The following is a 144,179-nucleotide window of genomic DNA, read 5'->3' as shown; positions in this document are numbered from 1 at the left end:
TATGTGAAACTCAACCACTACACCAAGGGGCCAGCCCCCCCAATAAGGGTAACTTTTGTCCTTCCTGGTAGAGAGAAGAAGGGGAGCAACTTAACAAATTTATGTCCTGTTTTTAGGCAAATAGAGGGAGGGCAGAGAGCTTTTCTGAGAATATGATATCTGCTTCTTCTCAATTGCCTTCAGCCCAAAATAATCCTTATGCCAACGTGGTATATTTTGGGATAGTGTATTTTGCTACTGTTCACTATCAATTATTTGTTTTCAATAATATCAATTATAAATAATATCAATTATTTGTTTTCCAATCAATTTTGGAAGACCAAATTGAGTTGTCAGTTGATTGATAATTAAATATAATACTTGACAAATTAATATATGATTTTTGGCATATTAAAACACAGAAGGCATTACATTGTTTTAACAAAATTCCTTCTATTCTCTTCTAAACTTTTTAATATGGAAAATTTAAACAGAGAGGAGATCAGAGAATAATATAATAAATACTCATATCTTCACTTTGATTAAATAATTATTGATATTTTGCTACATTTACTTTTGTTCTCTGTCCATCCATCTACCTAGATACATTTACGGGGTTTTTTTTGCAGAAACTTTTGAATGTAAGTTGCAGACTTTACCTCTAAATCACATACCCTTCAAAAAACTTAACAATAACCACATAATGTCATCTAATATCCATCCCATAATCAAATGTCTATAATCGTCCCCCAAATTTCCTTTATTGCTATTTCCCAACCTAGAATCTAGACAATCAAACCATGCACTTGGCTATCATGACTTTTTTTTAAAAAACATTTACTTCACTTATTTTGTGTTTTTTTTTTTTTTGAGGAAGATTAGCCTTGAGCTAACATCTGCTGCCAGTCCTCCTCTTTTTGCTGAGGAAGACTGGCCCTGAGCTAACATCCATGCCCATCTTCCTCTACTTTAAATGTGGGACACCTGGCACAACATGGCTTGACAAGCAGTGCATAGGTCCACACCTGGGATCCAAACTGGCCAACCCTGGGCTACTGAAGCAGAACACGTGAACTTAACCACTGTGCCACCAGGGCGACCCCTGTACAGGCTTTTAATTTGAAATAGCTCTCCCACCTTTCATAATGAGACTTATTTTCTGAAGAGTCCAGGCAAGCTATTTTGTAGAAGGTCCTACATGTTGAAACTTGTCTCATGGTGTTGTTTAACTTGTTACTCTGTCTCTTCATACTTTCTGTAAACTGGAAGTTAGGTCTAGAAGGGCTTGATTAGATTCACAGTAAAAATTTTGCCAAGAATTTCTTGATAGGGATTGTTGTGAATATTGTATTACATCATATCAGGAAACAGTGTCAGGATAACCCACTATATTTGTGATGTTAAATTTGATATCTTGGTTAAGGTTTTTTTTTTTTTAAAGATTTTTTTTCCTTTTTTCTCTCCAAAGCCCCCAAGTACATAGTTGTATGTTCTTAGTTGTGGGTCCTTCTAGTTGTGGCATGTGGGACGCTGCCTCAGCATGGTTTGATGAGCAGTGCCATGTCCGTGCCCAGGATTCGAACCAACGAAACACTGGGCTGCCTGCAGCAGAGCGCGCAAACTTAACCACTCGGCCACGGGGCCAGCCCCTTGGTTAAGGTTTTAACTGCCATGTTGCTCCATGGAAAAAATTCACAATTTCTTTTGTAATTATTAACAAATAAAACACTCTGGAGTGATACTTTGGAGCTGTGTCAATATTATGCCCGCATCAGCGATTCACTCAGTGGTTTTACCATCCACTGATGAGTCTTTCTACTATTAGTATTATTTTCTGACCAGCTTTTAATGTATTTCTTTTTTAATTGAATAGTTAAAAAATGTTTAATTATAAATATAGTATATAAGACTATTAACCAAAAGCCATCCACCTTCTTCTGCTCTCCATTGTTAATAGTTTATCATGTTTCCTTTCTGAAACTTAAGACCTTTGATAAGAATATAAGATCTTCATTATAATACAAAAGAGGATTAAATAAGTTCCCTAGTAGAATAGCAATATATTCAGGGGTTTAAATGGGGGATTTTTCTGATGGGAAAAGGAAAGATTGGTGATAGTGCCACTGGGCAGTGGAGCTGAATGGGCATGAAAGTTCAAGGAAATTCCATTTCCTAAAGGAAGTGGGGGGAAGGGCTGAGAGAATATCAGGAACAAAGGATATAGTGGTGTGCTGGAGCCAGCTCATATTGGCTTGCAAGAGCTGATTGTTCAAATTTGAAGAATTTTGTGAGCTGGTTGTTATGCACAGCCATTATTAAAAATTAAATTGTATAAATTTACAATAAGTTATATTAAAAACAGATAATAAATATTCAAAACTCATTACTTCCTAATTATTTTTCCATCTTACCATTATCTATGCTCTTGAGGTTATTTATGTCTATTGCATTCGCATGATGAAAATATTATATAATGTACATCTCCTCTCAATTCCATGTTCAGTGACATTGTGTTGGCGGTTTAAAACAGGTCATGCTGGGAGCATTTACATCATGGAAATATCCGCAAGCACCACAAATCAGGGCTTGATTTATTGTCTTGCCGATTGTCTAGACTTAAAAATGATGTAAAGAATCTTAGTAATACAGATTAAACTTAAAAGTGTGTTATACAATGAACTAACAGAAAAAGAACTCAAGAACTCAATCCCATTCACAATCGCAACGAAAAGAATAAAATACCTTGGGATAAACTTAACCAAGGAAGTGAAGGATCTATACAATGAAAACTACAAGACTTTCTTGAAAGAAATTGACGATGACATAAAGAGATGGAAAGACATTCCTTGCACATGGATTGGAAGAATAAACATAGTTAAAATGTCCATACTACCTAAAGCAATATACAGATTCAATGCTATCCCAATCAGAATCCCAAGAACATTCTTCACAGAAATTGAACAAACAATCCTAAAATTCATATGGGGCAACAAAAGACCGCGAATTGCTAAAGCAATCCTGAGCAAGAAAAACAAAGCCGGCGGAATCACAATCCCCGATTTCAAAACATACTACAAAGCTACAGTGATCAAAACAGCATGGTACTGGTACAAAAACAGGTCCACAGATCAATGGAACAGAATTGAAAGCCCAGAGATAAAACCACACATCTATGGACAGCTAATCTTTGACAAAGGAGCAGAGGGCCTACAATGGAGAAAAGAAAGTCTCTTCAACAAATGGTGCTAGGCAGTACACTCTTTGACATCAGTTTCAAAAGAATCTTTTCGGACACTGTAACTCCTCAGTTGAGGGAAACAATAGAAAGAATAAACAAATGGGACTTCATCAGACTAAAGAGCTTCTTCAAGGCAAGGGAAAACAGGATTGAAACAAAAAAACAGCTCACTAATTGGGAAAAAATATTTACAAGCCACTTATCCGACAAAGGGTTAATCTCCATAATATACAAAGAACTCACACTGCTTAACAACAAAAAAACAAACAACCCGATCAAAAAATGGGCAGAGGACATGAACAGACATTTCTCAAAAGAAGATATGAATATGGCCAATAGACACATGAAAAGATGTTCATCATCGCTAATCATCAGGGAAATGCAAATCAAAACTACACTAAGATATCACCTTACCCCCGTTAGATTGGCAAAAACATCCAAAACCAAGAGTGACAAATGTTGGAGAGGTTGTGGAGAAAAAGGAACCCTCATACACTGTTGGTGGGAATGCAAACTGGTACAGCCACTATGGAAAACAGTATGGAGATTTCTCAAAAAGTTAAAAATAGAAATACCCTATGACCCAGCCATCCCATTACTGGGTATCTATCCTAAGAACCTGATATCAGAAATCTCAAGAGTCCGTTGCACCCCTATGTTCATCGCAGCATTATTTACAATAGCCAAGACGTGGAACCAGCCTACATGCCCAGAAACTGATGATTGGATAAAGAAGATGTGGTATATATACACAATGGAATACTACTCAGCCATAAAAAAAGACGAAATTGGCCCATTCACAACAACGTGGATGGACCTGGAGGGTATTATGTTAAGCGAAATAAGCCAGTCAGAGAAAGACGAACTCTATATGACTCCACTCATAGGTGGAAATTAGTATATTGATAAGGAGATCTGATGGGTGGTTACCAGGGAAAAGGGGGGGTGGGGGGAGGGCACAGAGGGGGAAGTGGTGTACCCACAACATGACTAACAAAAATGTACAACTGAAATCTCACAAGGTTGTAATCTATCATAACATTAATAAAAAAAAAAGTGTGTTATATCTGTAGCTGTTACATTGTGAATAGCATTAAAAAATTGAGTATTCTTTCAGTATTCAAAAACTATTATTCAATTCAGCAAAGAAGTTGATTACATCATTGTTGAAACAGTGAAATTTCAATATGTGCCTTAGCTATTTCACTTTCACCTTATTCTTTATCAAAAATATCAAGCAACATTCATGGAATTACACTGGCTCATCAATTGCAAACATATCTTACTATGGATACAAAAGCTTAGCAAAAATCAACAAGAGTATTCTGTGAGAATCAATTGTCTATATGGAACTTACAATAGAGAATATTCTATATTTTAATATTTTCTTAATAAGAAGATCCTTTAAATCAGTAAAATATATATATATACATAGTGCTATGGACTGAATTGTGTCCCTCCAAAATTCATATAGTGAAGTGCTGACCCCTGATGTGACTATATTTGGAGATAGGGTCTTTAGGAGGTAACAAAGCATGGAGCCTGGTAGGACTGGGCGGCCCTATTAAAAAAGGAACAGAGAGCTCTCTTTCCCTTCCCTCTTCCCACATATGCACCCACTGGGGAAATGGCAACCACATACCAATCAAGAGAAGAGGCCTCAGAATGAAACCTACCTGCCAGCACCTTTATCTTGGACTTCCCAGCCTCTAGAACTGTGAAAAATAAATTTCTCCTGTGTAAGCCACTCAGCCTAAGGTATTTTGTTATGGCAGCCAAAGCTTAGACACACACACACACACACATATATACACATGCACTCCTGGTAGGTGCACAAATAATGATAAGGAGTGATAAGTGCTATAAAAATACGGGGTAAACGATATGTGAGGAGCGCAGAGGATGAGGCATTTTACCTCAGCTAGGGCGATAAGTAATCCAGGCTGGAGATCCTGAGGCCCTGATCTTGGGCAGTGACCTTAGAAAAACAGCTTACATGGCTTCAAGAGAGCACCATTTGACTTGTCAGCTACAGCTGACTAGCACCTGGACTGTCCATGGATGTTGGAAGAAATCTGCACATCTAAGAAAGTTAGATTATTACAGGTTCATAGTTTCAGCTGTCCTGTATACCTCTTGTTGGCTTCCTCTCCTCAACTCCCTCAGATCTTATTCTCAATCCACTACTCTTCTAACTCTTCTTTCTCTACAGCTCTTCTCTAGGTCTTGGCTGATGACCTCCCCTCTCTAGCACACCTATACCTAGTCAGTCACCAAATCCTGGATGGCCTCACCAAGTTATCTTTCCTCTTCTCTTCCCCCACATTGCCTCCCTTCAGAATCTCATCACTTCTATATGTATGTAACGGGCTGCCAATTAATCTCCTAGCTTTTAGTTTGCCCCTCTGATCATCCTCTATCCTGTTGCCAGAGAGATCTTTCTAAATATCACGACATCACATTTGTTTAAAATGGTACAATGGTTCCCTGGATTTCAGGGTCAAGTTCAGATCCTCTCCTTAGCACACTTGCCTGCTTCTCTAGCCCCAATCTTTCACAACCTCCCGTCACCTTCATTCTAGTCATACTGAACCAATCCCCTGACTGTGTTCTGTTGATTCATCCATTTTCTGTTATCTAGAATCCCCTTCCCCATTTAGCCAAGTTATCCTTGTCCTTGAAAACTGAGGGCCAGCATTACCTTTTCCAGAAAACCTTCCCAGACCCGTTCTGATTCAGGTCCCCTATGAGCTCCCTGTGATTAACACGGCCTCTGTCCATATTACACAAGCACTGTGCTGTGATTTCTGTTTGCTTGTGTCTCTCTCCTGCAATCTGTGTCATAGTCATCTTTTTATCCTCTCTGCCAAGCAGGGGACCTATTACATAACAGGCCTCATTACGTGCTTGTTGAAATAATTAATTTTAGGCGTAGAAACACAGGGCTTCCTCAGCCCCTAGAAGAAAACAGAAAAGAAGACATTTCTGACGCTTCTATACTAGGTAGTAGAGAGATTTCGCGGTTTGGACACGGACTGGGAAGACCACCTGTGCGCCGGAGATCAGAAAATTTGCTTCGCCAGCCTCGCCTCTTAGCTTACAGAGCCGATTGGCGTATAATACAGGTGAAGCCAAACAAGACAAACTACACTTCCCATCATGCCTCAGGGAAGAGCGTCCGGTTTCTGCTCTTTGTCACCGCCTCTTCCCCACGGAAGTGAAAGGAGCACTTCCAGGTTCGGCAATAACCGGGGGCCGGCGGCCTTCGATCGCACTGTTGGGCCTTGTCCCGAAGCTCCGCCTACGCTCCGCTTTTTCTAGAAACCCAGCTTTGCTATTGACCGTGCTGGACAGGTATTTCTTGGTCACAGCAGGTGTCCTCGGGGCAGTGCGCTGCACTGAAGCGGGCGAGACCTTTGCCCCCTGTGGAGGCTCGGAGTTGCCGCAGGGCGCGGTGGGCTTGTGGCACGGGGCAGGGAGGCCGGTTACTGGAGTCGTGGCCCCGGTGCTGACATCCCTTCTTTCTTTCTCTTTCCCAATTGCAGCGTCCCAGACGCGTGTGTGAGTCCCCTATGGCGGATACGGCCCCGAACGGCCCGCAAGGGGCGGGCGCGGTGGTAAGTGAGCAGTCAGGGTCGTCTCTGGCTTGCTTTGCTAGAGTTAGAAAGGAGGAGGAAGTGTTGGGAGCCGGGTCCGAGGCGTTCCAGAAGAGGCTTTCGGGACTGGGATTAGTGCTTCGGGTCGGGGTTGGGAGTGGGTTGGAGAGGGGAGATTGTGAGCGAAGATCTAGAGGGAACTACAAGTTTCTGTTTCGGAACCGACAACAGGCAGGTCTGGAGCAGGTGGCCCTAACCTGTATACTATGGAAATTGGGCCGCCTTGCCTTTTTCCACCTTGCTTTTTCCGCCTTGCCTCGGTCTCTGATTGTCGTAGGTTTCAAGATTGAAGATGCCACCTGAGGTTGTGCTGTGACACACGCCTCATTCCGCTCACACGTGCTGGTAGAAGACGTTTCTGCCCATTTTCTGCTATTATGTAGGAATTACGCAGAACGAGGAGAGCGATCTTCTTTTTTCCTTTATTCATTTTTGTCCCTCTTTACAAAGAGAAATATTGTTACGGTTTTGTAAATTTTTTGTTCTTGAGATGCGGATCTTCTGCTTACTGGTTATTTGTGCCTGAAGCGTTATTGCCTTTAATTTTAAACACTATGAGTACGTGAATTGAGTAAGTCACTTTTTTCTTTTTAAACATTTTACAACATCTGTATTTATATACACATTGTTTCTTTTTTCTTTATTTTGTTGAAGCATTCGAGAGGTAGTTGCATACATCGTGATCTTTAACCCATAAATACTTCATTCATTATTCTTCTACATGATCACGGTGCGGTCATCGCAGGAATTTTTGCAGTTAAATTTGGGAAATTTAACATTGATATGCGTTATTACCTAATAGACAATCCATATTCAGCTTTCTCCAGTTGCCCTTAAAAGCTGCTTCCTCCTTATCCAGAATTAATTGAAAAGCATGCACTACATTTTCTGGCCTTTAGTCTCTTAGTCTAGAAGTTTTCTTGCCCTCCTCCTCCCATTTTTGTCTTTCTAGAGTCCAGACCTGTTGTTTTGCAGAATGCTCCTCAAATTGGAGTTGTCTGATTTGTTTCTTTTCTCCGTTAACCACATTCAGGCTAAACATTTTGGTAGGAATATTACATAAGTGATATTCTGTCCTTCTCAGTGCATTGTATAATATCAGGAACATTTTATGTTGATTTATACCATCATTGGAGATATTAAGTTTGATTATTTGGTTAAGGTGATGTCCACCAGATTCTCCATTGTAAAGATACCTTTTTTCCTTTGTAATTAAAAAGTGTTCTGTAGTAAGATACTTGGAGACTGTGAATAGTTTTTCACTTCAGTAGTTTTCCCCGAAAGATTCATTGGTATTTTTTGCCTGAACTATTTATAACACAATTTATAATCACTCTTAAAATATAAACCAATACACTTTTTAAGCCTTTTTTATTGTATAATAAAATACACATCCTCAAAAGTATACAAAATGAAATGCATAGCTCAATGATGTATCACAAAATGAACACCCTAAACGAATAGGTTTTAAAGAAAATGTTCTAAAGTTGAATTTCAGACTATGGTTTAGAGACTGAATATTTGTAGAGAAACTGAGCACAGTAAGCTAGATTCACCCTTCCCCTTTCCTGGTGATCATTGAAATTTAGAGGAGTTACAGTATAGTAGGTTTGGGTAGAGTAAACCAGAGACATATTTCTAAAATCACCTGCATATTCTTAAAAGCACATGCAATAAAACATCCTTGAATTTTAAAATATACTTGCATTTTTTTTCCCAAAAGTTTTTTCTGCCTTTCAAAAGATAATTATTAGATTGCTTAGAGTAGTGTTTTAGACTCTAGGTTAAAAGACCTGTTAATGAATTTTGAAATTAATTTAGTGGAAATGTTAAGTATTTCTAAAACATTAGAGTACGAAATGCCAAAATCCATCACGCATATTGAAGATAAGTATTGTTTTGTGAAACTTTTGTTTACTTTATGTACCCACTTATGTTTGTATTGGGTTTTGATGTAAAAATTATTCATATAGATTCTATCAAAAATGTAAAAGCCACTTAGAATTTGAATACAAGATACATTTTGAATGAGAAAACAGATTTTAAGTTATTGTGTTAGTGGTAATGGACACATCTATTGGTAAAATGCAGGAAAGGAAAACACAGAATGAAAAAAAATGGAGAAGAAAGTGGTATATGGAAGTTTAGTCTAGAGCCACTGAAACCAGGGTAAGATGTCTGGGAGAGCTTCGAGGAGGTGAAGAAAGTCATAAAATCAGAGAGGCAGGTGCCATTTAACACATGATAGCCATATTTTGAGCATCTACAGTATGCCAGGCCCTTGTGTGTGCATAAGCAAGTCGTCCATAGACTGACGAGTTCAATAATGAGTGCCTATTATTACCATGATTTTACATTTTTCCTTTGTAAGGTTTATTTAATCCAAATTGGCTTTTTGTGATGCCTTTTTACTCAGATCTGAGATCTACCTCTTTGAATATGAGATTTTTCTAAGAATAGGCTTTATGGTTCTCTTGAGAGCAATTAGTTCTTATTTAATGTTCTTTTAAAATAGATGAAGCTAGTATTACACGTGTTGAAGGAATATAGACAATTGTAGTTAAATTTCTATCCAAATTTTTCTTTCTTAATTAGTCTTTTTACTTTTTAAAGTGTCAACTAGTATCCTATTTAAGTACTTTCTGTTTTGGTCTTGTTACTGAGCATATACATGAAACAATCGCCTTGAGAGTTTTCACTTAATGATTTAAAAAAAAAACAGTTGCTACAGAGTTGTTAAAACATTTTGAATAGGACTAAAACTACATAATCTTCATCCTTAAAAACATAATTTGCAGGTTTGGTTTACTACAATATTTTTCTTTTTAAATTCAGCAATTCATGATGACCAATAAACTGGACACAGCAATGTGGTTTTCTCGCTTGTTCACAGTTTACTGCTCTGCTTTGTTTGTTCTGCCTCTTCTTGGGTATGTATTATACGTATTTCTGCCTTTGATATTCACTTGTTCAGTCAGTTTTTATGGAATACCTTCTGGGTGCAAGACTTGTTAAACTGTAAAGGATTCAGGGACAATAAAACACGAGTCTCGTCCTTATGGCACCAGTAACCTAGTAATATTACCAACTGGAGGAATATTTTATATCTTATGCTTTGTGAAAACTGGTATCACATTGAAAATCTGAGAGAAAATGGGTATGTGGGGATGAGATGAGTTCATGTAAAACTTTTGCATTTATGACTTTTTAACCTAACAGGAAGAATGACTGCTTTATAAAATTCAGTTGGGAATATATATGAAGTGAGGCTTCTAAGAAGTTACCTAGATTCAAGTAATTTTTTTCTATTGACGAGTAATAGATTTAGGTGTTGTGCAATTATGATGCAATTCACAAAGGAGGAAGAGACATGGTAGTTGTTTATGTCTCATGATAACCTCTCCTCTGGTAATTTGCAGGTTGCATGAAGCAGCAAGCTTTTACCAACGTGCTTTGCTGGCAAATGCTCTTACCAGTGCTCTGAGGCTGCACCAAAGATTACCGCACTTCCAGTTGAGCAGAGCATTCCTGGCCCAGGCTTTGTTAGAGGACAGCTGCCACTACCTGTTGTATTCACTCATCTTTGTCAATTCCTACCCTGTTACAAGTATCCTTTTATACCGTGAAATTGTCTACTGAGAGTGTAGGAGCGTTCTTCTGATTTTTTTTTTTTTTCGCTATAGGAAGGACTCAGCAATGAGGGTATTCCATGAAGCCTGGGTTGGTTCATTTGTTTGCACTTCATTTAAATGAAGATAGATTTATTGTAAGAATTTCTGACTGTAAAATGTGAAATCTAAATTTTGAAGAGCTGGTGTGTGAATTTTAAACTTTGGATCTTTGTTCTCGTCTCTTGTAAGCTTCTCTATTAGCAATGGATATTTTAAAATTGAGATTCATAGCACAAGCCTATGGAGGACTTATTTTAACATTTAAATTTTTCTTTCGTTTAATTCACATCATCTTTGGGAAAATGTCCAGATGTCTTGCTTTATAAAAAGAGTAATGCTTAGCTTTTACTTTTAACTCCTAGGAGCTAGGAACAAATGGAAATTCATCAAGAAATAACTTATTTAAGCAGACAATGAGGTAATTAATAAAAGAAAAAGAAATTAGTATTTGCTGTGGTTAGAGTAGAAAATGAGGACACATGGATAATCTCTGGAGCTAATAAGAATTAAATAACCCATTTGGAATTTGTATGTTTACCAATTTCAAGTCTGTGTCGTGGGATGATAATAGGTATTCTAAAAAGGAAGGGGAGGGATGAGGGAAGAGAACTCAAGAACTCTTAAGAGTTATGATATTATGATACAACTATACATAATGGAAAGCACGATAAAATATGTATCCAAGACTATTACATTTTTAGATAATATTTTGTATGTTTGTGGAGTATCAAATTTTAAATAGTTTTTTGTAAGTTTTAAGGAAAAGGGAAGAGGAGGAAACTGAAATTTTTTGAGTATTCATTTTGCCAGTATATACAAACTTGACGTTTAATCCTTGCAACAATCTGAAAAAAATCATGAGCATCATTATTGATAAGGATACTGACGCTCAAAGAATTTAAAATAACTTGCCTGACATCACATTGGCAAGTTAGTTAAGCTGACAAGGTCTGTCTGATTTCAGTGCATGCTTGGGTCTGTAATGTCCCACCATAATTTGTATTTGTATTCATTTCTTTTTTTTCTAGCTTTTTTTTTTTTTTTTGAGGAAGATTAGCCCTGAGCTAACATCCGTGCCCATCTTCCTCTACTTTATATGTGGGACGCCTACCACAGCATGGCTTGCCAAGAGGTGCCATGTCTGCAGCCAGGATCTGAACCGGTGAACCCTGGGCCACTGAAGCAGAACATGCGAATTTAACTGCTGCGCCACCTGGCTGGCCCCTGTGTTTGTTCATTTTTAGGTAAAACTCACAAATGATTGTTGTACTACAACTAAATGACAGTCACATTTGTTTGGCACATCATTGGATTGATCTGCTTTTTTTTAAAAGATTTTATTTTTCCTTTTTCTCCCCAGAGCCCCCCAGTACATAGTTGTGTATTTTTAGTTGTAGGTCCTTCCAGCTGTGGCATGTAGGACACCGCCTCAGTATGGCCTGATGAGCGGTACCATGTCTGAGCCTAGGATTCGAACCAGCAAAACCCTGGGCTGCCGAACCAGAGCACGCGAACTTAACCACTAGGCACAGGGCCAACCCTTGGATTGATCTGCTTTTGTCTATCACATTTATTGAGGTCCTTTACAATCACTAATAATTAAAATTCTTGCCTTTCTAAGATATAATGAGAAGTTATTTAAAGGTTCTTGGTTCTGCCCTTTAGTAGCTTAAAATTTCTTTGGAGAGAGAAGTAGAAACTGTTTTCCAGATAATTAATATGGAGCAAATTGAATGCACCAATACTGACCTCTGGGACATTGTGTGTCACAGAGCAGGTGGTCAGTAAGTTTTGTTGAGTGAATCCTGAGATAGTGCCAAATGAGACTCATGACCAGTGAAGACAACCTCTCTGCCTTTTCTATGCAATTGGTTATTTCATAGCCCCTCTCTGGGGAGTCAAAGATTAAGATTTCATGTTCCTTAAATTTTTAGAGTGGTGGGGAGGAGTAGTGAACAGTGGGAGTAACAGAAACTGATAATAGTTAAGAAACAGTAATCTAAAGTAGTTGAGTATTATGTTAATAAATAAAGGTGAGCCCAAAGTCATATTACAAAGTTAGATTCTGATCTTTGTTCTTACAAAGGTGATATATTGTCCTTGCTCTAACAATGACAGGGTTTAAATTGTAGACTTTTCACCCCTTATATTTTCTAAGTGGTCTAAAAATGACATTGAAAGCTAAGACTATGAATCTCTTATCAAGGATTTGGGAGTTATAGAATGTTAGAGGTAAAAGATACGTTAGAAATCTCTCGCTTTGATTGCTACATATTCATTTGACAGAATATGAAACTTGGCCTATGGAAATGAAGTTAGTGTCAGAGCCGTGACTGGAACCCATGTATCTTGACTCTCAATTCGAGGTTCTGTTTTCACTACCTGACGTTGCCTCTTTATTGAATTAGGCTTCAAGTTAGGATGTATGTCACAGTTTAGATTGAATTATTTAAGAAGCAACAGAGTTTACAGTGGCCTTAGGAGAGGGTTGTAGCTTTCATCAGTTTCAAAGGGATCTATGATTCATTAAAAAATGTAAAAGAGGATTCTTCTAACACTTAGGTATAAGGTCAGTGTCTTGCTCGCCAGGTGGAAATTCGGAACTTTTGGGTCCTAATTGAGTTATGGTTATAATGAATGTGATACTCGTATTGTGTCACAGCAGTCATCATTTCCTGTCACACCAGGCTTTCAGTTAGTGTAGAAAAATATAAAATATAAAAATTTGCTTATTAGAACCTCTTAATATTTTTAGGACAACTATTTTTGCCATTTGTGATTGACTAACGGTTCATATCATTTTATGGAAATACTTGACAAATTTTTTGTTACTGTTCTTATCAACCTGGCAGAAATTGGAGTGAATAGGATCTTTTGAACAATTTCTGTTTTTCAAAAAGCTGAATGAAAATTGTATATTTATTCATGACGTAGAGCCAGACAGTTGCAATCTAATATAAGGATTCTTTGCTTATGTCTGTAATTAGTCTGATGAGACTCTCAGTTGAGTAGATACAAACCCAAATATACACTCTCTTTTTTTATTTGTACAAGTTGAGAACACATTAACTGTAAAAGCTTAATAGGTGCAGTACCTCAAAATAGTGCGGTCCTTGTAGGAAAGAAATAATAAGATCTTTAGTTGAGTAGAATTTGGGAACTGCTCTTTAAACCATTACCCCAGACTCTTTCCTAAGGAGTTGAGATAGTGAAAGCAGTGCACAAAAGACTATCCTTGTATTTAAAAGCTAAGTTATTCTGGCCAGAGTGACTGTTGTGGGGTTAAAAGCTGTATTGAACACTTTGAGGTGGCCTAGATTTCAATTTAATTTAGCAAACGTTTACAATATTTTATCCAATAGAAATAAACTTTTTTCACTATTTTCTTCATCTAAGAACTGTGAGCTTTAGAAAATGAAGTAATGTTCTTCCTTATAGATTTTTTTAAAAACTTCCTTTGGTTATCAAGTATGTCAGTAAAACAAAAGCCATTGCTGAACTCATTTTAGCAGATGCCATTTCAGAATTATGTAGTTGGACGTAATACATAGCCTGTTTTGCAAAGTGTTTGATGAATTTTAAATGTTTTCCTTAATTGTTTCCTTCAGTGAGCATTTTCCCAGTCTTGTTGTTCTCTTTGCTTCATGCTGCTACGTATACAAAAAAGGTCCTTGATGTAAGTAAAACTATGCTTTTTTTTAACTCCTGGATTACAGATAGTTGACATGAATTTGAGTTCTAAGACATTGGGCATTTGTCACAAAAAGTTCCTCTGTTCCTTCCAAACTTGTTCTAAATTATTTAGTGATTTGCAAGGTTTAAGTTTGGAATTTTTTATTGTTTAAGTTTCACAAAATGGTACATTTTATAGATAAAGGATTGTGTTTCAGATTACTCCTCAGTTGCCAGAGGAATTTCTGAAGTTTGAAATAGATCTCTTTATTTTTTTAAAAAGTCCTATCTTTTAGATTTGATAGGTTGTCAGAGATGTCTTGTTCTGTCAATGCTTACTTCTAACATAACAAGTAAGTAGAGTGTACTGAGTTTGTTTTACACTGATGTTCAATCTGCTAAATTCCTAAAATTTTTTCTTATTCCCAGGTTGAAACATTAAGCCTGGCTTCAGTGTGCCGGGCAGATTGGCTCCAGATGCACTGAAATTTGAATTAAAATATCCATTATTTTTGCCTTGTGTTGCCCTTTTTTTCACAGTAGTAATTGGATTCCATAATTTCTACCTTTCGTTAGCTAAGGAGTCACAGATACTTTAACTGTATTACTGGGTAGTCAGATTTTATGGTGGTTGGAGAGAAATGACGATTTTTTGTGAAATGATCTAATCTTTCTTAAGAAAAAGCATGAAAATGACTTTTAACTCTTCAACTAACAAAATACAATAAAGCAGGAAAATACACTGACTTTTGTAAACTTTTATGTCACCATCTCCAAATAATTGTCTTTCGGTTGTATTGCCTGTTGGATATGCTGTTTATCTAAAGAAAGAAAATAACTGAGAGATCAAAAATGCTTTGTTATTTCTAATGTTTGTTCTCTTATGTTTTAGGCAAAGGGTTCAAATAGTTTACCTCTGCTGAGATCTGTCTTGGATAAATTAAGTGCTAATCAACAGAATATTTTGAAATTCATTGCTTGTAACGAAATATTCTTGATGCCTGCTACAGTTTTTATGCTTTTTAGGTAAGAACGAAAATATATTTGTTTTGGGAGGCAGATGACTTTCGTGAACATAGTAAATATATTAGCTCAAATTTTATCCTCCTTAAATCTGTTGAAGTAGATACTGATACACTTAGCTAGATGGATCTTAGCAATCATCTTTTCACTTTATAGTAGAAAATCTGAGATTATAGTAAACCTAGGAACTTGTCTTACTTATTGTTCCTTGTGAATTATCACTTAACATTCTGAAAATTAATTTCAGAATTACTACCTTTGAAAGAATCTTAGGAGGTCTATTTTAGACCGTTCTGCCATTATTGAGATGATTTTTCTTACACTAGAGAAAAATTAGGTCTGGTATTTATAGCTGCCTACTATCACCTCTGTATTTGTTTGCATCGGAGTAATGTATGAATAAGGAAAGCCTTCCTTTTAAAAATTAGAACATTAGAATAGCAAAGTATTGACCCCTCCATCAATAGTCTGCATTTAGGTTTTAAAACTACATTTCAATCCCGATTATTGCTTTTTTAATTTTTAGTTTTACAAGTAATAGGACATTACAGATAAAAGCTAAAATATCAGGGCCGACCCGGAGGTGCAGCACTTAAGTGCACACGTTCCGCTTCGGCGGCCCTGGATTCACTGGTTCGGATCCCAGGTGTGGACATGGCACCGCTTGGCAAGCCATGCTGTGGTAGGCATCCCACATATAAAGTAGAGGAAGATGGGTCTGGATGTTACCGCAGGGCCAGTCCTCCTCAGCAAAAAGAGGGAGATTGGCAGCAGTTAGCTCAGGGCTAATCTTCCTCAAGAAAAAAAAAAGAAACAAGAAAAAAGCTAAAGTATCATTTGGCTATGAACCTTTTTTTTTTATATATATGCCTAACAGTTACTCCTTTCCTTCCGTCTCTCTTCAAGCTAGTAACAGAGTTTTATAGATTTCCTCATAAATACATCTGTTCCATTCTTTTAAGTAATGTTTTCCTCTGAAAACTCCAGGATCACCAGATGTCGCTTAAGTTGTGGGGTTGCAAACTAGGTAATATAAAAGTTCTGGAATGATACAATGGGAAGACTTACTGGGTGTTAGCAGACCTGGATTCTAGTTGATTTGACCATTAACTTAGCCTTCTGAGCCTTGATTTTCCACATTTAAAAAACTAGTGGTAGTTGAAATAAGTAATTCCCTGAAATCCTTCCAACGTTCCATGAACATTGAACATAGGATTTGATACTGCCTTATTTGTCCATTATTCACTCTAAAACTTTCACCCTAAAAGTTAATGTCCCTCTTTTGTGATAGTGATCAGACACTTAAACATTTAATTAGTAAAGGCAACTTTTTGCCCTCTTATTCACTTTTCTGTTTTCTTGGGTCGTGCCAGGTTCTGTGATTTGTTTCATGTAACTGGGTGAAAATTAAAATGTAGGTAGCAGGGGTCAGCCCGGTGGTGCAGAGGTTAAGTTTGCAGGTTCTGCTTCAGCGGCCCAGGGTTTGCCGGTTCAGATCCTGGGTGTGGGCCTACGCTCCACTTGTCAAGCCATGCTATGGTAGGCGTCCCACATATAAAGTAGAGGAAGATGGGCACAGATGTTAACTCAGGGCCGGTCTTCCCCAGCAAAGAGGAGGATTGGCAGCAGATGTTAGCTCAGGGCTAATCTTAATCAAAAAAAAAAAAAAATTAAAAAAAAAATGAAGATACCAAAGCTAGTTCTTTGTGTAGAGATCATTGATGTCTGCATTTGAAACCTCCAGCTTCTGTTTAATAAGCAAAATAATTAATTTTCCTCTTAAATCAACATAAGATTTATAGTGGAATGCTGAGATGCCATGCACACTTAAAACAAAAGCCTCATTTTTGGAACTGGAGTGAATTTTTGGTTGGATCACCAAGTTTTGACTACATTAACTCAGTTGTGCTACTTAATCTTTTATTTAAACACTGACTATGTGCAAACTGATTTTAATTTTTTAATTTTTTAATTTTTTTTTTCGTTTTTCCTTCTCCCCAAAGTTCCCCAGTACATAGTTGTATATTCTAGTTGTAGGTCCTTCTAGTGGCATGTGGGACACCGCCTCAGCGTGGCCTGATGAGTGGTGCCATGTCCATGCCCAGGATCCGAAGCAGCAAAACCCTGGGCCACCGAAGCGGAGCACGTGAACTTAACCACTCAGCCATGAGGCCAGCCCCTAATTTTTAAGATTATTGTAAAGGAAAGGAGAATTTACCAGAAATATTTAAATAGAGAAATCACTTTGTTATTCTAAAAAATTAAAATAAAGTTAGGAAGTTTTATTCGATCCCTAATAGGAAAAGCTATTAATGCTTTAAGTATGTCTCTTGAATATAACACAAACTATAAAATTAAAAATAATTTTAGTTCATTATTCCTTACATGCTACCCTTCATGGTAGAAGCACAGTCTAATGTTAGAAGTCTTAATATTAAGTTATATTTTTAGCAATAATGCTTAAAGCTCTGTATTTAAAAATGAACATGAAGTCTGAGTTTATGTTACATATGCATGCACACACACGTGTGCAAAGACAGATTAAAGGATGATCCTTGTAGCTTTATTCATTAGTAGAGAACTTGTTACGTAATAGTACATGTATAAGGTGGAATACTTGAAATTGTAAAAAGAATGAGGTAAATTTATGTGTTGTGATAGAGGATGATCTCCAAGATATAGTAAGTTTAAAAGTTTGTAAAAAAAAAAAGGGACCATGTAAGGGACCATGTAGGGTATTCCCCATTTATATGTTGAGGTATGTATGTATAAGTTTAAGGGCATGTACGTATTCCTTTCTGCCTCAGTTCCTTCATCTTTAAAATGGGAATGATGAGACCACTTCCCTCCTACAGTTGTTCAACAGATTCAGTAATTATAAAGTGAGCACTGTATTAGTGTTAGTCATTTATACATTGTGTGTATAAATTTCTGGAAGGATATATTAGAGACTGTGCTATAACTTTGAGGAAGGAGCTAGCTTGGTGGAAGATTTGTTTCTCATTGAGTATTCTTTTCTTTCTATATTTTCTGTAGTATGTGTATTTTTCAATTTAAAGATTTAAAGGTTTGTCATGTGATTTATTGGGAAAAATGGATGTAACATGTATTTTAGTGATAAGTTTGTAATCATGTAAATTATTTTTATGATGAAAGTAGTATCACACAATTTAGAAGAAAAGGCGAAAAAATTAACCCAAAAAACAAACCACATTTAGCATCTTAATGTATTTCCTTTAAAAAAGTTTTAAAATATAGTTGTAATACTGTATATAGTTTTTATTCTACTTTCTTCAAAGTTGCTTTGTAGTTTTCATAATCAAGATTTTAAGTAGTTGCATACTAAGTCCATCAGATAAGCATAATATAATTTACTTAGTTCTGCTACTTAACTATCCATGTTAGATTGTTGTCACATTTCATTTGTAGTTATTTCAGTAAATATATTAATCCACATAGTTCTTCCTAGCAAAGAATTCCAGACTTAGGATTTCATAGATATATATATGACTCTTGGGGTATTGTAATGGTGTTTTTTTTGTTTTGTTTTTTTTAGATTTTTTTTTTTTTTCCTTTTTCTCCCCAAAGCCCCCAGGTACATAGTTGTATATTCTTAGTTGTGGGTCCTTCTAGTTGTGGCATGTGGGCCACCACCTCAACATGGCCTGATGAGCGGTGCCATGTTTGCGCCCAGGATCCAAACCAGCGAAACTCTGGGCTGCCGCAGTGGAGTGTGCAAATTTAACCACTCAGCCACGGGGCCGGCCCCTGTAATGGTGTTTTTTTTTTTTTTTTTTGTAATGGTATTTTTTTAACCAAGAGAAATAATTAGAATAGGCTGTGTAAATTTACTTGTTAGCCTGTGTGATTTTATTAGTTTGTATAAAATGAACCACTTTTCATTTTAATATGTTATAAAGTTTTAAAACTTGATTATCAATTATTAGTGGTAATTATGGAAGCATTTATATAACATTTCCTGACTCATTTAGTAGCTTTTAAAAATTTAAAAAGTAATACATACATGAATACATGTTTGTAAAAATTTAACCAATACATTTTATTCTTTACCAATCATATACATTCTTTTATTTCCTTTTTAAGAATAAATTTGATTTAGATGTCATAGATATTACTATGACTCTTTGGTGAATGAAGACACACATATTCTCCAATAAACTTGCCTTTAAGTTTTGTGAGTACACATGTGAATTGATAATGTATATTTACTCTCCTTTTATTTGTTTATTTCAGTGGTCAAGGAAGTTTGCTCCAGCCTTTTATATACTATAGATTTCTAACTCTTCGATATTCCTCTCGAAGAAATCCATATTGTCGGTAAGCTGGTGATTAATTTAAATCTGTTTTATTTGTTAAAGGTATTGTGAAATATAGTGTTTGTAACTTTTAAGAGTTACTTAGCTTTTGTATTAGAAGTTAGAAGCAAGCAATGTTTTCATAAATTTAAGTTCCAGGGCTTCTAGGATTGGTGAGGAGGTGATTGTATGTCTTTTCAGAAACTGAGACTGGAGTTATCTCGACCACCTCTCAGATAGTACTAAAGCTTAAGGAATTTAAAGATGTGTAAGACGTAAGTCCCACTCTCAAGGAGCTTTCCTAGTTGAAGAAACAAAAACATATTTCAGATGATAAAATAAGGAAACAGTAGTTCAGGATACAGTATTAACAAGTCAGTATATGAGAACTGTCATATGTTTGCTTTATCATATGAGTACTTTAGTCCACAGGAGGGAGAGAGCATCTGTCATCTTCTGTCTTCTGAGCCAGAAGATAGAAGAGCCCAGGAAAGTTTCCCAAAATAGAGATTTTAATTTGTTCTGGAAGAATTAAAGCCTTTGAATAGATAAAATAGGGAAAAGCATTTTAGATATGAAGACAGTAGGAGCACGAGTTCAGAGGCTAGAAGGTATAAGCCATGTTTAAGGGGCATTGAGTAGACCTGTTTGACTATAATGGAGATTCTGAATGGTGAGTGATTGGAGCTAAGATTAAAAAGGTATATTCGTGGGGCTGGCCCCGTGGCTGAGTGGTTAAGTTCGCGCGCTCCGCTGCAGGCGGCCCAGTGTTTCGTTGGTTCGAATCCTGGGCGCGGACATGGCACTGCTCATCAAACCACGCTGAGGCGGCATCCCACATGCCACAACTAGAAGGACCCACAACGAAGAATATACAACTATGTACTGGGGGGCTTTGGGGAGAAAAAAGGAAAAAATAAAATCTTTAAAAAAAAAAAGAAAAAGGCATATTCGAGCCATATCATAAAGCCTCTTGAGTTTCAGAGTAAGAAGTTTAGAATTTATCTTTTAGATGTATGAGAATAATGGTTTTGACGTGATCATAATATTCTTCTGATAGCCTGGACAGAACAGTTAGGAATGGAAAAATGAGGAAGTAGAGAAATATTTTAGTGAATTACTTTAATGTTCATGAATGGAGGCTTAAATTAAACTGTAAATTATGCATGCTGATCTCAAAAGTTAGAGTAAAACCAAATCGAATAGCTGTTTTTGATAGCTTCTTAAATATGTTACTCAGATACTAATGTTAACATAGTTTTTGTTTTCAAGTTTAAAATAAATTTATTATGTAGTGAAATTCACCCATAAAGCCAGTGAGTGTATTAGCTTGATCTCTGTCTTATCTTCACAAGCAAAGTAAAAAGAAGTGAATTTGAATGCCAACCCATCGTTTGCCAGGTGTGTGACTTTAGGCAAGTTATTTAAATTTTAATTTCTTCATTGGTAGGGAGAAAACCTCCTTATGTGGGTCGAATGAAGTAATGTTTTAAAAGTGCTTAGATTTAATAAGGTCTTAATAAATAGTTTATTTTCTTTTTTCTATGATTCTGATTCTTCTCCTTTGAGGGGTTTTTATGCTCTCTAGGAAATGTCTTTTGAATCTCTGGTTTCAAGTTGACCTTCAGTTTTACTCGATTCTGTCAGTTTTTGCCCTTTTTCTTTCTTGTCCTTGTATTCATTTCAGACATTATCTTCTGGTCCCTTGCCCTGACATCCATTTTTCATCAGCAGATTTGTTTTTCTTTGTTTTTTTAATATGCTTTTTCTTCTCCACTCCCATTTTCCCATATACCCTTAAATCAGATCAACACATACAGAAATTTAGACGTGTTCACTGGAATAAAAAAGAAGAGAATAGCAGTGGATCAAGATAACACAAATATGTGTTATTGAGCATCTTCAGAGTTTTCCCATAAGCACACATTTTAATCAGAACAGTGGAAAAAGGGCTGGCCCCGTGGCCGAGTGGTTGAGTGTACGTGCTCCACTTTGGTGGCCGAGGGTTTTCCCAGTTCAGATCCTGGGCATGGACCCAGCACCACTCATCAGGCCATGGTGTGGTGGCGTCCCACATAGCAGAACTAGAAGGACTTACAACTAGAATATACAACTATGTACTGGGGGACTTTGGGGAGAAGAAAGAAAGAAACAAAAAAGATTGACAACAGATGTTAGCTCAGGTGCCAATCTTTAAATTAAAAAAAAGTGTAAAGGTAATGGAAAATATTTGCACTTATAAATACCAACAGTTTATAAAACTACACTTTCTACACTAGACTTTTTTTGTTAAGGGTTTTGAGACACTCTGTATCAACAGTTTGTACCATTTTTGCCTATCATGATATTTATTCTCAAGTTAGTGGTATCAGTCTTTTGTAGATGTCTAGTGTAGATTGTCCAGAGCTGTGCTGTCCAATATGGCAGCCACTAGCCACATTTGACCATTTAAATTTCAATTAATTAAAATTCATAAAATGTAATACTAAATTCTTGAGTCACGCTAACCACATTTCAGGTGCTCAAAAGCTTTGTGTGGCTGATGGCCACTGTAGTGGACAGCACTGATAGACATTTTCATCATTAGTGAAAGTTCAAATGTCAGCGTTGCTCCAAAGGAGCTCTGTGACTTGGTCTGGATTATGCCAGTGATAGAGTTAGGAATAAGAGAAATAGCCATGTGGCGTTAGGTCTCATCTGTAACCTACAGATGTTTGAATAGAGTATTTTCAAGATGCCTTCTAGCTTTATTCATTAGACTCATTTATTTAGAGGACAGTGATTGTTTGTTGGTGCTAACAAGTTATATAGGATTGAAATACCTGTTTTCTAGGGACTTAGAGCTGAGTGAATTAGACAGCTGTGTAAGTCAATATGGTGAGGAAGGTGCTGTGGAGGCACAGGGCACAGAGGGAGACAGATGAGACTGAGGAGGTAGTAGTAAAAGCCAGATCTCTTGAAGTTTGAGTTCTGGCACATGGGTGCCTGAAAGTGCCTGACATACCAACAGTTAGATGTTGCTTGAGCTGAAAAAGTATATAGGGAAGTAATAAAGATCTGTGCCCAGAAAGGTAGACAGGGACCAGATTATGATAGGGTCTGGAACTTAATTGAAGTTCAGTGTGGAGGGGTTGAGAATGTGATGAGATGTGATTTAGAAATACCATTCCAGAAGATGGACTGCAAGCTCACCTAGAGAACGCAAAGGTAGACGGTGTGGAGACTATTAGAGTAGTCCAGAGCTTGAACTAATTCAGTGTTTTAGGAAAAAGGGGATAAATCTGAAAACTATTCAGGAGGGTAGGAACTTAGGGCTTGGGGAAGAAGAATGAGATAAAGACGACCTCCAGGTTTCTGGCCTGGAGAATTGTGAGCAATGGGGCTGTCAGAAAGATAGGAGTTACAAGAAGAAGGTCAGGTTTTTTGATAAATGTGCATCTTTCTAAATTTCCTTCCTATCTTTGTGTGAGAGTTTATTACATTCTTTTTTAAAACAGTAGCTTATTACTTTTCCTAACCATAAAAATAATACAGAGGATACAGAAATGTAGAACAGGAGTTTTGTCTTTATGCAGGATGACTCAGCATATAAGGTGAAAATTGTGAATAAAATTACCCTTGATGTTCCTTCAAATCATTTATAAATTACAGTACAGTGTACATAATTTTGTGTGTGCTAGCCTGTACAATATATGTGTGATGTGTATAGTATGTAATATAGAGTACTTTGTAGGAAATGAGCACAGTTAAGGCAAAGTCAGTCTACAACCTGTTTTAGGCACAAACATGCAACATAACTGGAACATAGCAGTCATGGCAGAGAGTGGCAAGAAATGAAGCGGAAAATTCAACAGAGACCAGATTCTGGAGAGCATTGGATGTTAAGGAGTTGGGCTTTAGTCTGAAGGCAAACAAGAGCCAGTTAAATCATGGAGTGATCCAACTGGGAAGTAAATTTATTGAGTATATATTATGTTGTCTTGTTTAAACTTCACTACAACTCCTTAAAGTACATAGTTCTATTTTACAGATGAGGAAAGCCCTAAGTATGTTCATTTAAGGAAATAGTAGGTGGGATTGCCCATATTATATAATTTTCACTTTATTGCTCTTTTTTAGAACTAGTTGAATTTGCCTAAATTAAATGTGAAAATGATGTAACTCTACAATAAAGAACATAGAAATCATCCCTAATCTAGCCCTCAGAGAAAGCCATTTATTAAATGCTTTTGTTAAACGGACCCCTCCCCTGCCAGCCCCCTCAAAGACACAGGTGTTGATTTTGAGAATTTTGTATATTCCTGTGCATTCTGGTTATTTCTTTTTACTACTTCAAATTCTTTAATGGCTGTAGAACATTCCATCATCACCATTTGTTTTGCATTATGTTGCTTTTGCCTTGTGTTTCTGAAAGAAAACTGTTTTATCTTACAGGACCTTGTTTAATGAACTGAGGATTATTGTTGAACATATAATAATGAAACCTGCTTGCCCACTGTTTGTGAGAAGACTTTGTCTCCAGAGCATTGCCTTTATAAGCAGACTGGCACCAACAGTTGCGTAGTTTAACATCCAGCTAAGTTATATATAATATAAATAAGCATTATTAGCAGCTGGTACTTCCGCTAGGGTTTGTTAATTCCAGGTGTAAAACTGACCTCAATCCAATTTACATAATCTACATAAATGCATCTCAGTGGAAAAATAATCATCTTCCTGGCATGTTAAATCAAGCCTTTTAAAAAGTTTCCAAGAAAATTTTACTGTGCTGTGTTGTTAAGGATTAAGGAAGTTTGTGTCTGGTGATAAATCTATCAGATTTTTTTTTTTTAGATGATACTGTGCCTTTATCATGAAGTACATTTATTTCTCTTGTAAAAATAGCTCTAAAATTTGTTTCAACCTAATTGGTAACCTGAATTTATATCTGGCATGAGTTCATTATGGTGATATTAACATATGTGAATTCAGTATGTTTTGAGGCAGTATTCTTTTGCCATTCAGCAATTTTGGTTGATGATTTTAACAGAGGCATTTTCCACTGTATTTTATTGTTATTTGATCTTTTGTTGCTTTGTTAGGACAGATTTATTTTGGATGTACGATTATAAGAGGAATTCTGCATGTATCTTATGCTATTACCTTCCAAAATTTTATTTCCCTAATTACTTCTGTGGCTTTGAATATTTTTTTAAAAGCCTCAGCTTTAAGTTAGCCAGTTGAGTAAGTGTTTGGGGTCACCTAACTGTTTTATGTCAGAAAGCGGTAGTCATACAGCTTTCCTTTCAGAGACCCAGTGGGTAACATTTCTCAAATAGGAAATCCTTCTTTTATAAATGTGGACACATGGGTTTTATTAGTATTATTACAGTTTATAGAACTACCTAGACCAGATTCTTGACTGCCAGTTTGCTCGGTTTCTTAGGCTTCACTTTTTCTAGACAATTGCAGCAGTTCAGATGCCTTTTGAAAGGAATGTAACTGCAGATTGAGCATACTTGGTGTCTATTCTGAAATAATAATGAAGATTATCCTGTAGATTACATACTTACCCATTAAATCTGATTTAAAATGTTAAATTAAAACGTTTATAGGTAAGGTAATTGATTGGGAATAGGGCCAGAGGTGGAGTTACGGGGGAATAAGTGTACATTTCAATTTCATAGATAAATTTAGGGGAATTGGATATATTATGCAACTGATTTGAGTTGTATAATATGTTAAATCTTGTTCATTGAGCTTCCGTTAACTCCTTTATAAAATTCAGTCTGATATTTATTACTGTTGCATGATTGGAAATGTTTAAAACATTGCAAAAATTTTAGTCCAAAATAATGTAATAATGCTTTTTGTAACCAATATTCTTGTGTCTGCATGTAATTTGGAGTTTCTCTAATACATTTATTAGTAACTTCTCAGTAACGTCAGTTTTCTTTTTGTTCAACTTAGCAATCTCTAGAAATGTGATATCTACTTGATAGCTCAACTGTAATCAGCTATTTTTGTATTTTTGTAATATTTATCTACTAAGTTAGAGAAGCAGCCTCATGATATTCAGTTGATTTTGTGTGTGTGTCTGTGTATGTGTGTGGTTAGCCTCATTATCTCTATATATGTAATCTGATGGTTTTAAGAACTAAATTTTCTAGAGCAATAAAGTGACTATAATGTTAAGTAACAGTGTATTATTGATTTCTAATGTTTTAAAAAATTAAGTCTTGAATTATGTCACATTTTGGCAGCTGAAGGCATTTATTTTTAAGTTACTAGTTTCTTTTGTTTTCTACAATTGTTTTTAATCTTGAGATAATTTTAGATTTATAGAAAAATTGCAAGAATAGTACAGAGAGGTCCTGTATACCTTTTACTAAACTTCCCCTTATGTTAACATCCTACATAAATACACAACATTCATGAAAATTGAGAAATTAACCCTGAAACAATCCTGTCAACTAAGGTACAGAACTTATTCAGATTTCACCAGTTTTTCCATTTATTAATTTTTTGGGGTGTTCTGTTTTTACCATGATTGTCTTTTACTGACTCACAAGTATGCTTTTGTTTTAAGTTTTTCCTCTTTATTTTGAAAATTTCTGTTGGTCAGAAAGATTTTCCTAAAGGAAATAATTCATATTGGTTTTAACAAAGAAGAATTTTAATTTAATTATTATAATTTAGAACACCCTGTGCTTTAAAAGTCAAGGCTTTTTATCACATAGCAGGGTTATGTTTCTGATATGCTCATGTCTGACTGTTCTTTAAAGGAAGGCTTGATTTATAAAGAAAATACTCCTAAGATCATGAAAAAGTAAATTTTAAAATTTGAGCATTACTAGATGTTTTGTTTGCATGAACTTGTAGTGAGAAATTCTGCGATATGAATTTGTATAACCAGCTGATTTGGCGTCTGAAATTATAGTGTAACATGTACACGTATCAAATTGCAATTAAGGAAATACAACAGCAGTATATAGAATGAATGCAGCAGGAGAAATTATAGTTGCAGAGCTGAACTACTTTTTACTTACTGGTTTAAAAAAAGTTCATTTAACAACCAGAACGTATAATTCTTTAGGAAGTGGTATAGTGCTGCCGTTCTTCTCACTCCAGCACTTTTAGATATTAAACCCTCTTTGACAGGTGGAAACCGCATACAAAACCTACTTAATTCTAACAAGGATTCTATATTCCTTTTTTTATATACGTTTTATATATCATGAATATATCATGAATTTAAACTCCATTTAACATCAGTTCAAAGAGAAATTTCTTAAATAGCAATTCGTATTTAAATTTTCTTGGAATAAAACTCATCAAGGTAGATCTTCCTAGAAGTAAGCAAGAAAGAAAGCTAACTTTTTTAAAATTTAAATTTAGATATTTAGGAACCTCCCTTACAGGGAAAATCAAAGCAAGCTAATATTAAAACTAGAAGTTAGGAAAGATTTATGAGGTCTGTTGTATAACTAAGAAATGTAAAGGTATTGGAAAACTTCCTTTCTTCCTAAAAATCAAATTAGGTTTTTAAGTTTAGGGCATGAATATTAGTCATCCTGGAAAGGAAAATGAGTGTATATGTAATAAGACAAAAGGAACTGAGACTTAGGTTTTTGGAAAGTTTGATATCAGAGGGAATGAAATTAATATTGAGGAATTCCTTATCTAATGCTAAGGAATTTATGTGATTAATATAGTTACTCTGAAGCCTCTCCCCCTCCACTCCTGCTCAGATCCCCGTAGGATCTGCTAGCCTCAAAGCTCTCACCACATTTAGACTACTTTGATACTTATTCTGTGAAATGAAAACCTCAAGGGGGAGAGTAACCATAGACAGTTATGTTTAAGAGCAGTAGGTGGCACTCTTTCCTCAAGTAGCCCCCCACTTGTTTCACATACCATGTTGGAAGGTTAAATGCCACTAAAAGTACTGAGTCAGCCATAAAACTAAGGATCTGAATTCCATGACCCTTTTTAATATGTAATTATTCAATATTCAACAGATATTTAGTAAGCATTTACTATGAGTAGATTTTTTAAATACTGAAATGTTCAAAAGCTGGAAGAAGTACCCTGTTAATATCTGCTTTCTACGCAAACAGTTTTGGCCACAGTTGAGAGTGGCATTATTCAAATCATAATCTGGTTTTTTTTCATTTCATTTAAGTGCCTAAATCACCTAAATACATCAATTATAAAATTATTCTTTCTCTTTCATGTTCAACTGTGTAGAAAAATGGTACTTAAAGTTTTTTCATGGTCATTTTGTAGGTACACAAGGTATAGAGCCAGTTCAGCCTCTTAAAATTTAGGCTTTTCACAGTAGAATAAAAGCAGATTGAAATCTTTGGATATCATATCAGGAATGGTACCTAGATTTGTAAATCCAATTCAAGTTGTAAATCCAATTCAATGCAAAGACAACTAGTTTCTCATAACACCTCATTGGACTTTGTCTAGGATTAGGAGAATTTTAGAGAGCTGTATGATGGTATAGCTCAATAGATGGTATACCAAAGGTATCCGTTTATAAATCCAGGAGTTATTTCCACAGTTTGTTTTAATGAGCAGTCCTCTTAAAATGTTCTGGGTGGAAAGTTCTTACTGGATCTGGCATTAAGGATAAGAAAGAAGCTGCTAAAAGTTTGGTAATCATTGTTCTAGGACATGTTTATTTTCTAAGGTGGTATTCAGGTGGCTCTTAGAGGGAACACATTGTTCCTGTGTGAGGGATTAACCCTAGAGTAGTCTTTTTTGCAGTGCAAATAGGAAAACTGACATGCATTGAATTTGAGTTGACTTGATAAGAGAGAAAGTACGGTATTTTTAAAATCTAAAGCAGATTCTTTTTCTTAGAAAATGATAGGAAGAAATTATTGATGGATGTCTTTGCTAGAATCTAAAAATTAGCTCATATTCCCGGAGAAAGGCAGGCTCAAGAATCATTTCACTTTTTCCATCATAGCCCTCTGAAGCTACTTTTTTGATAAGCTCAGTACTTTTAAACTTACCTTTTTTTCTTGGTTCATCACTGATTAATTCCAAACTTTGACCATTTTCTTTTGTAACTTTAAAATAGAACAATTGCTTTTGACATGAATTTTTGCTTACATATATATTTGTATAAGTTAAGACCAAATGGGCAAAATCTTGAGCAGGTAACATCTGTGAAGTGTATATATTGGAACAAATGTAAAAGGGTCGCAAAGATTAGAAAGAGTCAACACTGCTTGATTTATAAATGCATTACTTCTGGTGCTGTATACAATGGGTAATATTGAACTAAAAAATTTGTGTATACAGTAGGTCAGCATTTCTTAGTAATTTCTCTTGAATCCATTTTTAATATTCAATATTGTACAAGTTGGGGTTACCAGCCAATACTATCCAGACTGTATAAATTTATAAAATAAGTTGAAAAATTTATCATTCCCCTGTATTCAAGACCAAAGTACATAAATGCTAATGTAGGGCTCAGAGGGGAAATATATTTCTCCTGAATATTTGACAGAATACTCAGTCCTTTCAAGAAAATCTAATAAACATAATAATCACAGCCTGCTGACACTAAGGAAAAAGGACCTCATTCACTCTTTCTTTTATGCAGTGATTTACTGCTCCCTACTGATTTCCAAATTGGATCACTATAGTAAATTATCTATGCTGGTACCTGTGAAAGTAAGCCCTGGGATCCATATTTGTTTTGTGTTCTGCTTAAATCAGCAAGAATGATAAATTTGATGGTGTGAAATTGGAAGTGTCAAGGGCTTTCTTTGGTGATTGAGCAAAATAATGTCTCCACTTGTAATTTATTGTGACCCCTTTTCACTGTATGTGCTTTGTATATCTAATTATTTATTTCAATACAAATTAAATTGTTGTTCTTTCATCTGTATTGTTATATCTAAGATTTTATTGATGTAAAAATCAAATTGTGTAATAAAAATCTCTCTGGCTTAAGCAGATTTGAAAATATTATGTTGCAAAAAAGCATTTACAGTTAGAATTTACCTTTCCATTGTGCTTCATTGCCTTACTGTTAGAATCAGATGAATTTGAACACTTCTTTTGATCTCAGCTCTTTACAAATAATAGGAATGGTGTAATTTTGTGGTCTAATATGAAATTGGGGGGAAAAATGTGCCCTAAGGTGAAATGGGAAGAAAAAAGAAAAATTATAGTGGGTCTCTCAGCTGTTTGCTTGTTTCTGTACTTTTTTGTTTAGTGAAATTTACAGCCTAGTGGATAAGTTATTTATAACCCTAAAATGACTCACAATATACAACATATCTGAAGTCATAAATCAACACAGGATGACATAGAGGAATGTATTCCCTTCTAGGTTTTTAGAGTTAACTGGCAGATATTTTCTGTGGCAATTTTAACAACTTGTACAAAGCAAAACACTGTACAAGCAAGTTAAAGAAATACTTGTCCACTTAGAGATTATGATAAAAGGGGCATAATGGAAATCAGTTGTATAAAAGATAGTTGAATAAATATTGAATTAGTAAATGAGTTTCCCCACCAGGGGAAAAGTGTATGGTAGCCCCATAAATAAAAAGAGTATTAGGAATATTGATTTCCTAAATATTTAATGGTGTCGGGTTATAGGGACATACACATTGTTGATTCCTAATGCTCTTTGCTTTAGCACATGGGGATATATGGTGCTGTTTGTAAAATAATTCTGTGCTTTAGGAAGGGAAAGGTCATCTCATTCCTCAAGGCTGATTGAATGGAGAGACTCCTCAAAGAAGTGGCCAATTGAGATCCTTGAGAGTTATCAGTCTGAACCAGGTGATTTGTCAACAAAATTATTTTTTAAATGTATTTTATTATGGTGAGTTTTGAACATACATTAAAATAGGATGGTATAATGAACCTCTGTGTTATCACCACCCAGGCCTCACAATCCTCCACTATGACCAACCCTGCATCTTCTATTATTTTATATCACGTAGTAAGTTTTCATTATATATCTCGAAAAGGTAAAGATTCTTTTTAATATCAAAATTTAAAAATAAATAACATAGGTCTTTTAGACTGGATAAGTAGAAGTGATTGACTAAGAAGAATGACTTGATACGAAAAAAACTTACATGATTTTATAACAATAAGCATAATATGAAGGGAGGGAAAAATCCTAGTATTTTTCAGTAAAAGGACGACTTCTCTGCCTATATTGCCCACAAAGAAAGACACAGAGACTACCACGCTCTTGGCAAAGTGATAGGAATGGAGATACTGCCTTCCCACTCTGCTCTCTTCCTCCTAAAGGAGATAGTGTATCCAGTGGTTTTTCCTTGAAAACATAGGAGCATGGGACTTTTGCAGTCTTACCAGAAACAGTGGAGGCAAATCAGTTCTTCAAAGGAAGGGAATGCTGTTAACCAAAAAGGAGGTAAGCAATTTGGGGCTATGCCATTAAATTAAGAGGGATTTAGTATTAGAATCGTTCTCATTAAATTGCCTTTAAAAGTGTAAATATTTCCGGGGCCAGCCCGGTGGCGCAGCGGTTAAGTTCACACGTTCCGTTTAGGCTGCCTGGGGTTCGCTAGTTCAGGTACCAGGTGCGGACTTGGCACCGCTTGGCAAGCCATGCTGTGGCAGGTGTCTCACATATAAAGTAGAGGAAGATGGGCACGGATGTTAGCTCAGGGCCAGCCTTCCTCAACAAAAAGAGGAGGATTGGTGGCAGATGTTAGCTCAGGGCTAATCTTCCTCCAAAAAAAGAAAAGTGTAAATATTTCCAAATAAATTGCGATTTAGGGCACTTTATTCTCAATTTTATTTTTAAATTTATATCCTTTAAAAAAAAACACCTGGTAATTTGTAGTATTTTTTCATTAAATTATTTAAATTTGGAGCTCTACAAACATTACCTAGAGTTCAAGAGTAATAGGCCATTTCGTTGATGTAACAAACCAAAAACCCTCAAGACAGAAATGAAACCTGCAGTGATCTAGAATGAAATGGATATCTTTTTTTCACCATTAACTCACAAAAATACAGTTGTATACACAGGTTTCTCTGATCTGAAATCATGGTCCAAAGCATATAGTTCATCTTTTGAAGTGTTTAGAAATTACCCTTTTACCCCTTTATCTAAAAGGCTAAACTTCCTTTTCAGGCTTATTGTACTATGGGGCTTATTTTGAATTTTTTTTATACGAACTTTATATTTCTCTTTCCTGAGGACAATCCTCAATTTCAAAGTAAAAGCAGAAGAACATTTACTACAAAAATATCGGAACAGTTTTTAGAAAAATATTTTAATTTGAGCTCTTTTATAGTTTTAGTTACATGGATATATTGCTGGGAATACAGTATTTTTTCAAAGTGAGTAATTAAACATTTACCTGAATAATTAGAACCTACCGGAGGATTATTTTTCTTTGACTTTTAATATTGTGGTAAAGTCAAAGGACCTATAGGGCTTATTACAACTCTCTTTGGGTTTTTATGTTCATTATACTTGCTATAAAATGGTTTTGTGGCAGCTATAATTAACTATACATAATTATATAGTACTAATATGCTCAATAACAATATCTTTTAATGCTTTGACATTAAAATACAAATAACCTTGAAGTAGGTTTATAAACTCATTCTAAGTTTATTTTCTATACACTGGTAGTTATCAGATTCTCACATTTTAAAACATTAGAATCTTATTTTAATTACAAGCAAACTGCCCCCTGGTGGCAAGTTTTCTGAAAAATAATTCTAGTGGCTCTCATTTTGCATGTAGTGAAAAACCATGGTGGGGAGAAACATAACTTGACTCTTGATTTTATTTCCACTTGGTTTTTACATTAAACTCCTAATCAAGGTTGTAAAGGGCTTCTTACTTTTTCAACCTTTTAATGTTATAAGGTGTTTTTAGACCATTATCATTGGTTAATAATTACTTTTAGCTTTCAAGATGCCTAAATGAGCTGATGAATTTTTTCATTATATTCACGAGACAAGTAGATTCTTTTGTCTCTGTTTTAAGACTGAGAAACCAAAATTCCACAGACAAGTCAGCAGAGAATTCCTGACTGATCATTTGTGAAGGAAATCATTAGAGTACAACCCTCATTCAGACCATGTTCTCTCAATGTACATTTTTATAGTCTAAGTGACAGTCAGAGGAAATAGCAACCCATGGATGTTCTTTGAGATGCCATCATAATTTGGGTACTCATATGATTAGTTCTTTTTTAAAGCAATCCTGAGAAAAAAGAACAAAGCTGGAGGCATCACAATCCCTGACTTCAAAATGTGCTAAAAAAGCCATAGTGATCAAAACAGCATGGTACTGGTACAAAAACAGACACCAGATCAGTGGAACAGAATTGAAAGCCCAGAAATAAAACCACACGTATACAGACAGCTAATCTTTGACAAAGGTACCAAGAACATACAATGGAGAAAAGATAGCTTCTTCAATAAATGGTGTTGGGAAAAGTGGACAGCCACATGCAAAAGAATGAAAATAGACCATTATCGCATGCCATACACAAAAATAAACTCAAAATGGATCAAAGACTTGAAGATAAGTCCTGAAACCATAAAACTCCTGGAAGATAATATAGGTAGTACACTCTTTGACGTCGAACTTAAAAGGATATTTTCGAATACCATGTCTTCTCAGACAAGGGAAACAAAAGAAAAAATAAACAAGTGGGAGTTCATCAGACTAAAGAGCTTCTGCAAAGCAAAAGAAACTAGGACCAAAACAATAAGACAACCTACCAATTGGGAGAAAATATTTGTAAATCATATATCCAACAAGGGGTTAATCTCCATAATATATAAGGAACTCACACAACTGAACAACAAAAAAACAAACAGCCTGATCAAAAAATGGGCAGAGGATATGAACAGACATTTTTCCAAAGAAGATATACAGATGGCCAATAAACACATGAAAAGATGTTCAACATCACTAATCATCAGGGAAATGCAAATCAAAACTATACTAAGATACCACCTTATGCCTGTTAGAATGGCTATAATCACTAAAAATAAATGTTGGAGAGGGTGTGGAGAGAAGGGAACCCTCATACACTGCTGGTGGGAATGCAAACTGGTGCAGCCGCTATGGAAAACAGTATGGAGATTGCTCAAAAAACTAAAAATAGAGCTACCATATGACCCTGGTATCCCACTACTGGGTATCTGCCCAAACAACTTGAAATCAACAATCTAAAGTAACACATGTTCCCCTATGTTCATTGCAGCACTGTTCACAAAAGCCAAGACATGCAAACAATCCAAGTGCTCATTGACCGATGACTGGATAAGAAAGATGTGTCTATCTACAATGGAATACTACTCAGCCATATAAAAAGACAATCATCCCATTTGCAACAACATGGATGGACCTGGAGGGGATTATGCTAAAGGAAATAAGCCAGACTGAGAAAGAATCACACCAGATTATTTCACTCATATGTGGAATATAAACAAACACATGAACAAAGAAAACAGTTCAGTGGTTACCAGGGGAAGGGGGTGGGGGCTGGGCACCGGGGGTGAAGGGGAGCAGTTATGTGGTGACAGACAAGAAATAATGTACAACTGAAGTTTCACAATGTGTAAACTATTATGAACTCAAATAAAAAATAAAAATAAGGGCCGGCCTGGTGGCAGAGTGGTTAAGTTCGCACTTTCCACTTTGGTGGCCCAGGGTTCACCGGTTCGGATCCTGGGTGAGGACATGGCACTGCTTGGCAGGCCATGCTGTGGTAGGCGTCCCACGTATGAAATAGAGGAAGATGGGCACGGATGTTAGCTCAGGGCCAGTCTTCCTCAGCAAAAAGAGGAGGATTGGCAGCAGTTAGCTCAGGGCTAGTCTTCCTCAAAAAAAAAAAAAAAATTTGTAAAATAAATGAGTCCATACTTAGGAGATGCCTCTATACATTTACTGTTTGCCCAGCCTCAGAAGGTCATCTCAGACACACACGTCTTCAAAGTTTTGAGCAAGGATAAAAGGAGATATTCTTCTCCTGTTAATGAACATTTTTTTGGTTATCAATAATGGTTCTTTTATAAATGGATCTCCTAACTACCATGCCCAGAAAAAAAAATATTACATAACCATGTACACCAAATATTCAATTTTTTTCCTTGAAACTATACATTATCACTCACAGACATCAGTAGACCTTTGGTTAATTACCTTAGTGTCACTTTTGTATAATCTTTTTTTATAGACTATTTAGCCCATCCCCTGTATTTTCACATTTTATTCTCACTATTAAATGGAATATACAAAAAGCCCTTTGAAAAATACAAAACAAATTTGGGTTGTAATTACTCAGTAAATCTGTCTATAAATCATGTGCAAAGTCACATAGAATCTTTTCAGGATTTTTTGTTTGTTTCTGTTTTTTTTATTGTTGCTATTGAATGTTGATCAAGGCTCTTAAAAAGAAATAGACGGCCAAGTTTTCAACTAGATATTTACTATTACTCAAAGAAAATAAACTAAAAGGATAATGCCACACCCACCAAAGTATTTAGGGGCCCTAACAAGAATAGATGAATTGTCTAGGGACAGGACTGTCAGGAGCAATGGGAAGTCTGAACTGAGCAGGAAAGTACATGGTTCCCCTAAAGGCATTCAAGTTCAAATTTAAAAAATTTTAAACACTGCCAGTCTCACACTGTGGACCTAATTTAGCTATGAGCCACCAGCTTGAGGTCCTGCCTTGGGCCGGTGCACACTGTTTAATAGTGAAGCGCTCTGTCCCAGACCCTCTTTGACTTCCTGTCCTGGTAAATTGGGCTGGACATTTAATTAACTCCAAGAACTCATTCCTTTGCTGACTAATACAGGTGTAAAGATTTTTCCCCATTTCTTTCCCCTGTGCTCCATCCTTATCACAGGCCTTGTCCCTGACCCAGATGCCTTTTCGGAGAGAAAATACCTAAGTTTGAGCCCTGCGGTGCTTCAATTTTATTCATACTCTCTTGCCAACAATTCTCAATTTTGACCAGAGGAGGGAAGAGAAAGGAGAATGGGCTCCTCTCAAGTAGGGGGAGATCCTCAGGCCCCTGTCACCTAATGCTTAGCTGAATGGCTCCCAGGCACCATTCCCCTCTTCTCTGAGGTACAGAAAGACAAATACAGGAGAAGGAACTCCCTAAGGTCTAGAGCTCAGCTTAGCTGAAAAGCGGCCCCCCAGCATGCTTGGAAGGCCTGTGGGGGAACCCATCATTCCAAGAGAGTCCTACTTTTTCCCTCTTCCTCACCTTTGTCCTGTCTTTATTTCCTTTTTTCTCTAAGTACCTCAGGACATCTCTTGAGCCTTTCTTTTGGCAGTGTCCTCAAAACTTGTCCTGTTGCATTTACCTGGCAAAACCTCAACCTTCAATCTAAAGCATACCTCCCCTGCTTCTCTCTCACAGCACTATTTTTCCTTTACACTTGTTATTAGTGTTGTTCCAATCTTGTATATTCTTTATTTCTCATCTGCTTCTACTATTAAATCTCAGAAGGGTATGTCATAGTCTCTCACTGGGATAATAGATTTGTCAATTTCTCCTTGTAATCCTCTCAATTTTTGCCTTATGTATTTTAAGGCTATATTATTAGGTGTATGCAAGTTTAGAATTTTATCTTTCAGTTGAACACTTTGTCATTATATAATGACCTTCTAACTCTAGAAAATAATTTTTCATTAAAGTCTATTTTGTTTGATTTGAATATAGGTACCTATATTGAATATAGGTACACGTATATTATTCTTTTGCTTTGTTTTTGCCTGATGTATCTTTTCCCATTCTTGTCCTTTATGCTTTAGGTGTGTCTCTTATAAACAGCTGTTCTGGTTTGTTATATTGTCAGCTTGGTCAAACTGAGAACTACATTTTCCCAGAATTTCCTTTTCTGGGTTCGAGTTGGCCCGAAGACAAATCTGTGTGAGAATTGACAGGCAGGAGTGGAGGACTGGCCTTTACTTTGAAGGTTTGAAGACCGGGTGATGAATAACTGCAAGAGGTGCCCAGCAGGGTCCAGCGTGTTCTTGCTCTTTGTGCTTCGTTCAGCTCTTCCTCCTGATGCTGCCTGGTCAGCCCCCAGATACCTGGCTGTGGACCCACAGAGGTGGGAGCTGCACAGCGGCAATAGCTTCCCATAGAACTCTCCACAAATTCCTGTTGTGTTCCCACTTCGCAACTGGATGGGATGAGCCTGGTTTCTCACTTTTTCCCTACAATCTTCAACACTCAACAGCAGTGCTTAGGAGCACTAGCATCTCCCCATTCCAGATGTTCCTCTCCTCCCACAATTGTATAAAGTCTACTTTCAATATAAATCCCTTATCCCATAACACAATGGCTCTGCTTCCCTGATTGAACCCTGACTGACAATAACGTTATAGCTAAATTTTTTTTAGTAGTTTGATAACTTTGTTTTTTAACTGGATAGTTTCATCCACTTATACTTACTGTTAGTACAGATATATTTGGGTTATTTGTAGTGTCTTCTTTTGTGCTGTTTGTCCTGCTTTTCCTGTTCCTTTTTACCTCCTTTCTTGCTTGGTGGTTTGTTTTTGTTTTTGTTTTTCTGGATTTTTTCCCATCCCATTTTACTCCCTCTACCGTTTTGGAATTTATATACTTCCTACTGTTTTTTCCCATTAAACTTTAGAAATTTGAACATGCTTACTTAACAAAGTTTTGAATTAAAAGAATTTAAATTTGCTTCTGCCAGATGCTTCGGGGCACTACCAAACTGGGACCACTTTAAATTCTTAGCTCTAGATTTCTTTTTTCCTATATAGGAAGTGTAAATTCGGGGTACAAATGTTATGAATAGTGGCCTGTGGTTATGAATTCTTAGGGGACATTTTTCTTCCCTTCCGCTGGCACCAAGGTAGAAAAAGGCAACTTTCCTAGTGTCTCTTTAGACTTTAAATGAAGTGGTTTGTTATGCAAACATCTATTAGATTCCCCACATTGGGTGGGCCTGCTTCTTTACTTGCTGTCTTCAGTGTCCAGTACTGGCTCCCACTCCTTACCTCAAGTTTATGAGGAGCTAGAATAGATTACCTGTGTGTATTCACTCATTCTGAAAATTCTTTACATTTTGCCATCTTGGGGTTGCTTTTAAGGTGTGTGTGTGTGGAGGGTGTATTTTTTTCCTATTTAACATGATTTTTTTAGGTTGATTTTAGCTGAAAGATTATTTGGGGTGTCTAGTCAGCCATACTACTAGAAACAAATCAGTCCAAAGTTAGGCTTTGAGATTTGAAAGCTGGTCAGCATTAACAAGAGAACGTTTTGTTTGGTAGGGTTTCATTCTGAAGAATCTGAAGGACCCAAAGCCTCCTCCCAAGATAGATGAAACCTGAATGATCCTTTATTGCCAGTCCAAGGTAGAAATGGGAACCTAACAGGAGGCAGGAGGCAGGAAAAGATCTGGGAGAAGGCATGGGTAGAGGGGTGGAGACAGTGGAGAGGTAAGGAGCCAAGAAAGAAATGGGACTACGGTCTTTCTGAGGTGGACTCTGTGATATGATCTGATAAAATACTCCATGGGAAAAGTAAATAAATGTTTTGCCACATTCTCTGGGCTCCCTTTTTATTCAGGATGTCTCCAGTTTTCCTTCTGGTGATGGATTCAACCAACATACTAGCTCATATGTTAAAATATGATCAAGGAGTTACAAACACATATTCACATCAGGAGTAACGTCAGAAAGTCCATAAATGGTGGTTCCAATCTTTAGACATTCTCTCAGTTTCCCTGGGCCTCAATTTCCTCATTCGTAGAATGTGGCCAGTAGAGAATTATTTTGAGGATTGTTTGAGGGGGACATATTTGTACACTGTAAAGGTTTGTACAAAAAAATAGCTACTTGTATATAATATTATGTTTCTCATTTTACCTTAGGAGATTCTGGGACTCTTGGAATTTAAAGAACTTCCCTCAAGATCCTACTTGATGAATCAGTGTTGGTTAAAACTTATGTTACCAAGTTTTAAGTCAATATCTTTCTGGGCAAAAAAGAAACTTTGGACCTGTTAAGAATTTTTTTTTTCTTTTTCCCTCATTAAAATGCAAAGTCTTGTGTTGACAGATTGTTTTTACTCTCACAATTCCAGGGGCATAAAGGCTTATGCAAGGGACAGAAAGCAAAAGTGCTATTACTTGGCAAAATCAGATCAACCTCTGTAAGAGCTCTCTCCAGAAGGACATCTTCAAAATGAGTAAATGATTAAAAGTCCTTTCCAAAGTATGCTCTTTCTGAATTATCCCAAATGAAAGCATAAGAAGGATGCAAAAAATAGTCTAAGAAATGCTCGAAACTAAATTTATCTTAATGTGCAGAAAATGAGGCCCAGAATTACAATCCTATCTTCTTTAGGGAATCTGCCAGAAATTGGGAGTGACTTGATTCTTATCCCAAGTGAGACACCTAGGAAGTTGTGGAGGTAAGACCATTATCATTGGAAGACAGTAGAGCATGGCCAAGATCTAGGGCTCTGAAGCCTGACAGATCTGGTTCCAGTCAGGTCTTAGCAATGTGATCTCCGTTTCTCCTGTAAAATGGGGATAATACCCCATACATTGTGAGATGATAAAATGAGCTCAAGCACAGAGTGTTTAGCGTAGTGCTTCACATATAAGGGCTCAAAACATTTTGGCTGTCATCATCTGTAATTTAGAACAAGTCTGTGGAGAGCTTTATTGAATAAATTGAGTAGTTGTTAATGTAATTTGCCACTTATCTATATCCCGGTCAGAAAATAACTACAATTATTTTCCAGGTATGTTTAGTAATAATTGATGTTTGTAACCATGACCACTTCCCATTTTCTCCCCTACCCAGGTACTGTAAAATTTTCAATTGTCAAAAAAAGTTTAAATTTTGGAGATTATGTGATACTGTGATATAATGATAAGAGCACAGAATAACGGTCAGAACCCAGGTTTCAGTAGTAAGTACTTCATACAGATCTGTGACCTTGGGTAATGCATTTAACCACTCTTCATACGTTTTCTCTTTTGAAAAATAGAATGATATAGGATCAAAATCATTAGTGCATGTATGGTGGGATGAGATTTTCTTCCCTGCCACTCCCTTCTATTTTCTAGAATGTTAAATTCTAAAGGCTACATTAATAGAAGGGTGTTTTTAAAATGATGTTACCTAAAGTAGTGAACGAGAAAAAGTATCAGTGCAGTGAGGAAAGGTTTAATTGCAAGAGATACTTTATCTGGGGGTCAGACCCCCATGAGGACTTCTCCCCCCTGCCTCGTGCATACTCAAGTTCTGAAACCTGCCCACTACCAAAAGCAGAACCAGTTGGAGCAGAGAAAGATTGACAACATCCTTTGGAGGCAAGACCCAAGAAGACTTTAAGCAAAAAATGAGTATATTAGAAGGACTAAGAGACTGTGTGTGTATAGAGCCACGCTGTCCGACAGAAATACAATGCAAGGCACAAATGTGAGCCACATATGAGTCATTTTAAATTTTCCAGTAGCACATTAAAAACAGTAAAAAGAAACAGGTGAAACTAATTTTTGTAATATATTTTATTTAACCCACTATATCAAAAATATCATTTCAACAGTCTCTAATAATATATTTTACATTCTTTTTTTCATATTAAGTCTTCAAAATCCGGTATGTATTTTGTTCTTATAACACATCTCAATTCAGACTAGCTACATATCAAATGCTCAGTCTCCACATATGACTAGTCGCTAATGTATTGGACAATGCAGATATTGAAGGTATGAAGGAGATTGTCAGAGACCTTGGTGTTACTACATGTTTCTCCCCAAGAGTCTAGGACTAAGACTCCATGGCTGTGAAGGGAGCTTAGCAGCAAGTTGAATAGATTAAAACAGTGACTCTAGGGGCTGGCCCAGTGGTTGTTTGTGTGCTCTGCTCCAGCAGCCCAGGGCTTCACCAGTTCAGATTCTGGGTGTGGACTTAGCACCGCTCATCAAGCCATGCTGAAGTGGCGTCCCACAGCACAACCAGAGGAACCTACAACTAGAATATATAACTATGTGCTGGGGAGCTTTGGGAAGAAAAAGAAAAAACAAAAACAAACCGTGACTGGCTTGTGGACTTGTGGACTTTGTGGGGTTTGCATTACATGGCTTGAAAATGAAGCTGTGATTGAACATTCTTTGGGATTTTATGTGTACACTGAATTGGCCAACATTAAGACTTTTGTTATAGATTAAACCACCTTTCTCTTCCATAATAGGGTGTATCAGTCTGCTTGGGCTGCCATACAATATCATAGGCTGAGTGACAAACATCAGAAATTTATTTTCTCACAGTTTTGGAGTCTGGGGAGTCCAAGGTCAAGGTGCCAGCAAGGTAGATTTCATTCTGAGGCCTCTTTTCTTGGCTTGTAGGTAGCCACCATCTCACTCCATGTTCAGCTAGCCTTTCCTTGGCATGTGTACGTGGAGAGAGAGAGAGAGAGAAAGATGCCACTCTCCTCCTCCTCTTATAAGGCCATCAGTCCTATTGACTAAGGGCCATATCCTTATGACCTCATTTAACCTAGATTACCTCCTAAAGGCCCTATCTCCAAATATAGTCACACTGGGGGTTAGGACTTCAACATAACAATTTGGTGGCAGGGGCACAATTCTGTCCATAGTCTATGGGCTTAGTGTTCAAAATACAAATGCACAAAGTATTTTATAACTAAGAAATAAAACTGAAACTTAGGAGATGGTGGAATGCCACTTTAGAGTATAGCTGTGATATAGCACTTTCATCTGTGAGTTAAAGGATCTGGCCATGTTCAAGGCTGGCTTTGCCACTTACTAGTAGGTGACCTGAGGCCAGTCATTTACATTTCTAGGTCTCAGTTTCCTTATATTTAAAATACATAAGAGCCAGCCCTGATGGCCTTGTGGTTAAAGTTCAGCAAGCTCCACTTCTGTGGCCGGGTTTGTTTCCCCATTGCAGAATCACACCATCCGTCTGTCAGTAGCCATGCTGTGGTGGCGGCTCACATAGAAGAACTAGAAGGACCTACAACTAGACTATACAACTATGTACTGGGGCTTTGGGGAGAAAAAAAAGAGAGAGGAAGACTGGCAATAGACATTAGCTCAGGGTGAATCTTTCCCAACGAAAAAAAAAAAAAGATAATAGCTATCTCTTAAAATGGTTGTAAGTTTACTAATGGATGTTAAAGTGCTTTGTAAACTCTAGTGCTATTTAAATTTTTGGTGATGTTGTCAAATTACCATGTCTTGCACATTGTAAGCACTGAAAATAAATATTTTTAAAATGACAGCATAGTAATGATAATATACATCATTATATGTATCAGATAGTATTAATGTTAAAGCTCTATATCAATGTAAAAAGATTATTACTAATAATTATTACTAATAATGTTGAGAGGGCATATATTTCTACCTTTTGATTCTTAGAAAGCATATTAACTCATATATGCTAATCCTTATTGTCAAGAAGTGTTAAGTCATTGGAATATCCCCAAACCAATCCATCAATAAATCATATTAGTTATACCTTCAAGATATATCCAGAACCAGACTATTTCTCTTCACTAGCCTCAGCTGCCACCATGGACCAAACCACCTTCATCTCTCACCCCTTACAACGGCTTCCTCACTTTTCTCTTTCTTCTGCTTTTGCCAGCCCCCTTCCCATTTCTGTTTTCAATGCAGCAATCACAATGACCCTGTTAAATCATATATCCAAACACGTCTCCTCTGTACAAAACCCTCAGTGGCTTCCACTCTAGCAGTCACTGCAGTGACCTACCAGTGCCTACTTCACCACTTTCCTCTTAGTGCTCATCTCCTACTACTTTTCTCTTTGCTTACTGTGTTCTGGCCACACTGGCTTCCTTGCTCTTCCTTGAATGTGCCAAACACACTCCTGCTCCAAGCACACAAGTACTCCCTGTGTCCCTTCTACCTAGAATGTTGTCCTGGATACCCATTTGACTCATTCCTTTACCCTCTTCAGATCTTTATTCAAATGCCACCTTGGTGAAACCTTTCCTGACCACCTGTTTAAATACACTACATGCCATCTCTGCACTGGCCTTTCTTCTCCTTTCCTCCTTTATTTTTCTCTATAGTACTTATTGTCTTATAATGCTATCATATAGCACATAGCATTATATTTATTTATTTTGTTTATTATTTGTCTCCCCTACCAGAGTGTAAGCTTGACTGGGACAAGAATCTGTTTCTGTTTTTTCATTGCTAAAAGCAGGTTCCTAGAACATAGTAGGCACTCCAAAAATACACACTGAATCCTTGAAACAAAATCCACCCTAGTTAGTGAAACAGAAAAGGTTCCTTTTTTCTTTTTAATTAATTAATTATTTTGAGGAAGATCAGCCCTGAGCCAACATCTGCCGATCCTCCTCTTTTTGCTGAGGAAGACTGGCCCTGAGCTAACATCTGTGCCCATCTTCCTCTACTTTTATATGTGGGATGCCTGCCACAGCATGGCTTGATGACCGGTGCCATGGCCGCACCTGGGATCTGAACCGGTGAACCCTGGGCCACCAATGCGGAATGTGCGTACTTGACCGCTGCGCCACTGGGCCGGCTCCAAGGATCCTTTTTAAAAGAATATTGTGTAGCTAAGAAAATCTGGAAGGAGTGGACAATCAGGCTTGGAAAGTACAACCAGGAATGAAGCAGCTTCTTATTGCAGTTTCCATTGGAGACAGCCACCACTATTGCTGGGACACTCTCCAGCACTTTTCTCCCTACCACCTCTTAAAACTGGATGTATCTTTGCTTCACACCTCTCCCCTCATGAAAATATATTCCATGAGATGCTCTGTTTTTCCCATTACTTTCTTTCAAATTGAAGCCTCTCATGGATTTCTGATGGTTGGTTGCAGCCTTTGTCATATCTGTGGGCCCTAGCTGCAAAGGAGCCTGGGAAAGCAAGTTCCAACCTTCTACCTTGGGGAGGTGGACCTACAAGGTGGAAAATTCACCAGATATTGGAAGTATGTTCAAAATATGCTGGGCAGACAGAAAATATGATACATGTCCTTCACTGGCACTGAATTCTATCATTTTTTAAAAAAATTCCAAGTCAGGAGGCCTGAATTTTGTTAAAAATTTTATGTTTAATCCAGAATTTGTTTCTGATAGCAACTGTTAAACAATCTGTTTGCTTTCAAATTTATTTTTCTTCATTCATGACCTTATTTTTAAGCTTTATCAGTTGCATATTTTCTGACTTGACATCTGGTAAATAACAGCCCAAACCCATTGCCTGGAGTATGGTTTCCATCATGAAGACGTACTCCTTGGCTGGGGGGTGGAATGAGTAAACAACCTGATGCTTTACTCCTGGAAAAGGAATGAGTGTGAGCCCATTATCAGAACTTAAAGCAGCAAGGGTGTAAAATATTGGGGTGTCTCAGAGCTTTTCACCTGTTACCAGAAAAACTGCTATATTCAACAGCTAGGTCAGGGAGCAGCCTGCTGGCCAGTTTAAATGATATATTAGATTCTATGACTAGTCTTGATACTATTTAGCCACTTTTTCTATAACCTTTCTTTTTTTTTTTTTTGCAAGTGTGGAACAGGAATGACTTTGCTAAATTATTAGATATTTAAGTTTAGAATTCAGTGTCATTACTGTACAGTTCAGTTGCTGAAATAACATGTAGCAGGTGCTACAGTGCAAGTTAATGAATATTTTTTTGTACTCTGGCCTCTGATTACAATTCATTTGTCACAGCCATATAGGTTTAGTAATTATTCTTTTGACACTTTCTAAAATACTTTTAGCCTTTTAAAAACATTTTTGCTGCTTATTTCCTTTTGCTTGTTTAGTTCTTTTCTATTTATTAAATTTCTCCATTTACCCCAATTCTTTGGAAAGGGGTTTGGAAAATCCCTTATGTACTTCTGTTTAAGTATGAAGACAAATGTGAAATTCTTCAATTACCTTATTCCTTATTGTAACATAATGTTGAGAAAAAGAAGCCAGACTCATTCACATGTACTCTGAAAGAGCACAAAGTGTACAATTCATCCATATAAAGTCCCCACACGGGCAAAATTAATCTATGTTGTTGGAAGCAACAATTAGTGGTACACTTGAGGGGTAGGAGGGTAGTGACTGGAAGGGAGGCTTCTGGGTAGCTGGCAATGCTATACACTGGTTACAGTTTTGTTCACTAGTTAAAATTCTTACAGCTGTACCCATTAAGATTTGTGCCTTCTTCTGTGTAGTATACTTCAATAAAAAGTTAAATTTTGAAAAACTTAATGAGAATTTTTCTTGGTGTCCCCACCTGTGACTCTGGGGAAGAAACTGACTCTTCACAAATGCTGCCCTCCCCCAAAGTACCAAATCTATATGCTCTCAGTCCCCACCTTATTTCCTCAAGGATGAAGGTTATCAAGCAGTTCAGTCTCTTCTGCCCCCAGGAGTATTTAGTAACTTGATTTTCCTATCTGTAATACCTGTAATCCCAATCTTGTTCACTAATCTCTGAGGAAAGGGAGGGGGGGGGTGCATGGTAGAAGATATGTATATAAGTTTTTTTCCCAACTTTCTGAGAAGGAGGTATTATTGGAGAAGCTAAGAAGAGTTGAATAAGAGAGCTAGGACCCAGAAATATGGTCATCATTGGAGAAATCATACTCCTTTTTATTCCTGGATGGAAGCAGCAGAGTGAACCTGTTTACTGGTAGTGGAGTACTATATGGTTATTTCACGTAATAATTGTGATTTAAAAAACCTCACAAGTAACTTCACAGAATAACATGGAGAGAAAACCTATCAGAGCAACCACCCCCCCCCCGCCCCCGCCACGCCCCTCGCCCAGCCCCATGCTCACTCAAGCACATACACAGATTTGGGGTCAGAGGACTTGAGTCTGCTTTTATGTTCTAGCCCATCCCTGCTGAGTGATCTTGGGAAAATCCCACGACTTCTCTGAATAATGGAGATCAGGATTAGCAACCTGGTCAGAAACCCTATCAACTCTGAGTTTTGCTTCCTTTGCTTATGTAAGAGAAGTTTGCCTACACACAAAATGTGTTTGTGCAGACCCACGTTGCTCCTAACTGTGGTTAGACAGCAGGGAATGACACCCTTGGGTGTGGCCAGATAGTCTCCCTTTTATCCACACGTAAGCCATTTTCTTTTTGAAGTGCTCAGGTGGGCAATCTCCCTTCTCCCTGTTTCAGGCAAAAACATTACGCCAACAAATATATCTGTGTTCAAAATTAAATTTGTGTTTTTGGTAAGCCTCATGATACAACCACTCTCTTTATCTTGTAAACCACTCATTTTATCTTGTAATGGATTATCAAAGTCAGTTTCCCAGATAAACAGCCAAGTTTGTCCTATGATGAAAATCATTATTTTCCCAAAGCTATAGAGAAGATGAAATTAAGGGACAGTCAGCTCAATTAGAGAAGCAAATTTCTGAAAGATGTTGGAACTTCTTCAGAATTGACAGAAAATCTTGCAGGAGTTGTGGTGTACAGTAATAATCAAATGACAGCTCACCCCTTTTCTACTTCTATTTCCATCTGTCTGACTTAATAGTTACCTATATTTAGGCATCTATTTATATGACAAATCTTCGTGAAACTCAAACAATTTAATATCATGTTGATCACACATAAAATGGTGTAAAAAAACCTGGAGAAATGCTCTCTCTTGACTGACATTTCAGAAAACAATGAAAGACCACGTTGTCATTAAGTCTTTTGAAAGACCTCATATTGTCTTCCAAAAGACAAACCCAGTGACTTATAAAGTAACGTGTGGTGGTGAAGAGCAAGATGTTTGTGACTTAGTTTCCTCACCTATAACTTGCTTAGGTGTTATGAATGAGATAACGCACAGAGAGTATGGCAATTAGTAAATGATCAATATTACTATTAATAATATAACTATTTGAAATTATCTATGTGTTTATTTCTAAATTTTCTGTCTCCTCCAATAGAAAATAAGCTCCATGGTGCTGGAATCTTACCTGTGTAGTACACATAGGCAGTTGCTGAATGTGTCACAAGTGGCACATTAAAGTCAAGTCTCTTTGTAAGGATGGAATTTCTCAAAGAATTTAGGGTCAAAGGAAATTCCCCTAAGGAACTCTAAAACTGACATTGCCTTAATTTTCAGCACTTGGGAAAATTTTGAGGACTATCCAATAGGACAAGTATATCATGACAATAGAGGTGTAAACACCAAGACTGCAGAAGTACTTTAATCCAAGTCCACAGAGGCCTTATTATGTGATGCAGCATTGTGAGAGTTAAACAAGATAACACAGCGTGAGCCACTGTTCTTCAAACTCATTGGGCCAGTCAAGGCTTCTGGAGGTTTATCAAAATTAACACAGTGTCTAAGTCAAGTTATACCCCAGCTATATCAGGGGAAAGGAGGGTAGGAAAAAACATATAGTCAAAATGTACTATGCACCAGCATTACATTCTATACATCACCCAGCTGTGTTATTAAAATTATTTTAATAACCCTCCAAAAAAGTATTTAAAAAAATGTTTCTTATCACAAAAGGAATGAATAGTCCTCTAAGAATGATTAGAAAATACATATAAACAAAAAGAAAATTAAAATCCTATTATACATAATAAAAATAAACTCTAAGAAGCTTTGATCAATTTTGATTAATACGATATCTGAAACCAGGGGCTAGTTTAAGAATACGAAGCTTTTAGGTTAGCATTATAGCAAAGGTTAATGGATATTTACATATAGCTACCATAAAATTAGGGTTAAGACTTTATGTATTTTATATTATAAAGTTGAATTTCTGTTTGCAATCTCTTTACAATCTGTAAAATCTATTTACAGGGAAGGGATAAGAACTTTCCAGTAATATTCAGATTTTTGAGTAATCTTGAGGTTATGAATATTTATGTAACAGCATTTTTTAATGTTTGACCACTTAATGTTTTAAACTATGTTTTTCATAGGAATTAAATTTGCTTACCATTCTTGTGATAATTTAATCACTATGACCTCACTAATCTGGTTATACTTATCTCAATCAGCATAAAAGACTATTGATTCTCTCAAAATTAGTAACATGCTAATTTATTTCCCCTTGAAATAGTTATTTTGTAGTAACATAAAGCGACTCAGATTAATTTTAAAACAAACTATCATGCATTCCATTCAATTAATTTATTTGTGCCAGGCATTGTTTTAGTCCCTTGGAAGCACCAATGTACAAAACACAAGATTCCAGCAGCATGACGCTTATTTTCTATTCTGAGAAACAGAAAATAAAAAAAATAAATACATAGATAATTTCAAACAGTGACAAATGTTTTGAAGAAAAGTATATAGGACAACGGGGTAGACAATAAGCAGGCCTACTATGGCTAGGGTGGTCAAGGCAGACCTCTCAAGTTGAAGTCAGACCTGAACGAAGATATCACAGATAAATACAGTTAACGCCGTGGTGAATACTGTTCCGGTCTCTCTCTCTCTAGGACCAGACTAACGCCTGTACCGGTATCTGCACATCTCCGTTTACCCAGACAAACCTTGAATATATACAAGTCTTATTTTATTATATTACATTCGAGAATCTGAGGTTCAGAGATTAGTAGGGCAAGTAACTGATTCCGAAGTGGGTACTTGCCTTCGTGTACTGGGTACAAAACGGTGTTACAAGGGACGATGTACCGTGGTAAAGGATCAGAGGGTACTGAGAACACTTAGCCGCCGCTTGGGCTTATCTAGGAAGGCTCTGGAGAGAGGCTCAGAAGGCTGCAGTCCTTTCTTCCCACCTTTCCTCTCATTTCCAACACCGTGGCGCAGGTTTGCAGCCCCGAAGATAAAAATCAAGCAGAGGTCCCAAAAGCCGTCACTTCTCTCAAGGCTTCTCCAGCTGCTAAAACGCAAACAATTTAAGCAGCGATATCCAAACACAGGTGCGAAAAAAGACGGGGCGGAGCCCAAACTTCCTCTGCAGCCACGCCCTCCTCACGCGGCCCAGACGGGTCGGCGCAGGCAAGGCCTCGCGATTCTCGCTCCGCACATACGTCACTTCCGCTGCCTAGATGGCCGGCGACGCTAAATGACGTGGCCATTTCCGGGTGGCTGAGGCCGCCCACGGCGGCGCTGGCGTCCGTCTTAGCTGGTGTGTGGCCTATGGAGTCAGTTGGTGCTGGTGGCGGCGCGGAGGCAGGAGGCGGTGTCCCAGTGGGGGCCTTTGCCCCGCCAGAATGTTACCGGGCTTGGCCGCCGCCGCTGCGGCCCACAGATGTAGCTGGTCCTCCCTGTGCCGGCTCCGTCTGCACTGCAGGGCGGCGGCCCGCGGCTCCAGCGAGCGCCAGGGTGAGTGTCCCGCCCCGGTCACTGACTCTGCGGAAGCCGGCCTGGAGGACGGGGTCGGGTTCGGCGCTCGGCGCCGCGTCCCAGACGGGACGCCGGCTTGCTTTTCCGCAGCCCCAGAACCTTTCTTTCGGGTCTCGCCTTTGCAGTTCAGCCTGCCCAGCGCGCGGGGCCTCCCGGCAGGCCTCTCTAACCCTGGTTTCGCCCCCGCGGGAACTTATGGGCAGCTCTCCGCTCGGGTCGCATCCTTGAAGCCGACCACATTGTCCCAAATAAAAAATTACGTGCGCACCGCAGTGTCCCTCGGTAAACCCCCTAGGCAGTGAGAAATGCGGACTCCCCAAAGTTCCTGGGTCTTTTGAGCTCACTGACTCACCTTCAGTGAGCACTTTGGGCTGAGTAGATTTTCTTGCCTTGCTTATTTTTTCGTACCCCCAACTTGTTTTTTTAAATTTCCCAAAAGGAGACGAGGGATGCTACTCAGCATATGACTCATTCATGAGTGTGAAGGTCTGACCAACTCACAGTTATTGAATGAGCCCGATTTGGGACGGAAAAACAAAAGAACTGATCAGTTCTGTTGAAGAGTCTTTTTGCTGAAAAAGTGTCTACTGGAGGCTGTAACCTAGAAAAAGGTGGTTGATGAGAATTTTTATTTCTCTCCTTCAACATTCTTTTCTGACTGAAATTTACGTTGTCTGAGAGTTTCCAAAATAACGTTGTACTCGTAAGTTTTTAATCAGGCTTACCTCTGTTTTTGTCATACCTTGGCACGCTGTACCTTGACACCGGAGAACTGATAGGAACAATGAGGGAGAAGACAGAACCAAATCTGCCCCTAATCTAATCCCCCAGATTCTTGGGGATGCAAAGAGTATTTGTAGAAACGTTTCCCCAAAATTTATGTTTGAAAAAACTTGTAGCACGTTTGTGACTTCGCGGAAGTTGCAAGTTGTAGTCCGGTCATTCAAGTTTGTTAGTAATATAAGCTATAGTAACGCCCATGCTGTGCAAATAAATTAGAGTATATCCGTATCTTTTATTTGCAGTAAATGTAAATACTGGGTCTTAAAATTTCAGAAGGGTTAATTTTATCAGCACTGTTCTTGGGGCTTTTTGATGGTGATAGAAAAGTATAATTGTTGAGTTTGCTTATATTGGCAATATAGTTGGTTCTCTTATGAACAAAATGAATTATCTAGTTACACTGTACTACAAGATCCCCAAGTAAATTTTCTGGCATAATTGCTTCTATTGACCAAGCAATTTCAGCATTTTACACTTAAATTAGATGTAGTGGCTGTTGAATTTAAACTGCCCTTTAAGTGTTGGTTGTTGGTAAAAGGATTTGTAATAGTCTAATTTGTAATCTCTATTCTCTGTAGCTGTCATCATGTCGAAAATTATATGCTCTTTGTTCAACCATCTGTGAACCACAGATAATAATTACCTATTTCACCAGTCAGAATGACTTTGCAAAGTTCTTCGGAATGTTTAGTACCAAAAAATTAAAATATGTTTTCACACTTAAAAACACTTAGTAGGTTTTAAAAGTAACCTTGTTTGTGAAAATTTAGTTTCCGTAATACTGAAACAGTTTTAAAAAGACCAATCATAATTATGGGAAACTTTAAAAATCATTTAAAAAAAGAGGACTATTTAAGTTGGTTGCATGTAAGAAGAAAAGAATACTCGAAATATTTTGGGAAGAAATTCTAAAAACAGATGTTTTTCTTATCAAGAAGTGAAGTTTAGTTTATGCTTTGAAAATTCCTGTGTGGCTGGGAAAAACTTACAAAGAATAAGGAGAGAGAGATACAATTGCTTTATTTGCATACTTAGGAATAAAAAATGCCTGTTATGGCAAACCAGCACTGAAAACATTTGGAGGTGAAAAGGAAAACAGTAGTCTAGAGCAGCACCGTTCAAAAGAAATACCATGTGAGCCACGCATGTTATTTTGAGTTGTCTGATAGCCATAGTAAAAAAATAACAACAGATGAAACTAATTTTAGTAATTTATCTGGTATATTCAAAATGTTTCAGTATATAAGCAATATAAAAATTATGGAGACATTTTACGTTATCTTTTTCTACTAAATCTTTGAAGTCTAGTGTGTATTTTACATTTTGAACACATCTTAATTCAGACCAGCCACAATTCAAATGCTCAATAAACAGTGACTGCTGTGTAGAGTTAGTATCCCTAATTTATAGAGAATTTTTACAAACCACTGCACATTCCAGTAGAAGAATAGACAAAGGAGATGAATAAGGAGTTCATAAAGGAGTTCAAGTGGCCAATAAAAATGCAAAAATGTTCCATACTAACTAATAAGCATAGAAATAGAAGTTTAAAGGTTTTACTACTTGCCTGTCTCATATTGGCTAAGTTTCTCATAATGATACCTCATATTTCGAGTCCAGGAAAGCAGGAACTTCTCTTACCACTGATTAGGGCAGTTGTTTTAGAGGTCAGTTATTCTTTGTACAAAAAGAACTTTAAAGGCTTATGCCTTCTAACCCGACAGTTCTACTCAAAGGGATTTACTTTAAAGAAATAATTAGATATGTGTTAAAATGTGTGCACAAGTTCATTATTCATGGTAATAAGTTGGTAACATTACTAGTTATGAAGAGTTGGAAACTGAAATATGATACATTTATTATGGGCTGATGATATATGCAACAAATTCTAAAAATATCATAATTTAGAAGAATATTTAGTGACATGGGACAATGCTCTTGCTGAACAATTAGATAAAACTAGAAAAAATACAGTAAGTTCATTATATATACTGTGATATTAACAGTGAGTTTCTTTAGAAAATTTTTTTTTTAAGATTTTATTTTTCCTTTTTCTCCCCAAAGCCCCCTGGAACATAATTGTATATTTTTAGTTGTGGGTCCTTCTAGTTGTGGCATGTGGGATGCTGCCTCAGCATGGCTTGATGAGCTGTGCCCTGTCTGCACCCGGGATCGGAACCAGCAAAACCCTGGGCTGCCGCAACGGAACACGTGAACTTAACCACTTGGCCACGGGGCCGGCCCCAGAAAAATTTTAACTTTGTGTTTTTCAGATGACCTACAATAAACGTATACTTTCTTTTTTTTTTTTTTTTGAGGAAGATTAGCCTTGAGCTAATTACTACCAATCCACCTGTTTTTGCTGAGGAAGGCTGGCCCTGAGCTAACATCCATGCCCATCTTCCTCTGCTTTATATGTGGGACCCCTACCACAGCATGGCTTTTGCCAAGCGGTGCCGTGTCCACGCCCAGGATCCGAACTGGTGAATCCCGGGCTCCCGAGAAGCAGAACGTGCAACCTTAACTGCTGTGCCACTGGGCCGGCCCCAAACATACACTTTTAAATAATAAAAATGTTACTTAGTTTCTATAGTAAATATATTCCTTTTTGTTTTTAAAGTACCTTTGGCTTTGCATAGAGCAGTTATTTTTTCATGTACTTATGCCTTGTCTCATTTGACAAAAATTTGAGATGAGGATGCTCCTTTAAGTACTGCATACCAAATTAACAGATACATGCTTTTCCTTAAATCTAAGATTAATAAAAGTGTAGTTTTAAAATAATATAGAAATTAAAGCTTTGTATTTTATTCCTATCTCTAATCTGCTAGTGTTTATTATCATAAGAAAAGTAGAGTGGGAATTTAACTTTTGTGTCCAGCTCCCTCCCCTCTACCACCTTAAATGACTAATAGGAACATTGATAGTTATAAAAGACCATTTTGGCAGGGGTAGTTCAAGTTAATGATAGAATTTTCAACTGTAAAATCAAGCTAACCATAGTATGTGCCTCATGGGGTTGTTGCGAGTGAGGATCATTCAGCAAGGAGCTGCCAGGCCTTGTAGTTGCTGGTGGTGTAGTGCTGAACGAGACAGGCACAGTTTCCACCCGTACTGGGCAGATGCTAAGAATGAGAAAACATATCTAAGTGCTATAAAAGAAATAAGCAGGTGATGGGCTAGAAAGTAGCCAGCAGGGACCATTTCATTAGATATTCTGGCCTGGGACTCCAGCTTTTCTGACGAGGTGGTGACTGAGCCAAGGCATGAAGAATGAAAATGAGCAGGCCAGGTGAAGATCTGGGGCAAAGAGCAATCCAGGCAGAACAAATAGGAACTCCAGTAACCAGACTAGTTTCAGCAGGAAGAAACCTGCTGTGGCTTGGGTAAGGTGGAGTGGTGTGAAATGAGGTTGGAGAGATATCAGAGCCTTTTAGGCCATAGGTTAAAAAAAGAAAGGCAATGTTTTTAAAATATCACTCTGACCACTGTGTGGAGGATGGATCAGAAAGGGGAGAGAGTGAATAAGGAGATGATTGGGGGGCTATTAAAGTTATATAGGCGAACAAGATTGTGGTTGGGCATGGTAGTTAGGAATGGAAAAGGAGAGAAGTAGATGGCTTTGAAATATGTTTTGGGATATAAATTATAAAATGTGATACTATAGGTAAAGCATTTAGGACAAGGGCACTTGGTAAATCCTTAATGTATTAGATACTGTTATTGTTTTTACTTTTTCTAAGCAATTATTAACAAGAATTAAGCAAGGTAGTAGAGATGTATGCCAAGAGGCAGTGCGGAAAGTTGCCAGCATCTCATATTCATACTCACGAAAATGGATTCCCTGTTGCTTACTCTATTCTGGAGAAAATTCACATCAGCAGTAGTCCTCTAGGTTGAGCTACCTGGTCTAGGTCACACTTTTGCTTGCTAGATGATTAGACATAAAAGGGATTTTCCTGCATTTTTGGCTAGCTGAAAGCATAAAAGTAAACTAGAGATAGTGTATTAATATTAGCAGTAATGATATTAAAAGTCATTTAGCGGTGGATATGTTTTTCATTTTTTTAAATTTTAGACATTTTTTTGAATATATGGGAAAGTATTGAGTGTATGTGTAATCCAGATATTTCACCAGTCACATTTTTTTAACTACCTGTTGTGAACAAATTTTTTATTTATTTTCTTTCTTTCTTCTTCTTCTCTCCAAAGCCCCCCAGTACATAGTTCTATATTCTAATTGTAGGTCCTTATGGTTGTGCTCTGTAGGACACCGCCTGGTAGCGTGACCTGATGAGCGGTGCCATGTCTGCGCCCAGGATCTGAACCGCGAAACCGTGGGCCGCCGAAGCACAGCGTGTGATCTTAACCACTAGGCCAGAGGGCTGGCCCCCAACCAGTCACATTTTTAATGGTTGAAATCATAGTGTTTTATTTTATCTCCTGCCTTTTTTAATGCAGCATTATAACATGAGTGTTTTTCCATGTTATTAAGAGTCTTTAATGAATATGTGAAGAAAATATAGGGGGGCCGGCCTGGTGGCCCAGAGGTTAAGTTCGCACGTTCTGCTTCTCGGCAGCATGGGGTTCGCTGGTTTGGATCCCAGGTGCGGACATGGCACTGCTTGGCACACCATGCTGTCGTAGGCGTCCCACATATAAAGTAGAGGAAAATGGGCTCGGATGTTAGCTCAGGGCCAGGCTTCCTCAGCAAAAAGAGGAAGACTGGCAGCAGTTAGCTCAAGGCTAATCTTCCTCAAAAAAAAAAAAAAGTAAAGGGACTGGCCCCGTGGCCGAGTGGTTAAGCTTGTGTGCTCCGCTGCAGGCGGCCCAGTGTTTCATTGGTTCGAATCCTGGGCGCAGACATGGCACTGCTCATCAAGCCATGCTGAGGCAGCCTCCCACATGCCGCAACTAGAAGAACCCACAATGAAGAATATGCAACTATGTCCCAGGGGGCTTTGGGGAGAAAAAGGAAAAGAATAAATCTTTAAAAAAAAAGAAAGAAAATCTAGGAACCTTTCATAACTTAATCATTCTTCTATTAAGGAACATTTAAGTGGTTTTCTCTTTTTGCTGTGATAAATAGTACCATGAAGAATAGTTTTTCCATTTTATGTTGTGTATTTTATGGGCCCAGCAAGCTTGTGCGGTGCTACCCTGCTTCTTATTGTGTATTTTAATTTCACACTTAGTAACTTCTTTAAAAATAAATGTAATTAGTTTTTAGTTTTAGATTTAGTTTTTAATATATAATATATTAATATTAATTATTATTAATATATTTAATAATGTAATTTAAATTTTAGTTTAGATTTAGTTTTTAATATATCGGTGCTTTAGAAATTTTGGGAAAAACTCCTGAAATAGTCTCTTAAGTAAAGAGACTGACCTCTGGAAGACTTAGGCTACAGATTTGACTCTGGTCCTGAAATTAGCCAGAAAGCAAATATTCCAAACTGCAAGAAATCATTTGTTTTTAGTACAGAAGCAACATACACAGTAGACAGAATTGTCTGTTTGCATGGGAGGAAAAGAGTTTCTTGTGTGGTTTGTTGTTGGAGTCTGAAAAGACCGCCAAATTTCCTCTGAAAGCCAGAGTAAATGGTAGATGACAGACCAGATTGGAGAGAGAGGACAAGTAGTGATCAGTAGCAGTGGTCGTTAGGAGCTGCAGAAGCAGTAGCAGTAAAATAACAGCAGATAAGAGTGATTGTTGTTCCTAGACTGATAAGATACTAGTAGCTCTGTGGTCTAGATGAAGAAACAGCCCATACATATGCAGCAGTGAGATCGTCCTTGTCCAGGTCCATAGAACTTCGAGCGCCAAACTAATCTTCCCTGTGTAGCTTATTTTAGAAGTTACCTTGAAGAAAGGCTCTTAAGAGTGGTAATACTTTTTTACTGTCTTTCTGCCTCCTAGAATTAATTAATTAATTCAGTAATTTATTTAACAAATGGTTGTGTTTTTACTGCTATGTGTTAGATATTATGTTTTTTTGTTGAGTCAAATGTGGTCCTATGTATTTTTAGAATATAAAATGTTAAAGGTGGTAGTGTATTCTGCAAATTCTGTGCAATTTTCAATCTTGTGTTAATGCCAGATGTGTACTTTTAAAGTTGCTAATACCTGAAACAGAAAGGACTTTTTGAAACAGCTAGCTAGGAAGCTATCAAAGGTAACTAGAATAGTGTCGCAAGGACACAAGAGTCAATTTGGAGAGACCCATACTGGTGAGAAATGGGACAATTTGAGCATTAATCAAGGTAATGACTAAAATGGATTGAAATACATCAAATAATGTTTAAATCTATGAAATCATAATGATACATATACACATACAAATTAATGTGTCACTATTGCAGGATGGTAGGTAGTGAACTCATTATTTTGAGGAAGTGGTAAATAAAGGGAAAGAATGAACCATTTAGCCTGACTTTCCTGTATGAACTATACTGCTGAATAACCACATTAATGAGGGGAATTTTCTCTTTGTAGAAGTACCCTGACTAATAAATAAAGAAGTGATAAAATATCACCATTTTGTAACCACCGAATTGATGCGGGATCGGTGAGCCGAGGAGTCGAAAGAAAGATTTCTTAGACTCTCAAGATCTGGCAGTAGTGCTCTTTTATTTAGAGAATAGAGATAGAGTAGCATGGGGACAGGACCCATGGGCAGTCAGAGCTTCTGCTGCTCCTGCTGCTGCTGCTGCTGCTGCTGCTGCTGCTGCTGGTGCCCCCGCTGGCATGGGGACAGAGCCCATGGGCAGGCAGAGCTGCTGCTGCTGCCCCCGCTGGCATGGGGACAGGACCCATGGGCAGGCAGAGCTGGTGCGTGGGGACAGGACCCACGGGCAGTCAGAGCTCCTGCTGCTCCTGCTGCCCCGAACTGAGGGTTAGGGCCAAATTTAAGGCATAGGTAAGTGAGTTATCTCTTTATTAGTGCCCGTTTGGTCTGGCCATTTGGCGGTCCCATAACTTTAAGATAAGAATCAAACCGGATTGAGTAAATGGCAGAAGTCACCGCTCAAATATTATCTTCAACTAAAGACAAAGGAGGATTTTGGGGTGAGGGTCAGTTACATGAGGTTGCCAGGCAGTTTCCAGAGATAAGGCCGTCCCCCCTTCCTCCTGGCTCAGAGGGGGAGTCATCTCCACAGATAGATGTTTCCCTTAGAAGTGTAAATGTTTTCTCAACAAGGGGGAAGCATCTTCACAGGTAGATGTTTCACTTAGAAATGTAAATGTTTTCCCAACAAGGGGCAAACAAATTCCAGAGAGGGAGGCATGGAGATTTCCTTTACAACTGCAATTGTCTCTGATCAAAAGGGCAAACAAATTCCACTCCTTGGAGCCTGCTTCTTATCTGTAGTTTTAAAAGTAACCAGCCTAAAAATCCTCATCATAAACTGTTTTAAAATTAAGCAGCCTAAAAATCCTCATCATAATGAATAAATGGTTCAGGCGTTGAACAAAAGCAGACACTATCACAAACAAATATTATGTGGCTCCTGATGAAAGAGCTCATCGTCACTTAACAAGTAGTGTTGTCCTAATACAAAGAACCTGAATTTGGATACAGCCTTTATATCCATTGATTTATAGAACTTATAGAAGAACAGGTTAAACAACACCATGGAAATTAAGTCAAGAAAATTCAGACTGAAAAACTACAAAATTCAGAACAAACAACTTGGTTTCTTCAATATAAAAATTGCCCTAAAAAAAAGACAGCCTGTAGCTTAAAAGAGACTCAAAAGACATTTCAGTCACAATATGTGGACCTTATTAGGATCTGTTCACACAAAAAAATTCTGATGCTTGTAACAATTGGAAATTGAAAATTGAGGATATTTGATAATAAGGATAAGGAATTCTTTCTTTTTTTTACTTGTAATGGTGGTGTCTCTGTATTTTAACAAGTTCTTATCTCAGACTACATATGGAAATATTTATGAATGAAATTATTTCATGTCTGAGATTTGCATCAAATTACTATGGAGATAAGGAGATACTGGTGCTAGTAGAGATGAGACAAGACTGACCATAAGTTGATAACTGTTGATGGTGGGCAATGAGTACATGGACATTTATTGGACTGTTTTTTCTACCTTTGCATATGTTTGAAATTTTCTGTAATAAAATGTTTTAAAAACTAAGAAGGACCTTGAAAAAACTCCAGGATCAAGTCAGGGAAATACTGTCATCTTCTGAGAAAGGATTTTTAGACTGTGGAGTAATCCCTCTTTAAACACCTTAGCATAATCTCTGTAAAAGCATTTTATCAGTGGGAGGAAAAAAAAAAGTGTTGGTGGCATATTGCTTTGTTAGGTAATAATCACAAAAGATATTTTGAATAGGGCCAACAAGTCAGAACACCAGCGGCCGTGGTGAAGAACAGGCTTTCCTGGAGAGTGGGTGTCTTACGAGAATTTGCTTTAGCTTTTGCTTTTCTAATGAATTTTTACTAGTAGGCTACATGTTTTAATGTGCAAGAAGATGCATTGTTATATTTGCTTTACTCAGCTTTTAAGAAATAGAGACAAATGACTAAAAAACACATGCTAGGCCTTCAACAATTATTTGCCAAATAAATGAAAGAATAAGTAGACTTCAGGAAGTTTTTCAAGAGAACAAGCCTGAAACTTGAGTGATTACTTATGCTGCTTTATGTCCCTCATACTTTTCAAATTATCTTCAACATTCACAATAACTTATGTTTTTATCCTGATGAATTCTCTGAGCCATTAAAAAAAGGTTTATTTATTTGATTTCAGAAGGCATATACCTGCACATACACATACATGAATTAACAGCTTTGGAAGATTATTATAAGCAGCTAGAAAAGTTTCAACTCGTAAATGCTTAACCCTCCACTCTTGGAAAAACTTGGCTTTCTCTGATGATGTAATTTCATTATTTTACCTAAAACTTTAGAAAATACATAAATTATATCTAGACAGGGTTTTTGAGTTCTAAGTACTTATAGTAAAAAATAAAACAGAAAGAGGGTCACATGAGAGTAGAGTCAGACAGATTTACTCTTCTAGCACTCTGTTGCAAGTGTGGAATATATTTTTCCTCTGTGTTTCAGCCCTCCAAAGCCTACAGTCAGTCCAGATGCAGCAGCTGAAGTGCTTCGTAATTAGTCTTCTATTCTTCCTTCAATTAGAATTCCCATATACTGAGGAATCTCACCAAATGTTGATCTGATTATCTTATTTTAAAAAATCCATGATAGTACGAAAGGCTGATTAATGTAATTCACTTATTAATTGTGAAATGAAAGAAGACTAAATCTCTAGCCATTGGAAGGAGGACACGTGGTGATTTTGGGTAGGAAGCCCTCCTGACCTCCCCTCTCTCAGAGTTCTCTATTAGATGTTATGCCAACATTTTTTTAGCATGGAACCAGCATACAAAATAAAAAGTATCTATTACATGACAGAGACCTTTCAGAATGGCTGAATAATGTGAATGTTTTATTTGATTTTATGTATTTAAAAAGTGTCCATACAAATAAATTTACAAATTAGAGAATAGGAAGACTATCCTTATTTTTTCCTGACGAAGTGTAGTCTCTGTACACTTAGGGGGTCAGTGAAACACCTCCATGGAGAGGATGGCTTGGCATTGTGCATTCGAGTATCTAACAGAATGAAGGTTTTACTGTTATTTTTATTCTGCAACTTTATTCTCTTTCTAATTATAGTAGGTATGTTTTATTGGGTAGAAAAATTCTTATTGTGAGGTTGAAATTAAAAAAAAATTTTTTTATTGTAGAATGGCAGAATTTAGTGACATTTGGAAGCTTTTCAAATATGGTTCCCTATAGCCATCCATGCATTTGTACACTGAATCAAGTAAAGTGGTACTCTGCAAATGTTCAGAAAGAAGGACAGGGGTCACAAACTGTCAGAGTGGAAAAAGTACCATCATTTGATGAAACAGGTATGTATAAATCTTTTAAAATAATTTTTTCTGTATACTGGAATAGTTTGTATGAGATTTGTTCCTTTAATGTTTGATAGAACTTACCTGTAAAACTATCTGGACTAGTATTTTCTTTGTGGGGAGCTATTAAACTGCTAATTTAATTTCTTTTAATTTTTCTTTCTTTTTGGTGCTGTTTTCGTAAGTTCTATTTTTTCTAGGAATTTATCCATTTAAACTAAATTTTTGATTTATTGGCATAAAGTTCATGATACTCGGTATAGCCTTAGTAGCATACGTAGTTATTTCCTTTTGTTTCATTCTTAATGGTGTTTGTCTTATTTTCTTGATTAATCTTGCCAGAACTTTGTCCATTTTATTTTTTTCCAAGTAATAATTTGTCTTTGCCTTGAATCTTTTAATATGTGTTTCCTATTTCATTAATTACTACTCCTACCTTAATTATATCCTCCTTTCTACTTTGTGTTTATTCTGTCATTCATTTTTTAACTATCAGTTAGCTATTTTGCTCATTAGTTTTGAACCTCACTTCTTTTCTAAAGTAGGCATTCAAACCATGATAGCTGTGATGGTAGATTTGACAGTCTTTCCTTATAGCTCTCCCTAAAATTTTGTTTTATATGTTTTTGAGGCTGTGTTACTAGATGCATACACATTTAGAATTGTTACATAACACTGATAAATTACACCATTTATTGTTATGTAACGACTTTTTTTAGTGGCATCTCCACCAGATTTCATTAGTATTTGCCTGATATGATTTTTCCCATCCTTTAACTTTTTTCCCTCCTAATTGGATTATCTTTGTGTTTCAACTGGAAGTTTAGTCTGTTTACATTTGCTGTAATTGCTGATATGTTTGGACGTATTTCTCCCATTGTATCATGAGCTTGCTTGGGCTATTTTTTTAATTCCTTTTTTGCCTTTTAAAATTTTTTCTCATTTCATTATTCCCCCTACCCCCCTTTTCCCTCCACATACACACACTTGTTTAGGAGTTGTGTATTCTCTGTCTGTACTTAAAGTCTAAAGCTAATTGGAATGTTTACTTTCCTTCTGAAAAATGTAAAGAACTTAGAATGCTTACTCTGGTCACCCCTCCCAACTTAAATGCTATTTGTTGGCTAGTATTTTGTGTCTGTTCTGCTCTTTCCTTTCTATAAAATGTACATTGCTATTTGTTTAAATTTATCTGGGAATCTTTGTTAACCACCTTTTCTTATTTCTCTGTGTTTCTGTTTCATGTGTATCCCTATAGAAGTTCTTTTAGGTCTGGAAATTGTTATGGCAAAGGCACATTTAAGATGTTATTCCAGTGTCTTTGGCTTCCATTGTTGCTGTTGAGAAATCAGATATCATGCTTTTGTCGTCATTCTTTTCTATTTAACTGCTTTTTAAATTTGATTAACTTTATTTTTGAGAGTCTTTTTCTGTGGAGTAAAGTGCAGTTTTACTATGAATTGACTAGGTAGGTATTTGTGTTTATCATGCTTTAGATTTGTTGGGCTTCCTGGATCTGAGGATTGGTATTTTTCTACAACTCTGGAATTTTACAATTTTCTATCACTATCCCTTCAAGTATTACTTATTCTCATTTCTTTCTTATCTCCTTTTGGAACTCCAATTAGACATATATTACATCTTGTTGCTTTATTTTCTGTGTCTCTAAACCCCTCTGTCGTATTTTGTATTTCTTTATCTTTCTGTCCTGAATTCTGGATTATTTTCTTAGGTCTACCTAGTTCACGAATTCCTTCTTTAGTTTCCTCTAATCTGCTGGTTGGTACATATGTTGACCTTTTAATTTCAATGATGATATTTTTCATTTCTAGAGATTATTTTTCACCTTGCTTGGTTAGTCTCCAACCAAATTCTCTTTGAAAAGAGAAATTTTCAAATTTCTCTTTTGTTATAGCCATATTAAACATAGCTATTTTATATTTTGTGACTGAAAATTCTGCTGTCTGAAATCTTTTGGTTCTCACTAGATCATTTTTTTCCTCTGTTTCTTGCTCTCATTCATGCTGCCAGATCTGTTTTTTTAACTGAGAGTTGTTCATTTTCATTTTCCATACAAGTTTATATCTTGGAACTATTTGATGTCTCTCTGTATTGAAGATGCATTCCTGCATAGAGAGTTTGCTTTTGTCTCTGTTGGCTGCTGTGGACAACTTGGAACCACATTAAATTAAATTCTCTGCTTTAGATTTTTAGACCGCATTGGTAGCATGAATTCAGACTGCAAACTTGTGTGATAGCTGGCTTATCCTTAGGATTTTCAGGGGAGTGTTTTCCTTCCGCGCTGCTTAACACCAAAATAAAGGCAGGTGTGCTTCCTTGCTATTCCCTTCTGTGTGTATTTTTTCTCGTTCCCACTTATACCATGTGAATAGCTTTTTTTCTGGGTGTGTCCTATTAGACTTTCCATCTCGATCAGAATCTATTCTTATTCTCTGGTCTCCCATGCCCCTTGCAGCTGTGGAAGTTAAAGCTCAAAGAGCATCAGAAGGTTAAAGGTTCTGAAGCTCAAAAGCTCAAAGAAATCATCAGGGAAAAAGCTGGCTTTGGTGTGTCCACTTACTCTATAGATGTCCTGCTTTTCCTTCATTTTTGCCCTCTTCAGATCATTTTTTGCTAGCTTAGCAATGCATTTCAAAAGCTTTTGTTCAGGATATCCAGTCTGCTGTGCAGCATTAAAAAGAAGTCCCTTATTCATTTATTTATTCATTAATGTATTCAAGAAGTATTTGTTGAGCAATTTTTTTTTTTGAGGAAGATTAGCCCTGAGCTAACATCTGCTGCCAATCCTCCTCTTTTTGCTGAGGAAGACTGGCCCTGAGCTAACATCCGTGCCCATCTTCCTCTACTTTATATGTGAGTACATCTGCCACAGCATGGCTTGCCAAGCGGTGCCATGTCTGCACCCAGGATCTGAACCGGCGAACCCTGGGCCACTGAAGTGGAACGTGTGAACTTAACCGCTGCGCCACCGGGCCTGCCCTGTTGAGTACTTTTTATATGACAGCAAGTGAGAAAGACTCTGAGTTTATGTTCTCTTTATTACTAAAACAGAAAATTAAGCAAACAAATATAATACTGTGTAGTAAGTACTGTGATAAAGGAAATACTGTGTGCTGCGGGAGCACATAGGAGGGGCACCTAACTGAGTCTTGAGTGGTTGAGAAAGGTTTCCATAAGGAAATATCTAGTTGTGGACCTGAAAAAAAAGTAGTATTAGTGTGATGAATGGTGGAGAAAGAAGGTAAAATTATAAGTAATTTAGTATGACTAGACTAGTGAGTAGAGGACATGGTGGTGGGGTTGGTAGTTTTTTTTGTTCTTTTTTTTAAATGAGCCCTGAGCTAACATCTGTGCCCACCTTCCTCTGCTTTATATGTGGGATGCCTGCCACAGCATGGCTTGACAAGCAGCGTGTAGGTCCTCACGCAGGTTCGAACCAGTGAACCCCGGGCTGCTGAAGCAGAATGTGCGAACTTAACCACTGCGCCACTAGGCCCTTTGGTTGGTAGTTTTGACAGTACAAGGGATGAAACTGAAGGAGTAAGTGGTAATGAGATCAAGGTCCTGTTCAGAAGTTTGGACTTTATTTTGTGGGCAGTGAGGGTCTATTGGAATATTTTAAGTAGAGGGAGTACTTGATTAGATTTAAGATTTTAGAAAGATAACTAGGTGCAGGCTGGAGAACAGACTGCAAAGGAGGGAAATTGAAAGCAGTAATACAGATGAGGGTCTAGACTAGGATAATGGCGGTGATTTTTTTAGGAGGTAGATAAATGCAAGAGATTTAGTAGCTGAATGATTAGGACTTGGTGATTGTATTTGGGTAAATAAAGAAGAGGGTCAAGGAAAGGACAGTGCCTGGTTACTGGATTAGGTGACTGTGTAGATGATTTCATTGACTTCTAAAATTAGGAATACCAAAGCAAAAACATATTTTAATGAGATGATGATGATTCGGTTTTGGACATCTGAATTGTAGGTGCCTCTGGGACATCTTAACAGATGACTAGTAGGTGGTTAGGCCTACTACTATTCTGCTGTGAGACGTCGTCATCTCTTGGCTGGATTACTACAGTAGCCTTCTCCCTGGGCTCCCTGCTTCCACTCTCTTACTTGCTCTTTATGTTTCAGCCAAATCAGTTTCCTTTGGTTCTTAGAAAATATCAAGCTTGTTCTCGTAATAAGGCCTTTACTTTAGCTGCTTTCTCTTTCCAAGGTGCCCTTCTACACATGACTGACCCCTTCTGGGCATTTACATTTTAGTTGAAATGTCAACTCTGCACAGTCATTCTTTAATCACTCAATCTAAGGTAGCCACTTAGTCAGTCTTTAATATTACCCTAATTTTAATTCTCTGTGTAAGTAACACCTTTTACTGACTGATATTTTCAGTATTTGTTTTAGTTATGTCTTCATCTCTCACCTGTTTTCAAGCCTCATGACAGCAGGAACCTCAGTGCCTGGAGCAGTGGTTTGCACATAGTGGGGTTTAATAAATATTTGTAAATGAGTGAATGATAGAGTTCTATCCTGGGGTAGAGATTTAGGAGTTACTAGCTATACAAATGTGGTAACTGAAGTCATGAGTGCATTTGAGACAGTATAGGAAGAGGGTTTAGAATGAGGAGGTGAGATTTTCTTGTACAAAATCCTCACTGAGTAAGGGACAGGTGGAAGAGGAGGAACCTGCAAAGCATACTTGAGGAGGAGCAGCTCAGAGAGGTAGGAGAAAAACCAAGGAGTGTATGGTGTCAGGAGAAGAGAGTGAGGAATAATAAACATTTCAAGACTATCTTTCCTTTAGTTGGATGTCTTTCACGGGGGAAGATTTTACAGATTCCTTGAGAAACCTATATTTATGCTTATGAGTCTATTTTTCATCCTTATCTCTAAGCCCCATCGTCCCTTTAGGCTTACTGTGCAGTTTTAGCCAATTTCTTCTGTTTTCCTTGTGATGATGGAGAATTGCTGGGGTAAATAATTGATTGAGAGTTTGATATTGGAGGATGAAGAAATGGAGAGTGTGATTTGTCCCTAAGTTCCAGAAGTTAGCATATTTATTAGAACATAGAAATGGAAGAAGAAACAAGTGATGAAATAATATAATTAGGGGTAAAACCTGTTATAGTGCTCTTCTGAGGTGAATGTAGACTCAGGCAAAAATAGTTAATGTTGGTTCTACTATACAAAATGCTTGAAATAGAAATCCATGACTAGGTTTTCTTTTTCTCTGCTGACTGAAATAAAAATGTTAGTTTATTTTTTTATGTTAGAAATATGGTGTTTATTGATGGTTTTATTTTGGGCTCAATTTTCAGAATTTACTTAGGCCAAATTAGACCTTGTTAGCCATCAAATAGACAGCAAGTAATTGCTTGATTGAAAGATAATTTGTATATATAAGGGTTTGAGATTGACTTTTGAATAATTCAAATCACATGATAAAGTCTGGAACAGTTCATTAAGAGGCAGAGACTGCTGAGGAATCCTTAAGTTTTTAAGGAGCGTTCAGATGTTTTAAATTTTAGTAAAATTAGTTTTAATTTTGCTAATGACAGCAGATGTGTGGCATACAGCCAGGGCTTGAGCTTAAAACAAAATGTCTAGAGATATTCATGGATAGAATGTCTAGTTACTTATTGAAATCATAAGGATTCTACTCCAGTGAAACAGTGTCAGTATATTAAGATGGCAAATAAGTATTTATACGTGTATTTGTGCCATTTACTAGCATTTCTTTTTTTTTTTAATTGAGGTTATGATAGTTTACAACCTTGTGAAATTTCAGTTGTATATTATTTGTCAGTCATGTTATAGGTGCACCACTTCATCCTTTGTGCCCACCCCCAAGCCCCTTTCCCCTGGTAACCACTAATCTCTTTGTCCGTGTGTTTATCTTCCACATATTAGTGGTGTCATACAGAGTTTGTCTTTCACTATCTGGCTTATTTCACTTAACATAATACCCTCAAGGTCCATCCATATTGTTGTGAATGGGACGATTATATCCTTTTTTATGGCCGAGTAGCATTCCGTTGTATATGTATACCATATCTTCTTTGTCTAGTTATTGGTCAGTGGGCACTTGTGTTGCTTCCATGTCTTGGCTATTGTGAATAATGCTGCAATGAACATAGGGGTGCATGGGTCTCTTTGAATTGCTGATTTCAGGTTCTTTGGATAGATACCCAGTAGTGGGATGGCTGAGTCATAGGGTATTTCTATTTTTAATTTTTTGAGAAATCTCCATACTGTTTTCCATAGTGGCTGCACCAGTTTGCATTCCCACCTGGAGTGTATGAGGGTTCCTTTTTCTCCACAACCTCTCCAACATTTGTTATTGTTTTTGGTTATGTTAGCCATTCTAACTGGTGTAAGGTGATATCTTAGTGTAGTTTTGATTTGCACTTCCCTGGTGATCAGTGATGATGAGCATCTTTTCATGTGCCTGTTGGCCATCTGTGTATCTTCTTTGGAGAAATGTCTGTTCATATCCTCTGCCCGTTTTTTGATTGGGTTGTTTGATTTTTTGTTGTCGAGTTGTGTGTGTTCTTCGTATGTTATGGAGATTAACTGTTTCTCGGATATATGATTTGCAAATATTTTTTCCCAGTTGAAGGATTGTGTTTTTGTTTCAATCCTGTTTTCCCTTGCCTTGTAGAAGCTCTTTAGTCTGATGAAGTCCGATTTGTTTATTCTTTCTGTTGTTTCCCTTGTCTGAGAAGACATGGTGTCCAAAAAGATCCTTTTAAGTCTGATGTCAAAGGGTATACTTCCTATATTTTCTTCTAGAAATCTTATGGTTTCAGATCTTACCTTTAAGTCTTTGATCCATTTTGAGTTTATTTTTGTGGATGGAGTAAAAGAATGGTCTAATTTCATTCTTTTACATCTTGCTGTCCAGTTTTCCCAACACCATTTGTTGAAGAGACTTTGTTTTCTCCATTGTATATTCTCAGCTCCTTTGTCAAAGATTAGCTGTCCTTAGATGTGTTTTTTTTCCTGGGCTTTCAATTCTGTTCCATTGGTCCGTGTGCCTCTTTTTGTACCAGTACCATGCTGTTTTGACTATGATAGCTTTGTAGTATATTTTGAAGTCAGGGATTGTGATGCCTCCAGCCTTGTTCTTTTTTGCTTTAGCAAGTCGTGGTCTTTTTTTTGCCCCATATGAATTTTAGGATTCTTTGTTCTATTTCTGTGAAGAATGTCATTGGGATTCTGATTGGGATTGCATTGAATCTGTAGATTGCTTTAGGTAGAATGGACATTTTAACTATGTTTATTCTTCCAATCCATGTGCATGGAGTGTCTTTCCATCTCTTTTTGTCGTCATCAGTTTCTTTCAGGAAAGTCTTGTAGTTTTCATCGTATGGGTCTTTCACTTCCTTGGTTAAATTTATTCCAAGATATTTTATTCTTTTTGTTGTGATTGTGAATGGGATTATGTTCTCAAGTTCTCTTTCTATTAGTTCGTTATTAGAGTATAGAAATGCTAGTGATTTATGTAAGTTGATTTTGTACCTTGCAACCTTGCTGTCATTGTTGGTTACTTCTAGGAGCTTTCTGATGGATTTTTTAGGGTTTTGTATAAATAAGATCATGTCGTCTGCAAACAGCGAGAGTTTCACTTCTTCATTGCCTATTTGGATTCCTTTTATTTCTTTTTCCTGCCTAATTGCTCTGGCCAAAACCTCCGGTACTGTGTTGAATAAGAGTGGTGAGAGTGTGCACCCTTGTCTTGTTCCTATTCTCAGAGGGATGGCTTTCAGTTTTTCCCCATTGAGTATGATATTGGCTGTGGGTTTGTCATATATGGGCTTTATTATGTTGAGGTACTTTCTTTCTATACCCATTTTATTGAGCGTTTTTATCATAAATGGATGTTGGATCTTGTCAAATGCTTTCTCTGCGTCTATTGAGATGATCATGTGGTTTTTGTTCCTCATTTTGTTAGTGTGGTGTATCGCGTTGATTGACTTGTGGGCATTTAACCATCCCTGTGTCCCTTGTATAAATCCCACTTGATCATGGTGTATGATGTTTTTAATGTATTGCTATATTCAGTTTATGATATTTTGAGGATTTTTGCGTCTATGTTCATCAGTGATATTGGCCTGTAGTTTTCCTTCTTTGTTTTGTCCTTGTCTGGTTTTGGGATAGAGTGAGGTTGGCCTTGTAGAATGTGTTAGGAAGTGCTCCATCTTCCTCAATTTTTTTGGAATAGTTTGAGAAAGGGTAGGTATTAAATCTTCTTGAATGTTTGGTAGAATTCTCCAGAGAAGCTGTCTGGTCCTGGACTTTTATTTTGGGGGAGGTTTTTGATTACTTTTTCAATCTCTTTACTTGCAGTTGGTCTATTCAGATTCTCTATTTCTTCCTGATTCAGTTTTGGGATGTTGTAAGAGTCTAGGAATTTATCCATTTCTTCTAGGTTGTCCAATCTGTTGGCATGTAGTTTTTCATAGTATTCTCTTATAATCTTTTGTATTTCTTTGGTATCCGTTGTGATTTCTCCTCTTTCACTTCTGATTTTCGTTGTTTGAGTCTTGTCTCTTTTTCCTAGTGAGCCTGGCTACGGGTTTGTCAGTTTTGTTTATTTTCTTGAAGAACCAGCTCTTGATTTCATTGATTCTTTCTACTGTCTTTTGTTTCTATTTCATTTGTTTCTGCTCTAATTTTTATTATTTCCATCCTACTACTGACTTTGGGCTTTGTTCTTCTTTTTCTAATTCTGTTAAGTGTCATTTGAGATTGCTTATTTGAGATTTTTCTTGTTTATTGAGGTGAGCCTTGCAGTGAATTTCCCTCTTAGGACCACTTTTGCTGCATCCCAAGTGAGTTGGTATGGTGTGTTTTCAGTTTCATTTCTCTCCAGATAATATTTGATTTCTCCTTTGATTTCTTCAATGATCCATTGGTCATTCAGTCGCATGTTGTTTAATCTCCACATCTTTGTCCCTTTCCCAGGTTTATTCTTGTAATTGATTTCTAGCATTATGGTCAGAAAAGATGCTTGATATTATTTCAGTCCTCTTAAATTTGTTGAGGCTTGCTTTGTTTCCCAACATATGCTCTATCTTTGAGAATGTTCCCTGCACACTTGAGGAGAATGTGTAACCTGCTGTTTTTGGGTGGAGTGTTCTATATATATCTATTAAGTCCATCTGGTCTAGTTTTTCATTTAATTCTACAATTTCCTTGTTGACTTTCTGTCTGGATGGTCTATCTGTTGGTGTTAGTGGGGTTTTGAGGTCCCCTACTATTATTGTTGTTGCTGTCTCCTTTTAGTTTTGTTAATAGTTGCTATACGTGCATTGGTGCTCCTTTGTTGAGTGCATATATGTTTCTAAGTGTTATGTCTTCTTGGTGGAATGTTGCTTTTATCATTATAAACTTTCCCTCTTTGTCTCTCTTTATCTGTTTTGCCTTGAAGTCTTCTTTTTTCTGATATAATTATGGTGATACCTGCTTTCTTATGTTCACTATTAGCTTGGAGTATCATGTTTTATCCCTTCACTGAATCTCTGTTTGTCTTTGGGGCTGAGGTGGCTTTCCTGGAGGCAGCATATTGTTGGATCTTGCTTTTTAATCTATCCTGCCACTCTGTCTCTTTTGATTGGAGAATTCAGTCCACTTACATTTAGAGTGATTATTGAAATGTGGGGGCCTAACGCTGCCATTTTATCACTTGTTTTTCAGTTCCCCTGCATTTCCTTTGTTTCTTGTCCCATGAATTTCAGACTAGCACTTCAGTTAGTGAGTTTTCTATGTTGGTATTCTTAGTTTTCACCTGATTTGTAATTTGTGTCTCTGTTCTAATTATTTGCTTAGTGGTTACCATGTGGTTTGTATAAAACACCTGATAGATGAGATAGTCCATTTTCTGATAGCCTCTTATTTCCTTAGACTAAGCTGGTTCCATCCCTTTCCTCGTCCCCTTCTAAGTTGTTATTGTCACATCTTTTTTTCTTCTTGTGTTGTGAGTTTGTGGTTAAAATGACAAGATTATGTTTATTCTTGGTGTTTCCCTTGCCTTTATATTTAATGTTATACTTAAGCATTTGCTAACTGTTCTGATGGAGAGCTGCAATTTCCTGATTTTGTCTGTCTACATATCTCCTTTGGTCAGGGTTTTGTAACCCCTTTCCTTTTTTTTCTTTCAAGTATGAGAGCCTTCCTGAGCATTTCTTGTCGGGGGAGGGGGTGCGTCTTTTGGCAATGAACTCCCTTAAATTTTGTTTATCTGGGAAGGTTTTTAATTTCTCCATCATATTTGAAGGATGTTTTCACTGGATAAAGTATTCTTGGCTGAAAGTTTTTGTCTTTCAGAATTTTGAATATATCATTCCACTCTCTCCTAGTCTGCAAGGCATCTGCTGAGAAATCTGCTGACAGCCTGATAGGGATACCTTTGTAGGTTATTTTCTTCCGCCTTGCTACCCTTAATGTTTTCTCTTTGTCATTGACTTTTTTAAGCTTCACTACTATATGCCTTGGGGTTGGTCTTTTTCCATTGATAAAGTTTGGAAATCTGTTGGCTTCTGTCACTTGGATTTTCAGCTCTCTCCCCAGGTTTGGAAAGTTCTCAGCTATTATTTCTTTGAACAAGCTTTCTGCTCCATTCTCCTTCTCTTCTCCCTCTGGGATACCTGTAACCTTTATGTTCATTTCCTAATTGAGTCAGATATTTCTTGGAGAGTTTCTTCATCTCTTTTTAGTCTTAGTTCTCTCTCCTCTATCTGAAGCATTTCTATATTCCTATCCTCCTGACTGCTAATTCTGTCCTCCATATATCAGCCCTACACTTCAGGGAGTCCAGATTTTCCTTACTCTCCTCCATTGTGTTTTTCATCTCCAACATTTCTGATTGGTTCTTCTTTATAGTATCAAGCTCTTTAGTGACATAGCTCCTGAATTTGTTGAGTTGTCTATCTGTATTCTCTTTTAATTCATTGAGTTTTTTAATGATAGCTATTTTGAATTCTTTGTCATTTAGGTTATAGATTTCTGTGTCTTCGGGATTGTTTCCTGGGTACTTGTCATTTTCCTTCTCTTCTGGAGATCTAATATATTTTTTCATACTGCTTTATGGCGTGGATTTGTGCCTCCACACAGAGATAGAGTTTGGTTACTGCTTCCACTTGTGCCACTCGGGGAGAGGGGCCAGCAGCTGTGTAATCTGCACCGACCAGGATCCCTGTCAGCTGCCTGACTGAGCCTGGGCTGTTCCTTGGGATCACAGTGGCTCTATGGGGTCTCCTGTAAACTGTGGGAACAGTCGCATGGGGAATTTGGGTTACTGGTGCCTGCTCCCACAGACCCGCCTAGACACGCTCCCTTTTTAGGGATTGCAGTGGTGTTATGGGCTTTCATGGCAGCTGGGAGCTGGTTCACCCAGACTCACAGCTCTGCCGCTGTCTAGTCCCGCTGGATCTCACTTGCCCCCTCAAGGGTGCAGCAGAGTTGTGGGTGTTTAATGCAGCCAGTAGGTAGTTCACCCACCTGTGTCACTTCTGCTCCAAGGCGGCCAAGCCTTTCTGCTTGGTGGGTGGGGCCTCTCCACTAGGGCCAACTAGAGACTCTCCTTGCAGCCACTGTGGGACCGTGGATTTTCCCACTGGACCAAGGAGCAATCACGCTGGGGCTCCGGATTGTCACCGCCCACCTGCATGGTCCTACTGGATCTCACTTGCCCCCTTGGGGCTCAGCAGAGTTGTGGGTGTTTAATGCAGCTAGTGAGTAGCTCACCCAGCTGAGTCACTCCTGCCCCAAGGTTGCCCAGCCTTTGTGCTTGGTGGGTGGGGCCTCTTCACTAGGGCCGACCAGAGACTCTCCCTGCAGCCACTGTGGGACTATGGATTTTCCCACTGGGCCACAGGGCAATCACGGGGGCCTTAAGGTTGTAGTCACCTGTTTCCACAGTCACACTGATGCACATGCCCACCCTTGGGGCCACAGTGGTGCTATGAGCATGTCAGCCAGGAGAGAGTTGCTCGCAGGTACTAGGTCATTTGGGGGCTGGAGAGTTTTCATCTATCTCCACCTCCTCCTCAGGGTCGTCTGCCCACCTTCTGATGTATAGTAGCGAGGGTCTCTCAGGCATCCTGAGGTGCTGAGTATTGATCAGTGAATGTCCATTTAGTTGTAGTTTGAAGGAGGAGAGACAAAACCACTCACTTCACCATGTTGCTGACATCACTTCTTACTAGCATTTCTTGTTTGTAATTCTTAACACTATATAATTAGTACCATGTAGACAGTTTGTAGTGAGAAGGATATACAGAAATATCATTCTTAGAGCAACTCATTTTGAGTTATTTGGTTGAATGACTTTGATCATTGTGGAAAGGAGGGTTCTTTTTGAAACTTTTGACAGTAGATTTCAGTTGTTCAGACATTAGGTGAGTGTTGAAAGCTTATTATTCTACCACTCCTTTCCCTTCACTTTTCTCTGCCCTGCACCTGTTCCCTAAAACAAAATTTTAAGAAATTGATATATAGATTCTATAAAGTTGCTTTAGAATTTTTCTGCTTTGTAGCTGGACAAAAGTAAAATCATATTAGTCATTTAACTGTTCAATGTCAAATGTTACAAGCTGTAGTTACTAATTAAATAGAATTGTTGTTAAGCCTATCTTTAATTTACCATTATGCCATCATAACTTACTTAGGATTTGATGAATAGTTAAAATAGAGCCTTTTTGGATTTTCTGTACATGTTTTAGTTATCAAAACATAGTATACCATATTAAGTAATTTCCCCAGTGGCTTTTAGTGGAAATAATTAAGAAGTATACTAGCTACATATAAGATTTTTTGCTTTTGTTTCAAAGAGTTTTACCTTTGGTAGTGCTGAGTCTGTTGGCATTTAGTTTATGAATAAAAACCTTGAAAGAAGGTAAATCAGTGGATAGGCAGAAATTCTGATAGATGGCATTGTGAATAGATGCTTTGAGGTACCCGCTCTGCTTCTCATTTATAAGTTGCCATGATAAATAAAATACAGAAAGAGAAAACTGAAGAAACAGCTGGGCTCTTAAAAAGATATACTGTGTCCAAGAAGTGGAACAGAAAATGCTTGCCTCTGGGTCTGTAAGCAGGCCCTGGCAGCCAGGAGTTTGGCTTGCTTGGAATAATGGATCTACAAGTGCTACAGGCATAGCCAGGTACTAGAGTCAGACTGTTTGAACTTACCCACCCACCCCATACGGAGGCTGAGAGTAGCCTGCTCCGTTTGTTACCTGAGGCTATGTCTTGTTGGAGGCTGTAGGGTAGGGAGGCAGAGGAAGAACAGCAGCTGAAGCCTGCTCTTTGCTGGCTTAGAGAGTAGATTGAGATGTAGGAATTTGAAACTGGTAGTATGAGATCTGGTTCAGGACAGAAGGATCAGATTGATTTCTGAGCACTAGAGCATGAAAGGATATATAGGATCAGAATAGATTGCAAATTCCAAAATTTAAAAGTACACAAAGGGTCGTATTACAGTATATAAAATGTGTTAAATCAACATGTTGCACACTTTAAATTTATAAAATGTTATATCTCAATTATATCTTAATTAAAAAACAGGAAAAATTTTAATGCTAAGAAAGACAACAAAATCAAATATGAATCAACTCGAGGTGGTATTAAAAGAACAGCCTGAGGGGCTGGCCCCGTGGCCAAGTGGTTAATTTCCCGCACTCCTCTTTGGTAGCCCAGGGTTTCACCGGTTCAGATCCTGGGTGCAGACATGGCATCACTCATCAGGCCTTGCTGAAGCAGTGTGCCACATGCCACAACTAGAAGGACCCACAACTAAAATATGCAACTATGTACTGTGGGGGGTTTGGGGAAGAAGCAGAAAAGAATAAAAGAAGAAGATTGGCAACAGTTGTTAGCTCAGGTGCCAATCTTTAAAAATAATAATAATAATAATAATAACAGCTTGAATTGCTTTACAGTAAGTTTGGTATCCTCAAAAGAATGAATGAAGTACTTATATATTTTGAAACACAAACTGGCAGAAATAAAACCAAAACAAATGAAACTGGCAAAGAGCCGACTAGAAATCGTGAATGTGCATAAGGAAAGCAAAAAGATTTTCGAGAGAAAATGAAAAAGTGTTTAAGAAGTGTGAAGCCCTAGCCTACATTTAATAGGCATTTCAGAGAGAAGAGAAATGGTGGAAAAATGTAAAGAGATGATGAATGAGAATTTTTCTGAATTTGAGAAAAACAAGAATCTTAGATCCAAAATACACTTTGAGTACTAAGCTGGGTAAGTGAAAGGAAATCCACAGATTTAAAAACCAAAACCAAAACCAAGAACAACAAAAGTTAAAAGTGTCCCCCAAAAAAGTCAGAATGCTGTCAGTCCAATTGTTACTCTTTTGAAGTAGACTTTTTATCTGCAACAATATACAGAAAACAAAAGGAGTGATTATTTGCAGCAATATGCAGAAAACAAAAGCAGGAGGGATTTGGAGTAATATCCATGAAAAGGTAAGAGGAAATTTCAATGTGTTACCCTAGAATTTTACACTGGTCTAAATAATCATTCTAGAGTGAAGGCAAAATAAAAACATTTCACATATATAAAGATAAATGTCATTTACTACTGACTCCCCAAATTGAAAAAAACAACTATTAAAGTATGTATTTCTGTAAGATGCAGAGTAAACCCAGAGGGAAAGGAGGGTTGGGATGTAAAAGAGACAATGAAGAGCAAGAAAAAGATAAAATGTGTTGATAAAATTACCTATTGATGGTAAAATAGCAAACTTCAGTAAAAAATTTTAAATGCCAGAATTTTAATCAACAGTAATAAGATGAAAGAAGTTTTCAGTGGTTGAAGGTGTTTTCCTTGTCCAGATGAAGGTAGAGATACTAAATAACTTCACAGATGGTGAGGAAGATTTACAGGAGAGTATGTGTGTTGTTAAGTGTGAGCATGAACACAACAGAAATGTAATCTTAGACATTCCAAACCAGGTGGCAGGCCCCGTGGCCAAGTAGTTAAGTTTCTGTGCTCCATTTAGGCGGCCCAGGGTTTTGCTGTTTCAGATCCTGGGCAAGGACGTGGCACCGCTCACCAGGCCACGCTGAGACAGTGCCCCACAGAGCACAACCAGAAGGACCCACAACTAGAATATACAACTATGTACTGGGGGGCTTTGGGGAGAAAAAGAAGAAAAAAAAACAGAAAAGAAATTCCAGACCAGCATGGGGGATGGGGCGGGAGAAGGATATAGAAAACTATCAATCTAGCAGATGGCAGGAAAGGTAAAGTAAAAATGAAAGAAAAGAAGAAAGGTAAAGCGAAAACTGACCATAACATGGCAGAAGTCCAAATGTGCCACTAATCAAGTAGTCAGTCAGGTTTCATGGTGTGGCATATCATTTAAATACGCTCATATTCTAAATATGTGGAAACAGTTAATTTCTATTTCATTACATGTTTTCAGAGACATGTGTTCTGGATCCTCTACTATCTCATCTGCTCAAGGACTTTGTTCTTGTGATTATCCTCTTAATCTACTATACTAAAAGTTTCTCCCTCTTCATCATTCTGATCTCTACTTATGATACAATCAATCTTTCTTTGATTCCATTCTCCTTTCTAGCTCCTGCTGAAAGTCCAAATATTGCTTTCACTTCCTTGTCTCCCGTTCTCACCTCAACCTATAGCCTCCATCCCCACTCTTCCCTTTGAAACTGCCATTGTCAAACGGTTACCAGGGATCTCCATTTTCCACTGCTATCCTTTCCCCCTCCATGAAAAACTCACAAATATCTACTCATAAATCAAATTTTTTTTAAACATAAAGGCAATATAGGAAAGTGGTTAAGAGCATAGACTAATCAAAATGACTTGGGTTACAATTCTGACTGTGCCTCCATGTTTAAAATACTAACTGTCTGACTTTGAGGGGAAGTTACAAAATTTCTCTGTGCCTCAGTTTCTTCATCTGTAAGTTGAAGGTAATAATGGTACTTGCCTCAAAGCAGTTTTATGAGCATTAAATGAAATAGTGCACATAGTACAGTACATGGCACATGGTAAGTGCTTAGTAAATGTTAGCTGTTATTAATAAACTCTGAAATGTTATTTTATTATTTAATGAGAATATAAATAAAATGGATAATGTTTTAAGGGTAAGATTTTTATTACAAAATAGTTGATACATATAAGAGAATACATACCATATATATGTAAGTTAGAAAACATAGTAAAATCAACACCTGGGAATTTAGCACCCAACCTGAGAACGTTACATTCTTGATCACATTCTCCTTCTACATCCCCTTTCATTCTGTGTATCTCTCTGACTAGCCTGAATTTTGTGTTTCAGTCTCTCAATGTAAAAAAAAATAAGGAATAGATTTAGACATTTGTATATATCCCTAATTGTTTAGTTTGGCTTGTTTTTGTATTTTATTGTTATAACTTATTGTATGTATTCTTTTGTGATTTACTTTTTTCATTAAATTTTGTTGCTAAGATTTATCCTAATGGTATATGTGTCTAGTCCATTAATTTTCATGGAGATAATTATAGCACATCGTTTTTAGGTCTGTTTTGTGAAATGCGTTGATACATGTAAAGTGCTTAGACCAGTGCTTGGCCCATAGTAAGGGCTCAAAGAAAGATAGCCATTATCATGTTTATTATTGTTCACTGCTGTATTAAATGTTGTTGTATGAATATAACATGGTTTATGTATCTGTTCTCATGCTTATGGATATTTGGTTTGTTTCCAATTTGAAACAACAGAACACGGTGCTGCTCTGAACATTCATGTAGCTCTCTCATTGTACCCTTGTGCAAGTTTCTATAAGCCAAGTATATTGACCTGGAAGTAGAATTGCTAGGTCATAGGTTATGCCTATGTTCAACTCTATTGGTTAATCCCAACTTGTTTACCAAGGTAATTGTGCCTGTTTATATTTCCACTAGCATTGTGAGAGTCCCCATTGCTCCATACCCTTGCCAACATTAGATATTGTCATACTTTTTCATTCTTCCTAATCTGATGGTTGTAAAATGGCATCTTGTGGTTTCATTTGGATTCTGTTAATAATAAGGTAATCATCTATTCATATTTTAGTTGGCTATTTGTATTTCTTTTCCTGTACAAGTTTGTTCTTCGGCCCTTCTTTTAATGGGTTGTCTTTTTCGTATTGATCTGGAGGAATTCTTAAATATTCTTGATACTTCTCTTTTGTTGATTATTTGTTGAAAATATTTTCTCCCAGTTTGAGGCTTCTCTTTTCTTTCTTTTATAGGATCTTTTGATATACAGATGTTCTGAATTTTAATTGAGCAGAATATATCTGGTTTTCCTTGTTTAAGAAATCTGTCTCTCCCATAAAAATGTTCTGTATTGTTGTCTGTTAGACATGTAAATGCCTTAACATTTAAGTCATTAATCTACCTGAAATTTTTTGTTTATGGTGTGAGGTAGAGTCCAATTTCCTTTTATTTAATTTCTTTTTGAGGCAGGGGGAGTTGTGGAGTTGTTCCATTCACCATTTAGTAGTCATCCTTTCTTCATTGAATAGTATCTCTGGAATAGTTTTGATAGAAGAATCAACAGCGTGTGTCCTTGTTTTGTTTCTTATTTTAAAGGAATGCATCTAAATTTTCACCATTGAATACAGTATTTGTTATAGGTTTGTTTTACCCTTAAGGAAATTCGTTTTTGTCCTTATTTTCTAAAAAGGTTGAAACTTGCATGGGTGTTGAGTTTTATTAAATGCTTTTCCTTTAGCTCCCCATATGATTCTATAGTTTTTCTCCTTCAATTTGTTAGAGGAGAATTAATAGCTTTTCTAATGTTTAACCACTCTTACATTCCTAGGGTAAATCCAGCTTGGTCTATTTTGTATCGTATTTTTTATACATTGCCAGATTGTTAGCTAATATTAATTAAGTTTATGGGGTTGTATGAAAGCAACTGTTTAATGTAACTTTTTTAAAATAAATTTTACAGCCGAAAATATAGGTGCAGAACTCAAAGCTCCACTTATTAAGCAAGAACCTCTCCAAGTAAGAGGTAAATATATTTTATGCTATTTTTTATTATATTGGTGTTTTGAATTAAATATATAAAATTAGTTTATATAGAGCTCTTTATAGTTATGTTATTCTAAGGGTATAGTTCATCTTTAATTTTCTTTAAATATATTGACCATAAGATTTATTCTTACGATTTATTCTTAAGGAGGATAAATACTATACTGAAGTTTACTTTGCATTTTGGTCATAATTGTTTTTTCAAAAGCCCAAAGAAAGGAGTAATGACAAATAAAAATCATCAATTGCTTGATCATTTTAAGAAAAGTAATATGACTGAAGAACAAGAAATCAACATCTTTGAGCTACAGCTTGTTCAGATCCAGATAGATTTTGGCCATTCTTGTTTGACTTTCTTTTCTGGGAGTAACTGAGTGATGAAGGAATTCTTGTTTGCAGCTCTGCTGTTTATAATGAACTATGGCTCCCATCTCCGAAGCAGCATGTTTCATGGAAGCAGTAACTCGATGATTAGAAGCACTGTGGCTTTGGTGTCAGATAAAACTGTGTTCAATTTGTGGCTCCAGCAGATACTACCTTTATGACCTTGGGCTATTTACTTAACTTCTCTGAACCATAATTTTCTTTCTTATAAGATGGTGCTAAAAATGGGACTTTTCTAGGACAACTTTGAAGATGATACATGGTGTACATGTCGGTGTACAGTCACAATGAAGCATAATTAGTGCGGTGATAGCAGTCATCATCATCAATAATCTGGACCAGGGCTGGCCAACAGGGATTTCTAACTACTTTGAAGAAATTTTTAAAAGTACTTTATTAAAAAAACTGATCTTTTAAAAGAGAGATGTAATTTTCCTCTGTGCTCCTGAGGAGTTCATCTGGATTTTGAGTTTTAGTATTATTGGAGTAAGGCAGTTTAGAGATTTGAAACTCATGCAAAAAGAAACCTTAACTTCCTGTATACTTTTTTCCAAATAAGCTTTTGATTTTTACATTGAACTTTATTTTTGAAATGTTCTAATTAAGTATTATTTGTGCATTTGATTTTAATAATGTTATTTTAAGAGTCGTTTTACCTACTGTAGTGATGGATAGTTTTAGTGTTTTTTTTTTAATTGAGGTATAACTGACATACAACTTTATATTAGTTCAGGTGTACAACATAATGCTTTGATATTTGTATATATTTCAGAATGATCACCACGAGTCTAATTAACATCTGTCACCATACATAGTTACAGAAATTTTTTTCTTATGAGAGCTTTTTAGATCACTTTCTTAGTAACTGAAATATGCAATACAGTATCATTAACGATAGTCACCATAACGTTACATCCCCATGACTTATTTATTTTATAACTGCAAGTTTGTACCTTTTGACTTCCTTCAGACATTTTGTCCACCCTCCCACCCATGCCTCTGGCAACCACCAATCTGTTCTCTGTATCTATGAGCTTGTTTTGGTTTTTGAAGGATTTTTAGTCTTAATTTGCTCATTTTCAACTTGAACTTGCTTAATTTTCAACTTGAAAGTAGAACAGAAAATTCATAAATTAATACATATGAGAATAGAATATGAAAGTGACTAGGTGACAGGTTTAAACAGAACACATGAGTTTCTATTGTTTTGCTCTTGCTCTTCAGATATTTACTTATGTTGTTTATCTATATCATGTAACCAAAAGTCTCAATTTATAATAATTTATAAACATAGACCCATGTTGAGTGTAGTTTTTAATTCATAGACTATAATTAATGCCAACTTGATATTTTGTTATTGATGTCTTTGGCCTTTTTATGAACAGTTTGATACTTGATAATAGGCAAATAATTTAGTAGAAGGTGATATTTTACCTATAATCATCTGTAATAAACTTCCTATAATTTTTAACTGTTAAAAATATTCCTTTTGTTTACCTTACCTTTGTTACATTATGTGAAATAGTCCAATGGCTTTCAAACTTTTTTGATTACAACCCACATAAAAAATATTACTTAATGACTTAGTATATATATAAATTATTATATGTAACTGGAACAGAAGTTTTCACAGAAATTACCTACAGTTATGTGTCGCATAATGACAGGGATTTGTTATGAGAAATGCACATTGTTGGGCAGTTTTGTCATTGTGCGAACATCATAGAGTGTACTTACACAAACCTAGATTGTGTATACAAGCCTACACATCTAGGCTATATGATGCTAATCTCACGGGACAATCATTGTATATGCAGTCCCTCATTCACTGAAACATTGTTATGTGGCACATGACTGTATTCTTAATTATTTGTGCGGTACTCTTTAATTGCTTTCTATTTTCATTTTTTTATAAAATGTTGGTTTCCCCACAGTCTGAAAAACACTGAACTAGCCTGTAACTTTTAATTGAAACCTCAGTTCCTTTTCATTTAGACCCTAAGCAATTTGGATTGTATTAGTACAATTTAAACTGACCAGTAATAACTATACAAGGTGTCCATTAGACAAAGGAATGGCATTTTGGCATCAGATACAGATGAACTATGTTGATAAAACCTAGATGACTGGAAATGTAATTCCATCCTGTTCTGCTCTTGAAGAATTTTTTTTCTGTTGCCATTCAGTGGGTCAGGAAAAAGATCAATATTCTATGGAACTCATTAGCGACTCTCAGCATATGTTCATTTTTAAATGTGACTTTCAATGTACATATTTATTATGTTTCCCTATATTTTTGGTTTTAGTCAAAGCAGTCCTTAAGAAGAGGGAGTATGGACCAAAGTATACTCAAAATAATTTCATTACTGGAGTCAGAGCAATAAATGAGTTCTGCCTTAAATCCAGGTACAGTGATTTAAAAAAATGTGGTAGGTTCCTCTATTTAACCTAAATAACCATTTATTTCTTAGAATGTGTTACCTGCTACCATCCATGTGGAAACTTTCCCATGGCTCATTCCTAAACTGAAGAAATATTTTTATTCAGTTAAGAAAATGTTAAAAATGTTAACTTAATAAACTGAATTCTACCCCAGCACGAGCAATTTCAGTCTTTCTGGGCTTCTTAAATTAAAAAAGGCAAGTACTTCAAAATCTGTATCACAGAAGACCTTATGTGTTTTATTGTTATGTTAATATATGGCATACTTATTAATAAAATTATTTTCATATTTGTTGTATTTGACTTTTTAAAGTTTTGTTGCTTTTTCGGCTAACAGAATTGAGCACATAATTAGCTGGTTGTATTTATGTTCACGTTCCAACTGCGGTTTCTGTTGAGTATAAATTATTTTTACTTCTGTTTTTTGTTACTAATTTTCTTGTAATAGTAGAGATTTATTGAGATTATGTTTGTCACAAATTAAAAATTTTCCCCCTCCTTTACATGTTTACCTACAAAAGCCCTAATTATATGGAAGATTTGTTGGCTTTTTAGAGAGATCACATGATCTAGCATTCCTTTCCTTCTCCCTCATAGTCACATCCTCTATGGTATAATATCAAGAAATAAGGATTCCTGTAATCTGTTTTATAACTTACGTAACTATTAAAACAACAATCAGTTGTAATGATGTAAAAATATGTTCTGTTTCACAAAAAAGTATTTCGTTTAGTTTTTCACAAAAATTTTGTGAATTAAGTGGGTTAGGTATTGCTGTCTCCACATTATAGGCCAGGAAACATAATAAAGAAGTTAGTGATGACACAGCTCATTTAGTGAGTCAGTGACAGACAATAAACTAGAATACATATCTTTTGATACTGTGTCCAAAGTTTTTTTTTTTTTAGATTTTATTTTTTTTCCTTTTTCTCCCCAAAGCCTCCCGGTACATAGTTGTATATTCTTCGTTGTGGGTCCTTCTAGTTGTGCCATGTGGGATGCCGCCTCAGCGTGGTTTGATAAACAGTGCCATGTCCGCACCCAGGATTCGCACTGACAAAACACTGGGCCGCCTGCAGTGGAGCGTGCAAACTTAACCACTCGGCCACTGGGCCAGCCCCATGTCCAAACTTTTTAACTAATGTGATAGTTGGTTGTTGATTTTTTTTAACTCCGGATTTTTATTTATAGGTCTTTTTATTGCCGTTACAAAATTTCCTTAGGGAGATGAATGATCAGATATAGAAAGACTGTTTAGCAATGACTTGATAAATATATATAAACCTTTCAGAATTTAGAGGAAGAAAAATTATTAGCATGGAATTGACGTATACTCTATGACTTGATACCTTTCAATGGTATTACCATTTACTATTAATCTGGATGTAAACAAATATGACTTAAACTTTTAAATTTAAATTCCTAAATAGAGGAATGATACTCCTGATCCATGTTCTTTCTACTTTTCTCTTTTTTTTTCCCTACGTTACACATTGCAGTGGTATGTCCATAGCAGGTAAAATACAAGCACTGATGAACAAATTGAATCTCTACATATCATGTTATGGTATCTATACTGAGCATCAAGAATACGGTTTTCTTCACTGTCTCTAGACTAATTTTTGTGTACAAAATACAATCTTTAAACTGATCTTTAAAGACTATACCCATTTGTAATCTTTTAAGATGAGGATCAATATAGTTCCTTTCATCTGCCCTTAATAATTCTTTTAAGTACATAAACTATATGAACTTTGTCTGAATAAATTCAATGTTTCTTTCTTCAGTGATCTAGAACAACTTCGAAAAATCAGACGACGAAGTCCCCATGAAGATACCGAGTCCTTTACTGTATACTTGAGATCAGATGTGGAGGCAAAGTAAGAACATCGTTCTTTTAGAATAAAAGTAAAAGTCAAATTTGGGATTAATAAAAACACATTTTAGACAGATTCAGAATTCTTTAAATGACATTTTAAAAGCAAAACATTTTTATATTTGCAAATTTATCTGAGAGTTACTAGTATATACTAATTAATTAAAAATATGTCATAATTTATAAGAAAATTTGCTATTGAATTTACTGATTGTTTAGATTTAATTTAGAAAAGTTCCTTAAGTGCTTTATATTTTTCTTAAAAGACCTTATGCTTTCTTGTAAAATTCTCATATAGTTCATCTACATTTAAATATGGTTACAATAAAGTCATTAAAATTGCTCATTGTTTTGGTTGCCATGTGTGTATGCACAGGTCTTTGGAAGTTTGGGGAAGCCCTGAAGCTCTTGCCAGAGAGAAAAAGCTGCGGAAGGAAGCAGAACTAGAATACAGGGAAAGTAAGTATATTCAACTTAAAGCTGAGTCAATTGAAAAGTAGCTTGTAGGTAGGACCTGTGTCTGTAATAACTATGCACTCCCTAGTGGTTGCACACCTCTTGGCTCTCGCTCTGTTGGTTCTAGCAAATATCAGTTTCCATTTGGGGATTCAATTATTTTATAAAAACAGTATCTATTTTTTGGTTTTCTCCTCTATAGCTTTTTAAAATGATGAGAGGAAGCAAAGCTAGTTTGTGGTTTCTATAAGACATATGAATATTAAAACATATGGTCTGATTTGAAGATTATACTTGTTCTAAAAATGATAGACTCTAGACAGTGCTTTTTAAGAAAAGTCTCTTAATTCAGCTACCACATTTCTACTTTAATTAATTCATTCAGCATATATTTATCAAGCGTACCAGAAGCTGTGCTTGGTGCTTGAGATTCAGATGCATATAAAACACAGGGAATTTAACAATCCAGTGATTTAGTGACAAAACTACTTTTATAGAATTAGGATTTAGGTTGATGTGATGTATGTTTTAGATAATTCTTTTATTTATATATGTATGTATTTATTAATGACAAAAGTGATGCACATTTGTGATTTTAAAAGGAATACAGAAATATAAAGAATAAAAAGTTTCATTTCCTTTGATACCCTCTCATTTTCTTTCCTAGAAGTAACTGTTGTTGACAGTTTAGTGTATATCCTTCCAGAATATTTCCAATGCATTTTCAAATTTATATCACACATTTTTCACTTAAACATAAATTGGATGATACTATACGTATTGTTTTGCGTCTTGCTCTTTACATTTGCCAGTGTAATAATTTAATGTCTATATATAGAAATCTATCTCTACCTCATTCTTTTTTTTAACAGCTGCATAGTATTCTATTGTATGGATGTAGCAAACTTTATGTTCTCCAATTTTTTACCATTTTAAGGTATAATCAATGAATGTCCTCATACTTTTTCTTTTTCTTTAACGTGTAATGCTATTGTTATTCTCATTTATGGAGGATAAAATGTTAATAATAGAATTTCAGGGTGAAAAGACTTGGGCATTTAAAAAATTGATAGATCCTGAAGAATTATTCTCCAAAGGGAATATGGTACCAATTTATAGTTACACTCAAGATGTATGAGGGTGGCTGTTTCTTCATATTCTTGACAATGCTGGATATTAACAATGTTTTAGCTTTTTTGTGTATTTAATGGGCAACAGATGGTACCTCTAATCTAATTTTGAGTTTCTCTGATTACTGCTGAGGTTGGTTATTTTTTGATTTGTTTATTGGTTTTTGTTCTTTCATAATAATTTTTATATCCTTTACTCTTCTGTTAGATTGTTTGTCTTTTAAAATTGATTTTCACGAGTTTTTGGTGGATTTTAATACTTAGTTTTGTATGTTCTAAATATTTTCTAACATTCCTTCTTCAAATTTTGTTTCACCCCCTCCCTCCTTTTATTAGGGAAATTTCAAACATTTAGAAATACAGAGGAAAGTATAATAACCTCTTAAGTACCTATCTCCCAGCTTTGCAATTGTCAACATGGCCAACTTTGTTTCATCTGTATCCCCATCACTAACACTCACTCTGATGAATTACTTTGAAACCAGTCCCAAGTATTATATCATTCATCTGTAAATATTTCATATATATCTCTAATAGATCAGAAGTTTGTTTTTGTTAGTTCATGTGATAGTGATGGTTGAACTGTTTTGGAAAAGTTCGCTATCCACTGCCTTCAGTAGCCTGTCAGTCTTAATATCCTCTCATTTGCCCCTTGAGTGAAGGTCTAGGATGTTCTTGTATAGCTTTAATTCTGGTAAAGAAAGTGAGTGACCTTCTGCTGAGGATTCCTTTTCTTGACAAAATTGAAAACATTATGTTCTTTAGCTAATCTAGTCGGGAGGAATAAGGAACATTTGAGATTCTTGTAGGCCTGAAATATATAATATTAAGTTATCTACATATTGAATAAGTGATTTCTTTGCAAAATCCAAGTCCTTTAATTCATTGGTTTTTCATTTTGAAAAGTATGAGGGAGAGTCAGTGAATCCTAGTATCTAAGGGGTTTTGGCCCCTCAGAAGAAGCAAACACTTGTTGACTGTCTTTATGTCTGCTGATCCGCTGAAGACAGCTGCACTTAAATCCACAAGAGTGAATATTTACTTTCAATGAAAGAAATACGTATTGTGGTCAGGGAGCCCTGGAATTTTGGTATCACTATTCAGTTAATGGCTTCCATTGGGTTTCTTTATAGGTTATACAGGTGTTAATATAGGATAACAATCAAATAGTGTCCCAATAGGGCATATTCCATTGGAGAATTAGATACTTGCACTTGGTTGTATTCTGTTACTTTAGGGAACTGATATGGTAATGTGTCAGGATAAAGTAGAGATAGAAGTGCTAGTATCTACAAAAAACGTACACATATTTTGGGGCTAGCCCCATGGCCGAGTGGTTAAGTTTGCGCTCTCTGCTTCGGCGGCCCAGGGTTTCGCCAGTTCAAATCTTGGGCGCAGACATGGCACCGCTCATCAAGCCACGCTGAGGCAGCATCCCACATGCCATTGTTAGAAGGACCCACAACTAAAAATACACAACTATGTACCGGGGGGCTTTAGGGAGAAAAAGAAAAAAATTTTTTAAATCTTAAAAAAAAAAAGTACACATTTTTCTTTGACAGTCAGGCTTACTTTATTTTTATCTGTAAATTGACTAACATATATGACTGAGCATCTTTAGGATTCCCAGAAGTGTGTCATTGCTCTGATTCCCTTTTTCAGTTTGACAGGGCCTTCTTTTTCCTAGTGTCCATATTCCTTATAATAATGACATTGACTTTTATCAGTATTAAAAAGGGGGTAGACTTGGTTAGTGTTGGAGGAGTTAATAAATTTTGGCTTGTATGGCTGTTGAAAACCCTTAGTTTCTTCTCTTCCAATTTTAATGGCATAAGTTTCTTCCTTTCCTTTGATCTTCTCTTGTGGTTGCTGACAGTGCTCTGCAGTTTGTTTGAATTCTTCCAAAATGAACTAACTGCTAGTCCATTCTAATTCTTGTCATTGTAACTATTTTTGTTTTAAGGCTCTTTGCCAAAGAGGGCTTAAAGGGTCTTTTGGCATTGTGCCTCAGGGTCAATGTTCAAATATTGTTCATTTTTAGCAAGTCTAATTCAAAAATTACCTATCGATTCTATGTTTTTTTGTTTATAGTTTTAGAGCATAGTCTTATCAATTTTAATAGGAGGAGGCTTTCTGGATAGCTTATAACAACCTATACCCTTGGCTTTTTTTAAACTTTTCTTGGTGCTGTGGAATGTATCTTCAATAGCCAGGATTGGCAAACCATCGCCGGCGAAGCAAATCTGACCTGCTGCCTGATTTTGTATAGTCTGTGAGCCCAGAATGATTTTTATATTTTTAGTGATTAACAAAAAAATCAAAAGAAGAATATTTCATGACAAATGAAAATTACATGGAATTTACATTTCTGAGCCCGTAAATAGAATTTTATGGGAACGCCACAATGCTCATTTATTTACATATTGTCTGTGGCTGCCTTTGCACTACCAACAGCAGAGTTGAGTAGTCCCAACAGTGACCGTATATGACACTCCTTTTGCTTCGCACGACTGATCAGTGCACTGCAAATTGCAGTAACACATTTATGGTTCATTAGTGTTTTGAGTTCTGTGGGTATCACTGTACATGACATTTTGTTTTTTAATAACACTGCATACTTATCTTGTCAAAATAAGAGAAAAGTAGTTGTCTTGTATCATGCTTTCAAGGCATTGTTGAGTGTGGATTATTTCTTACTGAATTAGACAGTGGAGCACTGTGATTATTATGCAGTGGCGTAAGAGTCAAAAAAAGAATACAATTAACATTGAGATTATCAGACAAATCACTTTTCACAGTATTCCTTACTGACTTGAAAGTAATGGTCAGAAAAACTAGAAAATTTAAAATGGAATATCATCACAGCAGGATTTTTCACAAATAGAAAAAATGAAAAGGAGGTTGCAACCAAAGTTGCAGTTTCTGAGTTGCTCATTTGTTAGCCAAGCAAGGAAAGCTTTTTAACTTAAATTAAATACAGCAGCTAGAGAAATGTGTCCAGGTCTAGCAGTCTTTAGGCAATAATAGTTGCTCAAAGAGTTGAGGACTTTGGGAGCAACATTGATACTCAATTAAAAAACACTGCAGATGATTTTGAGAGGTTTTCTTTGGCTCTTGATAAGTTGACAGATGCTACTGAAACTACTCCATCATTGTTTATTTGAGGAGTCAATGCTGAATTTGAAGCAACTGAACAGTTACCCTTTATGAATAGTCTGTGTGAAACAATTACAGGCAAAGAGTATTTTCAAAGAATATGTGAAAATACGAATTCAGTAAATCTGAATGAAGTGGAATCCGCTAAGATGTGTTAAGCTGCTGGTGGTAAAAATATGTGTGGTGCAGAAAAAAGCTTAGTTGGACAAACTTACAAAGCTTGTGAAAATGTAAGATGTTTAAAGCCTATTCATCAGTTGATACTTGGTGTAAAATACTTGTCGTCAGCAGGTACTTTGGGAAAATACTTAACCTCTCATTTGTAATTGAACCAGTATCATCAACAGTGAACTTCATTCACTCTTGTGGACTTAACCATTATCACTGTTCTCTGAATTTTTTGTCAGAAATAAAAGCTGATTATCCTCATTTGCCCTACTATATGGCAGTTCAATGGCTTAGCAGTTTTACTGCAGTTTTTTGAGCTCAGGGATAAGATTGAAATTTTTCTGATTAAGAAGACATACTCCTCAACCACTATTATCAAACACTGAATGGTTTTGAAATTAGCTTTTCCTGCACACCAGATAATGTTTCCTAGTGCTTTCAGTGTAAGATTACAAGGCAAAACAGTGCTTAAATACAAAACTTACTCTACAGTAATTTTGACAGTAGCTAGCATTGTTTGAATTACAAGTGACGTCAATCTACTTTTATATACTTCCCATGCTGTTAAAAATTAAAACAGAAGAAATTTGCAGCAAATATGTTTTCTAGGCCCAACCTTCAGTTCCAGAAGTGTTTTTCAGACCTTGATGTAAGTACGGAGGAAATTCCCATATTCCAAAATCCATTGAGCTGTGCATTTGAGGAGCTTCCACCTAACCTTCACTTGGAAGTGATAAAAACAGTCTGTTGATGTGCTGAAAGGCAAATATGAGAGAGTTTAATAGAATTCTATAAATGCTTTCTAAGCAGTGAGTATGCTCATTTAAAAGCGTATGCTCTGGGAGTGACGGCAGCTACATGGCAGCGAGAGCTCACCTGGGACTCTCTCCCCTCCAAAGTACAACCAAAAAGAGCAACAGCTTTCCAACCAAAAAAACAATCCTAATAACAGAAATCTTCGGAGACCCACAGCAGCCAAACGACGGAAGGCGGAGAGGCTGCGGCCGGCCTTGGAGGAGCTGGAAGTGGGTAGGAGAGAACTTCACTCCCTCCCCTAGAGACTGGGATCACTGCCGGGGGGGTGGGGGGGGTGGGAAGGAGCGGGGCAGGGGCCGCACATCAGGGGATCGTCCAGGACTCCCACCACCTGTGGAAATCCTCTGACAGGGGAAAGCTTTCACGTGGGGGAGCCCCAGCAAACCAGGGCCCTGGGAGACCAGAATGTGAGAGCTGATCCAATACCCCTTGGTGTGAGTGAAAGTGCCCCTCCTCGCACAACCCACGCTGGGCGCCGCCATCTTGGCTGAAGGCGCAGGGCTCAGAAAACAAGCCTCTCGACCCGCATCTAGTGGCGACAGGCTGTAATTTCAGCCGAATAATAGCATCATGTGCAAAAACCGCTCCTCTACCATCCAGCAATTTATAAAAGCTCCAGTCCAAAAGGAAAACAATAAAAATACAGAAGTAGGTCCTGAGGGCTTGGAAATGGGTAAACTAAGTGAAGAGGAGTTCAGAATAGCTATCCTCAAAATATTCAATGAGGTAAAGGGAAATATAGAGAAGTCAACGAGTTCTGGAGTTACTTCACAAAAGAGATTGAAATTATAAAGAAGAATCAATTAGAAATACTAGAGATGAAAAATACAATGGATCAGATAAAACAGAATACGGATTCCCTGAATGCCCGTGTGCACACCATAGAGGAGCAAATTAGCATAATCGAAGATAGACAGGCTGAATGGCTCCAGACAGAGGAACAGAGAGAACTAAGAATTAAAAAAACTGAAGAAAATCTCAGAGAAATGGCTGACTCAATGAGAAAATGCAACTTTAAGAATCATTGGAATTCCTGAGGGCGTGGAAAAGGAAAATGAAGCAGAAAGTGTGTTCAACGAAATAATAGAAGAGAACTTCCCAAATCTAGGGCTTGAGAGAGAAATGTATGTGGAGGAAGTTTTCAGATCTCCTAGATTTGTCAATGTAAAAAGACCTACTGCAAGGCACATAGTAGTAAAAATGGCAAAAATGAAGGACAAAGAAAGAATAATCAGGGCAGCAAGGCAGAAGAAAATAACCTACAAAGGAACCCACATCAGACTTTCAGCAGATCTCTCTACAGAAACCTTACAAGCTAGGAGAGATTGGAGTCACATATTCAAAACTTTAAAGGATAAAAATCTTCAGCCAAGAATACTCTATCCAGCAAAAATATCCTTCAGATATGAGGGAGAAATTAAATCTTTTCCAGACAAACAAAAGCTGAGGACTTCGTAGTCACACTACTCCACTACAAGATATCCTCAAGAAGGTTCTCATACCTGAAAAAAGAAAAAAAGGGAATAAAGGGTCACAAAACACAGAGTAGGGAGACAGACAGATAGAATCTGAATAGGATAGCAAATTTTCAATTATAGCATTAGGATAAAGGGAAGGAAATCACAAAAGCAAAGACAATCTTATCACTCTAACCACAAACTCACAACACAAGTTGGAATAAGAGATGAAGATAATAATTTAGGAGGGGAAGAAGAAAGGGACTGAAACAGTCTAGGTTAAGGAAGTAAGAGACCACCAGAAAATGGACTATGTTATACATGAGATTCTGAATACAAACTTCAGGGTAGCCACTAAACTAAAAAACAGAACAGAGACACAAAACATAAATAAGGAAAAATCTAAGAAACACAGCATAAGAAATTGCAGAAGTCACTGGGTAGCTAAAACACACAGGACGAGAAACAAAGGAAACACAGGAAAACCGGAAAATGAGCAACAGAATGACAGCATTAAGCCCTCATGCATCAATCCTCACCCTCAATGTAAACGGATTGAACTCTCCAATAAAAAGACACAGAGTGGCAAAATGGATTAAAGAACAAGATCCAACAACTTGTTGCCTCCAGGAAACACACCTCACCTCCAAGGACAAACATAGGCTAAGAGTGAAAGGATGGGAGACAATACTCCAAGCTAATAGCAAACAAAAGAAAGCAGGTGTCACAATACTTATATCAGACAAAACAGACTTCAAGATAAGACAGGTAAAGAGAGACACAGAGGGACAATATATAATGATCAAAGGAACACTTCATCAAGAAGAAATAACACTTATAAATATCTATGCACCCAACACAGGAGCACCAAAGTTCATAAAGCAACGATTAACAAACCTGAAAGAAGATATCAAAAATAACACAATAATAGTAGGGGACCTCAACACCCCACTCACATTGATGGACAGATCATCCAGACAGAAAATCAACAAAGAAACAGTGGAGCTAAACGAAAAGCTAGAACAGTTGGACTTAATAGACATATATAGAGCACTTCATCCAAAAACAGCAGAATACATGTTCTTCTCAAGCGCGCATGGAACATTCTCAAGGATAGACCATATGTTGGGAAACAAGGCAAGCCCCTACAAATTTAAAAAAATTGAAATAATAACAAGCATCTTCTCCGATCATAATGCTGTAAAGCTAGAAAATAATTACAAGAAAAAAGCTGAGAAAGGCGCGAGGATGCGGAGACTAAACAATACGCTATTGAACAAGCAATGGATCATTGAAGAAATTAAGGAAGAAATCAAAAAATACCTGGAGGCAAATGAAAATGATAACATGCCATACCAACTCATATGGGATGCAGCAAAAGCTGTATTAAGAGGAAAATTCATCGCAATTCAGGCACATCTTGACAAACAAGAAAAATCCCAAATCAGCAATCTTAAAGTACACCTAATTGAATTAGAGAAAGAAGAACAAATAAAGCCCAAAGTCAGCAGAAGGAGAGAAATAATAAAAATCAGAGCAGAAATAAATGCTATTGAAACAAAAAAGGCAGTAGAAAGGATCAATGAAACAAAGAGCTGGTTCTTTGAGAAGATAAATAAAATTGACAAACCCCTAGCCAGACTTACAAAGAAAAAAAAGAGAGAAAGCTCAAATAAACAAAATCAGAAATGAAAGAGGAGAAATAACAACAGACTCCGCAGAAATACAACGGATTATAAGAGAATACTATGAAAAACTATGTGACAGCAAAATGGATAACCAAGAGGAAATGGATAAATTCTTGGACTCCTACAATCTCCCAAAGCTCACTCAAGAAGAAGCAGACAATTTGAACAGACCAATCACAGGGAAAGAGATTGAAACAGCCATCAAAAGCATCCCAAAGAATAAAACCCCAGGACCAGATGGCTTTCCTGGGGAATTCTACCAAACTTTCAGAGAGGATTTAATACACATCCTTTTCAAGCTATTACAAAAAATTAGGGAAGATGGAACACTTCCTAACACATTCTACGAGGGCAACATCATGCTGATACCAAAACCTGACAAGGACAGCACGAAAAAGGAGAACTACAGGCCAATATCACTGATGAACATAGATGCAAAAATTCTCAACAAAATTTTGGCAACCCGAATACAGCAATTCATCAAAAGGATCATACATCATGATCAAGTGGGATTCATACCAGGGACACAGGGATGGTTCAACATCCGCAAATCAATCAACGTGATACACCACATCAACAAACTCAGGAATAAAAACCACATGATCCTCTCAACAGATGCAGAGAAAACATTTGACAAGATCTAACAGCCATTTATGATAAAAAAAAAAAAACTCTGAACAGAATGGGGATAGAAGGGAACTACCTCAAGATAATAAAGGCCATATATGACAAACCCACAGCCAACATCATTCTCAATGGGCAAAAACTGAGTGCCATCCCCCTGAGAACAGGAATGAGACAAGGATGCCCTCTATCACCACTCTTATTTAACATAGTTCTGAAGGTCCTGGCCGGAGCAATCAGGCAAGAAAAAGGAATAAAAGGAATCCAAATAGCGGGGGAAGAAGTGAAACTCTTGCTGTTTGCAGACGACATGATCTTCTGTATAGAAAACCCCAAAGAATCCATTGGAAAACTTTTAGAAGTAATCAACAACTACAGCAAAGTTGCAGGGTACAAAATCAATTTACATAAATCAGTAGCATTTCTATACTCTAATAACAAACTAACAGAAAAAGAACTCAAGAACACAATACCATTCACAATCACAACAAAAAGAATAAAATACCTTGGCATGAATTTAACTAAGGAAGTGAAAGACCTATACAATGAAAATTACAAGGCTTTTCTGAAAGAAATGGATGACAACATAAAGAGATGGAAAGACATTCCATGCACATGGATTGGAAGAATAAACATAGTTAGAATGTCCATTCTACCTAAAGCAATCTACAGATTCAACACCATCCCAATCAGAATCCCAATGACGTTCTTTACAGAAATAGAACAAAGAATCCTAAAATTCATATGGGGCAACAAAAGACCCCGAATTGCTAAAGCAATCCTGAGAAAAAAGAACACAGCTGGAGGCATCACTATTCCTGACTTCAAAATATACTGCAAAGCTATAGTAATCAAAACAGCATGGTACTGGTACAAAAACAGGTGCACAGATCAATGGAACAGAATTGAAAGCCCAGAAATAAAACCACACATCTATGGACAACTAATCTTCGACAAAGGAGCTGAGGGCACACAATGGAGAAAAGAAAGTCTTTTCAACAAATGGTGCTGGGAAAACTGTAAAGCCATATGCAAAAGAATGAAAATTGACCATTCTTTTTCACCATTCACCAAAATAAACTCAAAATGAATCAAAGACCTAAAGCTGAGACCTGAAACCGTAAGGCTTCCAGAAGAAAATGTAGGCAGTACACTCTTTGACCTCAGTATTAAAAGGATCTTTTCGGACACCATGTCTTCTCAGACAAGGGAAACAATAGAAAGAATAAACAAATGGGACTTCATCAGACTAAAGAGCTTCTTCAAGGCAAGGGAAAACAGGATTGAAACAAAAAAACAACCCACTAACTGGGAAAAAATATTTGCAAGTAATACATCCGACAAAGGCTTAATAGCCATAATATATAAGGAACTCACACAACTCAACAACAAAAAATTAAACAACCCAATCAAAAAATGGGCAGGAGACATGAACAGACATTTCTCCAAAGAAAATATACGGATGGCCAATAGGCACATGAAAAGATGTTCATCATCGCTGATCATCAGGGAAATGCAAATCAAAACTACACTAAGATATCACCTTACACCCATTAGAGTGACAGAAATAACTAAAACAAATAGTAACAAATGTTGGAGAGGTTGTGGAAAAGAGGAACCCTCATACACTGCTGGTGGGAATGCAAACTGGTGCAGCCGCTATGGAAAACAGTATGGAGCTTCCTCAAAAAATTAAAAATAGAACTACCATATGATCCAGCTATTTCACTACTGGGTATCTATCCAAAGAGCTTGAAGTCAGCAATTCTAAAAGTCCTATGCACCCCAATGTTTATTGCAGCATTATTTACAATCGCCAAGATGTGGAAGCAACCTAAGTGCCCATCAAGAGATGATTGGATAAAGAAGATGTGGTATGTTTATACAATGGAATACTTCTCAGCCATAAAAAAGAACAAAATTGTCCCATTTGCAACAACATGGATGGACCTTGAGGGAATTATGTTAAGTGAAATAAGCCAGATAGAAAAGGACAATCTCTGTATGACTCCACTCATATGAGGAATTTAAATCTGTGGACAAAGAGAACAGATTAGTGGCTACCAGGGGAAACGGGGGGGTAGGGGGTGGGCACAAAGCGTGAAGGGGTGCACCTACAACACGACTGACAGACAATAATATACAACTGAAATTTCACAAGATTGTAACCTATCATTAACTCAAAAAAAAATTTAAAAAAAAAAGCATATGCTCTGTATTGATACCAGTATTTGGCAGTACTTATCTGTAAGAAAAGAAATTTTCAATTAGGAAATATGTAAAATCTCATTACAGATCAACATTAACAGATGAACATCTGCAATTGTAGGGGAGGCAAAATAGTGCCTTTACCTTCTTAGGGTCTTTGGCTGGGTCTGAGAATTGAATTGACATAAAATAGATTAATGTGAGAAAAACATACGGATTTATTTGATATAAGCTTTACGTGATATGGTAGCTCTTATAAGGAAATGAAGACTCACAGAAGTGGCAAACCTAAATGTTTTTATACTAGGTTGAACAAAGGGACAGCTGTGGAAGAGTAACTAAAATATATGGGAAGGAAGATAAGTTATTTTGACAAGGTCTCTCTGTACAGAATTTTCTCCACCTCAACTCCCCATCTCTGGTGATAAGAATGTTTCTTTCTCCCTGGTATAGAGGCTATCTTTTACATGAGATTTTTATCTCCAACTTTTAGGAAGAAAGGAGGGAGGTCAGAACATTCTTAAACCTGCTGTTTTTTAAGTGCCTTTAGCGTAAAATAATCCTTGTGCCAAAATAATTTGGGAGTGGCATATTCTGCCTCCCTTTGCAATCATTTTTTTTCCCAGCTTTATTGATGTACACTTGACAGTAAATCTCATATATATTTAAGGTGTACTCTTAGCATAATGTCTTCTAGTTCATCCATGTTGTTGCAGATGATAGAATTCTGCCACATTTTAGAATCACTTTTTTTTCCAGCTTTATTATGGTACAGTTGACAATAAACATTGTGTATATTTAAGGTGTACAGTGTGATGGTTCAATATAAATATAGTTGTGAAGTGATTATCACAAACTAATTAACACATCCATCACCTCACATAGTTACCTTTTTGTGTGTGTGGTGAAAATGCTTAAGAGCTACTCTCAGCAAATTTCAGGTATACGATATATTATTATTGACTATAGTCACTATGCTGTACATTAAATCCAAAGAACTTATTCATCATATAACTAAGTTTGTGCCCTTTGAGCAGCATCTCCCACCCTCTCCCCCCCAGTCCCTGGCAACCACCATTCTACTCTCTGCTCTGTGAGTTTGACTTTTTTAGATTCCACATGTAAATGAGATCATACAATATTTATCTTTCTGTGTCTGGCTTATTTCACTTAGCGTAATGTCTTCTAGGTTCATCTGTGTTGTTGCAGATGGTAGAATTTCCTTCTTTTCTGTGACTGAATAATATTCCATTGTGTGTGTGTATATGTATATATATAACATTTACCCATTCATCAGTTGATGGACAGTTTCCACATCTTAACTATTGTGAATAGTACTACCGTGAAGATAGGAGTGCAGATAATCTCTCTGAGATGCTGATTTCCTTTCCTTAGATATATACCCATAAGTGGAATTGCTGGATCATATGATAGTTCTATTTTTAATTTTTTGAGGAACCTTCACACTGTTTTCTATAGCACAATCATTTTTGATGATAGAGAACACTAACTTTGAATTTCAGTTAAGTGAAATGTTATTCCACCTTCAAAAAAGAATTCCATTGTTCTCATTAGTAAACCTGTACTATAAAGAATTGTACTCACATATTTTTATTATATTTTAAGTTTTGTCAAAAAAATCGGAAATTTGTTTTCTCTTGTTACATAAGTACCTTCATAATATCCTTTATATTGCCTCTTGGCCTCCAAAGCATAAGATATGTGCTCCTTCGCCCAATATAGAAAGTTTGCCAACCCCATCTAATGGTCTCATTAGGATTCCAGCCCATTTTGTTTTGAAGGAGTAGCCAGTAACCTAATAAGAGGATGTAAAACTGGAAGCCCTGGAGTACATATATTTAGGAGGATTCCGAATTCTTTAACTGTATTTCTAAATTCTGCACGGGACCGAGGCTTAAAGTTGACAATATTTCCTTCCCCTGATGATTTTGTGAAATTTCTGAGTGGAAATTGTGAGACAGTTATGGTCAAAAGGGGTAGAGAGTTTGTTGAGAGTATGGGAGTTCGGTATTGAGAGAGAGCAGTGGGATAGGAAGGAGATGAAGGAGCAGGGGAAGAGGGTGGAGAAGAGGTGCAAGGAAAGAAGAGTGGGTGGTGCTCAAGTTGTCCCATTGTTGGTCAGCCAGCGGAAGTACCTCGAGTGGGCTTCTAAGTCCTTTTGTCATACCCTAGTAGTGTAACATCCTTGCTTTTAGGTACAATAAGATATTTTCAGTTTATCTTATACATTTCCTGCCCCAGATGGAGAATCTGCCATTTCTAAAAGGAGCCCCTTTTCCTTAGTGGGAAATAAAATTGAGGGACTGTACTCTGGGCATTAGGGGTACTCATTTTTAATAGGTTGACGTATTTTTAAGGTCTTTTCAGTGGGCGGAGCTAGGAAATAACTTCTTTTTTTCTTCTTAAGAGAGAAAATACATAAGTTATTCTGATAAACTCTCTTGGTTTTTTTCTTTGGGTTTTGTATCTTTGTTTTTCACTCTGAAAAATCTTAATTCCTAATTCATTAACATAACTAAAATAATTACATATTTCATTTATTCTTATGTGTGTATACATATAGAGAGAGAGAGTGTAGTGCAATTTCAGAATAATGTTATCAGTATTAATGCTCTCAGGGTGATTTAAGATTTCTTTGCTTTTCTTTTTATCTTTAGTGTATATCCCACTCAGTAGGTATAGTCAAATTCCTGTGTTTTAGAGTCACGTGAAATTTCTCTCTGTATGGATAGACCCTCAAACAGATATAAAATTAGGTTCATTGTTTCATTTTGCTTTCGATTTTTAGAAATAATTTTGATTAATTTTTATTTTATAATTTGTAAAACATTTACGTGATTCTAAAGTCAAATCTACTTCACAAAATACTTCAGAGAAATCTAGCTTCCATCTCTGTCCTCTCCACCCTATTCTTTCCCTCTCTCATAGGTAAGCGTTTTAAAAATTAATTTTGGAATTATTTTTTTCCATTAAAAAATACAGTAAAATATGGGCCGGCCCCATGGTCGATTGGTTAAGTTCACATGCTCCGCTTGGTGGCTCAGGGTTTTGCTGGTTCAAATCCTGGGCTCGGACATGGCACCGCTCATCAAGCCATGCTGAAGTGGCGTCCCACAAGCCACAACTATAGAAGAACCACAACTGAAAATACACAACTATGTACTGGGGGCCTTTGGGAGAAAGGGGAAAAACAAAATCTTTAAAAAAAAAAAAAGAAAGAAAGAAAAGAAAAGCTATTAAAAAAAAAAACGTATGTACTGGTATTAACCCCCTGCCTTTTCATAAATAAGGCATACTATGCATACTTTCCGTCCTTGCTTTTTTTGCTTGACAATGTGTCCTGGGGAGCATTCCATAACAGTAAAGGGAGACATTTCCTTGTCCTTCTTATACTCCAATTTTTTGGATACAACATGGTTTATTCAGTCATTCCCCCATAGTGATTTCCAGTCTTTTGCTATTAAGATATCATGAAGAGCTTTATATATATGTCAAAGGAAATATTTAAAGTATAAAGTTTGAGAAAACAGTAATAGAGTAATATTTTTTCCCTTTTTTTTTTTGAGGAAGATTAGTCCTGAGCTAACATCCGCTCCCAATCCTCTTCTTTTTGCTGAAGAAGATTGGCCCTGAGCTAACATCTGTGCCCATCTTCCTCTATTTTATATGTGGGACACCTGCCACATAAGCCATGTGTAGGTCCACACCCAGGATCTGAACCCGAGGCCGCCAAAGTGGAGCATGCACTTAAACACTGTGCCACTGGGCTGGCCCCTTTTCCTGTTTTTTTCTACTTTGAGCTAAAAGTGAAGAATTCCTTCCTATATGAAGCTTAAATAACTCATATATTTTAGGTAATATTGAAAAGAGAATCTTATTAAACTGCTTTTATCTCACTGCAAATGCAGATTTCTCCCCCCTTCCCTTTTTTATTGTGGTAAAAAAACTAACATAAAATTTATCATCTTACACATTTCAAGTGTACAATTCAGAAGTGTTAAGTATATTCACAATGCTATAAAACAGATCTCTAGAACTTTTTTGTCTTGAAAAATTGAAACTATTCCCATAAACAGTGACTCCCCTTTCCTGCTCTCTAACCTCTGGTAACCACCATTCTACTTCTGTTTCTGTGTATTTGACTGCTGTAGATACCTCATATAAACAGAATCATACAATATTTGTCTTTTTGACCAACATATTTCACTTAGCATAATGTCCTGAATGTTCATCCATGTGAGAGGATTTCCTTTTTAGGGCTGAATAATGTTCCGTTGTATGTATATTCCATGATTTGTTTATCCATTCATCCATCTATGAACAAATTTTGGTTGCTTCCACTTCTTGGCTATTGTGAATAGTGCTGCTATGAACATCGATGTGTAAATATCTCTTTTGAGACCCAGCTTTTAACTTTTTGGATATATACCCAGAAGTGAGATTGCTAGGTCATGTGGTAGTGTTTAATTTTTGAGGAATCTCCATATTGTTTTTCCATAGTGTTTGCCCCATTTTACAATCCCACCAGCAAGCACAAGGTTTCCAATTTCTTTGCATCCTCCCTAGCACTTGTTATTTTCTGGGTTTTGGGGCAGAGTGGGGGTTTGTTTTTGTTTTTGTTTTTGTTTTTTTGATAGTAGCCATTCTCATGGGTATGAGGCGATACCTCCTGTGGTTTTGGTTTGCATCTCTCTGATCATTAGTGATCTGAGCATCTTTTCATGTGCTTGTTGCTCATGTATATCATCTTTAGAGAAAGATCTATTCAAGTCCTTGGCCTATCTTTTAGTCAGGTTGCAAATCCAAATTTCTTATAATAACCTGATTTTTTGCTGGTAGTTAGCATATTTAACATAGTCTTAAAGAGAATATATTATGTTAATCTAAAATGTGAATGACAAGAATATATATGAGCTAAATGTGTTTTGTAATTCTTTTCTTATAGGACTATTTAGAAACCAAAAAATATTAAGAGAATATAGAGACTTTCTGGGAAACACCAAGGTAAGGATATCTTTCTGATAATGTTATGTGTGTATGTGTTGCACAGCGAAATCCTAGTATCAGTCTGTTGTGGAATTTTAGCATGTCAGTGATCCTAATCCAAAATTTTCTTGAACACATTGTAATTTACTGAATTACGTTCTATTTGCTTCTAATTTTATTGAAATTTTAAAAATTGGGGCATAAGTTCTCTTTAAATTCATAACTTTATTATAAATCATAAGCATATAGATTAGATGAAGGAAAATATTTTCTTAGGTTTCTAAGATTTAGCTCTCTCATATATACTCTTAATTTCCTTTATCCTCTTTCCTTCGACTCCTGACCCTGGTTAAACATTCAAACTGCCACTTCTCTGCTTGAACCAGAGAAGCTCAGCCCTCGGAGGAGACAATTACACAGCCATTTTGATTATTCTTTCTTTATTATATGAGTATACAAAATCAGTGGACATTCAATATTATTTGACAGTCTTAGTAAACTTCCATGCTAGATTCGCTCTCCCAATCTGAGAGATATATATCGCATACCTTTTCCTCTCTTCCCAAATTTCCTACAACCTCTCTTCTCTCTTCAGCTGATGACCTTGTTTCCATTTCATTGAAAAAATAGATGAAAATCTGATAAAAGTACCTCATCTTTCCATTACCAGATTTGCTAACTTATTTACATGTGTGCCACAATACTCTTTTTTTTCCTGCTAGAAAAAAATTAATATTGAGACCAGAATAGAAAGTTTGCCTTTACCGTCTCATCTCTTATTCTCCCCTGAATCTTCTCCAATTGAACTTTCATCCCCACCACTCCACTGAAATAGCTCTTACCAGAGCCATCAACACTTCCAAGACACCAAGTAGTCGTGTCCAGAATCAGCTTTGCATTTAAACTTAGCTGAGGTGGATCTCCTATTAAGAAGTGCATCTCCTGTCTGGAGAAAAGGCTCTCATGCAAGTTGTCTCTTTTCTTCTGAGTTACATTTGAGACATTGCTCCCTTCTTGTAAAATTTAGAAATTGGCTATGATGACAACTCTAATCATATCTTATTTAATTTTATTTCCCATTCATTATATTCAGAACCTTTTAATTTCCATTTCCCCTTTGAGCCCTGTATTTCTGGCACCCCAGTGCTGCACTGGAGGTATGAACTCTATTCAGTGGTAGAGCTTCCATATGTCTTACGAGGCAGCATTTTATTTCTGTGCCGTGACGGCTCCTGCCACTGCCTCTTGCTGTGGAATAACTTAGGCTGGTGAGACCTGCCTCCTGGGAAGATTTATTCCTAGCCCTTATGTGAGTTTCACATGGAGGATCATACTCACCAGATTTTTGAATAGTAGCTGTCAACTTCTGAAATCTGTGTCACCAGAGGCCTTTTGAAGATTAGTACTCCTCAGCTTCGAAAGCTTCCATGTTTTAAATAGGATTTCTTTCTATTACACTCTTTTTTGTAGTAATAGTATAAAACTTGAGTATTTAATTTCCCTCTACTGTTCCCATATTCGTGTTAGGAACACTTGCTATCCTCCTGAAGATGGTTGCTTTCCTTCTCTAAAACATGTGGCGCCAGTAATTTTAGCCGGAGTTAAATATCTTCTTTTACTTCTTTTTTCCTTTCTGACCCAGACATTTGTTTTTCTATTATATTCTTCTTTGTCTTATGGGAATTCCAATAGTGAGATATATGAATTTGCTATGTTCTGCATCTGGTTTTATTTTTAATTTTTTTGTGAGAAAGATTGGCCCTGAGCTAATATCTGTAGCTGATCTTCCTCTTTTTTTCTTGAGGAAGATTGTCATTGAGCTAACATCTGTGCTAATTTTCCTCTATTTTATGTGGGATGCTGCCACAGCATGACTTGATGAGTCGTGCTAAGTCTGTGCCCAGGATCCAGACCTTCGAACCTGGGGCTGCCGTAGTGGAGTGCACAAACTTAACCTCTCGCCACCAACCCATGCATCTGTTTTTAAAGCAATCTATCATCAGAACAATATCTAGCCCTCTGATGTATAATTTCTCATTATCCTTTAATACATTTCCCCTTTATTACGTTTCTACTTTCTTGTGCCTTGTGTTTCTGCTTTTTTGTGCCTCCCTTAGAATCCTAATTTTGTGAATTTCTTGAGGTAGCCTTTCAGAGCATTAGAAGTATCTTCATCTCCACTTGCAATGATAGTATCACCTTGAAGTGACCAGTAGTGCTTTGAGTATTTTATGCTGATTTTCTGGGTAGTCTTCTCTGAAATCTTTCCAAATTTTCTATTTTTGTTCTAATGTTTTAAAAAACTTACTATGAAAAATTGCAAATATATACAAAAATAGAAAAAATAGATGTTTTATCTACTCCTCATCCAGTTTCAATAATTATCAACAGTTTGGCCATTCTCTTCTTTAAGGAGCAGTTCTCCAATTGCTTTTATTATGGAACTTATGAGTGGCTTTAACAGGATGCTTCCCAAGAGGCTTGTGAATCCTGGCTCCTTGTGGATCTCTTGCTTTTCCAGATTTTGCTTCTCTCTCTCTTTTTTTTTCCCCATTCTTTTTAAATTGAGATAACATTGGCTTATAACATTATATAAATTTCAGCTGACATCATTATATTTTGACCCCTGTGTAGACTACATCATATTCACCACCCAAAGACTAATTACCGTCCATCACCACACACATGAGTCCAGTCACTCCTTTCACCCTTCTCCCTCCCCTCTTCCCCTCTGGTAACTACCAGTGTAATCTCTGTATCTATATGTTTGTTTGTTGTTGTTAGTGTTGTTTTTATCTTCTGTTTTTGAGTGAGGTCATACACTATTTACTTTCTCCGGCTGACTTATTTCACTTGGCATAATACCCTCAACGTCCATCCACATTGTCTCAAATGGCAAGATTTCATCTTTTTATAGCTGAGCAGTATTCCGTTGTGTATATATACCACATCTTCATTATCTGTTTGTCCCTTGATGGGCACCTAGGTTGTTTCCAAGTCTTGGCTATTGTGAATAATGCTGCAGTGAACAGTGGGGTGCATATATCTTTACACATTCATGTTTTCATGTTCTTTGGATAAATACCCAGGAGTGGGATAGCTGGATCATATGGTATTTCTGTTCTTTATCTTTTTGAGGAAGATCAGCCCTGAGCTAACTACTGCCAATCCTCCTCTTTTTGCTGAGGAAGACTGGCCCTGAGCTAACATCCATGCCCATCTTCCTCTACTCTATATTTGGGATGCCTACCACAGCATGGCTTGCCAAGCGGTGCCATGTCCGCACCTGGGATCCGAACTGGCAAACCCTGGGCCGCCGAAGCGGAACATGCACACTTAACCACTGCGCCACCGGGTCGGCCCTAGACTGTCTTGAGTTTCTAGAGAATAAGGTGTTCAGAGGAAAAAGGAATACCTGCTACTGGTGGTGGGCACTTACTTCTTCCTTCTCTGATTTCCATGAAGAGAGATTTTTTTTCCCCTGATACTGTTGGTCTCTTGCATATTAACCTCCCCTCCTCCCCACTGGCCCCCTGCAGGTTGACTAAGTTTAGTGAGGTAAGTAAACTGGTAAGCTTGGGAGAGAATGCTGGGCCTACTTAGCTACCTCCTTTACTTTGGGATTTGGTACACATTCTCTTCTGTTCGACCATGATTCTGTATCTGGGAAAAGGGATAAAGCTGGCTATAATTTACTGGGTACGTCTAAATAGAAGAGTCTTTAAAATCTAATGCACTGGCTTGGAACTTTGAGAAACAGCTGAGGAAAATAAATAAATAATGAAATTTCAGGTTGATAGTGGGGCTGTGCCATGTAAAAATTTGTTTTTGGTAAGACCATCACTGCTTACGGCAGTACTGTATTGTCCCCTGGCAGGCAGGCCACAATGATCTTGAATCAGTAGAAATTAGCTCTCATTTGAAAGTGCACGTTCTGTAGAACAGGCTACTGTAGCTTAAACTTGAATTGTACAGATGCATCTGGGCCAATTTTGCCAAGAAAAGCTGAGAAAGGATTCCATTTCAGGTATTAGGGGAGAAAAATGCTTTTTTTGGGGGGGCGGGGTGCACTTTAATAGCATTTTGCAGTCAAGTCTGCAGGCCAGGACTTTAAAGATCACCTCCTAAGTTCCCTGTGCACAAGAAGCAAAAGAGGAAGCTTCAAGCTTTAAACATTAGGGTCAGGTCTTGACAAACAGTGAGCAATGAGATGCCCCAAATTCTGTTTTGAACTGCTTTCAGGGCTAAAACAAGGAACTGGGCAGGGACAAATCTTGTCCATATGGTTTCAACTTGAACTTAGATTTGTAAACTATAAAATCTAACCACAGTTCTAGATTTCTGAGTTCTACTGATTCTTGATAAATAAAGACCAGAGTATGTGTGTTTTATTATGTTGTTATAATGAGAGTATGCTGTAATCTTTTGGTTGAATAGAGAAAAAACTCAATGAAATTATTATAGGAAGAGTAAGTAGAAAATGAACACAAATAAATGAAAATATGCTGCTTAAAGTGGCAGAGGAAAAAGATTTCTTTAGAAGAAAAGTTTGAGAACTTGTGGGATGAACAAGACAGATAGGGAAATGAAATGAGATCTTTAAAACCAGAATAGAGGGGCCAGCTCTGTGGCCGAGTGGTTAAGTTCACGCGCTCCGCTGTGGCGGCCCAGGGTTCGGATCCTGGGCACGGACATGGCACCGCTCGTCAGGCCACGTTGAGGCGACATCCCACATCCCACAACTAGAAGGACCTGCAACTAAGATACACAACTGTGTACAGGGAGGCTTTGGGGAGATAAAGCAGAAAAACAAAAAAGATTGGCAACAGTTGTTAGCCCAGGTGCCAATCCTTAAAAAAAAAAAAAAAAAAAAGCAAGATTGGCAACAGTCATTAGCCCAGGTGCCAATCTTTAAAAAAAAAAAAAAACCAGACTAGAATGTTATAATAAGGAAAAAGAGATTCACTGAGTTCAAATTGTTCTGATAAAGAAGGCTGTAGAAAAGGTGAAAATGTGTTGGTAATAACTAAGTCAGAAATAGTGACAAGGTCCAAGGAAATCTAGTAGCAAGAGAAGCAAAATCTGCACAGCAAAGGAAACCATTAACAAAATGAAAACACAAGCTAATGATTAGGAGAAGATATTTGCAAGCCGTATATCTGATATGCAGTTAATATTCACAATATATAAAGAACTCATATAAGTCAACAACAATAATAAAAACAACCCAAGTGAAAAATGGGCAAAGGATCTGAACAGACATTTTTCCAAAGAAGATATATAGAAGGCCAACAGGCACATGAAAAGATATTCAACATCACTAATTATTAGGGACATGCAAATCAAAACCAGAATGAGATATCACCTCAAGTCCGTCAAAATGGGTATAATTAACAAGACAAGAAATAAGTATTGGAGAGGATGTGGAGAAAAGGGAACTCTCATAGACTATTGGTGGGAGTGCAAACTGGTACAGCCACTACGGAAAACAGTAGGGAAATTCCTCAAAAAATTAAGAATAAAGGGGCCGGCCCGGTGGCGCAGCAGTTAAGTTCGCACGTTCCGCTTTGGCAGCGCAGGGTTCACCCTTTCGGATCCCGGGTGCGGACATGGCACTGCTCATGAAGCCATGCTGTGGTAGGCGTCCCACGTGTAAAGTAGAGGAAGATGGGCACGGATGTTAGCTCAGGGCCAGTCTTCCTCAGCAAAAAGAGAATTGGCGGCAGATGTTAGCTCAGGGCTAATCTTTCTCAAAAAAAAAAAAAGTCTTTCTCTTGGTTTTCCTCTAGTTTCATTAATTCCTCTTCCTCCTCTGTCTCCTGTGCTAAAGACTCTGCTTTTTTTACCCAGACTTCAAGCGTTAGAGATTCATTATAGAGCCTTTTATATTTAAGTCCATTAGCAAGTCCCATTGGCATTTTCTCTAAAATAGACACCTGTTATGACTGCTTCCTCATCATGTTCCTTAGTCTAGGGCATCACCATCTCTTACCTGGAATAACCTCCTAACTGATCTCTCCACTTTTGCTTTGCCCTCATAACTCATTTTCTGCATCATAAACTGTATCTTTTTAAAACACAAATCAAGCTATATCAAGGATCTGCTTAAAATACTCATCAACGGCTTCTTTTTGCCATTGTAGTAAGATTCACATTCCTTACCATAGTCTACAAAGTCCTTTGAGATGTGGCCCCTGCTTCCTCCTCTCACCTCAACTCCTGCCATTTTCCCAGTGCTTCAGCCATACTGGCCTTATTTTTATCCTTTGTACACACCAAACTTATTTCTGATCCAGAGTGTTTGAATATGCAGTATATTCTGCCTGAAACATTCTTCTTCCAGGTTTTTTCATGGTTGCCTCCTTTTCATCATCGAGCCTCTTTCCCTGTCTAGTGAAGTTAAAATAACCCTTCCCACCACAACCACCCTCCCAACATACATTATTCTCTCAGTACTCTGTTTTATTTTCTTTATTAGATTCATCACTATCTGATATTACATATCTGTCTGTGGCTTTATTCTCTTTCTGTATTAGACTGAGATTTATGAAGGCAGGGATTCTGTTTTGCTTACTGTCATGCCCCACCATCTAGAACTGTGCCAGGCATGTAGTAGTTGCACAATAAATGTTTCTTGAATAAATGACATAAGGCAGAAATGTATGAAGTTCTTTAGTGGAAATGTAAAGTGTTATAATAAATTTGTAGTACAGTGAGCATTTATTCTCTGTGGGGTACCAAGGAAGGATTTATGTAGAAGGGTGACCCTTGGCTAGCAATGGAAGAGGATGACAGATTTGAACAGATTGCAGTGGAAGATGATAGCATTCCAGGCAGAGGAAGAACACAGAAAGGAGAAAAAACACAGAGCATATATATTCAAGGGACAGTAAAAGGACATTTAGCTCAAGAAAAATATTTTCTCTGAATATATTTTTCTACTTGTTTTATTTCCTTTTGTTTTGGTCTGTTTTGGAGTTAAACACATTATCATCACTTGAGGTCTTTGGTCTTTAGGAGTTAAATTAGAGCGGCAAACTTGTTGGCTTTGGCTGTTGCTCGTTTAAAAGTTGAGAAGTTGCTAAAGAAATGGAAAAATTTTAGAGTATGTTGATTTTAGTTCAATAGATTTTTATCATTTTACCACTAGTTGCTATATAAGCAGCTCAGATCCTTTCGGGAAGTAGGCAGGAAATGAATGACAAGAAACAAAACAATTAAGGTTCTGGCAAAGGACCCAGATGCACTTTCAATTATCATCTTCCCACTTTTTTTTTTTTAAGATTTTACTTTTCCTTCTTCTCCCCAAAGCCCCCCCAGTACATAGTTGTATGTTTTAGTTGTGGGTCCTTCTAGTTGTGGCACGTGGGATGCCAGGTCAGCATGGCTTGATGAGCAGTGCTAGGTCAGCGCCCAGGATCCAAACCAGCGAAACCCTTGGCTGCTGAAGCGGAGCGCGTGAACTTAACCACACGGCCAGCCCCTTCCCACTTTTTAAAGAGAAAATTTTGCACAAAAACAGTAAGTTAACCTAGTTGTTTAGAGGCTTTGAAAGAGGAGATACCTTCTGGTGTGTTAGAGTCGCTTATAAGTATTATAGTGCTGCTTTGGGAAATTTTAGAGATTTTCCTTTTTTTTTGTAGCCACGCTCCAGAACTACATCAGTTTTTTTTAAGGGGCCAGGAAAAGTGGTGATGGTTGCCATTTGCATGTAAGTACTAAAAAATAAGCCTTTCAAAATAAAAATGTATTGTTTTTAATGTGTATATCTCTGATTAAATAAATTTATTATTTGATATCTAGATAAAGAGTTACAGGTTTATATTGTTTTAGGAGGAAGTGAATAAGTCTTTGTTCTTGTCAATAAAGTGATGGAGGAAGAGTCCACATAGATGCCTATGCTTGTGCCATGTGTATGTTTGGTGTAGTAAGATCTAAGAATAGTTGCTACCTGAAAATCCTCTCTTATTTCATTGGAATTGATAGAAGTCTTTTTTAAAAAGTTGAATTGCCCAAGGTTGTTTTTACAGTAACTAAACTAATCTGGGTTATAGCTACTGAACAATATCTATACTCTTATTTTTCTGCCACTTACCTTGGAAGAACATACTTGATGTTTTCGCCTTTCTTTTTTCCTCTTCTTGATTTCTGTTGTTTTCTTTACCTTTTATACGTTTTGCTGATTAATCTATTTTAGGATGTCTAAAAGCATTAATTCCATGATTCATTAGTTCTTTTATTTCTAAAATATGCATATTACATGTGTCAGGAATTGTCATAGGGTCTTGAAATATAAAGATATAATACATAATTCTTATCATCAAGAGTTGGAGGGACGCTAGACCAGAGGAATTCATTTGCAATAATATAAAAAAGAGAGAATGATTTACTAAACGAGGGTGGTGGTGGTAGAGATGGAGAGACATGCTTAGGTTCAAAAAGTATTTTGAAGGTATGGTTAAGGATGAGGCCCAGGTTTTTGGTTTGGATAATTAGATAGTTATTACACCATCCCTGAGAGAAGGCACACTGGAAGGAGAGGCTGAGTGAGAGCAAAGGAAATGGTGAGTTCATTTTTGAGCTTGAGTTATCTGTAGGGCACCCCACTAGAGTTGATCAACAGAATTAATTCTTTTTATCATTAAAACGTGGTTAATAATTAAAGCTTTCTTCATTGGAGGAGTGTATGTAATGTGTTTAAACTGCTTAGCATAGTACCTGGTACATAAAATGTACTTGATTATTATTACTGTTAATATATATTGGTCTGAAGCTCAGGAGGGACATTTGGATTAGTGATTTAGAGTTGAGAGTTATTAGTATATAGATGATAATTAAAGCCATAGGAGTAATTAAGAATACCTGGAGAATGTGTATATAATATAAGGAAGAAAAAGCCCTCAGGAAAAAACTTTGAAGATTGCTAACATTTAAGAAATGAATTGAGGAAAAAAACCCTGTAGAGGAGACCGAGGAAGAGGAAGGGGAGTGGTAGGGAGAAAACCAGGAGTATCATGGAAGCCAGGGAAGACAGTATTTTAAGAAAATAGTGGCAGATGCTTCTGTGAGAGTAAGGAAAATATTAAAATGTTTCCAGGAATTTAATAGCAAGAAATGGTTGGTGTGTTGATAAGAACAATTTAATGAGGTATTTGAGGCAGAAGCCACTGTTTAGTGGATTGGAGACTTAGTGCAAAGTGAGACAGCAAGAACAGATATGATTCTTTCAAGAAATTACCTGAAGTGGAGGAGAGGGGGAAAGGGTAGCTGTAAGGAGATGTACAGTTTCCTCATTTATAAAATGAGGATATTAATTTTTTTTTTTTTTTAAAGAAGGGGCAAATTTCTCCTCCTTTTTTTATTTTTGTATTTATTTATTTTTTTTAAAGATTTTATTTTTTCCTTTTTCTCCCCAAAGTCCCCCAGTACATAGTTGTATATTCTTCTTTGTGGATCCTTCTAGTTGCGGCATGTGGGACGCTGCCTCAGCGTGGTCTGATGAGCAGTGCCATGTCCGCACCCAGGATTCGAACTAACGAAACACTGAGCCGCCTGCAGCAGAGCGCGCGAACTTAACCACTCGGCCACGGGGCCAGCCCCGGATATTAATATTTTTTAATGTTTGTATAATAGAGTTAGAATAAAACATGTTAAGTGACTATAGTCTAGTGCCTGGGATAAATTGTACTGTCATTATCATTGGAATCTGAACAGCTAACTTCCTCAGAGCTAACCATGTTTCTCTTAGCATCTGTGGTCTGCTGTGATACAGAGATTGCTTGGTCTAGCTTTGTCTTTACCTCCGGCATCTGTCTAATTAAGTAAACAGACCTTCACTGAAGTCTTGCCTTTGACACTGGCCTACTGGACTGTGTCAAGTGCAAATCCTCTTTTACCTACCTAAGACACATAATTTCTTCTCTAATTTCTTTCTTTCCAAATGTAGAACACCTTCTTTTCTTATCAGTTCTCCAGATGCACTTAAGTAACTTGCTTACACATATTGTGCCTCTTCATTTGAGTATTTAATGATACCATAATCTGTATTTTTCAAATTTGTATCCGTTACCTAAAACATAATATGTCTTGAAGGCTAGGGATTCTTTTTAATTTACTTTGAACAGAATCTAGTATAGAGGTATGAATATCAATTAAATAAGCTTCTGGTGGAAATTTTTATCCAAACCTGTGCTAAATAATTGTCTTTTTCTCTCCTAGCAATGGATTAAACTGCTTCTTTAAATTTCTTGCCTGGATTTATACTGGTTCAGCAAGTATGTTCTCAGAAGCTATACACTCTTTATCTGATACTTGTAATCAGGTGAGTGGTAAAGCTTCTGTCTTATTAATTTTAAAGTAATTTTTTTTAAGCTTTAGTCTAAAAGTTGACCTATTTAAAAACCAAATGATTCCTGTAGTTAGTTTGTGGAAGAAAATGAAAATTGTTTTAAATGATGAAGTACATGGAAATATGATCATAGTATTTTAAAGCAGGTTATTATGCTTTAAGAGCTTCCAGCAATGGAATATGAAGTAGAAGATTATCAGTCACTAAGTGTTTGGGCGAAGACTATTGTAGAAGGGATTCTTTTATTAGGTTGAAATTTTGTCTCTGAATATGAGCTCTTATAACTGTAAGAGCCAGTGAATTTAAGTGTTCTGAATATAGATATAAAATAGTTACATATGATTGATGAATTAAAATGATTTTCACATTATACTAGTATTTTGGGGGGGTTTTTTTTGTTTGTTGTGAGGAAGATTGACCCTGAACTAACATCTGTGCCAATCTTCCTCCATTTTATGTGGGATGCCGCCACACTGTGGCTTGATGAGTGGTGCTAGGTCCACACCCGGGATCCAAACCTGTGAACCCCAGGCCACCGAAGTGGAGAACATGAGCTTAACCACTACGCCACTGGGCCGGCCCCATTAGACTAGTATTTTGAATTCTTTTGCTTAAATTTGCAAATGAAGAAGGATTTTTATAAAATTAAAATACCTTCTTAGACCCCCTTTAATCCAAGTTTTGAATACTACAAATCTAACCCTAGATGCAAAAATCCTTAAGATATAATCAAATTAAGTCCAGCAATAAATAAAAATGATAATTTGTCATAATCAAGTGAGCATTATTCCAGGAATACAAAATTAGTTTAACATTCAAAATCAGTAGCTATAGAAGGTTGGTTTGCAACAATCAGTTGCATTTCTACTATCAACAAACAAATGGAGATTGAAATTTTTAATAAATTCCATTTACAGTGCTATAACAAAATATTAAATGCATAAGTAAATTTAACAAAACGTGTGTAAGACTTTTACACTGAAAATTTAAAATGTGACTGAGGGAAATTAAAGATGATCTAAAGAAATGGAGAGATATACCATGATCATGGATTGAATAACATGGTCTTAATATGTCATATCTCCCTAAATTGACCTATAGATTCAATAGAATCCCAGCAGACTTTTTTTTGTAGAAATTCGCAAACTGGATGAATTCTAAAATTTATGTGAAAGTGCAGAGAACCTGGAATATTCAAAGCAATCTTGGGAAAAAAAGAAAGAAATTTAGAAGACTTATTATAAAGCTGCAATAATTAAGATAGTGAGGAATTGGCATAAGGATTGACAGACCAATGGAACAGAACAGAGAGGCCAGCAACAGACCCATAGTTATGTGGTCAGTTGATTTTTGTAAAAGGCGTCAAAGCAATTCAATGAAGAAAAGAAACTTTGTTGTTTTTTTTTTGAGATTGGCACCTGAGCTAACATCTGTTGCCAATCTTTGTTTTCCTTCTTCTTCTTCTCTCCAAAGCCCCCCAGTATATAGTTGTATATTCTAGGTGTAGGTCCTCATTGTGCTATGTGGGATGCTACCTCACCCTGGCCTGATGAGCAGTGCCACGTCCACGCCCAGAGTCCAAACGAGTGAAACCCTGGCCCGCCAAAGCAGAGTGCGTGAACTTAACCACTTGGTCACGGGGCTGGCCCCAAGAAACTTTTTTCAATAAATGGTGCTGGAAAAATTGGATATTCATATGGAAAGAAAACCAAAGGACTTTGACCCCCACCTTATACCGTATACAAATTTGAGGTGGGTTTCAGGCCCAAATGTATGAGCTAAAACTGTGAAGATTCTAGAAGAAAAGCTAGGAGAATATCTTCTAGGTCTTTGGGTAGGCAGAAATTTCTTAAACAGGGCATAGAAACAGAACCATAAAAGAAAAAAATTTACAAATTAAACTTCATCAAAATTAAAATTTTTACGTATTAAAGGACACTCTCAAGAAAATAAATAGGCAAGCCACAGATAGGGAGAAAATATTCATAACGCATATAATCTGACAAAGGATTGGTATCCAGGATAAATGAAGAACTTCTACAACTTAGTATTAAAAAGACAACTCAACTTTTTTAAGCAACTGAAGATCTGAACAGGTACTTCACAAATAAATATACATGAATGGTGGTCAGTGGATACATGAAAAGATGCTTAACACCATTAGTCATCAGGAAATGTACATTAAAACCCCAGCAAGATATCTCTACACGTCCACTGTAATGGCTAAAATTAAAAAGCCTGACGACCAAATGTTGGGGAAGATGTAGAGCAACTAGACTTCTCAGACGTTGCTGGTGGAGTGTAAAATGTTACAACCGCTCTTGAAAACCTTTCTCAGTTTCTTATAAACATATGCCTACTATTTGACTCAGCAATTCAACGCCCAAGTATTTATCCAGTAGAAATGAGAACAAATGAGGGGCCAGCCTGGTGGCATGGTGGTTAAGTTTGCATGCTCCACTTTGGCAGCCCAGGATTTGCCAGTTCAGATCCCAGGCACAGACCTACCCACCGCTTGTCAAGCTATGCTGTGGCAGGCATCCTACATATAAAGTAGAGGAAGATGGGCACAGATGTTAGCTGAGGGCCAGTCTTCCTCAGCAAAAAGAGGAGGGTTGGCAGCAGATGTTAGCTCAGGGCTAATCGTCCTCAAAAAAAAAAAAAAAAAAAGAAATGGGGAAAAATGTCCACAAAGACTTGATAAGAATGTTTATAACACCTTTATTTATAATGGACATAAGACTAGAATCCACCCAGGTGTCTTATCAACAGTGGAGTAGATAAACAAATTGTGGTATACTCATACAATGGAATATTATCTAGCAATAAAAAGAAATGAAATACTTAGTAAACAGTGTATATGCATCTCCAACAATATGCTGAATAAAAGAAGGCAAATATAAAAGAGTGATTGCATTTATATGAAGTTGTAAAATGGAACTTTAATCTTTGGTTTAAAAATTTCAGAAAAATGGTTCTCTCTAATGTTGGGAGAGGATTGATTGGAAAGAGGCACAGGAGAACTTTTTGAGGTGATTGAATGGTTCTGTGTCTTGATAGGAATGTGTGTTACAAGGGTGTGAATTTGTCAAAACTCAAAGAACTGTACATTCTGGATTTGTACATTTCATTGTGTGTGAATTTTACATCAAAATTTAAAATTTTCATTTGTGGAAATGTGATTACTGAGTACATATTTGATAATATTAAGGAATTAGTATTAATTTTTAAAACTATGACAATGGTTTTGTGACTATATTTTCTAAAAGGCTTAGGTTTTTTTTTAGAGATTTATCCAAAATATTTAAAGATGAAATGGTATGGTGCTTGGAATTTGCTTAAAATGTTCATGGGGAAGTGGATATGGATTAGATAGAACAGGTGGGGTCATGTATTTGTAATTGTTGAAGCTGAGTAATGGATGAGTTGCGTTTATTGAAATGTTCTGTTGGGTTTTTTGAATTGTATTATCGATCTATCTATCTGTACTTTAGAATGTTTCCATAAAGTAAAGTGCAGAAAGACAATATGTAGATTGTGGTCATCTTTTTAAGTGTACACCCCTCCCCCCCAATATGGCACAAACATATTCACATAAGCAACATTAAAAACTGTATACAGTTTATAAACCTTGTATATAAACCTAGTCTGAAATATACTCCACACCTAAGTGGTCTGTTCTCCTATACTATTTGAATTTCTTTACAATGAGCATGTATTAGGTTTGTAACTGCAATAACAATTTTTGTAACAGATTAACAATAGAGGTAAATAAAAGCTGAGATCATGTGATAGCAAGTGCTTGAAGAACTCCTTGGTAAAGAGTTTGTATGGTTTAGAGTGATCAGAAAGGCTTTGATGAAAAAAATTTCAACTGGGCCTTACTGAAACGATGGAAATTGTATTTCTCATGTCCTTTTGAAAACTATTTCTTTTGAAACCTATAGTCACATTTTAAAAAATTTAATTTGCTGTAATATTTATATGCCATAGTATTTTTTTCTTTACCTTTTGAGAGAGTAAAACACCTCCAAATTTTAAATTAGACCTGTGTCTCTAATGATATCCAGTTTTAAAGTTTCTTTGACAGTTCATTTTAGAAAACTTTTCTGCTAAATAATACATAGCACATCATTTAATATTAATTGTGAATTTATTGAGCACCTGAGGTTGCAGTGTGGTAAATGTGTAGAAGAAGACACAATTCTTGCTCTATCTTCTATAAGCAAGTCATACACACAAAAAACTGGAAAGATAGTCCAAGCAACGTTTAAGCAGTTGTGTGATAATATAGCTAACAAAGGAGAAAACCAAAAAAGGGAAAGATGATCATGGAGTGGGGAGCATTAATAATGCTTCTTGGCCATTAGATGTTAATATTCATGATGCTGTAAACCAAACAGATGTCACTTATATATACATAATTGGTATATATATATGCACATCTAGATATGTTGTAAGTGAGGAGAAAAAGGTCTGGAAGGACACATATCAAACATAACTGATGCTACTGTACCTCTAAGGGTAACAGCATTAGGGATGGTCTGTGATGTCTTATTTTTATAGTTAGAACTAATAAATATGGTCCACATTCAATTTATAAAATACTTGATTGTATCCAACACTTCGTGGCACAGCCGACCTGAATATTAAGGATTTTAAAAATAAATTGATAGGATAAAAATTCTCAACAAAGTTGGCATAGAGGGGTTGTACCTCAACATAATAAAGGCCATATATGACAGCTCCACAGCTAACATCATAAACAATAGTTAAAAGCTGAAAGCTTTTCCTCTAAGATCAGGAACAAGGCAAGGATGCCCACATTCACCACTTTTATTTAACATAGTATGGGAAGTCTTAACCAGAGTAGTTAGGCAGGAAAAAAGAAAAGGCATCCAAATTGGAAAGGAGGAAGTACAAAAGGTCACTATTTGTAGATGACATGATACTATATATAGAAAACCTTAAAGACTCCACCAAAAATCTGTTAGAACTAATAAATAAATTCAGTAAAGTTGCAGGATACAAAATCAATATATAGAAATCTGTTGTGTTTCTATACACTAATAATGAACCATCAGGAAGGGAAATTAAGGGGCTGGCCCCATGTCCAAGTGGTTATGTTCGTGCACTTCACTTTGGTGGCCCAGGGTTCACTGGTTCAGATTCTGGGTGCGGACCTACACACCGCTCATCAAGCCATGCTGTGGAAGCATCCCACATAGAAGAACTGGAGTGACTTACAATTAGGATATACAACTATGTACTGCGGCTTTGGGTATAAAAAAGAAAAAAGAAGACTGCCAACAGATGTTAGCTCAGGACGAATCTTCCAAAACAAAAAAAAGAAGAGAGAAAGAGAAATTAAGAAAACAATCCCATTTACAATTGCATCAAAAAGAGTGAAATACCTAGGAATAAATTTAACCAAGGAAATGAAAGCCCTATACACTGAAAACTATAAGACATTGATGAAATAAACTGAAGAAGACACAAATAAATGGAAAGATATTCCATGCTCATGCATTGGAAGGATTAATATTGTTGAAATATCCATACTACCCAAAGCAATCTGCAAATTCAGTGCAATCCCTATCAAAATTCCATTGGCATTTTTCACAGAAATAGAACAAACAATTCTGAAATTTATATGGAACCACGAAATACCCCGAATAGCCAAAGTAATCTTGAGAAAGAAAACAAAGCTGAAGGCTTCACACTTCCTGATTTCAAACTATATTGCAAAGCTATAGTAATCAAAATAGTACAGTATTGGTGTAAAAACAGACACATAGATCAATGAAACAGAATAGAGCCTAGAAGTAAACTCATGCATATATGGTCAATTAATTTACAACAAAGGAACCAAGAGTATACAATGAGCAGTAAATGGTATTGGAGAAACTGGACAACCACATGCAAAAGAGTGTAACTGGACCACTGTCTTATACCATACACAAAAATTAACTCAAAATGGATTAAAGACTTGAATGTAAGACCTGAAACCATAAAACTCCTAGAAGAAAATATAGGCTGTAAGCTCCTTGACATTGGTTTTGGCAATGATTTTTTGGATTTGACAAGAAAAGCAAAGACAGCAAAAGAAAAAATAAGCAAATAGCACTACATCAAACTAAAAGGCTTATGCATAGCAAAGGAAACCAACGAAATGAAAAGGCAACCTACTGAATGGTAAAAATTATTTGCGAGTTATATATGTGATGAGGGGTTAATATCCAAAATATATAAAGAACTCATACTTAATAGGAAAAAAACCCAAGCAATCTGATTAAAAAATGGGCTGAGGATCCAAATAGATAGTTTTCTAAAGAAGACATGCAGATGGCTAACAGGTACATGAAAAGATGCTCAACATCACTAATCATCAGGGAAATGCAAATCAAAACCATCATGAGCTTTCACCTCACACCTGTTAGAATGGCTGTTATCAAAAAAATAAGAAATAAGTGTTGGCAAGGATGTGGAGAAAAGGGAACCCTTGTGCACTGTTGGTGGGCATATAAATTGGTGCAGCCACTATGAAAAACAGTATGGAGGCTCCTCAAACAATTAAAAATAGAACTACTATATGATCCAGCAATTCCACTTCTGGGTATTTATCCAAAGAAAATTAAAACACTAACTCAAAAAATATATATGCACTCCCATGTTCATTGCAGCATAATTTACAGTAGCCAAGACATGGATACAGTGTAAGTGTCCATTGATGGATGAATGGATAAAGAAGATATGGTGTGTAAAACATACGATGGAATATTACTCAGCTATGGGAACGAATGAAATCTTGCCATTTGCTACAACATGAATGGAACTCGATGGCATTATGCTAAGTGAAATGTCAGACAGAGAACAAAATACTGTTTAATCTCACTTATATGTGGAATCTAAAAAAAAAAAAAAAAGCCCATAGATCAAAGAACAGATTGGTAATTGCCAGAAGTTGTGGGGTGGAGGTGGGCAAAGTGAGTGAAGGGAATCGGAAGGTACAAACTTGGAGTTATAAAGTAAATAACTCATGGGAATGTTACATAGAGCATGGTGACGGTAGTTAATAATACTATATCACATATTTGAAAGTTGCTAAGAGAGTAAATCTTAAAAGTTCTCATCACAAGAAAAACAGTCTGTAACCATGTGTAGTGATGGATGTTAACTAAACTTATTGTGGTGATCATTTCAAAATGTATGCAAATATTGAATCATGTCATACGCCTGAAACTAATATAACATGTCAATCATGCCTCGAGGAAAAAAAATGATTGAATACTCATTGACTATTTCATAAGCATTATAAACACACATGAACACACACATATATGTATACACACAGAGTGCGAATTGATAAAGAGTATTAGGAATATTTCAGTTTTAATGTACAGGTTTAAAAATTATATGTTCTTAATTTACTCTCATTCTCGTGGTTTAATTCACTGAAAAGCCATCATCTGTGTCTTAGTTAGTTTTAACCCTCTTTTCCTTTGGAATCCAGTAGAAAAATCTTGTAATATTCTGTGTATTTAGGGTATGAGTTCCAATATCAAAATTTAAAATCCAATATGTATTTGTTTTAGCCATTTTCAAAGTGATGTAGTCTCCATATATTTTACTACAGAGAATGTTTCTATTAAAGGTCTTGTAATCTACAGGGAAACCACATCCATGAAGAATTTGGTTATCCTGAAGCTTTACCTGTATGATTATTTGATACCATGCTGAAAAAATGGAAAAACCCCAGCTTAGTCAAATAAAATCACATAGGGTACTCACTCAGAGCCCTTTGTATTTTTATTGAATAAATAATTCTAACAAGGTAATCTTTTTCAGATTTCTAAATTCATATCAAGTTAGAATGGAAAGGACACTACAGGCAAGTGTACTAATATTGAGAGGTTCCAGCGGATAACACTTTCTAACAAAAGATAGAATCAAAAAACCAAATAAATAGAAATGAAACAAAGAAAGGAAGAAAAGATGAAGGCACAGGAGGAAGGAAGGGAAGAGAGAACAGTGGTAATCAGGATTAAAGACATGTTACATTTTTGCCATATTTACTTTAGTTTTTTTTTAAGGAAATAAAATCTTAGTTATAACTAGTCCTACGTCTTTTTTTTTTTTCCTTAAAGATTGGCACCTGAGCTAACAACTGTTCCCAATCTTCTTTTTTTTTTTCCTTCTTTTTCTCCCTAAATCCCGCCCAGTATATAGTTGTCTGTTTCACTTGTGGGTCCTAGTTGTGCTATATGGGATGCCGCCTCAGCATGGGCTAATGAGCGGTGCCATGTCCATGCCCAGAATCTGAACCGGCGAAACCCTGAGCCACCAAAGCAGAGCGTGTGAACTTAACCACTTGGCCACGGGGTCGGCCCCAAGTCCTACATCTTTATTTCCTCCTTCTATACTCTAGATAATCTCTGCTCTCTATACATTGATGTGTATACTTCCTGTGCGTGGTTTTGCAGTTTTACCAGAAATGTATGTGTCCATATACAATATATACTGTTTAAAATTTTTACTATTTGTTATTTGTACAGCTAAACAAGTTAGGCTTCCTCTAAAAAAATCAGACCACCCTATTCCTACTTCTTTCTTCAGAGGTATAAACACAGGTAAATGTGTGTTCTTCCAGACCTTTTCCTGTTCTTTACATTATATGTAGTTTACAAAGACGATAAAAAGATAAGTTCTTCTGTACTGTACATACTATTCCTAAACTTGGTTTTTCCCCTCCCACTTAATGGTATCTCTGGGAGCTTTTACCATGTCACTATAGATAGCTCTATCCCAACTCCATTTTTTTTAACTGTTGTAGAAGTAATTTATGATTTGGCTATACCATCATTTATTTTACCACTCCTTTTGATGGAGTTTTAGGTTGCTTTCACATTTTTCATCTTTATAAGCAGTAGTGTTTTGAACTCCTTTGGGGTCGTCTTTATTTCTCTAAGGTAAGTGCTGGAAACCAGAATTACCGGGCTGTTAGACATATGCATGTTAAGTGTTTCTTTGTCATTGTCAGATTGCACCCTCCAGATTGGCTTTACCACGTTATACTCCCCAACTTGCTGATGATAATTTACCTTTTCTTTTTCCTTCTCCATAGGGTTTACTAGCATTGGGCATCAGTAAGTCTGTTCAGACGCCAGATCCTACTCATCCGTAAGGACATTTTTATTTTGCTTTTGTTTGTTTGCGTAGCAAGTGATTGAAACAAAAGCAGCTGAATTTTAGAAACCTGTTTTGTGTTAAAAATTTGGTCATTTCTTCCACTGTAGTATGTATCTAAAATGCAAGACTCACTGCTGTGTCAGAGTAACTTCAAGATAGAGTTTGAAAATGGAGTTCATTTTTATGCTTTGTAACATAGCATAGAGATGTTGTCCCCTTCATATTTGATAACTTAACACAGCACATATTTTGATCTTAGAGTTCTGTTTCATTTGGTCAAAGGAAACATATATTCCACATTTAGACTAATAGGCCACTCAATCTAACATTTTAGTAATGCGTTCTGTTAAATGCATACTTAATATATTTTAATCCGCCTGTTGTAATTTGGAAATTGTATTCTGTTAATATTTCAAAATTGCTTATTTGTAAAATGAGTATACTTTTTAGAATGTTATTTTTGAATTGTATCAGTTATTTGATAGAGATTTTTTTCTGCTGCTTCTACTAACATAACCAGCTAAAGTTTTTTTTTTTAAGGTTTTTTATTTTTTTTTGAGATTTTTAAAAAATTTTTTTCCTTTTTCTCCCCAAAGCCCCCCAGTACATAGTTGTATATTCTTTGTTGTGGGTCCTTCTAGTTGTGGCATGTGGGACGCTGCCTCAGCATGGTTTGATGAGCAGTGCCATGTCCGCGCCCAGGATTCGAACCAACGAAACACTGGGCCGCCTGCAGTGGAGCGCGCTAACTTAACCGCTCGGCCACGGGGCCAGCCCCTAAATAAAGTTTTTGAATTCCACATGTATCATGTTTTTTTAGCAAAGTTCAGTAATAGAACTTGATCATTCTTAAGGCAGAAAAAATGCACTTTTATCTCTGTAAAGGAATCTACCTCTATGCTTTATATAAATACTTTACTTGAAAGGAAGACAGTACTGTTTTCTTATAAATAATAGCATATTTAAATATCCTAGAACTATCAGTCAGCTAGTATAAAGAACTAGCTTTCTAGTCTGCTAATTACATATTAGAATATTTTACTATCTCAAGAAAAAAGGTTTTTTTCCTGGCCAGTTTTATACACCAAAAATGTAAAAACAGGGTAAAATTTTAAAATTTTTGGTTGTGAAGATTTCTTCTTAAAGTATTTTGAAGTCTACTTTGGTGCTGCCCAATGGAATTTTCTGCAATGACAGAAGGATTTCATATCTGTCCAGTATGACTAAGTGTCACTGTTGAGCACTTGAAATGTGGCTGGTGCATTGAAGAATTACATTTAAAATTTTATTTAGTTTTAATTAATTTAAATAGCCTTATGAGGCTAGTGACTTATATTGGACAGTGGAGATATACATGATTAAAAGTTTCAATAAGAACCTACAAATTCCTTGAAAACATATAAAATAAAAGTAATGCCATTTAATTTAGATCTTAATTTACTGTAACTTAAATAAATATATGTATCATGTATTACTTTGGGGGACTTCAGAAGAAAGTAAATTTTTCTAAATCGAACTGGTAGAACATTGTCACATCTATAAACCTAGAATTCACAATGGCAAGGTTATGTATTTGGAAAAAGAATTCAAAAAATAATTTTAATTGAGAACTCTTGTTTAAATTTGCATCTGCCAGAAGGGTGCCGTAGAGTTTGGATTTGGGAGTAAATTTCTCAGGAAATATTTTTATTAATGAGAGATTCTTTCCCTCTTACAGTATGTCATATTTTTGAACTTCTCAATTCTCAGTACTTTATTGATGCAAATAACAATACAAAATAATGCACATATTTACTGAAGATTCTTGAAAAATAATTGAGATTTAAAAATAAGCATTGCTGTAAAAATACCCAAAAAAGTGAAGCTCTTAGTCCTAGTAATAGTAGTTAGCTGTTGTGTGCTAAACTATTCAGAACCAGCAACAAGTATCCAGCTTCAAATTATAGGTAATATAAATCATTGATAGGCTGTACAAGAAGACCAAAATATTCAATTAGAAGCTCCATTACAAGGAAATTTAAGTGTTGTCTTCTTCTTATTAAACATCTGAATATATTCAAAGAAAGATTAATTTTACCAGCATTTCTGATCCATAATAGTAAAGTAACTCTAGTAAATCAAAACAGACTGTGTGGAAAAGGGATTAGAAAATACCTGAATTAAATCATATTCACTCTATTTTTATGTATTTTCAAAGATCGTGCAGTTTCTTCCACTTTATATATTGATTTTGTGATTAGATTTGAGATTGTCACTTAGATTTTACTTAAGTATAAAACTATAACATCTTAATATTGTAAGAAGTTTGTTTTCTTTTTCGTTGACCTATTAGAGATACATTTTGAAAGGAAGCCATTTGTATTTCTTGTAAACTGTATTATCTTTTATTTTTCAGGTATGGATTTTCAAATATGCGCTATATTGTTTCGCTAATTAGTGGTGTTGGTATTTTCATGATGGGTGCAGGATTATCTTGGTACCATGGGATCATGGGATTGCTTAATCCTCAACCAATGGAATCTCTTCTATGGGTAATCCTTTTATTTCCTTCAGTTTTGAAGTATTATGAAGTAGTGATTAAGTACAGTAAAATGCCATTGTCCATATTGATGTTAAAGGGATTAACATATACCTTTTGATTGTAATATAGGGTTATGTATCTCTAGTTGTGATTCTTAGAACACAACTGCCCATGACCTCTAAATCCATGTAATTCAATGATGTTGAACAAGAGTATCTCTGTAGGTACAATCATTAAGCACGGCCTTTTTGGTTAAAATCTTGGGCAGTTCTGTTAATTTCTCTAGTTATTATTGGAGAGCAAGAAGACCTCTTTTCATTTTTAGTCCCAAGAATAATAATCCTATCAGTAATTAAAATATCCAGTCCAATGTAGGTGTTGTATGTTGGAATTGTACGTAAAGTTAAAGCTTCTGCTTTCCTCTTGGTAGGAAGCGTGCACTGGGAGAGTGAGAGGATGGGATCGTGGTCATCTTCTGTATTTTCCCACCTAGGGCCCCTACCCTTCTCTCCTACTTCCCAGGTTGCCTCCGGCAGCATTGAAGGCAGGGATAGGGCACAGAAAAGTAGTACTTAACTAGTACCTATGTCATTTTGTGCTGATTTCCCCTGGCCATGGTAGGTACTTAAAGCTGTCTTTTTCTCTCATGGGAACTTCTTGGAGATTACCCTCCTTGACCTCTCTAACTATAGCTTCCTTGACAAGCACAGATTGGTCACGTGACACCCCCTGTCAGCTTCTGCATCTTAGCACTTCCAGACTATTTCTGCTGATGTTTTCTTGCATTTGGCATGAAGGCCTTTTGGGCAATTGATCTCTTTTCAGAACACTCCTACTCAGAATTCCATGTCTGAGTGGGAATGGACATCTTTAACAGACATCTTTAACACACTCTCTGTGAGAGTGCAGTTTTTTTCTCAAACACAAACATCTACTCTGCTTCCACAGCCTATATCAATTAGTAGACTTGCCTATAGATTTATTTTTCAGGTGTTTGTTAGATTCAGTTCACTGCGATCTTAAACTCCAGGGACACACATTAAGCTTTCTGAGCAATCTCAACAGCTCAACAGCTTTCTCCAAAGAAATCTTCACTTTTGACCTTCTTAACCTCAGCTCCTCTTATATGGGCTAGTGGCTGTGGAGCTGGGAGTTGTAATACCAGGCTTTGGCCCCTTTCTGTGCAAGGCCTGAATCGATGGTATAGAACCTCATTTTGGAATGTAGGGGAACTTGTAACCTGTTTTGTTCTCAACCAGAATGAGTCTCATTTTAACATCTTGTTAGACCTACACAATATCAAGCCTATTAAACTAGGTTTTTCCTACATTTTTTATCGAATAACTTCTTACCATAATACATTTCATATAATTAAAAAGAGCAAGTATATTTCCTCCATTCTGAACAAGTTTGGCCATTTTATAGATACCTCATCCTCCTAGCATTCATCTGATTTGTACAATATTACTTTACAGAGGCAAAGAGGCCAGAGACTCTAGAGTTAGGGATTGATTAATTAGTTAAATTTTTAATTGTGTCTAAGTTTTAAAGCTTCTAGAAGTTCCTTTATCTTTTTGTAACTAAATGGGGTCCCATCAGACTATGGACTCTTGATTAATAAATAGATTTAACACACCATAGACCAGTTTATGTTTGATTGATATTATCTTGGATTCCTTGGCTGATATATGCTGTCTCCTTTATTGAGTGAGAAGTGTATCTTAAATTGTTTCTGGAAGGAGATAGAAAGATTAAAAAGAATTATTGGGAAGTTTGCCTTTTATTTTAATTAAATTTCAGATTGGCAGTAAGATTCAGTGGAAAGTGCCTAGAATTGAGACTGTAAAGCTAGTATTCTAGTTCTTACTCTTGTGTCGTTTCTGTGCACTCAGGCAAATCCCATAGCCTTGGGAAATCTCATTTGCCTTAACAGAATTATAAGAGTGTTAGACTAGGTTAGAAATTTTCAAACCTCTGTTTCAGGGAAGCGCTAGGGTTCCCAAAAGGTAATGTTGAAAATTCTACAGATGTTTGGTTTGGTTTCATTTAAAATTTTTAAAAATTTGTGTTGCTAGATTAACTCTTTCTATAGAGCTTGGATTAAAGCTTTTCTTGGTATCTTTATTTAATTCAAGAGTGTCCTAGAACTGCAAGGAAAGTGTGTTACCTCCCCCCCAAAAAATTGATTACTGTTTGTAACTACTTATCTTTCTGAATCAGGATTCAGAAAGGATTCTCTTGGTGCTGGGCACCTGAACAAAATGCAGAAGTTATTGGGTATGGGTGTGGATCTCACTGTATCTGGTATTCACACCCCAGATTTCAAATGTTTTTCGTTTTGAACTTCAAAAACATTTCTATTCTCATTAAGTAATTCTTTCATCTTTTATATCATGAATTTAACTTAGGTCATGGTATATCATTCTGTGGAGTATATATATATAGATTATTCTTCCAAGTATTAAAAAATGAGATGGTCATCACTCTAACTTTTATTTGTTTCCTCTTATGAAGATACCATCTATCTCATTGTCTTCATTTGAGCTTTTCCCATCAAGATGCTTATCTGGCTAGGATTTGAATCTATATTCCTGTTTTAAACATTACAAACTTTGTGCATGAACCATTGTTATTCTTTAGTGAAATATTAGCTTATGCTTTATTTTAATACTTATTTTCTAGGCATATTGTATTTTAGCGGGATCATTGGTATCAGAAGGAGGTATGTACTGTCACAGTATCTCTTTATTCTTAATTTTGTAATATATATTCAGCAGTCAGTTTCTATAGATTGCTTTGCTAAGTTCCATTGATTGAAGAAAACTGAAGGAATTGGAATCTTAAGTTTTGCCTACTTTGAGGGAGGAAATTCTTTGAATGATGTACTATGGTTGTTCCTGTAATGGATGGGGGCAAGGGAAAAACTAGTTTTTTGTTCTTGAGCATCATATCATAGTGCTCAGAACATTTTAAATGGAGTCTAAAACCATAACTATATACTGAGTTTTAAAAGTCAAAGTTTAGTAATGTTAATCAGAGAAGGATATTTCTTTTTGCAATTCAGATATCTCAAAGTTTCTGGAAGTTTCAGCTATAGCAGTATTATGACAGAGAAGTGCTAATATCATGTATGAAACTGCCTAATTCACTGTTCTGCTCATAGTATGTTTTCTCCTCAAACATTATTTTCTATGCAAAATTTTCCCTTCGTCTTTCACAGTCTGTAAAATGGTGATAATACCACTTGCCTCAAAAGGTTGGGAGGATCAAAGTGACTGTGCTTAGTGTGATGCCTGCCAAATAGTAGCTGTCCAATAAGTTAAGGCAGCTGTTGTGGTAACGATATTTAAATTATTATGGTTTAGAAATATGGGATTCATTGTATTATGATGATTAATTGGGATCTTTACAATGACTAGTTGATATAGAACTTGTCTTTATTGACAACCTGGCATTAAAGTCTTGTACCTATTTATTTATCTTTTGAGATGCCATCTAAAGTTTGGAGGCATGAAGTTTCTTCCTTGCTGATATGAATGCTTTTCTTTCAGCAACACTTCTTGTTGCTGTAAATGAACTTCGTAGGAGTGCTCGGGCCAAAGGAATGTCATTTTACAAGTATGGTACGTATTTTAGAAATGAGGTGTATTATTTCATCTCCTTCATTTGCTTAAAATTGCCTACAACTATTACTTTGTTCCTTATAGATGTGTATAAAATATATCTCAGTATCTTTCCTACCTGTGTGGCTGTTACATATACATCAGCTCTTTCAAAAAAGAGAAATGTAGTGTAATTTGACCATGAATAGTTTATATTTGGATTTAACTTAACTGAACTACAATATTCCTGTCTATGCTTATGTAACTTGAGAAAGTAATTTGACTTTAAATATCAGTTATTGTTAACATTTAAACCAAGAATTTATATTTACATTGGACAGGGTTTTTGAAATCACAGTCTCATACATTTTTTGTCTTAATTTTAAATGTATACTTACTAAAATGTTACCTGATAGTATCAAGTTAAGGTTTCAGAAAGTTTTCTTTTCTTGCCTTTACCCCAATGATTAAGTCATGGAAAGTCGCGATCCTAGTACAAATGTTATATTATTGGAGGATACTGCAGCAGTCCTGGGAGTGACAATAGCAGCCACTTGTATGGGCCTGACTTCTATAACAGGTAAATATACTTACGTTACAGGTGATTTATTTGTTTTACTTAAATAATTCTTTAATATGTGGGTATTTTCTTTTATGTTCATTGAATAATTTTAAACCAATAGATAGTTAAATGCTAATTCCATACTAACCATTTCTTTGTATAAGACAAGACAGTAAAATTTTCACGTTTCTCTGAGTTAGAAATTTCTTTTAGTTAGAATTAAAGAAGGCTGTTAGTAGGGCATTTCTGTAATGTAAACCTTTCTAGCTGTGACTTAATGTATTATGTAGCTACTCTGAGCTTTAAGTTCTTTACTATAAGAGTATTGATAATATTTTTCCTACTGACCTCACAGGTTTATTAAGATAATATGACAGAGACCTTTAATAAACTCTAAAATTCTAAATAAGTATGTTTTTGGCTCTTGTTTGTCTGTCTTTTTCCACTGTTAGTGCCAGTAATGACTGTTGTTACTTTCCTGTTTCCTTGACTCTCTAGTTGTTTCCATCCTCATTTTGGTAGTTAGTTAAGTGTTTTGAAGGCCTGTACAGTATAAGTGAATGAGGAGACAAAAATATTAAGAACAGTGTGACTTGATGAATAAGTCAACTTTTAATAGATTCTTTTCTTTTACATAATAATATAAACCAGTCAAATCAAACTTACAAAATTTTTGTCTTAAGAGTTTCACATTGTTTTATTTAATTAAATTAATTCATTTAAATTAAATAACATGCGAAGAAATAAATAAAATATTTTCTAGTTAATATTCCTCTGATTTCTGTAGGATTATTTATACATGTATATTTTAAATAAAAATAATTAGTTAAATTTGAATTTTCTAAAGAGCAGTGTTTGATTTTAAACTCTATAATTACAAAACAGTTGGATCATTTCTAATACCTTAATAGATAAGTTAGTTTACTTTTTAGTGTTATATTTTGACTAAATATTAGTAAAACTAGAATGTAAATTGAGATTCTTTTAGTAAAATGAATGTCTTATCGAGTATTAAGAGAGTTAAATTTAATATTGACATTTGATCTTTGGAATAAAAAGACTTCTAATCATAAAATCCTTATGTGTAAAATTTATTATAGAGATTTAAAATATAATATTTATTGTTGTCTGTTGTATAAATATTAACCTATACATTCATAGATAATAAATCAGTTTTTCTTGTTGGTTCCGAGAGAGAATTAAGCTCTAACCACCTAAGGCAGACTATAGAATCAGAGTCAGCTGGAGGGCTTGGGAAGACACAGAATGCCAGGCCCCACCTCTAGAATTTCTGGTTCCGAAGGACTTGGGTGAGCCCTGGGAATTTGCATTTCTACCAAGTACTTGCGTGATGCTGATGCTCCTAGTCAAGGGACCATACTTTGAGAACCACTGCTCTAAGGTACCTGTAGCATGCAATGAATTAATCTCTCTCTTTTGGAGAATGGTACTAGCTATGTATCATCCTTGGTTGAATGAGAAAAGAGTGACCCACATCATTTTTGTATGGTTTAATTCTCTCACAGAACCTTGGTAAGAATAAGACACAAAAAATGATTATTTCGCTCAGCTTTATCTCACAATTATTTTGTCAGCCTGAGATAGGAAAAGTGCTATTGATACATCAAAAATAAATGGATTCTTTATTAGATTCTTAATATGTATATCATTGTCTCTAATCTGAAAATGCTCTGGACCCTCACTCATGTAATGACCAGATGCAAAAAACAGATCTTAAGTAATTAAACTGTATAATGCTCCTTTGTAGTATAAAGCAAGTTGTAACATCCCCATTTTGTAGTACAGTAAAAGTATTCGGAGAAAGTTATTAAAGAAATTAGGAATGAATTTCAGGTCCCTTGATTTACTGATTCTGGTTCTTTGCTCGCTAAAGCTCATTGAAATAACAGAAAATGTTAATTTATTGACTTCTTATGTGCTTTATTTAGGCAATCCACTGTACGACAGCCTAGGTTCTTTGGGTGTGGGTACCTTATTAGGCGTGGTCTCAGCATTCCTCATCTACACTAACACAGAAGCACTCTTAGGGCGATCCATCCAGCCAGAACAAGTACAGCGGCTTACTGAACTCCTGGAGAACGACCCATCAGTAAGGTCAGCTTATTCTAGTGATGCTGTTAAGGTTTACAAAAACATACTAAGAAATAGAAATGCTCGGTTTGTAAATACTTTTAAGAAGAGGTTTTGGATCCCTAGCCTTCAAAACTTTTTAATCTATTGCTTTTCAGAACTGTAGCCTTACAAGAAAGCAAGTGAAAGCATTTAGGAAACGTGTGAAGTTACCTTTTAAATTCTCTATATCTTTAATTTTTAGAATAAAGAACCGTTAGATGATGTAATGGGAACAGAAGTTTGCAAAGTAGTTGCCTCTTTCATGTGGAACCACTTATGTGTAACCTTCATATTTATATTTGCCTTATATTTGTATTACAGTTACAAATTGAATGTATTAAATTTAAGAACTTTTTTATTTATGGGGAAGTGATTACCAAATTGAGTATAATTTATACTCCTTTTGAAAATAGACTTCTTGTTTTAGCTTGTTTTAAAAGTTTTTCCTTATAATTTTTATCTTTTAAATGACATAAGAATAAAGAACTGAAGACTTAGGAGATAATCAGAAGAGATAGAGTTCTTATGGTACTTTTTAGTGAAATTCAGCAGCAGTGTGGTTTCAGAGCAAGGTGGAAGAAACAAACCTTTAAAATCCCAATTTTCTACCTACATATGTATATTAAACTAAAAATATTTTTTCTTTTGTGTTATAATTATAATCTTTTAAGTTAAATCTTTTAAGAATGACCTGAATATCTGAGTAAAACAAATGACTAAGTGATTACTAGATTTATGTTCTAAGCCCTATATGCTTACTCTTGAAAAGTAGTTACCTGGAGCTGGCCTGGTGGCATAGTGGTTAAGTTTGTACGCTCCACTTTGGTGGCCCAGGGTTCACAGGTTCAGATCCTGGACATGGACTTACACACTGCTCATGCTCATGCTGTGTCAGTGTCCCGTGTACAAAATAAAGGAAGATTGGCACAGATGTTAGCTCAGGGCCAATCTTCCTCTCCAAAACGAAAAAAAAAAGTTACCTAGCTGGATCAAGATTAGAAGTTGAGCATTCTTAGAATCAGTATTAGCCTTAGTAACTTAATGTGAGATAACCCTGTTCATATCCTTTCCTTGTGATGTCTTTTGTCTGATTTTGTTATTAAGGTAATACTGACCTTATAGAATGAGTTGGGCAGTTCCCCCCTCTTCTGTTTTTTAGAAGAATTGTGAAGAATTGGTATTATTTCTTCTTTAAATGTTTGGTAGAATTCAGCAGTGATGCCATCTGGGCATGGGCTTTTCTGTGTGGGTAGTTTTTTGGTTAATTATTCTATCTCTTTACTTGCCATAGGCCTGTTCAGATTGTCTATTTCTTCTTTAGTCAGTTTCAGTAATTTGTGTCTTTCTAGGAGTTTGTCCATTACTTCTGAGTTATCTCATTTATTGGCATACAGCTGTTGATAGGATTCCTTTGTAATCCTTTTTATTTCTTTAGGCTTAGTAGAATGTCTCTTTCATTTCTGATTCTAGTAATTTGAGTCTTCTCTCCTTTTTTTCATGGTCAGTCTAGCTAAAGGTTTGTCAGTTAGATTGATCTTTTCAGGGAACCAGTTTTTGTTTTGATTGATTTTCTGTTGTTTTTCTCTTCTCTTTTTCATGAATTTCTGCTCTAATCTATAGTATTTCCTTCCTTCTGCTTGCTTTAGGTTTAGCTTGCTCTTTTTCCAGTGTCTTAAGATGATAGGTTAAATTTTTGATTTGACATCTATATTCTTTTTTTAATACAGGCTTTTATAGTTATAAATTTCCCTTTAGGCACTACTTTTGCTGCATCCTATAAATTTTGGTATGTTGGGTCTTCATTTTCGTTCATTTCAAAGTATTTGCTACTTTCACTTTGGATTTCTTCTTTGGCTGTTGGTTTTTAAGGAGTGTGTTACTCAGTTTCCACATATTTGTGAGTTGCCCAAATGTCTTTCTGTTATTTCTTATTTCATTGTTTTTTATTTCATTCTGTTATGGTTGGAGAACATTTTTTGTATTATTTCTGTCCTTTTAAATTTACCGAGGTTTGTTTTATGGCTTAACATATGATCTATCTTGGATAATGTTCTGTGTGTACTTGAGAAGAATGTATATTCTGCTGTTATGTGGAGTGTTGTGTAGATGTCCAGTAGGTTTAGTTGATTTATAGTGTTCAAGTCTTGCTAGAGGTAGTGGCTCTGTTTTTTCCCATCCTCGCGTTATTTGGTTGCAGTTACCACCTATAGCCACTGGGTGGGGGTTAAGAGCCACGTATTCTGAGCCCTCTGCCGTCAGCTGAAATCCAAGGGCTGAAGCTGCACTGAGTGGGTGGGGGGAGGGGCACTTTCTCCTGCGTGCTCTCAGGTTTTCTCCCTCTGCTCTGGCTATCTGCTCTCCTGGGGTGTTGGCTTGATGAGGTCACCCCTGTGAAAGCTCTCACCCTGGTAGAGGTCTTCCCTCTAGGCTGCAAGGGCCGTCGGGAGTCCTTGATGTTCTGGCAAATGAACATGTCCTCCCGCCATTCCTTCCCTTTTGGAGGCCTCCCACGGTCCTGGATTGCAGTCTTTAGGGGAGAGAGCGAAGTTGTCTCTTACCCTGTCCCACCTCCTCTGAGGGGGGCTCCAGGCTCTCTGCGCTCCATCGCATGGCTGCATGGGTCTCTCCCACGTTTTTTGTGTTGTGTTTGGATGTCCTCTGTTGGAGTATGGATGTTTATTGATTGTATGTTGGAGGGGAAACATTACTGGAAAAACTCACGCCACCATGATGCTGATGTCACTCTGTGTTCAAGTCTTTTATTTCCCTGTTGATCTTCTTGCCTGCTTGTTCTATCCGTTATTGAAAATAGAATATTGAAGTCTCCTGCTATTATTGTGGAATTGCCTGTTTCTCATTTCATTTCTATCAGTTTTTGCTTCATGTATTTTGGTGCCTTGTTGTTTGGTACATGTGAGTTTATAAGTTTTATATATTGTTTATAATTAAAGTTTTAAAAAGTGTGAAGGGAAGGACTCACTGTGGCAAATTTGAAACTTTCTGGAAGAGTGTAGATTAAATTGTTGGAAAAAATACATGTAAGTAGCTTTTTAAACAGTATATTAGTTATCTATTGCTGTGTGACAAATTAGTGACTTAAAACAACATTTATTACCTCACAGTTTCTGTGGGTCAGGAATCTGGGCACAGTTTACCTGAGTCCTCTGCTTCAGGGTTTCTCACAGACTGCCGTCGAGGTGTTAGCTGGGGCTCTAGTCAGCTCCTGGGGAAGGATCTGCTTCTAAGCTTACTCCATAATTGTTGACAGGATTTAGTTCTTTGCCATGTGGGCCTCTCCAACATGGCAGTTTGCTTAATCAAAGTGTGCAACCTAAGAAGGCAAAAGATATTGAGTGTGAACATGATAAAAGTCACCGATTAGTCATCTAATCTTGGGAATGACAACTCATCACTTTACCAGATTCTGTTGGCTAGGAGATGTCACTAGATCTCGCCCACCAAGGAGAGAGGATTGCGCAAGGCCTTGAATGCAGGAGACGGGGATCATTGGAAGCCGTGACAGAATCTGCCTATCAAAAACAGTTTTATGTCTACAGTTAGTTATGTGTAAGAACATAAGGAAAAAGTATATCAGAATATTTTCATTAGTTGCTATTTAAGTATTAGTCAAATAATAAAATTCTAAAATATTTTTTTTTTTTTAAAGATTTTATTTTTTTCCTTTTTCTCCCCAAAGCCCCCCAGTACATAGTTGTGTAGTCTTCGTTGTGGGTCCTTCTAGTTGTGGCATGTGGGACGCTGCCTCAGCGTGGTCTGATGAGCAGTGCCATGTCCGCGCCCAGGATTCGAACCAACGAAACACTGGGCCGCCTGCAGCGGAGCGCGCGAACTTAACCACTCGGCCACGGGGCCAGCCCCATAAAATTCTAAAATATTTTGTTAGGACTGCGGTAAGATAGACTTTTTTTAAATGGATAAATTATATAGCCTCTTGCCAATCTGGGCAAGTTTCGTTTTAATTTGGGCACATAGAACTTTCTAAATATTAAATCATTAATTCTTACTTTCACTTATGCTTTTTTATTTATATGGATAAAGAATTTTAGGCTCGGTATTTAGTAACTCGGCTCAAGATCACTCAGAAATTAGGGTCAAATGCTCTGAGAGTACTTGCAGCCTCATTTAGGCTTGTTTTCCCAGTAGCTTTCTATGTCCCCAGGATTCAGAGTGTTTTTAATTTTTTTATATATCTGTAAAGAAAGAAAAGAATTTTCCACAGTTTTCTAGGGAAGATTGATTCCTGAGGGTTAGGGCAAGAGGGATGAAAAGCAGTTATGCTTGAACATCTGCTTCCCCTTTCTGGAAGGCAGAATGGTATAATGGTATAGTGGAAAGACTGCTGGGTTTGGGTATCTGAAGATCTGGGAATGAATCCTGGCTCTGCTGTTGACTGGCTGAATTACCTTAGGCAAGTCATTTATGCCCCTCTGGGGTTATTTTATCATGTGTAGAGTAAAGATGGCATCTTACCTACTTTATAAACCCCATTTGTTAAATGTCTGCCATTTATTTGGTACCATAGTAAACATTTTGTATATGCGTTGGCTCATTATTTACCACATCAGTCTCATTAGGTTTATTATTAACCTCATTCTAATGCAGTACTTGTATTGAAGACTTTTAAAGAAGCTATTGGAAAAAGGATTATGAGATAAAATAACAACATTGTAGAAAAGCAATTTAGAGTTTTTAATCCACAAACTATATAATTCATTTATATACAAATTGCCATAAAATAATATTTGTTAAGTTTGTACCTTTGGCATTATGTAGAAGAAGCTAAATGGACATTTGCTTGGAAAATGATAGATGACACTTAATGGTGAACACTCTGAAAGCCATCTTAGTCCATTTTCATCACTGGTGGGAAAAAAAGAATTCTAGACCTTGTGCTATTAGAATGTGTGTGTGTGTGTGTGTATAAATTTGTATGCATTCTTATTGATTGCAGGGCAATTCATGATGTTAAAGCCACAGATTTGGGATTAGGGAAAGTAAGATTTAAGGCAGAAGTAGATTTTGATGGACGAGTTGTTACAAGATCCTATTTGGAAAAACAAGATTTTGACCAAATGCTACAAGTAAGTTTATGTATTTATTGTTTTCTTATATAGCCAAGGGTTAGAAAAATTACTTTTTAAGTAAGTAAAGTAAAACTTTTTCTTTTACAAGTCTTAAAGTCACTTCAGTTAACTTCTTAGGGTTCTAAAATTTGACAGAGACCCTTTTATTTACTACACAGTGGGTCAGAGAAGACAGCAAAAGAGCAACCTTATTAAAGTGCTTGTTATGTGCCAGGCATTTTATATGTGTTATCTAATTTACTCTCAACAACCCTGTGAGGTAAAAAAATAATATGTTCCTTTTTATATATAGGCAAATTGAGACACAGAAAGATTAAGTAACTTGCCTAAAATTGCAGAGCCATAATATGGAGTCAGATATGAATTTAGATCTCTGGGACTGCAGAACCCATGTTTTTTTGTTGAGTAGTTGAAAGGAGACTTTACAGAGGATAATGTAATGAGCAGCGCAGAAGTTATCACTTGCTTTTGTCAAATCTTAACATTTCACTGTACTATATTTGCTTAAGATCTTATAAAAAGAAATAAATTGTTATGAAAACAATTGAAGCCCTGTTTTCTTGCAGATCCCTTTCTCCTTCCTCCATCCCTGAAACTAACAATTATCTTGGATTTAGTACCTATCATTTCCATTTAGGTTTTTATACTTTTCAACATATTTTTTCTTAGCATAATATATAATAACAATTTGGATGTTTAAAAATTTATAGAAATGGTATCATACTGTATGATCCCCTCTACAATTTGCTTCCTGGCATGTTTTTGAGATTCCTCCATGTCAATATGTTGCAGTTTATTTATCCAGTCTCCAGTCAACGGACATGTATATTGTTTCCAATGTTAAACTATTAGGAACAGTGCCACAATGGCATTCTCATACATGTTTCCTTGCTCTCACGTGCAAGAATTTCTTTAGGGTAATATAGAGCTAAATTTAAAATAGGTGAGCCATTGGATGAACATACCTTCAGCTGCCTTAGATATTGGCAAACTGTTCTCCAAAGTGTGTCAGTTTAACTTCCACCATCAGTGTTTCAAAGTTTCTGTTGCTTCGCATTCTCACTAGATTGTATTAACAGCGTTTTGAAAATTTTTGTCTTTATGATAGATGTGAAATCTTATCTAGCTGATTTAATTTATATTTCCGTGGCAGTAGTGAGGTTAATAAGCATTGACATTTATTGACCATTAGGAGTTCCTCTTTGCTTCTTGATTTGTTTAGTTAATTTCTGTTATTCTGACAGATTTTTAAACATTTTATTTTTTAGATACTGGATACTAATCCTTCCTCAGTTGCATATATGCAAGTGTCTTTTTCCAATTTATGATTTACCATTTCACTTTGTCGTACAGAAGATTTAATGTGGTTTTAAATTTTATGTCAAATTTGTAATCTTTTACTTTATTCTTTTTCTTATCTTGCTTGAGAAATCCTTCCTCATCCCATTATCATAAAAATATTCCCTTTTTTCTTCTAAAAGTTTTATGGTTTGTTTTTTACTTTTAGGTTTTTAATCCAGTTAGAAATGTTTGTTTGTTTAATGGTCTGAGGTAGAGATTTAATATTTTTTCCTTAAAGAAAGATAATTGCCCTGGCACTAATATTGAATAGTCTATTCTTTTCCCAGTAATTTTGTAATTACTACCTCTGGATCATTGTACACAGTTTTTTCTTGAATTGAATTCTTTTCAGAAATAGGTGGTCCATTGCTTATGGCTTGAAAGTTTTTCATTTTTCATTAAACTTAATGGTGTGTGTTACAGTTTTTATAAAAGAAATATCAGTGTACCACTATGATTTTTTAAAAACTTATATTGTTTTCCTGCTATCGTTTTCTTTATAGGAAATTCAACAAGTGAAAACTCCTGAAGAACTGGAGACCTTTATGCTTAAACATGGAGAAAATATTATTGATACTTTAGGAGCTGAAGTGGATAGACTTGAGAAGGAACTGAAAGTAAGATGCATTCATAATAATAATCTAATAATGTCAACTAGTTTTGACTCCATGTCAGACACTATGCTAATTGCATCATATGTATACTTTTATCTTCTCAGTAACCTCCTGATGTATTGGTAGTTATGGGTGAGAAAATGATTGAGTTAGAGAAATTGGATAATTTATTCAAGGAAGTAGGGGAATTGGGATTTGAACCTTTGTTGTTTAATTCCAAACTCTGTATGTTTAACCACTATGCTATACTGCTTGCTTAGTTTCTAAAATAGAGGGGTTTTTTGGTTTGTTTTTAAATAGGAAGCACTTCAAAAGTTTCTAGAGAAAGGTAGAAAGGAAAGTTTAGATTCTGTTCAAAAGTCGAAAAAATAGAGTATGACCTTAAACATATACATACATCTTGCTTTTAGTCCATCTGACATTATGTTTTCTGTTTGTTTCTGTTCAGTTGGAGATCATTACAACCTATTGATTTTTTACTGAAATATACCTGATCAGACTGCCTTTAAAAGTGTCTCAGTGCTCTGAAATTGTCATTTATTGATATATGAGTTCTATTTGTTTGCAATGAATAAAACTTATAAGTGATCTTTAACATATGTACCTTGTTTAAAGCAATGCACTTTCTTCAGTTGATGTTGACCATTTTTAGTTTTATTAAAAATTGAAGGGAAAAACCCCCAAAATTGAAGGGAAATATTTCTGCACTACTGTCTTTTCTTTTAGAAGAAAGACTTCAAATAAAATGATTTTGATTTTAATGTTAATAGTATAGTTCATGAGCTTTATCCGGCATGGCTTTCAAAGTTTCTGGATTATCAGTTCTCAAGTATTTTGGTTTTAAGACTGTTTACTTTCTTAAAAATTATTGAGGACCCAAGAAGCTTTTATTTATTTGAGTTTTATTATCAATATTTACTAAATTATAAATTAAAACTGAGAAATTTAAAAATATTTATTCATTTGAAAAAACAATAAACCTATTACATGTTAATGTAAATTACATTTTAACAGAAAATAACTGTATTTTCCAAAACAAAAAAATAGTGGGAAGAATGGTATTGTTTCACATCTGACAACTAGATTCCCATATCTGCTTCTGGATTTGTTCTGTTGCCGTATAATTATTTTGGTTGAAGAATGTGAAGAAAAGGGAGGAGCCTTCCTAAGTATTCTCATAGTCTTTTCAGATAATTATGATATTCTCTTTTGATATTATGCCACCACCTGACAACTGGTAGCCTCTTAAAGCTGAGTTGCAATTTGGAATCTGAAATCGTATCAATGAACTTTTCATACACTGTGAAGTTAGGGGCACAGTCCACAAGACTACCCTGGTTTCTTACACAAAGTGCAAAGATTGAGGGGTTCCCAAGACCACCCTTAGGTTTGATAATCCACTATAAGGACTCACAGAACTCACTGAATGCTGTTATACTCATGGCTGTGGTTTATTACAATCAAAGGATACAGATTGATACTAGCCAAAGGAAGAGGTGCAGGGGGCAGAGTTCCAAACATGGAGCTTCAGTTGTCCTCTCCCCATGGAGTCATGGACAGTGTTACTGTCCCGGCAACAATGTATGACAATTTATACAGAGTATTGCCAGCCAGGGAAGCTCAGCTGAGCCTTGGTGTCCAGAGATTTTATTGGGACTTCATAGTTGACTGCTTGAGTGGCTGCCTTTTTGTCTCAGCCCCTTCTGGAGGTAAAGCAGGTACTCTGTGGCCAGAAGATGAACAGAGACATAATTTTCAGACAGGACATTGCAAGGGCCTAGAGATTGCCTCCCAGTAGCCAACAGCAAAGGTCAGACCTCTCTTTGGGTATGATTAATTCTCTCCTAAAAACTATTATATTAAAATCTGTTGGTCTGTTTTTGTACTCTGAACAGATTTTTTAACCCATGCATGATCCATAACATTATGGATTGGTCCTTTGGAAAATATTGATTCACTGAATTTATGCACATCTTTCAAATGTTGATACATTTCTAAGTATTGGGAAACTGTCATGCTCATGCTGATGGATAGTTTTCAAACACTCTAATTTTCACTTGAAAGCTTGTATTTTATCATTATTAACAAATACTGTTAGTTGTTTTCCTTGAAGTACCAGACACATGTTGTTCATATTTTAAGAAGAATACCCAAATTTGAATAATCATAGTTTGTTAATTATTCTTTCAAGTAAAAATGGTGTTCAGATAAAAAAATATGTGATTCAGCTCATAACTCAAGCAGTCACAGAGGGCCATTTCCTTGTGACAACATTTGACTTCAGTATGAAGCAGAGGACTTTCTACATGCTTCCCATTTTGTCACAGAATATTTTTAAAAGTGTACTTAACGGTTGAGGTTTAATAAATCAGTACTTTTTACTACTTCATGCAGGACACTTTAAAATGAAACTGGCTTTTTTTTTTTCTAATTGAGTGCCTGGCAGTAAAGGAACACAATGACTACCAGTATAGTTTGGTGCCATTTGCCTTGAATTGTGCAAAGGTGCCAGGAGTTTTATCCATCATTGCCTTTTTGCGATCAGAGGAAATGTCACCATAATAAAAAAGGCAGATAACAGCAGTGTTTTGCAAAAATAGTTTTGACCTCGGAGTCCCCCTGAAAAGGTCTCAGGACCCCAGTGATCCTTGGACCACACTTTGAAAACCACTGTTACAAATAAAATGCAAGGTGATTATTTTTGTGCAAGGTGACCTGAGAATGAATAAATTTTGCTTTTCCATTCTATCTTTTTATTTCCCTGGCAAGGAAAATAATGGACTTTTAAACTGAATTTTTATTTTAGCTTTACTTTTTAATAGAAACAGTAAGTCAGAAGCCAGATTAAGAATAATTAACAAATTGGTCATTTTTAACTATATTTTCACAATCAGATAAGCTTATTGTTTTTGTTTAGCTAACTTTGTGCTTTAATTAGAAGCTATTAAATCCTTAATAGATTGAACTCTCTCTTAAGTGTTTTTGAATTATGTAAGCCTTTCAAATCAGGAAGCCAAGTTTAACCCCCATGTTCAGGTGCAAACACCTCTAAGGTAATAAGGCATAATTGATATAAAGTCAAAGGAAAAGTTCTTTATAGTGCTACCAAACCAAGAGAATGCATGAATGTAATTCTTTTTTCTTGTCAAGAAAGTAAGCCGATTTTCATTTGAAAACTAAAACTTTGTACATTAGCTTGTTCCGTCCTTTTTAGTGTCATGTTATGGTTGCCTTCTAAGTTTAAATTTTAATAATTATTGAATTACTTTGGAAGGTGACAGTGATAAAATTCTGCAGCAGTATAGACATCTCTCTTGAGTAATGTCATTGATCTATATATTAGAATAGGTGATTTGTTTGGCTTGAAGTCTATAATGTGCATAGTTCTATGTAAGGATGTTAAAAATAATAGAAGCTAATTTATGAAGTCCCATATTGTAAGTGTGAAATATATCTTGTTCTTTTTTTTTCTAAGATTGGCACCTGAGCTCACAACTGTTGCCAGTCTTTTTTTTCTTCTGCTTTATCTCCCCAAAGCCCCCCAGTACATAGTTGTATATCTTAGTTGCAGGTCCTTCTATTTGTGGCATGTGTGACGCCGCCTCAGTGTGGTCTGACGAGCGGTGCCGTGTCCGCGCCCAGGATCCAAACTGTTGAAACCCTGGGCCGCCGAAGCGGAGTGCAAGAACTTAACCACTCGGCCACCGGGCCGGTCCCTGTCTTGTTCTTATTTTGAAGTTCTTTGAACTGTTAACTTAAATTTTTTTGTTCTGCGTCTATATTTCAATCTGAGGATAGACTCTTCTCCTATCCCTCTGTGAAATATTTTGTGTTTGGGAGGAAATAATTCTGTTGGAAATTAATTCAGTGGGAAGATGCCACAGCATTTGCAAATTCCTAATGAGTAATGTTCCAGTTAAATGCTCTGCCCTTTACTTTGTCTTTTGCTTCTCTAAATGCATCCTCCTATATAGTATTTTCTCAACTTGAGTCTGCAGCGTTCCAAAATAAATTATGTAATTTGGTTTTCATCTCTCCATAATATGAGTGTTGGAATAAAATCTGTCTGTGGTGTGTAGCATGTTCCAATTCGTGTTGAACAGTGCCTGGGACATAATAGATTTATAGGTATTTGTTGAATAAATGAATGAAAATTATAAGTTGGATAACAGTGGTTGATTTTCAATTCTATTTAACAAATATTCAGTTTCTACTATGCACGTGATATTTTATTAGGCACTACGCATTCAAATTTAAGGATATTAACCCTGTTTCTTTTATTCACTTATTCAGCAAACATTATGTGTGTCTGCTTTGTATTGGGCACATTACATTTAGGAATTTGATTACTATTCTCTCTGAAAACTTGATTTAAAAAAGCAGAGTAAATTAACTTTTTAGTTTCTTTTTCTTGAAATCAGATTTTTATTAGGACACATTTGTTATATAGTGCTTTTTAGATAGAGTAATTTCAAAGTTTCCTTGAACAGATAAAATTTTTCACCTCATGTTGGATGGGTAAGGGTTGATTGGAATGGGAAAATAAAACTGTTTCGTTTCTGTATGAGGAAATCTTTTTTTATTCCATATTGAATTTAAAGAATTCTAGACACAGGGAATAGTTTAAGATAAAGAAAACATTGAGAACAAAAGTGTACTCCCTATGTTTGGTGGTCCTTGACCACTCAGGATCCAAGGGGAAAGTATCCCTAGGTACACTCAAATAACACTGGTTTTAAGAAAAATCCCAGTGCACATTCAATAGAATTCCTTAACTGGAGCTAAACTCCAGTATTATACCAGATCTTTGTCTTTATAATTGAATTCCTTTAATATGAGTAATATTCAAATGTTTTGGGACATTATTTTTTCAGCTTGGAATTATTAATCCTGACTGATCATTAGAATCACGTAGAAGAGCTTTTTTTTTTTCGTTCTTCTTGTCCCCAAGCCCCCCGGTACATAGTTGTATATTCTAGTTATAGGTCCTTCTAGTTGTGGCATGTGGGACGCTGCCTCAGCGTGGCCTGATGAGCGGTGCCATGTCTGCACCCAGGATCTGAACCAGCAAAACCCTGGGCTGCCGAAGCGGAGCGTGCAAACTCAACCACTTGGCCACAGGACTGGGCACCTAAAGAGCTTTTTTCTCCTTATTGATTTACTTTTACAATTTTTATCAAATAATACATAAAGTTTATAGAGCCAAACAGAACTGAAAAGCTTATAACAGAAATGTGTCACCTCCCTCACTCTCCTCAATCCTTAGTTCTACTTCTGAGATAACTATTTTTAATACTTTTATTATTTCTTTTATATTTACTGCCATATTTCTACATAAAAGTCTTATATCGCTCCTCCTGATTTAAACACTGTGTATTTCCTCTTTGTTAGGGGTAGATTTACTTATACACTCTTTTCTGTTCTCCATTCTCATAATATCACTATTGCACTTTATTACACTTTTAATTACTCCTAGATTGAGTTAGGCGTCCTTAGTTTATGTACTCTTAAGGAAAAACCCCCAAAATCTTTACTTTGCTCTGTAGTAGCAGACTATTATAATTGCCTGCTTACTTGCCTTCATCTCCTCACTTAGAAGTGAGTTCGTTGAAGGCAAGTGCTGTTTGTGTCCTGTGCGTTGTTGTGTATACTTCAGTGCCTGGTACAGAGTAGTCGTGTAAGGAAGATTTTTTTGTTGTTACTGAATTGAAGTTCCTTAAGCTAGCATTTAAGAGTTTTCACAACCTGGCTTCTGCCTGCCTTTCCAGCCTCGTTACTAAGCCTGCCTTTTTCACAGTTCTGTGCTGACTATACCGTACTGCCAGTGTATACTTTCCAGGCTCTGACTTTGCTCATGCTGTTTCTTCTGTCTACATCCTCTTCATCATCTATCTGGAAAACTCACCACGTTCAAACCTTACTTAGATATTATATCCTCAGTGACCTCTTTCTGGATCTCATAAGCAAAAGTAATCTCACATTTTTGTCCCCAGAGTTATTATTTAGTACATTGTAATAGTTTAGGAGCTTGGGGTCTGGAGTCAGACCTGGAATCTATCCTGGCTCCAAGACTTACTAGCTGTATGACTTAGGACAGGTTAGTTAATTTCTTCAAACTTCATGTTTCTCATATGTAAAGTGGAAATAATTGGATTATTATAGGGATTTTAAAACCCACACATGCATATAGAACCTCTTATCACAGTACTTGACATGAGTAACTGCTCTTTAAATGTTAACTGTTATTATCAGCTATAATGTCTTAACTCCTAGATGGTTATTGATACACTTGTCTCCCTGCCTAAACTCAGTCCCTCAGGGTCAGGAACAGTCTTACGTAATAATCATAGCTCCACTTTCTAGCACAGTGCCTGGCCCAAGACTATATGGATTGTTACTAAAATATATAAAATAAGTGAGTATCAGTTTACTCTTTCTGATTACTGTTGTTTTGCGGTGGTTTTCTCTTCACTACGAACAAGAGCGTATTTCCAGTGCTTTGCAATGCTTGGCATGTACTAGATTCCTAATCCATTATTGTGTTAGTGAACGCACACACTCGGGGAGGTAGGACTACTTGCTGTACTGTTTATAGTGTGGAATTGGTCTATTTATGTATTGATCTTATTTTTTTATTTATACAAATATTTTTCTTGCTGGTATGATAGAATGAAATAGTTTCACCAGATGTTTTCAGTGGCCTTAGTGATCAAAAGGAGTAATGGAAACAGAAGATTTTGCTTTGCTCTGAATAATATGGTGGTGATTTTTCCTTCCAGAAACGAAATCCTGAAGTTCGACATGTAGATTTGGAGATATTATAGATTTGCTGGAATGAATCACCTCGGAGGGAGCCTTGGAAACAAGGTTGTCCAGCCTACTTTCCCACGCTGAAGGAGTCAACGCCATTCAGAAGCCATTTTTTTGAAGATGGAGGAAATATTTTATGTAAAGGGCAATTCAGTAGCCCACAGAACTAAAACTACTTCTTGCTTCTAAGAGACGTATTACAAGTGGAATCCATTTGGAAATCATGTTCTCATGTTTCAGTAGGAAACATTTTAGTTACTTAAATTGTTCATAATTTCTCACTTTAGTCTGTCAGAGTGTATTATACCTTGTAATCATGTTTCCTTTCTTCACGTTGGTAAAAAGAAGCGGCATCCACAGGATTATGACTTTTAATTTTGTTGCCACTGAAGATTTCACTCCATCACATCCTGCCAATCTTGAACATTCTGGCTAAATCTTGATTTGTGCTTTTTAAACAGTCACTCCATTTCAAAGTTTATCTTTCCTTATAGAGTGTAGAAATTATTTCTATAATACCTTGTAATTTTGCCCTGAGTGCTATGGAGGAACACTCTTCTAACCTAGTTATCTGTAAATGTTCATTCCAGAAATGGCTTAGTTACTGAATTGAAGGAAGACATTTCAGTACACTTCTTTGGTCATAGTAGTTGCCATTTTGTAAAATTTCTTACCTTTCCTTTGCTTTCTCTCCTTGTTTAGTTTAATTTTTCTAATGGTAGAAGATAGAAAATAACCCTAGATGTTTCCATAGGCCAGTGTGATGACTGGTTTTTTCTTTTTGTTTTTTAAGTGGCTTCAGTGCCATAATGTGTATTTACTAGGAGATAATGCATTTATAAGCATTTTAACATTCTGTAAAATGGACTAGAAATATTTATAATTTTACAGTCAGGACAGCATTTTATTTTTAATTTATTTAAAAAGAGGCACTACTTATGTAAATCTGGACTGTGGGATATTTCTTGCTTTAAGAGAAAGAAAAGCAAATCTCTCGTGGAAACTTGTGGCCATGATTTTGTATAATGTCATAGTCGATAGTGTGTCTGTAACATGTTTTTTGCAGTTACAAATGGGCATTTAACACAATATATGACTATAACACTTATATAAGTAAGTAACTTTCTAATGATCATAAAGTTTCAAGATGAAAAAACATGTAATTCAGTAATTGAAAATTCAGTGCAAAACTACGGCTGTGTCTCCATTCATCAGAACAACTCATACGCACTTTAAGTTGTTCAGGTAGCATTGTCCAGTTCAGTGAGCATTGTCCATGCAAGAGTGGTGGCTGGGTGATCTCTTTGCTGGATAAGTGAGTGCTAGACATTAGACCTAACTACCAGTGTGAAGTCAGTGTCTAAAAACTTACTTAGATTGAACTTTATGAACTTCAGCAAATTGTAATGCTGGAAGCAAAAAATAAACATTTGATTAAAGGGTTTGTAATGATAATTTTTTGACCCAGAAATGTCATTTACTGGAAAATTGTGAAAGTTTACATTGGTGTACCTTTTTTTTTTTTTTTACCGTTACAGAGCATTTTGTGTGCTGTACATTTTAAGCAAAATAACATTCCAGTTTTATTTTTTAAGATATAAAATTGTTTTTTTAATATATATATATACACACACACACACACACACATATATATACACAAACACACAGTTTGATTCTCTGTTCTTACGGTTTCAAATTCTTCACCCCTACTTTTTAAAAAACTATTTTTTACCCATTATAATTCACTGTATACTTTCTATGTCTTCCTGTCTCCCTTTTCCCACCTACCATTTGTTATTTCATGTCACTGCCATGTGGGAGGGTACCAAATTATATCCAATTCCCTCCTCGTAAAATTACTCTGAAAAATTTCACATAGCTAGACAAGAATAATTAACTCATTGAAAAAAATATCAAAGTTGATGTGTAGAAGTGATTCCAAATGGTAGATTGTTTTAGAACTTCCTGAAAGAGGGCCGTTCCTGATATTTCTTTGAGTTTTCTAATTTGATTTTGATTGAGGTCATACCTCTTCTTAAATAATTGAAGGCTTATGTTTCTGACTTTTCTTTCCAGTTCTGTCCTGCACTGATATTTTAAAGTTTGTTTAAGCAAAATTTGACATAAAGAGCTACAGCCTATCTAGGAATTTTGAGTATTTCTGTGGAATCAGGCAATGTATGACATCACTAGTACTTTTGTTTTTTCCTTTTAAACTAGAGTCAAATTTGAATATAAAACCAAGGATTGGGGTCTCTTTCTTTACAAATTAACATAATACATAATCTAGTTGTCCAGGTTTCTTGTTTCTGTTTTTTTCCAAATTAATACTTCTTACTTTAAGTCTTGCCCTGATGCATAGTATTTGAATATTTAAGCATATAAATTTTAATATTTTCAAGGAAAATAGCTTCTGTAGTTGAATAATTGCAAAACTAATGTTGCACGGAGAAGAGGGCAGTGAAGGACCCATAATGCCTATGTGTACAACGCTGAAATTTGGGAACTATCAAAGGTAAAGTATACTTGTTTTCAGCTCTGGCTGAGAATGGATCTCTAATCAACTGTAAGTATCAGGTCCCAAACTACATAAGGTGGCACATTTTTTAGACTTGGCAGTGAAAGGATGAGGAATGGAGACCTATTTTTAAGTGGACCATGTTGGTGGTCAATAGTATCCATTTCCAAAGAGGGAGATTCCTTAACATACTGAGTAAACGATGAGATAGGATCAGATTGGAAAATTTTTCAATTTTTTCAAAAACAATGTTAATCTCTGCATACATACACCTACACACATAGCAAATAACTCAGAATAACAAAATA

General features: G+C 36.3%; 2 protein-coding genes across 3 annotated transcripts; both read left to right on the top strand.

Moving 5' to 3' along the window:
• Positions 1 to 6,397: 6,397 nt before the first annotated feature.
• Positions 6,398 to 29,512, top strand: TMEM33 (transmembrane protein 33). Of its 2 annotated transcripts, none has more exons than XM_014738751.3 (8): positions 6,398 to 6,571; positions 6,763 to 6,834; positions 9,709 to 9,803; positions 10,293 to 10,480; positions 14,153 to 14,220; positions 15,109 to 15,242; positions 19,494 to 19,577; positions 23,990 to 29,512. In XM_014738751.3, exons 2-8 carry the CDS (start codon positions 6,790 to 6,792, stop codon positions 24,117 to 24,119), a joined length of 744 nt encoding a protein of 247 aa, XP_014594237.1. In that variant the 5' UTR covers positions 6,398 to 6,571; positions 6,763 to 6,789; the 3' UTR covers positions 24,120 to 29,512. The 2 variants fall into 2 exon arrangements, with proteins under 2 accessions (XP_014594237.1, XP_001496956.1); XM_001496906.6 differs by having other exon boundaries at positions 6,452 to 6,671.
• Positions 29,513 to 48,577: 19,065 nt separating this feature from the next.
• Positions 48,578 to 142,808, top strand: SLC30A9 (solute carrier family 30 member 9). The gene is made up of 18 exons (XM_005608997.4): positions 48,578 to 48,876; positions 59,468 to 59,635; positions 77,634 to 77,696; positions 80,407 to 80,506; positions 82,330 to 82,422; positions 82,795 to 82,877; positions 99,088 to 99,146; positions 106,772 to 106,839; positions 109,347 to 109,449; positions 118,601 to 118,656; positions 121,061 to 121,196; positions 123,869 to 123,908; positions 124,738 to 124,809; positions 125,261 to 125,368; positions 127,300 to 127,465; positions 132,456 to 132,585; positions 134,433 to 134,546; positions 141,323 to 142,808. Exons 1-18 carry the CDS (start codon positions 48,765 to 48,767, stop codon positions 141,365 to 141,367), a joined length of 1,716 nt encoding a protein of 571 aa, XP_005609054.2. The 5' UTR covers positions 48,578 to 48,764; the 3' UTR covers positions 141,368 to 142,808.
• The last annotated feature ends 1,371 nt before the right edge of the window (positions 142,809 to 144,179 follow it).

Source organism: Equus caballus, chromosome 3, assembly GCF_041296265.1.
Source record: "Equus caballus isolate H_3958 breed thoroughbred chromosome 3, TB-T2T, whole genome shotgun sequence".
Lineage (NCBI taxonomy): Eukaryota > Metazoa > Chordata > Mammalia > Perissodactyla > Equidae > Equus > Equus caballus.
This window is presented reverse-complemented; position numbering and strand designations above follow the sequence as displayed.

Excerpts from the sequence above, each read along its gene's own strand:
- TMEM33 (XM_014738751.3), top strand. The coding sequence starts at position 6,790 with ATGGCGGATACGGCCCCGAACGGCCCGCAAGGGGCGGGCGCGGTG. Across the intron at positions 6,835-9,708 it reads CGCAAGGGGCGGGCGCGGTG|CAATTCATGATGACCAATAA; the intron begins GTAAGTGAGCAG and ends TTTTAAATTCAG. Across the intron at positions 19,578-23,989 it reads CGAAGAAATCCATATTGTCG|GACCTTGTTTAATGAACTGA; the intron begins GTAAGCTGGTGA and ends TTTATCTTACAG.
- SLC30A9 (XM_005608997.4), top strand. The coding sequence starts at position 48,765 with ATGTTACCGGGCTTGGCCGCCGCCGCTGCGGCCCACAGATGTAGCTGG. Across the intron at positions 106,840-109,346 it reads GTGATGGTTGCCATTTGCAT|CAATGGATTAAACTGCTTCT; the intron begins GTAAGTACTAAA and ends TTTCTCTCCTAG. Across the intron at positions 132,586-134,432 it reads ATTTTGACCAAATGCTACAA|GAAATTCAACAAGTGAAAAC; the intron begins GTAAGTTTATGT and ends TTTTCTTTATAG.